The sequence below is a fragment of the Larus michahellis genome, chromosome 4 (assembly GCF_964199755.1).
Source record: "Larus michahellis chromosome 4, bLarMic1.1, whole genome shotgun sequence".
NCBI classification, from domain to species: domain Eukaryota; kingdom Metazoa; phylum Chordata; class Aves; order Charadriiformes; family Laridae; genus Larus; species Larus michahellis.
Window position 1 is genome coordinate 34,674,037 of NC_133899.1, and position 126,350 is coordinate 34,800,386.

The window sequence follows — 126,350 nt, forward strand, 5'->3', positions numbered from 1 at the left end:
AGAGGGAGTCCCGATTTCCTCACCTGGCTCATGCTCCCCCATCGAAGGGAGGGGAAGTTCCTTCTTTATTCGTTTGGTTGTTTAGGGTTTGGGGTTTTTTTGTTGTTTTGGGTTTTTTTTTTTGTTTTACTTTGGGGTTCGAGGGGCAGAGGGGCAGGAAGGGCTGGTTTGTATTGAAGGTTAAGGGCTGAAAGAGTCAAACAACTCTGCTAAAAAAGCAGATTACTACTTCACAATACTGGTACCGTATTCTCCACCACCAGGAAAATTACAAAGATGCTTTCCAGTAAGGAAACACCCTCAACTCTTAAAAATGCTGTCCGTGCTTCCAAAACCCCAAGCCCATCTCTCCTTCCCCACCCCACTTTGCTTTACAATAAAGGCAGGCATGACTAATTCCTGCCCTCCATACGCTACAGCATTGGAAACCACCGCGGAATCTTGCTGTATTAGTTCTGCTGCGTCTAACACGTGTGAGCAAAGCAGAAAACTCCTTGTCATCTGTCCTGTGCTAACTCCTGGGCTCAGAAAGGCCTACTGGTACCCTGCCTGTTGAAAGCAGCTGTTTTCCCCCAACTGCCCTGTAACGTCTTACCTGTGCTTCTGCATTTAGTGCTCCGTTACACCCAGCAGGTGAAGAGAGAAAATATTCCCTTCCTGAAAATCCCAAGGTTGAAGCCCAGTGCAAAATTTCCTGCCGTTTTGAGCATGTGTGGCAGCAACATCTACACACTGCTAAGCTTGCCGGGTTAAGAGTCACCTTTTCCCGTGTATTTCAACTGCATTCCTTTCATTGCAGGACAAAGATGCCGATCTTTGTGCTAGCGAAGTGCTAGCCCTTGGCATGCAGCAGGCACCAGTTTATTCTTCAGGTCCTCAGCACATTTATCAGTTTAACCCGCACTCCAAGCGCACCGACACGCGGAGGATGCGATACAGGAAGGGGGCAAGCCCCGGTCGGTTCTCCTGACCAAAAAGGTAAGGGACCAATTACATATCAGATTCACATTTTACGTCAATAACGTTTTACTACGTGTTTTATTACATCAATGGCTTGAAAAAATTTTATTTGATGTCAGCAAACATTGGAAATCATAGAAAAATGAATTATGTAGAATTTCACAAAGGAATTTACCCCACTATAATTCCTCATACAGTAAAATAATTCAAAACCAAATGTTACTTTTCAGTGGCTAAGCAATTTTATAATGCTATGAACATTCATCACAGTAAGTGTGCCGAATAATAGAAAACAGGCAAAAAAGACATTTAAAATATTACTTACAACATACTTTCTTTAAAATCCCAACGAGTATTTTATCACTTCAAAAGCTATACAGCATTTCCATTATATTTGCAAACTTAACCTTATACATCTTTTAAAATCTTGAAAAAACTTCTTTTAAGCAATCTATAAGCAGTTAACAAAATTGATAAAATCTACATAATGGAATACTATACACTCCAGTATAAATTTTATTTTAGGAGAATATGAATGTAAACACTCATTATTATACAACATGCATAGACTATACTGACCTTCCATCTTCTGAACTGTAACTTTCACTGCAATTGTGCTTTACTATCAACAGGAAAAGCTGCATTAATCCAGGGAGTGGCAGAAAGTATTTGCTTTAGGGGCATTGCACAAGATCGCGAGATTTTTGACTTGCTGAAGACAAGCTGGAGCTAATAAAAAAAAAATCATTTTTCTTTTTTTTTTTTTTTTTTTAAAAAGAGTAAATATCAGGCCACTCATCGCTGAATGGGCAATGCATAATTTTATACAGATTTGAAAAAATGCATTATCAGAAAAATCTCCTACGATATTTTTGCGCTTCATTGACTTGGAGATTTATGTTCACAAATCCAGTGACCAAGTTAGTGTAATGCACTGTTTGGCTCATATTTGGTGTGCAAGAATACCAACAGCATATTAGCGATTTAGAGAATAAAAACTGAAATTTAAAGTGACAATGAGCATATTTTAATATAATGTTTCAGATGCATTTGTACAGGAAAAAAATATGTTTGTCAGGACATTGCTTTAAGAGAATAAGAGTTTCACTCTTATATTAACGACTAAAAAAGTGTTCTCGTGGGTATTAATGGGGTCTTCCTGGTTGCAAACTTGTAAAAATATATTAAGAATTCATTATCCCCATTGGTATTAAATCTATCAAGACACAACCACTGTGGTTGCACTACCAGTTATGGCTACTATGGTCTTAAGCATCTGATTGTACATTGTTGCTGTATTGTTAAGCACAACTGAGGCATGGTTTGTTTGTTTTTTTTCCCTTGGTTATAAGGTTATATTACAAAAATTGATCACTCTTTCAAACCAGTTAAACACGAATATTCAAGTAACAAGGTTGTTTTAATGGATAAGCGAAAAAAGAAGTTACCTAGCACTTTACACAACTACATAAAAATTAAATAGAACAAATGAAATTTGTTTATGCATATGCAATACACTTTTATATCTTTAAGATTTCTAAAACTAAAACTTAAACTATCATTTTCTTTAACGATACCATATTTTGCACAATAACTTATACTTAGGAGAAATAATTTCCCATTTTCCACAAAATATATATAATTATGACATTCACATTGATAGTTTAAGAAACAAAATTTAAGTGAATATTCTAACTTATGCAGTTATCTTTGTGGACCCTTCTAATTAGAATGCAACCAGTTGATGTACCTAATGCTTGACCCATTTAAAAAAAAAAAAAAAAGAGGGTCTTCACCTAAACAAGACCAAACCATTTAAACTTTCAAAAGCTAAAATTATTTCATTGCAGTTAAAAAGACAGTTAAAGAGAATGTAAAAAACTAAACGTTTAAAATACAGTGCTATTATATTGTATGTATCAACTACAATAAGATAGCAGTCAACTGAAAAGTAATTAAACAACTTTTTTCTTCCTAATATCATGAATTATACATGGTTCCCCCTACCCCTTGGGGATGAAGCCAAAACACAACTTTTCTGATCACAAGATGGACAGATTTGAGGGCAAAAACCGATGAAAAGTCCTCACAGGTAACTTAGCTCGTCAGCAGAAGCCTCTCCCGGTGAGTTTCGCCAGCTGGGATAGAAGCTCACACAGCCCTCTCACACTGGCGAGGTCCTGTCTCCGTGCATTGGTACCAGCAGGAGGTTTAATACTAGAGTATTTCTAATGAGCGGCATTGCTTTATACCAGAACTGTCAGCTGAATTCACAGTGCTATTTGCCTGTCTTTAATCCTAATTCACACTGGCTAACAACTAGTGTCCTTTCCCACAAGAGACTCCCAACTCCAACTGCCACAGGACTGAAGGAACATCTGCAGGGCCACAACGGAGCTGCCAGTTCACGTGAACAGCTGTAGAGACGCTGCCACAAACTTGGGATTACAGGTTTCCCACACAGAGGATAGGGAATAGCTCCCTTCCATCACCTACCTCAAAGCATCTCTCTGGAGCTACCAAAATGAAACAGCTGCAAAGTGGCTGAAACAGGCCCTTTTTGGGATCCGCACTCTAGCCCGCCCTGAGAAATGCCTATCTGCTCCTTCGCCTGGGCACTGTTGCTCAATTTCTGATGTTGAATTACGCTCCTCACACAAGGCCCAAGGAGGAGACCACCTTGGTGGTACAGGAGGCTACCTCCTCCGCCTTTCCTTGGGTTGTGTCTCCCCTGCAGGAGGTGCAGGCAGAGCTGGCTCCGTCAGCCAGCTGGCATTAGCCTACCTCCTTTAGGTACAGAGAGCAGAGCCCTCACAGCACACAGTCCGGCACAGCCCAGCAGCTCAAACATCAGCACCAAGTTCGGGGCTAGACTCAGAGCTTGCAGCACCTCAGCTGCAGGCCAGGACGTGGACTAGCTCATTTCAGGTTGTGTTAGGAGGCTGGTGCCGCACATTGCTGTGTGCCGTCTTGGCTTCAACCCTCTGTAGAGAAAGAGAGGCAAAGAAGGTCCTTTTTTCCACCTGCAAAGACACACGGCGGTTTCTTCCAAGATCATGAAATTAACCATTTTTAAATGCTTTGTGACTAGTGTTATTTTGCAGCTTTCCACTGGAAAAGAAGTAATACTGCTGCTTCTAGCTTCTCTGAACGCTCTCTGCTCGGCAGCCAGCAACTACCTTGTTCAAGGTGCAAAGTCCTCATACGGGACTTTGAGGAACAGCTCCAGTTCAAGCCAGCTAGAGAGGCCACAGCACAGGTCATCCGAGCAGAGGGCTGGGGGATTTGAAAGCTGCATGCACCAAGTATTTGGAAAAGCACCTCTTAGATTTTAAATTGCATATTTTGGTTCAGAACATGAAAGCGGTGTGTGCTTCAGAAGGGTTAAAATGGCCAATGAAATTAACCCAGTTCTTCTCCATTAAACTTCCAAGAGACCAAAAACTACCGGAAGGTTGAATTTTGTACTCCAACCCTCGTCCAGACTTCCAATGGGAGAAGTAGTTTGATGTCTTTGGCAAACAGCGCTCTGAAGAGGAATGAGACACTGGGACAGAAAGTGACCTATGGTAGCCAAATGTAAAAAGGCACATATTCCAAAGGAGAGGCACCAGAGAAAGTTGTTTTGACTTAATCCCGCAGAGGATCAGGAAAAAGAAAGTTGTGTAGCACTCATTTAACAAGTTACAATGCAAATGCTGAATGCCAGGGGTTAAATAGCGTATCAAACAGGTTCAGGTTACGTATTCCCTTTTGCACTAAATAAAAGCCATTAAAATATACAGGAATAAAATGCTCAATTAGGGAGCTTTCTATGAAGCAAGAACACACAAATACAGTGGAAAGAATTGCACAAACCAGAAGTGTAATGAGTTACGTTTACAACCTTGGACTGACCAAACCTTAGAAATAACATCTCCTATCACTTCGCATTATTCAAGATTGCTTGTTAACATGCCCTGTCATTTCAGAACAAACCTGACACCACTGGCATGTGCACAGCCCTCTCCTTTATAGAAAGCTCGCTAATAATAGTGTCATCGTAAGAATACACAGGAAGCGGAGACCACAAGGCCATGCAGCAATACGTACTTATACCCTACGGACCAAGTATTATAAGAACTCCTAATGTGTAGAGTTACTGTGGGGCTGCTAAGGAGCTCCTTGTTTTGCAGGTTGGTCAAAATTTACAGACAGGTGTTACTGGTTCTAGGAATCCCCATGCTTAAGCAGGACGTTGATGAAATGGAGAGCTGAGCTACCTGGGTGCTTTTGAAAGAAAGTGGAGGCAGTATGGAGGAATGAGGGGAGATTAAGGCAGATGTAGCACAGGACTGGAAGCGTTTGCCTTTTTTTTGGTAATAGCTGCTTGTCCACAGATATGATGCAGATGGCTGTCTGAGGTTTGCTAATACCTGATATCCTGGATAACACAGTAGTCAACACAAATTGTTCTAGGCTACAGCACCTTCTCACGAAGCAGATGCATATCTGACATCAAGAACAGAAGTAGCCTGGAGGGAAGGGGGAGGGGGGAGAAAAAGGAGACGTTTAGTTTAAAAATGAATACACATAGGCTTTCTTGCATCTCCAAACTTCACCCCAGATCCACCGTACTGAAAGTGACAACCCTGGCACATGGGAGGAATCACAGCAGCTTCCCCTATTATGAGCCGCACTGGAATTTGCTGAGAGTACAAACATACAAGAATTAAGACTGGGGTTGAGGCTGCTTTATAATCAGCCCTTCACAAAAAAAAAAAAACAACCCAAAAAACAGAACTGTGGCCGCTTGCTATGAAAACATACTGAAGGGGAAAGCCCAGAGCAGTCAGAGGGCTGACAAAGTTTTTACTAGGTTGGCAGGCAGGCAGACAAGGCATGCCAGGGAGAAAGCACCTGAGGGACTGCAGGGTTAGGCCAGCAAAGTCTTCTCCTGGCTACCGTTGACTGACTCCACCTGACTTTGACCAGCCATCGGTGCAAGTGCTTAGGTGATAATCCCAATGACATTTCACTTTGTACCCAGAACTGCTCAGACAGGCACCCAGTCAGCACTGTGCTTATGTTACCTCTGAAGGCAGGAGCACCACATTTATAGTCAGCCCGAGAGGCAATGTCTGATGCACTCAGAGCATGGTGGCCATTAGATGTCCGCTGTGCAACACCCTTATGTCCCTTCCCTTGTGCATTTTTATAAAAAGCTGCAGGCTTGGTTAGTTAAAATCCTCTCCATGCTGCCAGCACCTTCCTCCTCCTAGCCATGACACATCAGTTCCTACTGTCCAGAACAGGCTTCAACGAGAACCACAAGCCACACGGTGCTCATGTAAGGTATACAGGGTATGTCACAGCTGGCGGCTCACTGCCACACTGCCTGGTTCCTGCCTGCATCAGCCTGGTGCAGGCAGGCTCTACCCTCATCCCTTACCATACTGCAGGGCGCAGTGAACTGCTTGACTCTCGCAATAGCTGCCTTTTCTCTAGGCTTTGCAACTATTCCCAGCAGCCTATTGTTTTGGTCCCCTTTCCACCACTCAGTGCTTGGCACTTTCCATGACTGGTCTGGGGATCACGACTCTTGCTCTACCAGTCATTCACCAAACCTTGCTGTCATGTCTCCACTCTCCCTCCTCCTCCTCTGCTAACTTGTCTGGGATACATATCGCTCCAGTATCCACACACTTGGCCACATCAGCACACTCCAGTTCCTGCTGTAACCATTTCCTTCCTATCTCAAGTGAGGCTCCTCTTTCTTGGCTCTAACTTTCAGGAGCAACGGTGTATTTAAAGCCAGGAAGAACCTCAGAGGGCTCAGAAAAAAAAAAAAAAAAGCTCTGCGCTGCCAACAGATACAACTCTACTGGTCACAGGAAGAGGCAGTGACACGAGCCACCTGTCTTTCAAATGACTGGCTATCTACTAGTACCATCGCTTTTTTGCTCCACCTCTCAATTCTGTAAGAATGGGACAATTTCACTCATACCCTTCTGAGGAGGCAATTTTTTTTGAGTTTGGTTTTGTTCTTCTGTCATACCTTTGGACCTAGTCCCAAGATGTAAGCATCTTTGAATAACACATCATTAGGATTTGTGAAGCAATGAAGTTCTGCTCTCCAAGTGTCTGAACGGCAACGTACAAGTGAGCCAACCACAATCGGGGCAACAAAAATATGCAGTACACTGAGAAGTCTTTAGTCCGTGTGAGACCAAAATCAGCCTTACGCTGTTGACTGTGCTTGCATTTAGAAGATACAGCTTTTGCGCCAAGCTGTCTTATAAAATTAGGCCAAAGGGAGTCCTAGATCAGACATTTTTAACATGCAAACCTCTAGCGGGCTTTTCTTTTGTAAGACTGTGTTAATATTACACTGTTGTAACTAACTTTCATATTTAAACACTCTACAGTCTCTTAGTTAACTTCAAACACACGTTGTCTTTGGAGAAGTGTTAACTCCATGAAGCTCCATCAAGGAGAGGCTGTTTCTAGAATTTCTGTCTTCACAGAAACTGCTGTAAAATCAAGGAAACTTTGCCTCTAGGTAATTCCAGAGTGAACAGTTTCACACACTCGCCTTGTTTATAGCTTTCTTCCCTTCCCCCAAGTGAAACCACTCCATTGTCAAAAATGAAAGAGCGATATTTGCCTCAGAAGACTGTAGGGACCCACAAAGCCAAACCTAGAACAGCTTGGACAACTACATGCAGGGAAAACATCCAAATGAGATAAAGATGTATGGGATTTTGGCAGCGACAGGCATTAAAATGTCCATGTGCTGATGAGATACAGATACTGTCAGAGGGCTGCAAATTAACTGTTCTCTTTCCACTTTCATATATGTCTGGAACTCCCAGTTCCCAAAATCAGTACTGGAATCTGCATATCCAGAGGAAGTGAAATACGCTCAGATTGAAGATTGTCAAAAATCGCTTTTGCAAAGAGTGTATCTATACACATCTATCTGAACTCATCTCGGATGGGGAATTTTATGCGATTTTTAAATTGGATTTACCTCATCTTCCTCTTCGGACATTTTAGTGGAATTATCAGGGGATTTTACAGGCTTCTGGCTATTGGTTCCATTTGTCTCCTCTTTGCCATGCTCTGCTTCCCACTCCTGTAGAACTTCATCTATGTTGAAACGACGTCGATAATTTACAAAAAAGTTTTTCACTTGCACCACAGATTTGTTTCCAATCACATCAGAGATTGCCTGAAAGTCTCGGCCATATTTCCTGATTGCTAAAAGCAACAAAAACAAAAGCAATGTGTTATTTCCACAAAGACCACAAACCAGGCTCAAGTCACAGCATAAGGATCCAAAGCTGAACTTCTGTCAAGGTTTTGTGCCTTTCTCAGATTAATCCAGCAAAAAAAAAAAAAAAAAAAAAAGTCTAAATTGGGCAAGAGACACAGTTAAGAATAGCCCTAGAGAAGAGAACAGAGGTATAGTAAAGATGGGCAGAGCCAAATCTAAAAGACCTGTGTAAACCTGTGTACTACTTGAGAAGTTATGCAGGCAAAGGGCATAGCAGGGACTCCAGTAGAGTTTCACTTTCTGAAAGCTTGTACAAGGGGAGATTATTCGCAAACATTCGTATGGTGCAATTTATACTGCCGGGGCGGGGCGGGGGGGGCAGTGACACTATTTCCTTGTTCAATTCCATTCTTTGGGCATTAAGTACACAGCAACATCAAAATCTTTCATTAGTCGCTGAAGGGAAACACAGCTCTGAAATGCAGCAGAGTTTTGATTATCACCAACTGAAGTACAAATAGATTTGTAGTGCCATACCTTGCACAGCAAGAAGCTGCTCATCTGTGGTCCAACGTGCATTAAATTTCTGAACAACCTAGACATCAAAAAATAATCAGGTAACTTCATTTACATAAGCAACAACTTTCACTTGCATCTAAGCTCACAAAAACACAAGGAATTAACTGTTAGTCAAACTATATCATTCCTTTTAGTAGCAACAATGTTTTCAACAAAGAACTGCGTATGGCGTCCTTTCAGTTAACTGTGACATACACCAAGCCTGTAAGCCACAGTAATACAAACAGATAGGGAATGGTCTGAGCAGATAACTAAGAGCCACACTCTTCCAAAGCACCTACTTGTTTTTATCACAGACACCCCCTGTAATCTTGGCCAAATTATTTCCAGCACGAGGTCCCAGAGTTGAAAAGAAAACAGCAAAAGCACTAAGTGCCAAGAGAAAGATGGGCCTTTAACATCCTCTCCTACATTTCTCAGTATGTAGAGAAAAGCAATGACTGCTCTCACAAGGGCACACAGATACAACACTGACAAAACATGGTATATCTGAGATACCTGTCCTTTTGTTAGAAACCACTTTTGCACGTTAAACACTGCTCTTACTTTCTCCCCATCTCCCATTTCCATTACACAACAACAGCGAATACGGTCATGGTCTTGATTCACACTGACAACTAACAGGACATTGTTCCCAGTTTACTGGACACAGGAATAGCCCTGGTATGTAAACACAGATTAGCATTTATCCCCACAATAAACACGGGTCAGAAAATGATCCTACCTCTGGAAGTCTGTATTGTTCTATACCACCTTCAAGTTTTTCTTTGAGCGCGCTGTTTGTCTGTTTGATATTCTGAATCTGAAAAGAAAGTTTCATCCCTTTAACAAGGATCAGAAAAAAATAATCTTTGGACGAGTCTTCTTCCAGCAGCCCTAGCAGGAACCCTACAAGCTCAGCATTCCAGTTTTTCTCACAACCTCCATTTTCCAAAAAGGTTTGTTATATTGGAATAATGAAATGCAGGGGCAGCAGACACATCAGGAGATCCCATTTAAATTATTTTATCTTATCTGCAAGTTATTTGGAGCAAGAATTGCCCCAACTTCGAGGTCTGTATGAAGCCCAGCATAAAAAGAAAGGCCCTGTTCACAGCAAGTAATGAATCAAAGACTGCTTGAGAGCTCCGCTTCTCCCAGAGTGCCAAGAAAAAGGCTTCAGGCCAAAATACCAATTCTATTAAGTTTAATAAAGAGCTTGAGCCAGATCTCTGCTTTAGAAACAGTGAAAATGTTCAGATCTAGAAAACAGACTCACGTAGTAAACCTGTCTTTACTAACAGATATTGAAAAACATTTGTTTAAAAGGCAGATCCATCAGGGAAGCAAAAGGTACGTAGGAAAGTTTGTATGATGCCTGTCTAAGAAAGAATAAAACAAATGTATCTGCCTGTTCCAAAAGCACCATATGAAAAGGCAAAGGAAACCAACTGTTGCATATGGAAATCAGATACTGCTGGAACCAAATGTCATCTGAGGGAAGTTCCTAGCTAAAATATAAGGAACTCTGAACTGCAAGAAATACTAAGCACTAACAATTGTTCCTTCAAGTCAGTACTATGGACTTTTTTTGCTTCACTTCATGTATAAAGTCAGCTTGCCCATAGAACCAAAATAAGAGAGATGTAAAACACAGGGCTGCATTAGTTTATAGCACAGGGCTGTATCAATTAAGCCACATAATGATGTGCATCCCCACCGTCAAGCTACAAATTCCTGTGAACTTTGCAGACTGCGATAGGCAAAACAGCAGTTACTCTTGAACTATCCCATTCATACCTGTCGCTTGATTGAGACTAATTCCATGTCCAGTTGTCTAAGTACAGTGGTAGCAGCTGTTGCATTGGCAGAAACGGCCTCCACATCTTCTTGGGAAAGGAACATTCCTTTGGGAGGTTTCCTCTTTGCTCTGTTCTTGGCCTGCGTACTGTGCTTCTCCTTCTTCACCTGAGGAACAGTTTCAGCGGGCGGCACCTGGCAAACAACAGTTGTTTTACAAAACTAGATGAGCTTTAATGGTCCCTTCCAACTCAAACCATCCTGTGATTCTATGACTTTTAGCCATCGTCAAAGGTTGGAGAATGAAAAAGGTAGGTTGCAAAGATGATGACATTTTTTGCTTTAAGCAATGTCATACAAACACTGTCTTATAGAAATCTCTCCATTCTTCTAGGCAACTTTCAGTATTTACAGAGATACTGGTTGTGTTCTTTGCCCAATTTTCCAGCAGTTAAATATTCTGGTTATTTCGAAATGCTCCAAAACCTTTCTTCTTGCTTTCATCACCAGGCCTGAACACACCGGTTTAACTGAACACCAGAAGGAAGCAATGTGGAGTTTGGAGACAGGGGAAGAACACAACTAGAAGAGTTTACAGAGGCTTATTTTTCTACGTGTCAGGGAAAGGAATAAACCAAATTTATTTAAAGGCTAAGGATAAAGGAGCAAGGCAACTACAAAGTAATTCTTAGATCATTACGCAGTTTCTTGGAAGCCAAGTTTTCTTGCATAGCACTGATAGATCAACTGTTCCATTAAACGAATGTAGTTTTGCCCACAAATTCTCTTTTGGAAAAGGGAATATTTCACACACCACTGATTGTTTTTATGCCTTCTGCCTAAAGCAAAGAATTAGGCGCACACCTCTAACAGGTTGATTAGCTAGGACCCTATACTACACATACTTCAAGAGCACATCCGATTGTTTAATACCAAAACCATTTCTTCCAGAAGTTATTTTCAACAAGCAACTCAGACCCAAGATTTATTGCCCAGTGGCTGGAGCTTGGCCAAGAACACAGAACAGAAGAAGGGTGATGGGGAGAGAAAAAGCAGAGAGGGGAGGCCGCACATCTGAAATCCTCTACTTGATCACTGCCAGCTTTAAACACTTTGGCTTCACTTAGCGGTATTGTTTCCCTCCTAATTTGCAGCTACATGTAGTTTCTACACAGTTTGCGGCATTTGCTCATTAGTGAACATTAAAATTCTCTCATTCAAACCCACACAAGGTTGAGCACAAAGCCCCATGTAATCATGATGCTCTGCCTCCCGGAGGCTGGAGGATGCCAGCACAGCTGCCAGCAGATAAAAGCTTGCACCCTCCCTTTTCATGGGCTCAACAGCAAGAGCCACACAGGAGCAGTAACGCAGACAATTGCCTGTTCTCAACCTTTTTCTTCCCTCCTTTAGTGCAAAGGACTCCGTGAGAGACAATGCCTAAGGCAAGTCCAGGAGCAAGAAGTAACTATTGCTGTTGCAGGATGGATACCCTATGTCCTTTTGCAGAAGGGAGTGGGGAGCAGGAGAAACCAGACTGGTTTAGCTATGAACGAGCGAGGTAAGCTCTGCACTCCTCCTCAGAAGCAAGCACTTTGATAGCTGAGCCAGGTAAATTATTCAACATAGAGAGACATGTCAGATTTATTCATATTTCATCTACATACAGAATTTCATAGGGTCATGCAGTCAGTAATGCCTCACATCAGGTTCAGGCTGTAGGTTGACCAACATGCAATGCCTGCAGTGCAAATATCCAAGAAGCCCAAACATTAAGGAAAAATGAAAGCAGTTTCAAATGATTGTTTTACACAGTTCAAAGAATGTGAAGCTCTTTTGTGTTGTGGACAAGAAGTTTTTGACAGCTCCAAACGCCTCTAGGGATCAGTGATATTGTGCAGGCTCTGAAAATTTGAATGTCTACCCTATCTTGGAAACTCTTGCTTTCCTGGCCACACACATCTCTCTAGAATTAAATCAATTCATGAAAACCAGGGAAAATTAAAATGCAGGGATTTAGCAGTGCTCCTCTGTTTATTTAGATGTTGACACTGCTATCGGCGCACTTCAGTCTTACAAACCCCTTCGTACAAACAAGGTTCCATTCCTCAGATTTCACTGTGTAAAAAGAAAAAAGACCAAGCTATCTCAAGCCATGTAAAAGTAGAGGATAAAATGGGAGGCATTTCCAGGAACAGGGAAGATGTGGAGAAACCAGCTCCAGCTCATGACCTCAGTATTATGGAGTTACAGTCTGAGGAAACCTGAACTGTTGCACTAACACTGAAAGTACTAAAAAGGGAAGATTCCTCCTCCAATGATCCCCAAAAGAGGAAACAGATGAGAGATTTCAGATACTCTGAGAAATCCCAGTATTACTCGGCAAGTCATACAGTAAGCGACATGTCTCAGAGCTGGAAAAACCATCTCTGCGGGGTTGGGACAAGGAGGTTCTTTACGGTAAGAGTCCTGGGCTAGTGGTACATCACCACGCCTGCACATCTGACCACGTCATTAAAAGAAACACAACTATCAAGAAAGAACATATTCCCCTCCTGGATATCTGCTCTCTTTCTCAAGGCATTTTCAATCAGCCCCAGGCGCAGGTACTGCAAAAATCCAATCAAATCAACTCTGAACAGGCTATGCAGGGTAGCAGCTTCCTTTTACCCACCAGTACATCCCATGTCCAGAAGAGCCCCCCCTCCAAGGCTGCCTGCCATTGCATACACAGCCAGACTGCACATGTGCCATGAGTTCTGGTGATCTCCTTCAGATCGGTTAGAGCGCCATGGCCTGTATTAGTGTGACAGGGAGGGCACACAGCCCATACAAGACTTTCTACAAAAACGTCTTGATGGTAGCCATCAGACATCTGCTCTGGTTTGGTCTTACAACAGAGGTGGCCCAAGTTGGCGAAGAAATGCCTTTCCCTCCTCCGCAGCAAGTTCAGAGCATGCCAGCGTTGGTAGGGAAGGAAGCAAGAATAAAAGGGATTGAAGGGAGCTCTCTTACAGATGCAAGCTTTCAAAGAGTTTACAGAGCAATTTAAACTTGGACATTTATTAAAATAATGGGAAATGAGATGATAATATTAATTATTTACAAGACACACTGGAGAGCTGCAGTACGCAGCTGCAACTTAGCCAAGAGAGAACCCTCCCAGTTTGGGTGCTGCTGAGGCTTTTGAGAACTCAGCTTATTGTAAGGGTGAATACATGTGGCTCCACAGCCCTTCTGCTCCTAGGAAGTCATCAGGGATGCTGGTTCCTTCAGTGGAAGCAAAGCTAGGCTTTTCTGGAAAGTCTCAGGAGTACTCTGGCATAGGTAAGGAACAGACTAGAATACTGTGATTTTTCAGAATTAATTTCACTGACAGTAACTGACAAAGCAGCTGCTCTAAGACTTTGGTTTTGCCTGTGTGCAATCATGTTTTTAAATATTTCTAGGTTGTTTTTTTTCCCTACACATATCCTTTTAAAAAAATAATTTTAAAAAAATGGAAAGAGAATGACTGCGGGAGAGAAATCAGTCTACTTGAAATGAGGAAAGGATTCAAGGAGAGAAGGCCATAGGGTAAACATCTTCGTGTAGTACTCACTCACACATACAACCCACACTGCTGCTGAATGGCAAGGCTTTTATTTAGTAACAGATAACCATCAGGTTATACACATAAAAATAAGTATACGCTTCCCTGTTAAGCATCACACTAGGTTTTCAAAACTGTCTGTTATATTTGTGTGGCTATTTTCATCCAGAACTCTATGCCCACTTACAATGAAGTATTTGAAGTAAGGTGCAAGTACTACATTTTAAGTAGACAAAATATTCTGCGCGTAACAACAGGTTAAGGCCCCTCTGCCAGACAAAATGAACTGGCCACACAAAAGCTTTTTCCTTTCCTGTTCATCACTGGAGTTGCAATCCTGGTACCACCGAAATCCTCAGAACTGTTGCTGAGGATTTCAGTACATTGGGAATTTACCTTCGAGTCTAAGGTGTAGATAAACACGCCCTTGCTAGTCTACCTAGAACAGATTAAAGGACATATTTCCCCTCCACCAAGCCATCTCAGTGGGGATGTAAGTGCCCCTACTCCATCTCCACCCAGTTAGGTTGATTTAAACCATCACTGAAGGTGGTTCAAGCTAACACAGCCAAAGAGAGAATCAAAGAGACCAGAAACATTCACATAGTACATTATCATGGGATGGTAAATTTTCCCAGCTCCATCCATAACAGCTTATTTGGCTATACTTGTCTTGATCTAAGAATAATTCTGAAGACAATTCTTCTTTTCTTGTATGACAACTATACAAAGCACAACGAAAATTAGATACTGTCAGCTTCTACACAAAGTAGCTAGTAAGTAAATACTTTCATTTGTACAGTAGTAAGAAAAGAATTATACCTCCTTTTTGCTCTCCTTGTTTTGTTCGACTTCAATATCAATAGGGTTATTTCCATTTGCTTCCTCCATTTCATCCTCACTGGAAGACAAAAGCAAACAGTACTGTATTAGTTTGTGAGGCCCTCTTCTTCTATAAATAGCATGCTAAAAAGAAATGCATGGATGCAATAGCAAGTCCAACAGCTTCTCTTAGTTTTATTCACAGGGTGGTTTTTTAGGGGGCTGGGGTGGTTTTTTTTGTTTCGGGTTTTTTTGTTTATTTGTTTTCATTTTCAGGCAAGAAATTCTTAATTGTAAAGGTACTAGGGACCATCTCTTGTAAAGAAAGTTTCTCAGCAGTATACTGAGGCAAAATAAGTCGGCTCAGACGAAGGCAAGATACATGAAATTGATTACACAAGTCATCTTTTAAAGAACACGGGACACTGAGCATTTTAACTTCAGGCAAACAGAGACAGAAACAAAGACTTAGAATTACAGCAAGTAGCTAAAACATGGATTTCATACAACTCCTTAACATTTAGCAAAATAGACAAGCACAAGATGAAGTCAGTCAAGAACACGCATTAAAAAAATGTTTGGGGTATTTTGGTTATTGGGTTGGGGGGTTTTTTGGGTTTGTTTTTTTTTTTAGTGACGGCCTCACATTTCATTCTCCCCTGGAAAAGAAAGAGAGGTTATCAGTTACAGAATAATAATATACTTTCACCATTTAGAATTTTTGTACTGTACACAACTAAAGTTAATTGCACCATTTGGGATGATGCCCAGAAACAGAAGAAATAAGCTGACCTAATCATAGCTTTTTATTATTATTATTTTAAAAATAAATAAAAATAAGCCTATTTTGTCATGTCAAACTTTATAGCCTAGGCCAAGGAACTTTGGTATGTCACAGGTACGTTCAGGTATGTCACAGCGACAGAGCAAGGCAGGGCTGTGCAGAGAAACCCCGGCAGAAGCTGTGCTATGCTGCTGGGGAGCTGGATTGGGGCAGGAAGCGTTCCCGCTGGAAACAGGAGTGTTTCCACAGCAAGCATGGCTGCGCTACCGGCGCTTGCTCACCGTTCTCTCCCTGCTGCAGCACCGTCCTGTGCAGACATAGCCTAAGGAGGAACGTACTGCTGGGTGGCTTGAGCCGGCATCCATCTCCGCAAGAGCAGTCACTTGTACAAGCCATTCCTGCTCTCCCAAGTCACCTGGCTCACCAGCTGATTCACAAGATATTTAGTTTGGGTAATCAGGACTCCAGGAAAGAAACTCACAAGCATCCCCTCCCAGGGCTGCATACACAAAGCTCCTCGCATACAATTAAGAACAGCTACTGAAAACCTGGTCCCAAATGCACTAGGAGCTATTTTAGTGACAATCTGTGGGGCTGGGGAAATTCCCTGTCTAGCCACAGAAGAGATATAGCAGTATTTGAGTGAGATACCTCAGACTGCTTCTTCTCTTAAGCCCATCTCCAAAAGAGCTTCCTTGTGTTCTCACCTAGGTTCAGATTTCAGCCTTTCTGCAAAGGCCAAACCCCCACAGGCTTTGCTGTGCTCCGAGTTTGCTCTTCTATTCCAGCAAGTTCCCTAGACGTGAGCTAGATCAAAACCCACCCACTCATTTCTGCAGTTTTAGACATTGATCACCATTAACTGAAGAACATTTTTGAAGTTTTGCCAACACCCAATGGCACAGTACAACCTCAAAATATGGGCACCCCAAACTCACTCAGCTTTGCTTCCACGCCCCACATGGCTGCACTGACAAATCCTTTGGGGGCGTAGGGGTTTTTTACGTAACGGAGGGGAAGAAGGGAAATCAAACATCAAGCTGATGGCCTGGTGATTTGCTTGCTGCAGATGTAAACCAAATTATGCATTTCCAATCCAGCTGCCTTCCTCAAAGGTTACAACATTATAGCACATGGCAGCTCATACAGTTCTTTCCCAGTCACCAGATGGTCTGAGGTGCTGCTTTTCCCAGCAAACAGGCATAGGTACTACAGAGGTGTATTTCCAAATTGCAGTAATTTCATTTACGAGCATAAAACAAAAATAGAGAGGTAGTATTAAAAGATCCTAAACTACATAGTACGAGACAAACACATACTCCTTATAAAATATCCTGCCCTATAAATTAGTAGGATTTTTTTTTTTAAAAAAAAGGCAGGATGTGGGGAAGAAAAAAAAAATCAAGACAGCCTTTGCAGAGAAGGGAAAAGAACAGAATGGAAAAAGAAACTCAGGTCAGAGAAAGCCAACTAAGTACTGGACAAGTTGGCTGGTAGTGTTCTCCCTGGCCCTGCCTGTTAAGCAAGTATTGTTGACCTAATGGAGAGATGGGAGAGGTTGAGTGAGTCATTGGTGTAGTCCCAGCTCAACCCTGGAAACACATTTCTTCCTCCTTCCCAAACAGGGCTCACTCATACACACCAGAGCCAGCAAACAGCTCCCCAGGAAGTGCTAGAGCAGCAACTCCTTTAAGGGAAAAGCTTTTGCAAAATTTGGCCCAATTACATTAGCAGTTTTCCAAAGCCAGGCACATCAAGTTTGGTCTGCAAAGCTGCTAACTGCATTTTAGAGCAGGTTGAGAAGGCACCTGCATCAAGCAGATGGAGTTGCTGCTGTTCATAGGGGTTTTTTGTCCCCACACACATCTGAGGCCACTGCATTTCTGAGGCTCTGTCAGATCTAGAACTAGGCAAAGTCACCAAGTGGCAGTTCTAACTGTACAGATACTTCTAGCAATACACACAAGGCCACTGGCTGACCTACCTTCAAGGGCTTGCACGGGTATCCAAGAGGGTGCACTTGCAGACAAAGCTGCACACGCAGGAGTCAAGCTCATCTGCTGAAATTCAGCAGCTAGTAACCCCCTGAACACCACCACCCTCACCCAAATCCTAGTGCACCCAGCACTCCTTGCAACAGCTCTGCCAGAGATCTCCTCCTAAGCTCCCCTGCGCTACCTTCTTCTCAGTGACTGTAAAACACAGCCTTAACTTCATCTTTCTCAGGGAATGGAGCTTGGCCTGACAGCCTTATACTGGTAACAGTTTTCTAAGGAAAATGCAGGGGAAGGGTCTGTGTGTCCATCTGCACAGGCTGAGGGCTGCTGCACTGGAGCCGGCTCCCCATCAGGTGCACATTCTCACTCTGATGAGCATCACATGGAGGAAATAAAGGCAGATTTCTAGCTCTTTCGTGACTTCCTCTTACTGTCCTGCTTATCAGCTTTTCTGGCTCTGCTGACAACAGTGCCAATCAGCTTGTAAACAGTTTTAATTTCATTTGCTCCACCCTCAAGCAGTATCAGAGAAAAAGCTTCTGGAGCGATGGGATGGTGACCACTGCACTAGAGGGCAATCAGTGCAGGGCAATTGCACAGCGTTGAAAAAGGGAGCACACCTAATTGCCGACAGATTCCTTTTGGCTTTAAGCAAAGCAAAACATGCACAGCAGGGAAGAGGGGTGGGGAAAGAAGGTGTGGTACCAGGAAACATTTTGGGGAAAATCCTACGTCTAGTTTCTTACAAGCTGACAGGAATCTCTGAGATAGTCTGAAGAAATCAGTGTGCGTCAATACATAGCCTTTCTGCTTGCAAACCTACCTTTCCTCACGTTCCCTTTTTTGTTTACGAGCATGACGGTCCATCACGCTAGTTTTAGTCCTTGTCTTCTTCCAGGAGTAGTAAAATTTCACCAGGCTGGCTATTGATTTGTCAGGAAGCTGTAAATTAAACATGTATCCTTTTATATGTTTATATGTAAAGTATCCCCAGGAGTTCACATACAATCGGTCTGGTTTTGTCAAGGAACATCTGATCTCTCTACATTGGATTCTCTCGAAGGCTCAAGCAAGGCAGTTCTGCAGCCTTTCCAAAAAGGATCTACAGGGGAGTGTTTCAGGTTAGTGCCTACTATTTAGGACATCAAAATCTCTAAAGAGCATCTCAGCAAGCCTCCACTCACTAGCCAGGTAGCTGGTTCTCTTCAGAATAGAGGAACGTAGCAAGAGCAAATCTGAAATGAGGCCTTGAAACTGAGATAACAGTTTTAAAAGCCAACACAGGCATGTGTAAGCAACCACGGGAACTGCTGAATTGCAGGCTACATCCCAAGCATATCTTTGATGTTTGGTTGGAAACGCTTATTCACACCATTCACAGGATGAAGTCTATTCAAAGGTCTCAACAAAAGATGTTTTCAAAAGGTGAAACATTGTTGTATGGTGAACTCAGGACATAGAAAAACATAAGTCTCAGAATATTTTTTTTTTTTTTGGTCTTCTTACACTAATGTCATTGCCCTGTAGCTATGAATGAAAAGTCTGACTCCAAAAAGCATAAAACTACACATTAAGACTAATTCTCCACTTCTGAGGTACTCTGCATGGATGTTCTCACACAGGACTTCTACAAGGTAAAAGTCCAGCCTTTCTTGCTGAATGAAACATGGTTTAGATAAGTGTCTGATTCAGCTTGGAGGGCAAGACGGGTGGGGAGGAAAACAAAACTGCGAGCAAGAGCCAGATCTCTCTTATTCAGCTACTTCAGTTTAAGTCTTCACTTGAGATAAGCCTAGTTCTCAGACTGCAGGTTGACTTTAGGTCCTAATAATGGATCACACCAGAACTACCACCCTGGTCCACAGCTGCACACAGGCACAAATCCATCTGCGCTGGCAAAGCACAGGTGCTGTGTCGATGTCGTGTTGCCAATAGCCATGCAGCAGGCTGGTACACTGGAATTAAAAGAGTTCCACAGAACAAACTCAGGGAACAAGGCTGTTCATGACAAACATCCACTTGGCTACAAACACATGCTAAGAGTGCCAAAATATCAGAACCAGCTCCGGTAAATAATGTAACTCACTTTTCATTCTCTGGCTTCAGTAATTTTTCCCCTCAGTTCCAAGCTGCACTGGTGCTAATGGGGCAGCATATATAAACTAACAACTAACATGCTCCCAAGCCATTGATTCCTGTCCCCTGCTAAACACAAAGCTTCATGCCATTTAATTCCTTTCATGCAGAATGGCTTTCCTGGGAGCAACAGTAAAAAAATATCATTAGCTAGGGAGCAGTGCATGAGTTTGGCATTCCTGTGTTGGAATGCACCTCACTCGGGGACAAGTCATGCTTCTGCAGATAAACTGAATTGAGAATTTCTTGCTTTGGCATTTAATCAAGCAACAGCACGGGCTTTATGTTCTCCTTTTCCCCAGGACATTTCCTTCCCCTTTTCTTTCTCCTGTGTAAGAACAGAGGAATAAAGAAGAAAACAGCTTCACCCTTCAGGAGTCCACAACTCTCCAGACTGTCTATACCAGCTGTCCACAGTACGTGCAAGCCCCATCAGCTGACCCAAGGGAGTGGGAGACGCTAGGACCCCAAGAACATTCAGAAACAAACGCCAGTGAAGGAACATTCAAGGAGGATATGAGGAGAACAAGCCTCTTCCTCCCATCCTTTTGAAAAGGGACCTGGCAATTTTCTTTCATACTTGGGACACAAGTCGCCTTTTGCTTTTCAGTGGCATCAGCAACACAAACCTTCACATGTGCTTTAAAGAGCCTGAACAGACTGCAACAGCCTAGGCTCACTTCAAAGGGTCACAACCAACGTAACCAGGTCCTGCTGGAACACTGGAGAGGCACTTTACTGAAGGAGAGCAAAGAACAAAGTCTGGTTCTCACTCAGGTGATGAATCACTTGAAGAAATTCTCAAGATGTAATTAATAAAAAAATTTTTACATCCTATCCTCTCCCTCTTTTGAAAGAAAATTGCACACACCCCAGCAGTTCCCTTTCAGGGAGAAACCTACCCTCCAAGTTTTCCATCACAGGTGTAAAAAAAAAAAAATCACTACCACCCAAAAGCAAAGAACTGAATGCTTGCAATGATGTATAAACCTCCACTACAGCATCCACTGACAGTCCCAAATCACATTAAGCACAGACTTCGTAGTCAAATAAAATGAATTCCTAAAAAGCAGGATGTAAGAAAGGAAATCAGCTTTGCACAGAGATGATCTTTACTCTTTGTGTGGGTGGGCACGTGTGTACAGACCATGCCTGAACTCCAGCTGAGACATAAACACTACCATAGCACGCAGGGGACTGAAAACTGTAATTTCCAACCAAAAAAATTGCACAGTCAAAGTTTATCCTGAACCAGTAAAGCACTTCAGGAAAACACTTCTACAGAGACTCTGGAAACAACATTGTTTCTTTCTATTCATGGTAATATTTTTCCTCTAATACCCTCCTTGGCCTGTTCTCTCCCAAAAGCATTAGACAGGAGTTCATCACAATCAGCACTGAAGATGATGGCCCAAGCGCCTGTTCTGCTTTTCCATTCCTGTGACACCACTTACCATCTGCTGGATCCTGTGAAAGGTTTTCCCATGGAAACTGAAGGCCTGTTCAAACAAGACCTTGTCTTCCACTGTCCACTCATCTGGGAACGGAGTAAAGTTTGGCAGATCTGCCAAAGACTTCTCAATGTTGTGCTTGTGCCAAAAGAGCATCCCAAGGGCCTAGAAATAACAAAGACACCAAGGGGACAACTGTAATCACAAGAAACACATGCATGGACAGGGAGAGCTACAGCTTTTTTTCCTCAGGCAACACGTTAGACATAATTTTAATTCTCAGCTACATCAGACGCTTTTCTGTATGCAGGAAACCTGGAATCTGACCCCCACTTTGCTAGGTTGTGAAGACCAACCTGAAGTATATCCAAACCATACAAGCAGTAACGTTATAAGAGAGTAGCAACAGAAAGAAGGCAGAAGAATATTGAAAAAATTACTCCAGCTTTACTGATCATAGTATGCACAGGAAAGCTAATCAAAGCCTTGGAAAGACTATGTAAAAAACATGCTGGGCTAAAAGAAACTTCTTGCCAATGCTAAAGTCCCTTCATTTCCTGGGCAATTTGGAGGATGGATTAGTTGACTGGGGTTTTTATGGTTGTTTAGGGGGCTCTTTCTGAAGGGAAGGGGGGAAAAAGGTGAGGGGATGAGGGAAGAACTGGAAGAAGGCAAGGCAGAGAGCATGCACAACCGTGACTTGCTGCCAAGGCGTCCCTGGCCCAAAGGAGGAACAAATCTCACTCATTTTGGGGGCTGGTCATTTGTTCCCTTGAGAGACGCCTCGTTTCACTGTTGCAGTCTCTGGTTCTCAGTTCCAAAGTCAAAGTGCACATGCTGCACTTCACCACCTGCAAACCATCCTCCTCCCACCATCTCTGACACGCTTGCTCGCAGCCACCCCTCTCCCAGGGGTGCGCAGTCCCTGTGCTTTATGACACATCACTACATCTGGCATGCCAGCGACCACCGCAAGTCATTTTGGGAAGGCCTGACTCTGCAGAGCTAGAAACCAGCCTTTCGCAACGGCTGTAAAGTGAAAACAATCCCTAACATGCTGAGTAAAACATCAGCATAACCTGCTCGTCATATGCAAACTCAGCTCAGTTTCACAGCCACAGTTACCCTCATGTAGTAGTTTCACCCTGGCCGCTCAGAGGTACAAAATCCCTCCAAAGTCAGGGTTTCCACATTATGCTTTGCTATGCAAAATGTAGTTCCTTTATGGGATCTTGCTCCCCGGAGATTCTGCAGAGAGTATGCGTTTAAATATTAGTGTTATCCAAGATCTTTTCCTGACCCTACTGGCCTCTCAGTGCTGCCCAGGAACTCTCTCCTCCCTTTTGCCTCCATGCAGAACAAGACAAGTAGTCTTGGTTGGAGCGCAGTCACTTGAGATATCACAGGAGCCACACAGCCACTTATCTCCATCCACTTGGGCAAGCATGGGGCCAAAGAAACTATTTTGCAGTCACAAAGGACTGAGTTTTCTCTCCCTTGCCATCCCTTTCAGCTTCAGGTATGAACTGTACCAAATATCCCTGTGAGAAAGCAGGGGAAAAACAAGGGGGAGACATTCTGGGAAGGCAGAGTAGTGTCAAATACCACTAAGGTGCTAGTGAGGACTGAGGGGACAGCTGCTTACACAAAACAATAGATAAACAGAAAGGTTTTCCTTTAGGCTTAGCAGGAGAGCAGTACTTCTCTCCCAGCCCATGCTGTCCTAGGAGACCTCTGCACTTATACATAGGTGAGTACACAGCTTTTCCAGCCTCCATTTGTCCCAGGGTGTCTGACACAGGCTGGCAGGAGAGCACAGTTCTTGGCCAGACTTGCTGTAATACTCCCAAAAGCCAGTGACTGCTACGGCTCAGCACAACCACCTACAGCCCTTGAAGTGGGCTTGTCCTGCCGGAGCTCACTTGCCTGCAGGAGCCTATCCTTCACCTGCTCTCAAGCTGGTGAGGCTGCAGGGACTCCCACCAGCACAGCCCCAAGCCTCCACCCATCATCCCACAGCAGCAGAGCCAACAACGTGGCATTCAGCCACAGGCAAGGGGAGAGAAAAGACAGAGGTACATGAGCCACGCAGGCATAGATGGGGCCAGCTGGACGGGCAAGCCGCTGGGCAGAGGAGTGCTGGTGCCTGCCCCAGCCACCCTGCCAGACAGCTCACCACTGCCTTGGACAAACTGGCACATCTTAGGCAGCAAAGGTAGGTTTTGGGCAGGGGGCACAGATGGAAGAATGGGAATCTCTGCACAATGACTGTCAGCCAAGCCACCTGCACAAGGGTCCAAAGAGACAGGCTGTCGGAGGGATGCATGCATGGGAAAGGGTTGCCTTGGCCAGCAAAGCTGAGAGACAGTGGCCAAATGCTAAAGGGAGCTCTGACTGGCTTCCAGGGAGTCCTTATCAGCTTGTCCACAGTTACCCAATCAACAGCAACTCTGATGATACCAGCTGAAGAGAGAGTGTCCCTTGGTGATACAACAAATCATCCTGATTTGAAAGCCTTGACACTTGTCCCTATAACACAAAATGCGTACATGCCTTCCAGAGTGATACAAGATAGATCCTCTCCAGTTATTTCCTGGAAGTGCCTAGCTTAGCTGTCTAGGAAATCCCAAAGGACCTGGGAAACATGTTTAACTCCAGAGTATTATGCGAGAGCGCTAGGGACGGAATGAGAAAATTGCTCAGACACTTTACATCCTAGTGTGGCGAATTCTATGACTTCTTATGTACACAGAGACAGGGAGAAAAAAAGGGGAGAAAGACTTTGAGGGATGAGTGGGAGGTCTGTATTTCCAACATTAAAATGAATACAAATCTGTTAGTCAAGTATAAGTTTTTCAAAACACAAGAAATCCGTATTGTTTAAAAAACCCCAAGCTTCATTTTGATCAGTCTTCCAGATCAGTCTATAGTCTCCAAACCACGCTTATCCACTAAAATAATGAAACCCACTTTTATTACCTTGAGACCATCTCTTTTGGCAAATATTACTCACAATATCCAATATCAGGATATACCCATCTAAACTGAAATGAGCTACCATCCTTATTTTCACTGAAGTTTGCAGCCATTTGATGCCTTCACGTTCCTTTTATTGCTGTTTTCTGCTCTTTGAAACTATAAATATCAAGTCTGATTATTCCTGACTTTGCTGGAAATTTTGCTGGCTATCTCAACTTCAATGCTCTTACTCCACAAGAAGTCTTTTTGAGTACGACTATCGACCACTGAAAGTCTGACTCAAAGACGACAGGAGTCTCATTTAAATAGAAACCTTTGCCCATCCAAATCATTGGTTTCTATGCTCACAGCCTTTGCCCAAACAATTTCATAAACTTTCAAGTTTTCATAGAATCCCTTTGTAGAACAGTACATAATTTGCCAATACCGTAAGTCATGAGATTTGCAGCCTTCCCTTTCCAGGCAAGTATTCGTGCAATAAGGAAACTCCACAGAATTCAGAAAAGCTTCCCAGGCACAGGTCTACTTATCTCCCCAGATGAGTGTTGAAATTGATGTTAGTTAACACAGGGAAGATTAGAACACAATCCTAGGCCACATGCAGTAAAGGAGAGGTCTGTTCCTCAGACCGGGATTTCCATCCCTAGGCTAAGGGCACTGGCTAACCTCAGGAAGAGCTGGTGAAGTCATCCAGTACTACTGCATGGACATCCGAGGTGCTCATCTGTGAAATGCAAAGTTATTTGCAGCCCAGCTTTAAGGTAAATAACCGTGGATATTGGTTTGCCTCAGAAAAGCATATGATGGTTCAATAGCTCATTAATAACTGCCAAGACATCCATGAAGCAGAGATGGAGCAGTCAACTGGAAACTGCAATGCAATCAGGCAGCTGTCCAAAGATAAGCCAATCTTTTTAACGTTGTTTATGGGTTATGAAAGTGTTCAAGAGATAGTCACCAGAGTAAACATAATATTCGTGGCCAAACTCCGCTAGAAATTACAATGGTTTTGTTTTTCTTTTGACTCTTGATGTAAAACTAGGGATGAACTCCTTATCCCCAGGGTACAGGATATTATTAGGAACAGTCAGTTTTTGGAGAAGTAGGAAAGGAGAAAACACAGGCGGTACAGAAAGGAAGAACTTGTTCCTAGGCAGTCACTTTAAGTCACGTTTTAATACCTGCTGAAAAAGTTTTTAAAATATTCAAAGTATTGTTACCTGCTCCATATTGTATCCATGCTTCTCTTTAGCAATGGCGATATATTCATCCACTGAAAAACAAAGAGAAGGCGTAAGAGCATTTCGTATAACAATCTTATCTCCTCTTCCCTTCCCCTTTCCAGTGTCAAACCCAGTTCTGCAGCTCTGACTTCAGTCATGGTCATTGCATCCTCCACAGACAACTCTCATGAATAGCTGCTGTTCCAACAATTCAGGAAAGGAAGGAAGCAAAAAAAAAAACAACAGTCACCAAACTACTACATATTTTCCTTAACAAGCCTTAATGATGCATGATATCCAATCCAGCTGCAGTACTTCTGAAACACAGCATATAGTATTTCAGAACTTGTTCACCAAAACTATAGATGTGACTGTCTCAGCTACTTCTCATTTGTTTGTTGGTTGGTTTTTGTTTGGGTTTTTTTGTTTGGTTTTTTAAATCCCCCAAAGCAGTTGTTTTCTTAAGAACAAAAATCCCCAGACACAAATCCATATGTTCCAATACTGCCAGACGCCTAATGTCGCACAGCCACTGCAGATACCTTGGCAAATTTTTCATTCCTTATGCCTCAGCAGTTTTCATCTTGGACTAAACCCCACCTCTATGCATTATTAGGCCCCCACAAGCTTTTAACCTTTACAATGTAAAGACACCCCGACGAGTTAAATTTTGTATAGATGGGACTAAAACCCAAATGTCTCTTTCAGTATGAATGACTAAATGACTAAGTTTACATTATATCCAACCGCACGCATTTGAGAGGACTGGATCAAAGTCAATACCAGCCACGGTGTTCTGAAGTCTGTGCCCTTGTGCTTGGTCATTATTAAATGCACTGTAATGATAACACCACCCTTGGAAAAAAAAAAAATACAAGCTAAAAGGTGAGACTCCTACTTCACCTAATGGAGTAGAAGATGCTGGAAGCATTGGTCATCTGTAGGATCCACAATGTGCACGTGCCCTGAAAGACTTAGAACTGGTAAACATAGCCAGAATTCTCATTCTCTACACGCGTGGACTTCAAGACAAGTCACTTAGCAATGAACTCAAAAAATCATTCCCCCTTCCTTCTCTGCAGATACCCAGAGAGAGATGTGAATGCCTGTGCTGAACACCCAACTCAGGGAGAGCACGCGCAGCACATCCGTAAGGAAAAGGTTCTGCGTACACTGCAGTTAAGGAAGTCACATTTCCCAAGGTTTGGGCCTCATGATTAACTTCAGCTCTCAAATGTGCTTCTCCAATGTTTTTTGCCTTTATGAGAACTCTCACATGGAGTCTCTGATGTCTAATAACATGGCAACCCTTAAAGCCTTTCCTTTAACTTGGACACTCCTCAATTCTTCTTTCATCTGAGCAAACTAAGCAATGAACTCAAAAGTACTGGGAAAACAGAGAAGATAGATCAGAAAATGCACAGCAGGAGAGCACCAGCCTCTTATTTTCAGCTTGTCATCAATACAAAGAAATTAAATCTAGGTACTTAAAGTAGACATCCCATCTTACTAGACAATACGACACTTTATGCCGGCCATTCATTTGAAAACAAGACGCATTAATTTTCACACAAAGTTGTTGCAAAAAAAGGGCTTTGTTAAGTGCCATAGAAGGCTCTATGAGAACATTTATATGGCCACACGTTGTGGCAGGACAAGAGCATGCAGTAAACACAGGCACAGCTCCACATCAACAAGGACACTCCACGAGGTTATTGGTCTTCCGAGCTTTCACCTGCACACAATGCGCACTCCCAAGGGGCTGACGAACCTGTTTGTTGGACCATGTTCTGGAGACATCCAGTAAAAGTTATATTAGCCCTTCGGAGAAAGGTCAGACACTCATTGGCACCTCTGCAGCACAAACACATCTGCCTCTCCAGTCAACAAATTCAGCCCTTTGTTTCTGAGGACCATGCAAAACTGGGAGGAAAACTATCCCCTTTTGCAAATAATGTCTTCTTGCACAAGGCAAACATACTGAAATAGTTTCACAGACAGTGGAGGTGATGGGGACAGTGACAGCAACTTCTTAAGCTGAAATCGCTGCATTGCCTAATTGAACATCCTGAGTGTTACCAAAGGGTAGGAACCTCGGAAATCAGCTTTGCCATTAAAAAAAAAAAAACAACAACAAAAAAAAACACAAACAAAAAAACCTCCCACAACTTGCAAAACCACACCCCAAAGAGAGAACATGATCCAGGAGGACCACATAGGGGAAATGGGGACAGAGAAGGGAACTGACTCCTCCCTACACACCACCCCTTCCCTCCGTGCACCCAACAGGGCAGGGAACATCAGTAGAATGTGGGCAGAAAAGCAATTTCAGGTGCTTCCAGACTTTATAACCACACCAAAAACAAAGGCTGCCAGGAAACCTTAAGTGCAGCATTTTCCTGTACTTCACCTAAACGTTCTCGGTTTCCTTAGGACAGGTATTGCACATGCAGTGTTATATATTTTGTCTAAGGGGGAGGTGAAGGAAGGGGGAGGGCAAGGAGCTGAATTCTCTGAAGTCCAAGGCTGAATTAAGCTCTTGAATGCTAAGTACTGCTGCATTAACTAGCTCGCTTTCACTGTGGAAAGTTCTACAGTTCCTGATTTGACTTCAGCATCTTATCCTTTAATACATACAGAGAAGAGATGAGGTCGTTCTCCTTTCTAGCATACTACCTTCCTTATGCCAGATGCTATAAGCAATGAAAACATACTTCGCCTCCCTTGCTCCCCACCCACCAAAAAATCATTACAGCATTTTCTCTCTTAACTAAGAACATTAGCTACGTCCCCCCATATCAATATTAATAGGATTCCTCTTGAATCAAGTCAATATACCACAGAGCCAAATAACAGACTATGAGTGATCAGACACCAGGAAAGGAAGCAGGATGCTTTTCTTGTCACGGTGGGGTCTGTAACTCCTCAGTGTTATACCTCATTGTTACATTGGAGGAAGAGAAAAGAATAATAAGAAAGAGGCATTAAGGCGGTAAACCGAACATAAGCACACAGCAATGCTCCTTCTATACACTAAAAGAGTGTTTGTGGATGAAGGAAGGACAAGGAGTACACCATCATACTCTGCTCTTGGCTTGTTCCCTGCTTGCTTACTGACAACCTAGCCCATTCTGCTTGTCATTTCTTGGCTAATTAATTGCAGGCTCACTCGCTTTAATGCTTGCACCATCTGAGAGGTATGACAGTCCCTTGAGCAATCCTTCCGATTGCTTTCTTTACCATCCCCCTCCATATGAAGTGAGCAAGAAAGTGCATGGCACCAGCTGAGTCACAGGATCCCTTTAGTCTCCCATACCAGTAGAGCCTGGAATTGCCACAAGCTTAATGCTTCACATGCCACATCAGATAAATAAGTGCCCTCTTCCATCTCTGCCTTCCCCACGCACCTCTAGCAAGGCCAGGGCAGCGGGCACATGAAATTCTGCTCCACTGCATTTCAGTGGCATTCAGTCACGCTCAGCGTGTAACCCAGCAATCTGTTTAGACATCAGAGTTCGGAGCCAGAGGAGCCTGGGGCAGAGCCCTGCTTACACCAGAAGAAACAGTTTGCCAGCACAGCTCTTAGCTGCTTTCCAGAAGAGAAAGAGCAAGAGCAGCAAAGCAATCCCATCCTGTTTCCCCCAGAACCATGCACTCTTTCCACCAGTTTAACTTTTCCCCAAACAGAGCAGACAAGAGCATCTTCTCCTCCCACCCAACTCATTTCTCTATGCTGGAAAGATATTCAGCCACAGACCAAGCCAAAAGACAACGATGCTTGAATAGAGACAGTCGTGTGACAGGAGATGCATTGCTTCTGTGAAGGCTCTTGTTGCTACTAGAAACCAGATGAGGGACAGAGAAGAGAATCATAAACTGGTATTTCTTTACCTATTTGGCTACATTTCTTCTCTTGCATGCATTTTAGCTGTGTGGGGGTGAACAGGACCCTCCTGTCCACTCCATACCCAAAATGGAGTGAGCACTGGCCCAAAAAGCCCCTTCCTACAGCTAGTCATGCTCAGGAAGGCAGAAGTAGCACAAAAGGTGGGGATGCAAAGGGAACAGAGCTCCACATACAAATTGTCACCAGCAAAGAGGAGCACCAGGCATTCAACCATCTCTCCCTAATACAAGAAATGAGGTCTAGAAAAAGATGACCAAAGAACCCCAGCTGTAGCACTAACACAGGCAAAGAGACAAAGGGAAATGGAAGGGAGTGGGAAAGGAAGCAGAGAAAGATGCTTCCCCCCCGCCATCTAGAGAGTAGAGTTTCTGACCAAAATGGTGCTGTCAGCGCCCTGAATTCTGTGGTCTTGTTTCCAGTCGTCTTTCTCATACACCCTTTTCTTTTGCTAACCATCTTCCTGCAAGAATTCCTCACTAGAGGCAAAAGAAAGGGGACCCTCTCGGCTGACAGAGGAAAGGAGAGACAAGAGCAAACAACTGCATTGCTGATTTTCAGTCCCGCATCCTAGAACAGTGAATTGAGAGACGTTAAACAGGAGCATTAATTTCAGGGGAGTGGGAGAACTCTGAAAGAGAAATGCCTGAAAGCAATGACTCTCCTCATCACCATTTGTTCAGATTAAATGACCTCTCCAAGTTGGTCTTTTGGGAGAATTTCTCCCCCTCCCCAAATTGTTTCTTAATGACCCCACAAAGCATCACATCATGTTTAGTGGACTCAGTGACCCCAAGAAGGGTTTGCAGCAGAAGCGAGTATGCTAAAGCCTATAGAAAGCAACACGAATGCAGAGGCAGAGCTGTTGCTGCAACCTCAGTTCACCCCTATTACTGGGGTACTGCAGGAGCTCTGAACACTTTGCATATTACGTGATGCAATACCCTGACAGAACGGGGTGAAATGAGGACAAAAGCAGCAGCCTTCACAGCCTCAGTAATGTGCTTCACAGGGTTTGATCAATGCTGGAACCTGTGAGGAATTCTGGATGTTGCTGTACATCTCCCCCCTCCCCTCCATCTCCCTTGAGAACAGGGTGGGGGAAAAAAAAAAAAAAAGTCAAGACCAAGAACAAATCAATGTTATATAAAGAAAATAAGGAGCACGGATTAGACACATACATGTGAAATTCTTCCAAATTTCAAAACACAATTATGACAGTACACAAACAAGTAAGGCACAGCTTTTGCCTTGGCTATAAAAACGAGCAGCTGCATTGCCGTCCTGCCGCCCTGGCGGCATCAGTGGAACAATCCTGCCACCTCGTGGTCCCAGCGCAGGAGAAGCAGCCGCAAAAAGCACAATAGTTTGGACAAGTGTGTCTCACTAACGCCAGCTGCAACAGGAGACAGGGGGGAGCAGGCAGAGATCAAAGCGAGGTAGCTTGACCACTTTTTCTGGGCAGAATCACTTAAAAGAAAATAAAATCCACCTACTTAAAGAGGTCTTCTGCATTGGAAAAGCTATTTCCTCTTCTTGGCAAGATATGATGTGTGTTACAGGCAGGAGAGGAGCAGAGAGCCAGAGCACAGCCATGTTTTGTGCCCTGTGCTGCACCCACCTGGGCAGGAATACAGCCTCCTTTAACACTGTTTCTAGGAACAGAGAGCAGTAGTCACAGAGACACAAAGGCTATTTAAAAATCACTTCATGCAACTGAAGGCATGAGAGGATTTAGGCTTCAACTCCATTGCATCTGCAGCAAGTTAGGGAAAAGTCTGGATGCAACTGCAAGGCAAAGGAAAACCAACATTGCCTGCAGAAGATTACCTGAATAGGAGCAAGAGAAAATACCCTGCAGCTGGGCAGGGTACCTTGAGACACAGGACTCCACAGTATCTCTCAACCTCCCACCCACTTACCTCCCTGTAGCTCAGATTTTACTTGTATGTCATCCCTTGTCCACATACCAAGGACCATAGGGTGCCACTGCATTAGAAGTTTTTGGCAGCAGGGCCAGGTTAAGCACCCCCAGCCACCTCTTCCCACGTGAGCCCCCAGGAAAATGGACCGGGAAGCTGTTCCACCTGAAAATCCACCAACCCTCTCCTGCTGCGTTAGCTCCCTCACCCAAGCGTCAGCGAAGTCATACAAGCGCTGAGTGGTGCTGGTTGGAAGTATGGAGATGCTCTCACCTACAAGGAGGGGCAGTCCCTGGCTCTCGTATCACCAGCCCTAGCTACACAGGCTGCCCTCTTCTCTTGCACTAGTTCTGGAGCCACTCAAGGCACTGAACAGCTGGCCACCACCAAAGCAGCATGCTATTCATAAAACACAAGCTTTACACTTTTTATTTGGTTGTATACCATATAAAAATCACTTTTCTGAGAGCTTATGTAAGCCTGAGGAGAAACAAGCCCTCCTACTTCCAGCAAGGAATGAGAGTGGCTCAGCCAAAAGTGCAACTCATTCCTTGTCCCGGCACAGCGCAGTGGTGGGATGAGCAAGCGGGCAGGAACAGGCATGGCTGTGTAACCTTGCGCTGGTGAGGAAAGAGTTGCTCATGGAACCACACCTGGAGCCTGGAAACAGCAGCCTCAGAGAGCAGAAAACAAGGAACAGAACAAAGTGCCCCATCACTGGGAGACTGATCCCTTTAAAAGCTCTGATACCTAAACCAAAGGCTTCTTTTCTCACACAAAGGCAACCAGTCCCCACCCAAGCAGTGCACGCTAACAAGCTCGCAAAGAAACACACCTATTTCCCTTTTTAAATTTTCCATGCTGCTCTTTTGCATGGCCTGCATCTCAGGGCAAGTCCAAAGTTGAAGCTCCAGTGATGGTTAAAGACCTGACTCATCTGCCTTTAGATTTTGCTATACCAGCAAGAAGGCTACGTAGTGCCAACACAGGTGTACTGACAAATCTAGCATAGCTTTTGTAGCTTGCCAAAACTATTTTAAACTATTTAGCAGGAAAGGCCTTTCGCTAGCATTCATGTGTTTCTTTTAAAGCCTTTACCAGTATAGGCTTTTTCTAAAGTTGCACCCTCAGCTGACACTATCACATCAAGAAAAGGCTCAACACAGTGCACATGTAGGGAGGTGGTGTATTCATGAGGACTACCATAAGGAAAGCCAGCCAGCCGATGCTTTCTTGCTTCTCTTGCTTTCTGATGCTGCAGCACTTCCTCAGAAAGGCCACATGGATGCCCACTCATTGCAGACATCCATGGAGGACCTTCTGGGAAGAAAGACTACCCCTTACACATCCATCACATTTAACCTTCAGGCAGAAATTTGCTCCACCATAGCACTGAATGCCCCTTTACTGGAGGAATGGCACAGGTTTCAGTAGCTACAGAGCCCAGATGTCTCCATATGTACCACAGAAGAGAAGGGGACAATGGACATCTGACAGGGCAGTAGCAAAGAGGAAACAGTACCTCTGGGACCTAGCACAGAATAGGCAGAACCACATCAGATCACCTGGGAAGCTAATCTCTGACCATACAGGATCTGAGCATGGCTGGATCATTCAGCAGTGCAAACCTGATCCCGTCAGACACAGGCACTAGACTGTATTAAATGTAATTAGTCAGAGCACTTGATATTGGGTTTGGAGCCCACATAAGGACAAAAACTAGCACACAGTAGCTTCTGGCAGGGAGGGAATACTCGTTCCCATGTACGACCTTCCAAGACACAGACAGGAAGTCACAGACAGGATAAATGCACAGAGCATGCGCCCGAACAACAAAGTGAGTTTATAGCAGAACAGCTCTTTGCATTATTCAGCACAGTGCTCTCAATTCAGTCCGAGGAGCCCTACAGCCAGATTTATTCTGCTGTCAAACCATGGCTTGAGTTAACTCTACGGAGAGGTATAGCCTCATATTATATACTTCAACTACAGGCAGCAGCATGTCCAAACGATGCAAGTAGCAACATTATCAATACAGTTGTGATGAGGGGTAGAATATTAAAAAAAAAATATGATCCAATGGTTCACTGCAGAAAATGGTAACTTGAATTAGGAGAAACCCTCATGCAGATTTTCTTATGGAAATTATTATCACAGAATCACAGGTCAGAAAGGACCTGGTCCAACCTTTCTTGGCAAAAGCACAGTCTAGACAAAATGGCCCAGCATACTGTGCAGCTGAATCTTAAAGTGTCCAATGTTGGGGAATCCATCACTTCCCTGGGGAGATGATTCCAATGGCTGATTGCTCTCATTGTGAAAAATTTTCCTCTTGTGTCCAATCATAATCTCCCCAGGAGTAACTTGCACCCATTACCCCATATCTTTTCCATGTGACTCCTTGTAAAAAGGGAGTCTCCATCTTTTTTGCAGCCACCCTGGAACATGGTGACAAGGTCTCCTGTAAACCTTCTTCTCTCAAGGCTGAACAAACCCACTTCTCTCAGCCTTTCCTCATATGGCAGGCTTCCCTGGCCTTGGATCATCTTTGTGGCCCTTCTCTGGACCTTCTCCTGCCTGTCCACATCTTTTTTATATAGTGGGAACAAAAACTGAACACAGTATTTCAGGTGTGGCCTGACAAGTGCTGAGTAGAGTAGGGTAATGACTTCTTTATCTCTGCTGGTGATGCCCTTGTTGATGCAACCCAGCATCCATTTGGCTTTCTTTGCCACAGCAGCACACTCTTCACTCACTTGTCGCCTGCCAGGACTTCCAGGTCCCTTTCCACAGAGCTGCTCCCCATCCAGACAGATGCCAGCCTGTGCTGCACTTCTGGATTATGCTTTCCCAGGTGCAACTTGTCCTTGTTGAACTTCTTGCTAGCCCACTCTTCCAGCCTATCCAGGTCTTCCTGCAGGGAGGGTGGCTCTCCTCTCCAAAATGTCCACTTCCCCACTCAGTTTGGTATCATCAGCAAACTTCATCAGGGTACAGGTGATCCTATGATCCAGATCACTTACAAAGTTGTCAAACAGCATTGGGCCTAATATTGATTCCTGGGGGACTTCTGTGACCGGTTGCCAGTTTGAGAAGGAGCTATTTACCACCACCCTCTGGGTGCGGCCTGCCAGGCAGTTCCCCACCCACCGCACAGGCCACTTGTCTAGACCGCAATGCATCAGTTTCTCTAGGAGGAACCTTATGGAAAGCCTTAGAGAAACCGGGGTAGACAGTGTCCATGCTCGCCCCACATCAACCAAGCAGGTTACTTTGTTGTATTTTTTTGGCACTCCTTGAGAATGCCTGATCCAGCGCATCCTTTCCAAAAGCCAGATTCCCTAATTTGAAAAAAATACAGTTTGACACACATACAGATGACAGAGTCAGTATGGGAAACCACAGATTTAGACTACTAGCAGTCTTTGGTACTCTACCTAGGAACATTCTCAGCTCTTCATCCACTTCATCCTCTATATGCTGCAATTCTTGGTCTGTAAAATAATCAGCGCAGACTACCATAAAGCTTCATTGAACAACCTGCCGTCAACCATCTTCACAAGCCACCAAGGAATATCTAGACTCAAAGCCCTCTGAAGAGGGTGAAACCTTCCACAAGGTCCATTTTCCACTCTCCACAAGATTTTGAAAGCTCCTGTCTAAAATCAGAACTGTATCAGAGCCAGGCTTCCTAAACAGCATGGCTAACTCCACGACGTAGGGTCTTTGTGCAGGATGAGGGCACACACACAAGGGGTATGTGGGAGCAGAATAGCCATCATGTTAAATTACAGCTCATTATTATTGTTACTGATAATAAAGCCTGTGACAAGAGAGTAGAAGCCATGCTGACCCCCTTTATAATGGATACAAAAGCAAAAGAAGTGATCAATTTGTCCCCTAGCTACCTCCTGGAAGGGTGTCACTTGGTCAGAAAGGAAGTATTGGGCAGGCCAGCAGGCAGCAAAAGGGAGGAGACAAGTCAGAGTCACACAGAGGAGATGCCCTTGGCAGATGAGCCGAGAGCCAGGAGCTGCTCGTGGAGGGGAGAGCCTCCAGCTGTAATTGCCCACATCCAGCTCCTCAGCAGCTCCAACAGGAGAACCCCGTGATCCTGAATGGTGAGTGGTCAGGTCACAAAAGCACCACTTACTATTTCAGTTATTTTTTGCAGCCAGCCCCCTCACTTCTAAGCCCAGCTTTATGAGTAACATAATAGTCTCAACAACCCAGACAGCCTCTGCACTCATGAACAAGTTGCACGAAACTTGCTTCCAGCCAAATTAGATGAAGAATGATAGGGACTAAGTGAAGGCAGCTTGATGTTGGAGGGGAACTAATCCTTCAGTTGCATTTTCTGAAGTAATACTGAGATGCTTTTGTTCCTTCTAACATCTATGGTTAAAAACCTATTTTCAGATGTTTGGGGCTGGCCCCTTCTGAGAAGGCCAGGGGCTTCCCACAACTCCACTCATTGCACTACTGCACCTGGGTGCTAAGAATGAAAAAATTAGGTCTCAAACTTGCTTTGAAAGACTCCATTTTCCTCATGTTCACAAAAGCTGGATGTGAACAAGTCAGCAGGAAGCAGAACAATGGAGACAAGACAAACACTTCCAAGGCACAGAGTGCTGCAGAACCTAAAGGGAACAGCTTATCTCGAGAGCAGTCGTGGCTCTGTCCCCAGCTATCTGTCCCATCCCTCTCCCGAAAGTTCCTATTTCTGCTTCCTGCAAGAACAGTTCGGCTGCTTGATTAAGCAGCTGTTTAATCACTTAATAAGGCAGGCCATGAACTAAGACAACATAAACAAGCACCTACTGCAGGTTAAGATGCAGGGGTTCATGAAATTCCTAGTACCATACCCCACAAAACATGAGAACCTGGTAAACACAGGTTTAGGTGAAGAGCCCTTTCTCTGCCGGAGCTCAGAAGCTACCTATGGACAAACTCATACGGATTGCCCTACTGTGGGCAGGCCAGCCATTGGGAGACACTAACACTTAATACATACATTCTTGCCCATGTTTACTTCCTATAGGTCTGAAGCTAAAGAGATGCAAAGAAATGTTTTTGACCCCTCTAAGAAGTCCATGCAGAAAGACAGCAAGCTTACACAGCCACATCTTGGACAACATAATCTTTATAGTAACCTCTAACCAAAGTATTAGCGTTATGTTGACAGATTTTAAGGTATTCAAAAATACATAAAATTAAGTCAATTTAGAAAAAGGCAAGTTACATATCCACAGAGCACATGCTGAAACATGGATTACATACATACCAGCCCTCAGCCTCCAAGGCTGATCCTAAGAGACTGAGCAGAAAAGCCTACAATAAACCAATGTCACTAACTAGATCCTGGAGTATCAGTGGTAGGTGTTCACAGCTTTTAGCCAGGATTTAGAAGCCCAGTCCTTGCTGAGAAGTTATTAGGTGTTACTACTGATGTTTGCAGTGCTAGAAAATTCACTACTACACTATCATAAGATCAATTTGCATGAGAAGCATACGATCAGGAAAGTAACTTAACATAGAGTGCACAAATATGAGTACAGGAAAAATAAGTAGCGGGAGCGGTTCCTAATTAGAGCAAATAATGCCACAGCAAACACATTATGGTGAGGGAAGCTTTGGCCTATGTCCTTGAGAAAGCCTAGCTGTTCTGCCTCCTGCACTAGCACCTCTGTAAAGGTCACACTCAGCAGCATATGAACTCATCACAGCAAGCTGTTGTGATCATGACCTCCTCAAGCATTCCTCAGTGGAGGACATAGACCACAAAAGTTCTTCCCTGCCTGTGCACAGCTCCCATCACATCCCTATAAACATGCACATGTTGGTTCATTTGCCAACTAACCTTGCTCTAAGAAGAAAAGAAAAAATTTTTAAAAAATTAAGTTACGCTCCAGTTCCCCAACCCTTCTTATTTTTCCCCTCACAGCTACAGTAAGAGACAAAAGGTCAGGAAAAAAGTCCTCTGAAATGCTCCGAATCCACCACTCTCACCAAGACCAGCAAGACTGGAGCGCACTCAGCCCGTCCCAGGGCTGGGTCCAAGCAGCACGATGTAGCTGCAGCCTGCTAGTTCTTGTCATACTGGTCCTACAACTCACACAGCGCCTATCAGGCTGGCTAAGGCTGCTCCCAAACATCTTTCAGATCAAGGCTCACTGCCAGGGTAACTCTTAACACGGCTATCATCACTCCATTACATCCACGTCATCTTGTCTCTAAACTTCTCTCAGGAAAAGAGCTTCTTCCTAGCGCCAGCACTAGGTTCAATCCCCCGCCGCAGCAACAGTAGTGGCAGCCAGCATTTTCAAACTGGGTCATCTTGACACATTCAGAGAAGGCCTGTTTCACACTGCAGTAAAAAGGAGGAACAAACAGGTGGCAGGAGAGAACAAGGCACGCGAAGAAACTGCTGACTGTCATAGTCCCTGTTGTATTGTCCCCCCACACCAAAAATTCCTCCAGGATAACACAGCTACCTTAGATAAGACATCCTTTTCCCGAATACTCTCCAAAACATTCTGTCCTTTAGTTTGGGTTTGTGTGTTAGTTGTTTTTGTTTTGTTTTTTTTAAATAAAAAACACAACCAAAAAAACCCCCAAACAACCCACAAAAAAAACCCCACGAAACACACAATCCACTGTACCTTGGGCGAAATCCATCCTAAGTACACACCCTAGTCCTTTCAAACTAAATTGCTTTCCTGGCTCCAATACAAACCACTGCTGTGAAAGGGTTAAATCTTCATCTTAATTTAAATATGCATTCAGGATCCAGAAATATCAACCTGCAGCAATAATGATGAAAGAGCTGCTCTGAGATTTCCACACAGCATTGCAACAGCAACTAGCACAGCAGATGACAAACAAAGGGGAAACTAGCTAAGTTTGAGGCAACTCAGCCATTTCTGGGATACACCCACAGCCTTTGAAGCCTGGTATCTTCTTTTTGCTGTTCACAATATTGCTACTATAAGCATGGAAAGTTGCCTCAGCTAAAATGAAAAACTGCATCCCTTCACCTTTATCTTTTGAGCATTTTCTGAAGTGCAGCAACTGCAGCTGCTGGGAGAAGTGGCCATGACTGTATTATTTCTACAGCTAAATTCAAGTAGAATCTTAAATTAAACACCAGTTCTCTTATTTCTGAATTCATGGAGTTGTACTCTTCAGCTACTGTATTTGCATCCAAGCTTCACAGCTGCCAGGTTCACTGCATAATATGAAATTTGGATTAGGGATAAACATAAACCCAATTCGGCTTTTCCATTAATCCTTTTTGCTGTCACTGGGACAGCCAGCAAGCTGATGTTTCAGCATACAAACAGCAAGATCATAAGTTTGGGGTTTTTGCTATCTTCACTTTGAGTGACAAAATGTAAGCACCTAGCTTCAGGCGAGAATTATAACCCCTGAAGTCCACCCCTCAGAGACCTGGAAGTCTTGGCTCTGCCTGGCAGCTGTTTTTTAAGGCTAACACTTTTCCCACTACCAAAAAAAAAAAAAAAACTCAACAAAAAAACCTCACACACAAACAAGCAGAAAAATCCCAAACAAAAAAAGCACAATACACACATACGCTCCATCTTTCAAAACCTCCCACAGCACTTTGCCAGCCACAAAAAAATCCCAAAAAAAACCAAAACAAACTATAAGCTCAGCTAAGAGTTCAACAATACTTTTCTCTCTGGTGGCAAAGCCTAAGCAGCTCCCGCTCTCCCATCCCTGGCCAAGGTGGCTGCACTCTCACTGCGCACCAACACAACCTTTTGTGGGGTTGTGTTATAAACCAGGTCACAGAAACAACAGGGGTTGAAGGGAACAGGAAACCAAAAATAAACCCCCGATTCCAACTGTTTCAAGGATCCTGTTTACAGCATGATGGAGAGGAGGGACTTAAAAAGCAGCTTTGCTGACGCTTAAATACTCACCAGACTACATCCTCTCCCTCACCGCTGCTGCCCAGGGCAGGGGTGCCTGTGCACCAGGGAGGGGGTGGCTCTTGGGTACCTCTGAAGCATGAGTCCCTTCCATTTTAAATGCACCCTCCTAAATAGGGGCTTCATTATCTGTAACAGAAGATTTTAAGATCACCACTTTCCCCAATTTACTCTCTCCCATTTGTCGTTTTCCACTCATACCCTACACCCCAAGGAAAATGAGAACTGATGATGATACTTGATGGAGTCTTATGTCCACAGAATTCACAGGTCAAAATAAGTGAGCCTAGGTGGAAAGGATATGTTCAAGCACAAGCCCTTCTTAAAACAGCTATAGCTCAGCTACACACTGAAAACAGAGACTTGCCACACAAAGCATGATCAGACACACTCAGTAACCTGAGAAGACAAATGTTTTCCTGTCCTCTACTCTGGCACTCGTTTTAAGTCAGAACATTTAGATAAAGGTGATTTCCAAGCTTGTTTAACATCCCTTTTAAAAGAGAAACTGAAGAATAATCATAGCCGGTTCTGTGTAAAGATTACCCCTTGAACTACAGCTGGAGACAGACCACTGGCCACTTAAACCTGTCCTCAGAAATTTTGGGATTCACCGCACCTTCTACCAGCTACCAAAACTCACTGTCACCCAAAGGTGGCTGTTGACACACTAATGATCAGGACACGCTTACAGGCTTGGTTGGGACATAGGCTTTTGCGGTCCTGAATGCCAACTCATAGCTTCTTAGGGTGGAGGACCGCTGCTCCACACTCGCAAACCGTTACCCAGCCTGTGGCACAGTTAACTCAACCTTGCCCATCCAGACACCACAGGGTTAACATCCTTAGTAACTATAGCAACCAGCACTTCTTCCTCCATCAGAGCCTCAGCTGGCACATTGCTGCCTTACCAGCATCAGGTTTTGCAGCACATTTAGGGAGCCCTCCCTTTCCCCCCAGCCACAGGGTTTGGCCAAGCACATTATGAGGATGTTGGAGCACTCGCTGCTTCGCCTCATTTTGGCATTCCTCTGTCCCCATGTCCCCTGGACACTTCTACTCCCCTCCACAGGGGGAAGGAGGCTGTCTAAATTCTCTCCAAGTGCACCAAGGCAGGCATAATGTAAAGCTGGGAGCCAGCTGCAGCCTCGCAGGAAGAGATGCCAATGGGGTAAGGGAAGGAGGGACTGGGGAGCGTCCGAAGTTGGCACACCGATCAACCGTCGGTTCAAACAGAAGCAGCACTGCAAGGACAGGGGACTCAGCTGCCATCCACGACCCACCGTCCCATGGGTATTAGGGAGAGCACCTGCCTCTTCAGTGAGACCCCATAAATCCACTGGAGACACCCACCAAGACATCAGTAAGAAACCAAAACTCCCATCTAGCGGTACACATATTCTGTCAGAAGAGAGCAGAAAAATGACTTTCAAAACAGAGCTTATCCCTAGCAAAACAATACATCTTTCTCCTCTTGTAGTTCACCTTTGAACTGCAGATGCATAACAGCAATCATCACATCCTATCCTCCCGCCTGGTTTCCATCCCTTGCCCCTGGGCAGCTGCAGCATGCCAGCACTTGCTCATTTCTAAACCAACCCAATGTCATTTTTATGGTTCCACCCATTGGCGTACTTGGCACAGGGAGAGACATTGCTGTTTTATTAATAGCTTCATGCTGGCCCAGCTCTATCCTGTGCAGGATTTCCACAGCATCGTTACAATGCATTTTTCACTATCTCCCCCCCCTCCTTCCCCACATGCCACTCAAAGAGAGCAGATGCCTGTCTTCCACCTAGCTGTTCCTGCTCCTCAATGTCACCTTGCTCAAGGCCTCGCTCCTCCTCACTCCCTGTCTCCTTCCCCGCCCTCCAGGACAGCATCCCAGCACAGCCAGATCAGTTGCCCTCTGTGGTACCAAGTCCTCACAGAGCCTCTCAGAGTCTCATTTTGAGAGCAAGCTCTTTGTAAGAGGTGCGACACCAGCCACAGCACATGGGGTATTTGGAACTGAGCTGGAAGGGGAGCACAGTTATTTTAAGTCCAAACGTTCAGTTACTGCACAATGACAGTTCTTTCTTTCTTCTTCAAAAGAGAAAGGACAAACTTCCAGCTTTGGGCTAACTTTGTGAACTACTAATGGCGGCAACTGCTATGCAAGTGACGCCTCAAAGGCAGAAGTTTGGCAGTAGATATGGAACATACTGGCAGCATTCCACTTTGGTATTAATACAGGCAAGGCAGTAAGTGATTTGTACCCAGGATTAATGGTTAACAAGGCACAGGATAAAAAAAGTGATCATGTGCCAACACATACTTTTCTTCGTTTTAATCTCCTCTACCATATCCATCATTTCATGACATCCAGGCAAAAGGTTTCTCCAACGTGATTAAAACATTACTCCAGTGTACAGGGTGCATGGGACCCAAACAAGCTTTAACTAATTGTATGAGCCTGGAGGATCAGGTATGCAGATACCCACCAGGTTTTGGCTGACACACTGGTCTTTCCAGGATTTATTTCAGCAGTTTAGAGAGGACCCTCCCACAACCTCCACCAGTTTGACCAGCCCTCTGCCAAAGCCATCAGCATGCATTGCTTTGAACATTGTCACAGATCTGCTCAGAGCGTTCTGTAGCACGGATTCACCGTTAATGGAGCTGGCTTCCAGTAGTTTCACTGATTGCACAGAACTGTCCTGCTCACGAGAGCCATCAGTTCACTCAGTGAAGCACAGGTTAGCGCTCTGCTCAATCTTCTGTCTTCACTTTGAGCCCCACCTACAGGAAGAAGAGTCCTGTGACTTTTAAAGAGTTCACAACAGGCACAGGATGGATTAAAGGCTTTGGAGTACAAATGAAACTAACTAGACACAGGTACCAACACAGTACTGAGTGGAAGGATTTGTTTGCTCACACTTCAACCTGAACAGCAATATTAAGAATGGATGTGCTAGCTAGTATTCATAGTACTTACAGCCCAAGGGGCTACACCAACCTCCTGGAGACCACAGTTCTTCCACTTGCCATTTCACACTGCCAATGATTCCCCCCACCAAGGATAACACGCACGTCACAAAAATCCATGGTTTAAAAAGGCATCAAGAAATAGAGAATCCATCACGTCCCTGGATAACTTCCAATAGTCAATCACCAAAAAAAAAAAAAAACAAAACTACTTGGGCATTACATTTCACTCCATGTGGACTTATTTTGAAGCCATTTATTTGTATTATGCATGTCTCTTACTGCCTCAAAATTTCCCTTTGAGAAAATAATTGACAATAGTCCCCTTTCAGTCGCTTTTCAGTAAGCTAAACAGATGGAGTTTGCTTCATCTTCAGTTTCCAAAACGTTTCAGTAGCTCCCATCTACATCCTTTTCTCAGTTTTTCAACACTAAAGCCACTATTTTGAGGTTCATTTTCCTGAATGATGCTGGGTGCAGAGGCAGCGAACTGTTCCAGAGATACCTCACTCTCTTTACACCTGCATCATTCACTGGGTCAAGCAGGACACCAGGAAGCTTTGTCAAATTACCTGCCCACTATGTCCCCAAAATTGCTCTCCAAGCCACTTCTTTCCAAGCATCCGCCCTTGATGTAGAAGGTAAGGCCGGAGCTTCCAGTACTGAGAGTCATAACTCTGCATTTGGGTCATTAAGAGCCCATTGCACTGGCATCAGTTCAAGTTACGAAAAGATCCAAAGCACTCTACAAGACTATCAGTAGCATTCATTTTATTTACCATCGTGTCAGGCTATGGCTCATCCTCAGTTTCTCTCCACAGCAATTCTGTAACAATTCCCATATCACTGATGGAAATGTTGATCATCATCAGTCCTCTTACACATCCCCACAGACCCCATTTAATTAGGATTCACTATCAACAATGCCAAGACTTGTCAGTGAACTTGAGAATAGCTGAAGAGACCTCCTGTCCCCTGATGTTCTTTCTTCATAAACCATAAAACAGATTAGAGAACTCTGCCTGTAATACATTTAGTAAGTGCTCTACAGCCGTTGCAGAACACCAGCGTTTTGGAGGAGGTTCCCATCTTTTGAAAGGAAGGGGGACTGAATCAGACTCCCCTACAGTGGCAAATCAATTCCTAACAGCTGGCTGAATACATTAGAGCTATAAAGTTATTTCTACCGATCAATCCATTTCTAGTCTCAAAAAGAACAAAAGGAGCTACTTTCAGCAGGATTTGTTTTTCACAGTTCATTTTTAAGTAATGCCAGGAATAGACAGGAATAACTGATACCTTTCAGTAGTGTCAGCTCAAATTGACGCAAGAGAAAGCAATGACCAACCAGCTCACTCTTACCCTGTTCTCTCATTCCCTGCACAGCTGATGGAGTTTTCCTGCCACCCAAAGGTCCCCTCAGCCACGTCTCCCAATGCTGCTTTATCTTTTTTTTACTACTACTAGATGCCAAATTTTACAACTCCATCCCTCTGTATCAATTAGGCGCCTGGGAGATATTTTGTGTGTCACATATGGCACAAGAGCATCATACTTCTCTCCCCAAAAACCATATGAAATATTTATTAGCTTTTTTCTGTATCTTTTTTGGAAGGTAAAAATCACTGAAGAGTCTACACTCTTACTAAAATTTTGAGTCTTTTGAGACATTTCTTTTTCCCCTCTTATATTCATATTGTCATCCCCAACTTTATTGTACCAGCAACGATCAACTGCCACCTGGTTTTTATTTATCAGTAATACTACATTTTTAATTATCTTAGGTTTGTGACATCTTCTTAGTAGATATTATATCCCTTTTATGCTCTATAATACCTTGCATATATTTGTGCCAATTGCCACAGAATATTCAGTCACAGATTATTTTACTCAATTCCACATATCTTCAACTCCTTTTCCTCCTCCATTTTCTCCTTCCCAAGAAGCCCGTTTCCTATCAGACAGGAGTTAAATGTTCCAAAGCTGAGATGAGATTCAAAAGATTCAGACTTGAGAGGCAGCTACAGGAATCCTGTGTCACAGACAACCCATGAACAGTCATTCCTTTTGGTGGAGGCAACAGTTTCTTGCTCTTATACCCTTTTAGAGGTTTCTAGCTGTAGATAATTGTCAAATATATCCCTCTCCTCATCAGTCTTTAGTTCAGCATCCAATAGCCAGCAGGGAGCAGATGAGACAGCACTGGTAAGAGAGAAGGCAGATGTGATCCTTGTAAGGCCCTTTTTATCTGCAGTTCACAGTACCATCATCCTTCTGTAATTTAAGGGGCAACTTGCTCAGTGGAAAAATTGCCCCAGGGCAGAGCCCAGCCCTTTCATGACAGAGCCAGTTTGTGCACAACCTCTGCTGCCTTAATTTGCAAATGCCACTACGTCCTCACAAGTGCGTGAGAGCATCTTAGCCCTTAGGTCTAGGGGAAAACCAGGTATCAACTTAATAGTGCCACCACAGACAACTGCAGAAGAACAGGAATGCAAGATTCTTATTCTCAGTCCCAGAATCAGAAAGGAGAAAAAAAAACAACGTACAAGCACAGAGTCAAAAATAGCTCCTTTCAGCTCCCTCCCCCAAAAGCACTTAGGTTTAGTTACTGCATTCAAACAGCAGCCCTTTAATCAAGGAGTCCTACTTATTCATGAGGAGAACTGTAGCTAGACAAACCTTTCAAACACTAGTTCTGCCATCTGGCAGCAGCACTGAGACTTGTTCCCAGACACACACAGAGCACTGGTAATTGCCCTCACGTGGAATTCCAAGGCACTGCAATTGTTCTGGCATTTAAACCTCCACAGGCTCCAGATGTGGATTTTATTTGTGTCTTTGTGGGAAAAAGGTACTACTAATTACCATATATTCCCCCCTCAAATACTTTTCAATTTGCTCTCCCCAATTATTTCTGTCGCCTTCTACAGCACCAGCAGCAAAAAAGCAGATCCTGTAGGCCCACGGATAAGCATCTTAAAGAATTCATACTAAGAAAGAAAGTGTGTCACATTCCTCCTGCTTTCCCTGCCTCCGTGGATTTGACACTCTGATCAGCTGCCCAGTGGGCAACAAAACTCTTCTAGGGGATTGCTTTGTAGGCTTTTCTTTTTTCAAATTAATTTCAAATCATAATGGAAAGGTCACAGACATAACCTCTCTACTGAAAGTGGCAACTTTGCATTCTCGAAGCGATACATGTAAGGGAAGGGGGGAATAAAAGTATTTGAAGAGACTTACATTTTGCCTCAGACAGATTCTGGTTAGGTGACCATACCAGCATGCCGAGATTCTCTCTCTCCTGACTTCGCCTTGCGAGTTTGGCTTAAGAGAAAACAGATACAAACCAAGTTACAGAGAAAGTAATTTCAGATGCAAAATGGATATAAAAGTGACTTATCACACATCTGCAGCTTTTAATCAAGATATAAAACCCATCCGCAGAGTTAAAACCCCATCTTCCCACTCAGACCTGAGGCTCTTCCTTGTTTCTTCAATGCATCACCCTCTATGTAACATGACAGATACCGCACACTCACTCTTTCATGCAGTACACTAAGAAGCATACATTAGATCTAAATTAAAAGTTAATTAATGTTTCTCTTCCAGCATACTTGATTATTTTTCTTCCAGCCATCGTTAAATGAAAGAAGGAGGAGCTAGGCTTAGGCAGCAGGCTCCAAGCCCTTGACATCATGAGACCATACTGTGCAGCTGGATTAACACTTTGGGGTAGACACACGGATGAACCTCCTGGATTTCACCTCTGAGCGCCTCCTCCCCTGCCCCAGAGCCCTTCTGTGCCTCCGTCCCCCAGGTCAGAATCAGGTGCTCTGCTCAACCGCTCCAGAGAAATTCTTGTGCATTCACACCCACGCTGAGAAAGCAAGTCCATTTATAACCAACTTAACAGCCGGCTAGCATGAGACCTCTGAAAGTCTCAAGTGAAGAACCATTGGTGCATGTAGTTTGAAAGAACAACCTCAAGCTAAGGTTCATTTCAACAGTGAGTTCTTGTAAATCTGCTGTTGTTAGGTCACAAGCAGTCAAAAGAGGAGGACGACGAGAAGAGAAAGACGCTTGCTCCATTGAGTCAGCATGCACACAGCCAGCTCAACTACCCACCCCGGCCAAGAGAAACTTGCAGGTCTTGTTATGAACGACTGCCTACAGTACTACTTCCACTACAAAATGTCACATAACATTGAAATTTTATGCAATATTTCAACACAATACTATTTTCTCTACGCTGTGCAATTAGAACACGTAACCACCACTTCATGAGGCATTAAACAAACAGGTCAGAAAAGATCTAGTAACACGAAAGATGCAATGCCAGGATGCTGCCTCATGGCACAGGGTATGAAATCAGAACATTATCTGCTCACACGTCTCCACTGCAGCAGAAAGAGACCTGCCAGCACCCAGCTCCTGCTCATCTGAACACATCGGAAAGTTTAGTAATTACAATGCTATGAACAGTCATGGTTTGGCTACTGTTTTTAACCTGAAATCTGCTCAGCTAAGAACAGTTAGGGTTTAGATGACAAAAATATTTTAGCACTAAATTTAAAGCACAAATAGCGTGTATTAAAAATAACCAGTTGCCAGCAACACATTTACATGGAGCTAAATGTTTTTTCATGACAAATGCTATCATTATCTTTCACACAGTTCTGGGGCTTTGGTTTCTTGGGGTTTTTTTTTGTTTGTTTGTTTTAAATAAGGTTAATGTACTAAGGTTATTAATAAGGTTAATATAATAAGGTTAACATAAAAGATATTTTGTGCACTGTGCACATTCATTACTTTCTACATTACGCAGAAAAACAGGAGTAAGAAGAGACAACAACAGCCTCTGGTGGCAAGAGATAGGGTGTGGAGACCAGGTCTATACAAAGAACACGAAGGGTGTCTGAATTTAAAATCATGATACTGAATTTAAAATTACAACTTCACAAATAAAAAAAAAAGTCTTGAAACTTTGGGGATTAAGTTTTAGTTTCTTCCTCATTTCAAGTCTAGGTCAGGAATGTAAAGAAAGAGGCAACCTTAAGCCTCCTATTTATCAGTTTTTGCTCCTCACTCTCCCTGTCCAGGATGGTCTGTCCTACTAAAGTCTAGCAGAAAGTCTCCTCACTTTGCATTACCCTGAAAAGCACGTTCTCATCTCAAAAATACTGAAAGACAGAAATCATCAGTCAGGTTTCCAGGAAGTGAAACACTTTCCACGCAAATCCCAAGACATCCCCAGTAACCCACTGCAGTTTGGGAGGCAGATGCCCAAATTCTGCCAGTAAGGCTTAACTCGCGGCAAATTTCCAACCTGGCTTTACCATAGTCTCACTCGCTGAACTGGCAAAACCCACCTAACTCAGGAAAAGGGAAAAGTTTTCTCTTAGTTTAGCAGGTTGAAACTCTTCCCTGACACATCAGGTGAATGTCCCAGCCTGGCTGCCCCTTTCAGGAGCAGAGCATCGCTAGTCAGCTCACCCACAGTTAAGGTGGGTGAAGTTTCACCTCCCACAGTTAAAACCCCAAGTTACGCTCTGGGGCATTGTGGAGGGAGTGCCACAGCCTTCCTGGCTGTGAACTGCAGCAAGCCCTGGGAGGTGACAACCAGCGCCGCAAGGTACTGTGGGACCTCATGGCACCCAAGCAGGGTTGGTGAAATGTGTTCCTCATCTTCCATCACAGCTCCCCCCACTAAAGGTACCCAGGACCTCCCTTTGCAAAGGGAGTGCCTTGAGGTAGGAGCTACCTCCTTCCAGCCCTACATCCCCTCCCTATGAGACTGGGTAAACCACTCCTTGGGCCTCACACCCAGAGCCAGAACCCCCCTGTAGATGCCGGGCTTCATGCAATCTTCAGGAACTCCTTCTGCCCAGTTGCCCCAGCCCAGCTTCTTCCCCTCTGCCTCCCTCCAGAAGTGTGAAGCACCACTGGTATCCTGCAACATCTTTCCTGCTCTGCCTCTCCACCCAAGGCCACAGCTGTCCATCCTCAGCACTTGTTCCTTGACAGAGGCAGAGGCCAGTGCAAGGCATGCAGTAGGGTTAAGTTAAAACTCATGCTTCTCTGCAAAGGACAGAAGCAACTAAGGCCAACACACATAGAAGGGCAGGCGGGTGGGTGCGTGTGTTTGTTCCTCAAACCTCCACAGAGGCCAAAACTCCCTCCCTAACATCACAAGTGACTTTGCCCGCCACCCAGCTCCAGCACCACATCCTCCCCATCACCCCTTCTCAAGCCCACAGGCCCCACATTTACTGTCCCCTGCACACCAGGCAGACACGACAGGCATTCTTCTGAATCCAGTGTTGATCCCATCATAAACACACACAGCACAAGAACTCCTGCTACATGATGTAGCAAAGAAGAGCTTAAGAGCTTGCCCAGAATTTGGAAGCACTTTGAAAGGAGTATTTCAGAGCAAGAGCCACATGAGGGGAAGAGGGGGCTGCTTGTGGACAAAAGATAGCGTGGTGAACTCAAACACTCTACACTTCAGTGACAAAGCTCAGAAGCTAACTTAATTTAATCCATTCTATATCTCATATAAAAATAGCCACATAAGGAGGGCAAGGGTTACTCTTTTTTAGGGGAATAGATCAATTTAGGATCCATGGGGTTTGCTTGTTTAAGCAACTGCAGTTAAACCAGTGCAACTTGTGTTTAGAGAAGCTGTATATTGGCAGATGAGATCATCTGACATTTCAGTTAATCCTGCACTTTCATCTAGGCTACCCACCAGGTATTTGTAAAGTCTCTGCCATAGCCATTAGCTCCTTATCACAGCTGTTGTGGGAGCAAACACTTTGTAATCACTTTCCTACTGCTGACTCTCCCTTTTGTCCCAAGTCTGGGAAGAATCACCGATGCTTCCTCCAACCCCAAGAGGAACACCCTCTACTGCAAGCAGCACCCCCTATACTTTGTTCCAGTGCCAGAATTCACAGGGGATGCAAGGTCCCATTGCCTTTCCCCAAGCACAGATGTACAGCCCCAGGCATTTTTTCCACAGCGCTTCCCATCCCTCTGTCTTCCCTCATCCCCCAAACATACCCCCACCCCATGAACCATACACTGAAACACAGGAGGGAACTGATCCAAGTTAAAACTCACTCCGTAAAGAAAAAGGTTACTTTTAAAGTTTGTCCCATTCACAGACCTAGTTTACTGCCCAAGCCCGAACAGTTCAACTGGTACAAGTGAGGAGATGAGGCAGGGCAGAATATCCATATGCCAACAGTATCCTAAGAAGAAATTGGAGGGGCTTTTTTTTTCCCCACCCCTGGAGCTATGAGGGCACATCTCAACACCAGCATGCAGCGGACCACATGGTGTGTAGGAATATATTGATTTGCACAGCAGAGACACCACCGCTGTTGGAGTTCCTATCGCTTCTGCCCTTAGGCTGAGGCTGTCCATCTGCAGGGGCTCCTGGGCTGCCCGTGCTAAGGCACCAGCTGGCCACAGGCAAGAGCAGGGGATTGCAAGGACACGAAACCCCAACCTGCAGCAGCTACGGCTCTTCCCCAGCTTTTGGAAACCTGTTGCAAGACTGCCCTACAGAAAAACAAGAGAGAGGTTTCGACCAGCAGCAGCAGTCAGTTCAGATTCCAAGAGGCATTAGGCTGATTTAAAAAAAAAAAAAAAAAAAAAGAATCTTGACTTGAGCCTTTAAAGCCAGTCGTTCCCCTGCTGTGAAGGTTACTACATGGAACAGCCTCACTCCCAAGCATTTGTCTGTGCAATTTTCACTTGCATACAGAAAGATATCAGTCCTGCTCTCCCACTACCACTCATAGAGTTTAAAGCCTCAAGGGTAAAATCCACTTTAGACACCAAACCCGACTGATGCCAGCTCATACAGGAGAAGGGAAAAAAAAAAAAGTGAGAGCAAAGAGATTTTCTTGTCAATTAAAAAAAAAAAACCCAAAACAAAACAACCCAACAGCAAGAAACCCCAAACTCTTTAAAACCCACTCCCTTCCTCCCAGAGTCACACTCCTCTGCTGCATTTACTCCAAGTCAGAGAGCAAAGGGTTAACCCTGACAGGACCCTCTGCAGAAACAGAGGAGAAAGGTGGAACTTGCAAGGAACTTAAAGGACACCAAGCCCTAAATACCCTTAGAGTGCTCTGATGTGTCTATTACCTTAAACCCTGGGCTGGACCCCCTCCCTACACCAAGAAATATGCATGTATCCCCAAGCATTCATGGAGTGCTTCTGCAGATACTGTAACTTCATATTTTCTCTTAAGCAAACCAAAGTTGTACCGGTGTTGGAATCAGGACTGTATGAATAAGCTCAGTGTTGAACGTGCTGCAGAGTTTGTCATCATGAATACATTTGTGTTGACATGAAACCACAGATCTTTGTTCAGGCTCTCTCCAGAACACTGCAAGAGAGCCAAGGCATGCGCGTGTGCCCTGCAGGCTCCTCAGACACCACGCTCAGCAGAGTTACTGCAAACTGACAACAAAGCGGGGCTGAAAGCAGCAAGTGCGCTTCTCTCCCCACCTCTACCAGGGTGCTGTGAAGTCAGGACACCCAGCAGGGAAAGGGAAACATACACATCTCCAAACAGAAACTACCAAAGGCCACCACACTGCACACATGATGTCCCCGCTACAGGTCAGAAAGTACCTTCCCCATCCTTCTGACCTCTCCCCAATTTCAAGTTAGCCATGGAGCAGCTGGCATCAGTACAGAAGGAAAGCTGTGCCTGGCTGGAATACCACTCCCTTCATCCCATCTGAATCTCCTTTTTGGAGAGATGAACTAAGAGCCTCTGAAGAGCTGTGTCAAAAGGCCAAAGGGTGAAGCTTGCACTTCACAGCTTGAATCCATCCAACACCTCACCACTTCTGAAGCGAGAGGAGGTCCTGCTCAGCCAGCATTGCTTTGCTCTCCTGACTCGTGCTCCCTGCCTCTCCCCCCCATCCTGTGTTGACTCTGGCATTTATCCCTCCAAGCCAAGCACATTCACTAAGAGTAACCTGGCAAAATAGAAAGCAAACAGCATTTTCCCCAGTTATTAAATCAAATCAGCTGGCTGCAAGAGGAGACAAACAGCCGAGTGGGCGCACAGGGAACGGCAGACCCACGTGGACAGGGGCCTCTCTGCCTTCACCCAAATGCGACAGTGCAGCAGCACCACTGCAGAAGAGAGAGGGAGGGAGGCTGTTTCCCCTTCCACTAGCACCAACATGTCGAATCAAAGCAGGAAATCTACCTGAGTTTAAAAAAAAAAAAAAAACAACCAACAAAAACGCATTCAGCTTTAACTCATACCAATTCCTAGTTTCCTACCGAATATCCTTAAGAAAGCAAAGGAGGAAGCAGGGACAGGCAGGACACCTCCCTCCACCCCAACACCAGTTTAGGCTCTCTTAGGGACCACTGGTGGAATAACAGTGTACATGAAGAGCAGGCAGGAAGACAACAGAGCCCACCAGAGAGCAGGAGCCCAGCGCTGCGCAGCTCCAGCCTGACACATCCCATTTTATTTTTCTTTTCCAAGTTAAAGATGAAACATGCCAGAATAAACTCAGTGGGAGCTGAGGTCTCTCAAAAGAGCCACCAATCACTCTGTCGCCTGTTATTTTGCTTCTGTGCAAGGCAGCGGTGCCAGCTCCCACTTGAGTTCCTGCACTTGAGGAAGCTGCTCCATCTCGCAGCTCTCCCCAAGGGTGCTGCATGTTCCAGCCAGGGCTGTGAGCCGTTCAAGAGCGCCTTGCGCTTTCCTTTTGGCACCTGTACTGACCCCTCGGAGAGATGATCCTCGTCTCCTGCAGATGCCAAGACACACTTTGCTCCCAGCTCCATCCTGCCCAAGTGGAGGTGAAGCTCTGCCAGGAGGCTTCCAGCATTCTTACTTCTCCATAACCCCTTCAGGAATCTTCAACAAGAGTTTTCGCTGTTGCTGTTTGCACAAGACATTTCAGAGCCATTGATGCCCTCTGAGTTTCAAAGCAAAATGCACGTTATAATACATGACTATGTGAGAGCACTGCAACACACACCATGAAGAGTGGGAATCTGCTGTTAGTCAGTTCTTCCGTTATTTAGAAACGGCAAAAGGTAACTCAGAAAAGCAAGTCCACTGACGGGTGCTCGATACAGACACACACTTCTGTACCTTCTCTGGAAGGCAGACATGGGCAAATCAAAGTTTAAAAGCCACTTGCCATAGAAGTACAGGGAATTCTTCAGGTACTGATCTTTTGCAAGGCAACAGGTAATAAAAGATTTCCAGATCTAAACAACGTATTTCATGAAGTTATTAAAGTTTACACAATAACAACTGAAATCCTCAAGGTACAGGATGGCAAGACTCCCACCTACAAAAGCTACTGCATCACTAACAGCACTTACTGATCCCCCTATAACTGGTACTAATGCATTTTTAATTCACATATTGCAGGTTTAAAAAGAAAGACTAAGAAACATCTTTTCCTTTTAATATGTAACCCTCTGCATTATATGTAACACATGCATTGTATAATACCCAAAGGTGAATAGAAGTTTTTATTGTTTGGGGAAGAGCTGGAGCTGACATATAATAACTTAGCTGTTGAATGCTGCTTAAAGCAGTTTTGGACCAAGTCTAAATGTATTTACTTCTAATGAAGTGAGATTAAACAAGTGCTTCCACTCCCAGCCCTGTATTTTCTTTATCAATGCAGGCCTTATATTTATTGCATACGGTAAAATCCCCTGTTTACAGTACCCATGATGACAGTTAAACAAAATAAGACAAGGGAGGCAACTGGATCCCATAGTTTAAAAAACCTCTCTCCCTGGTTCATTGATATTACTCAGGCTCACAGTGTAATTGTAAATGCACAGCTGCAATACAACAACAAAATACCTATGTGGCACAAGAGAATACAAACAAAATTGAGAGTCAGAAGAAAAGCTTTTTCCACCTTCCTTCCCCACTGCTGGCACTGGTGTCTCAAGCAGCAGCTCAAAGACGCTTGAAGAACTCTGCTGCCCATCTCCACTTCCTTCTGCATGTGACTTCTCCCCGAGTCAGCAGATAATGCTTGTGATCCCCTTTCATTCGTGTTTTCTGAGGACTGCCTGGAGTAGCTGGTACCTCATAGAAATACCATCTTTATACACACTATAGCAGTATTAAATGCAGCAGAACATTTTAGACTGGAACCCTGCAAGTTGAGGAACGTTTTTTAATTAAAAACTTATAAATTAAGCAGCGGTTAGCTCTTCCTATACATGACTACACCCGGCTGGCACTATAATCTATATGCAAATAAAGTTCTGAGGGCATTTTTGTATCTGCCTAGGGAAACAAAGGCAACTATTTGGGTTTCTATACAGAGCAGCAGCACTGGAAACGCAGGCTGAAGGGCCTTATTGCCTCAGAATAACTGTAGGTGCTGTGCTACAAAAACCCACAGTATCACACGTTACAACAGTGTGAAAAATATTGCTTTAAAAATTACCCTGTTAAAGATTAATCATCCAGCAATGATTACAAAGGTCACTTTGCAGTGATAAAAATTATTACCATTAGAAGAACTGGAAGAGAAAAGGAGAAAAAGCACGGATAGCAATACAGTTTCCTGTTCTTCAAGGTAATCAAGTTCAACCCATACTAAGTTTGAACTTCACATCTTTGTATTTTTTTTTTAATTTTATTTTAAACTTTTTAAGAACTAATCTCATCCAAGATGCCTTTCCAGTTTAAGAGCTAGCAGTAAAGCAAAAGCCGTGGCCTACATTTTGCCCACAGCCCAGGCCAGACCGAACAATAAAGCCAGAACAGATGTTGAGGCCTCGCCTTGATTTTTTTTTTCTCCCCCTGAATAATAGGAGTTCACTCATTCTTTCCTGCAAGCAGGTGGCACCAATGTGCAGCCATAGATGAGGTCTGAATAACTATACAAGCAAACAGCCTTTCAATATACACTCTAAGTGTGTAAAATTATTTTTTCTGCATGCGTGCAATTCCAATTCGAGCTCTGCAGAAAGTTCTGCATACACAAGCCCCGCAACCCCTACAGGAGCAGGAAATACATTAACATAACATCAGAAGCATGAATGTTTCCCCCACACACACTCAGTATTGAGAAGCACACCTCTGCTAATCACAACGGGGTTTTGTCTAGACATGGCTGGGATTTTGTACTGAAACGTGAAAGGGTTGGAGTTTGCTTAAAGAGAGAATTAAATATAAAATTAAGAGGAGAAAATGCACATTTGATTAAGATTTTACCATAGACCTCTCGCAAGCCTTTTTAAGAATGTAAAAAAATTTGCACCATCTGCTTTTTTTAAAAAGGAGGAAGGCTAGTAACTATACTACAGCAATCCTGAACACACAACCAAAAAGGAGGCAACCAGAACAAAGCAAAATCCAGCAGCGCACGCATGGGGTCAGACCTACGAGGTTCACCTGCCCTCCCAAGGACACTTCTCTCCCCTCAACATCACTGAGAGCATCCCTGGCCTCCCCAGCCTGCGCGTCTGAGCCGGAGCAGCTCCAAAGCTCCACCAGCAGGACTGGGATGGGACTGGACCTGTGCTGCCCTGCCAGTCAGTAGCAACAACAGCAACCACCACACGTGGGGCCTGGTGGGCCCCACACACCCTGTGGCTACCACCCCACAACCCATGGCTGCCACGCTGGGCCCCACACGCTGCCACCAACCCTGGGAACCATTGCACACTCACAACTCTACAAAAAAAAACATCAATGCAGGACCTCCAGAGCCACGCAGTGAACCATTTTAAACTTTGTTAAAAATAGGTAAATGCATGCACGCAATTAGTTCTGAGAGCCAAGCTACAAGCTGAGCCAAGCTACAACAAGCCAGCTACTGTTAGTTTCTGTTCAACCTCCCTGAATGCTGCCCCAATAAGAAGATATTTCCTTCCTTCCCTCCACGCTATTTCCCTTCTGCTTTCGTTTAGGTGACCAAAAAGTCACTCAGGCACGCCTACATGTATGCAAGTAAGATCCACGTATAGAATTTAATATACAAAAAAGGAACAACAATAACATAGCATGGTTCCCTGAAGTGCCAGGCCTCGTGCTGCCGACAAATATCTAGGCACTGCCAAATCTATTTGAAGCCAAGCAGTCTAGTGATGAGGAAGCAAATAAGGCAAACACATCTTCCTCTCTTTCCACCATAGATAGATCTTGATTCCGCTGCTTCCCCTGTTCCTTGACAATCAGCAACTCCTACACGCACAGCTCCACATTCATACGGTCTCCCATTTCTTTACTAAGCCCTCAGCTCTTCGCACCCCTCTGTTGTGTTCCCTTATCCCCAGCAGGAAGAGCTGTTTGGGCCCAGTCCTGCCCATTTTTCACAGGCAGCACTTAGGAATAACGAGACCAGGACCAGCAGAGAGATTTCCCGAGTCTGGCACTGTATCTGCATCATTGGATTTAATGGCTCTTCATGGGAGGAGGGGAGGGGGAGAAAGTCCATCAACTAGTCTAATCCTTTTTGAACCCATTTGTAATTTTGGCATCTACAACATCCTGTGGCAGAGTGCTTCAATTTAATTATATGTTTGTTGTCTGAAGGAGAACAAAGAAAGCCCGTGCACACACTCCCTTCTCGGCTCTGGAGCTGCTACCCAGTCATTTCATTTGGTGGCCCCATTTCCTGCCTTATGAGAAGCAGAGAATAACTGCGCCCTGTTCACCTCCTCCGTGTCTCTTGCTGTTTTACAGACCCTCTACCACGCTCCTCTCGGTCATCTGTTTTCCAAGCTAGACAGTCTGGGCTTTTCTGCTTCTCCCTCGTACAGAGACAGGGAAGAACAATTCCTGTACTTCATCTAGTTATCTTACAGCTCTGAGAAGCATGTATGCATGGGGGAGGGATGGAAACGGGACACAACCAGAACGGTACACAGTGTTCGAGAAGAAGGTACACCACAGGATTTATAAAACCTGCCATAATGAGGTTCTGTTTTGTTCTCATATGCTTTCATAACAGCTTTTAACAATACTCTTGCCTTTTCACTATTACCATTGAGTTGATAAAAAAACACTATGACTCCCAAGATCTTTATCTGGAAAGGCAACAGCTAATTTAGAGACCACTACCGTACACATAGAGTTAAGCGCTGTTCCACCCTACCTTATACCCCTCCCTGAATATTAGCACATAACAACAAGTGTCACCTGTCATTTTTATAGCCATGCTGTCACAAGATTGAACAGGTTGCCCATTCCCCCATTCAGCAAATATCCACGCTCCCCCTGCAGCCCCCTCCTCCTGTTCACATACTTTTACACACTGACAAAAGGACAATCTAGCTGTTAGTAGCAAAAAATAAAAAGCGAGAAACAAAAATAACAAGATACATAATTTGAAATGGAGAATACACAAGCATTGCTTTATTCGGAGAGTGAGAAGTGCACAGTGGCTCCCCTCCAAACCCCAGCGCTGTGAAACCTCTTGCTTCCCAAGGCTTCTCCCCCCAGGAGACGTGACCCAAGGAGCAAGAAGTCAACAGAGGGTTTCTCAGACCTTGCGGCTCTCCCCATTCCCTTTCCCATTTAACAGCAATGCTGTTTAGACCATCAACCCAAGTACTCCCCACTCCCCGTCTCCAGCCACCCTTTCCCACTCCCCGACACCGTTTGGGGAATGAGGAAAGGAACAGAAAATGGGGGCAAGAGACCAGTGCTTGTGCCCCTGCTCAACAGAGCCACTCCCACCACCCCGGCTTTAGAAAGCCCTGAACCTCCTTACTCATAGAGCAGACCTGGTTTCCCCTGCAAAGCTTCAAACTTGGCCTTCATAGGCCTGCACAAGCACTGGCAACCCAAACAAGCAGCGTTTTACTCATCTTTCCCACACACTAAGGACCAGCTGGCCTGTTTCTATTGCCCACAATGCAAGGAGAAAGAAGCAGCAAAAAAAAAAAAAAAAAAAGCCAGTGTCTTCAGTGTTCGCAAAGCAGAGGGATGAGGGATTACTTTTTGATATTTTTAGCAACACCTCTTCCCTTCCCACCCATCCAAAGTTCACACGACAGCATCCTTTTGAGATAGCTTACACTGATTAGTGGAAGTAATGAGTGCCTAGAAAGCACCAGCAATATAAAAATGTAGATTTTTGGTTAACAAAGTAACTGGCTTATTTTTTCCACCACACTTCAAAAACCCTCGCCAAGAGATAGTCAGAAACAGATCTGACTAACCAGAACCTGGTCTCCAATGAGTATGGGGTGTGGGCACTTTTCCTCCTCCTCACCCTGTATCTCGGGAGTTCAGGAAAAAAAAAAAAAAAAAAAAACACAACTCACAGAAAAACAGTTCACAAGCAGTTGAGGATAGCTAAGGCTTGTGGATGACTGTGTTACTGCGTGATGATACAGTACTGTGAAGGGCATGCAGATAGGACACACTGGTCTCTCCATCCAGACAAGAGTCCACTCAAAAGGTCAAATGAGAGAGAAATTCCACTGTACTGTACTCTTGGCAGTAACAAATCATTTTACACAGCAGAATGAATCAATCAGCAACAGCTACGCACAGTCAGCTCTCAGAGACAGTAAAGATATCTCACATTATTACTATTCTTTTAAACCTGGGTCAAACACCAACACTTTTCAAGGCTGTAAGCAAACAAGCCCATCATGCTACAGCAGCAGACACACATCTTCCAAACCCAGCTGCGTGCTGTGGAGAGGCTGGACATCCAGGAAGGTATCACCACAGATAGTATCACCACCTCCCTGTTGGAGCTGGTGTCCTCCAAGAGCAGCAGAACTGGGCCCTACAAGCACACTCAGGGGAGTCCTGAGCTCTGTGCTGAAGTCACCTAAACTAACACAGACACTTCTACCCAAAGCTAGTTTTGTAGAGGTTACACGAGCAGCCCAGCTAGCAGAGCGACAGAGATAGCAACCTCTGAAAAGAGGGCCCAGCTTCCTCTCCTGGTGCAGCCATCTCCAGAAGCAGACACCTGTCCTCAGGCCAACGTGAGCGTACGAGAAGCTTATATATCAAATCCCACCCAGCACTGAGTCATGCACCGATGTGGTGTGCAACTGCAATCAACAGGCTGCGAGCATGCCCAGTTTAACCCACACAAATCCGACTTCTCAACGTCTGTGACGGCTGCATATCCTCCTCTCACCCCCATCCATGACAGTCTTCCAGGTCCTTATCCTCACAGCACCCCTACCAGCAGATGAGAGCTTTTATCAACACACACACATGCAAAGCGCTGAGTGCCAGGCTGGCAGGAGTAGAGCCAGGTTTCCCGGGCCCCATGTTAGAGCCCCAACTGTGGGTCATCCTTCCTCATCATCCCACTCTCCTAAATGCTGAAATCAAGTAGGAGCCCATAAATAACGCATTTGTAATATTTCAAATCAGATCTTGAAAACACAGTCTGCTTCCAGCTCTCCTTGGAGCTGACTTGTGTTCATCAGCTCACAAGCTCCCCAAGGCACAGACAGTCCCTCACCTTCCGTCTGCAAGGGGCCTGGCTCAACAGGGTGCTGTAAGGATAATATTCATACCCAAAAACACAAAGTCAGATTTAACATGCCCTTGAAATGCAGGCAGCTCCTGGATCACATTTTTCCGACAGATTTCACAAGTCAGTTAGTTTTTTCTCATTTTTGCCAAACTCGGAGGCACAGTAAGGACTATATTTAAAATGTAGCTAACAATCATGGCAAACCTTAAAATTCTGTTTTTAACATTCAACTTTTACTAAGAGACTATCCAAAACAAGTTATCTGGTTCCTCTCCTTCAACCACCTTCAAAAGAGTCTCAGAACTAGTTTGTCTTGCATCTGCATTAATAATTTCAGAGCAAGAAAGCAGTATGATAACTACGAGACAGGCTAAACACCTAATTCATTGCTGCTCCGCACCAAGCACCGCCTCGCACTCATTCTGCCCTGCTGGTCTGCCCATACTCCTACTTTATGCTGAACGTAACTGATCCTAAAAGGTGCCAAGTAACCGCAAGTCAAACTCTGGATAGACAGGCTTTCAGCAATAAGCAGCAAGCAAGCAGCCCAGAGGAACAAAAGAGGGGCACAGCCCTGCAAAGAAGTTGGATTTTCCTGAGCTGCCTCCGCTTTGGGATTACAAACGCTCCTTCTGCAGTGCTGGCATTTGCATACCACAGCATATTTACAAAGAAATCAATCGGGACACAAGCACGAAGGTGAACAGGGAGAAGAGGCCCATAGTGCTTGGGGCACCCTGCAGAAAAGCATGCAGCTTTCTGCTCCGCTTAGACGCTCCAGGGAAAAGCAAACCGGTTACAACCTATCCACGTCTAAAGCACAATCCCTTTCCCCACCTCGTTTAACAAAGAGGACAGAAGTTTGCAGGCGCAAGGCCTCACAAGCTCTCTGAAACGCAACCACCACGTGGCGAGCGTCAGGAGCAGAGCTCACACAAAGAGCCGGGAGGCAGCGGGAGACAGAGGGGAGAGGGCTGGGAAAGCCTCTGCAGCCAGGCGACAGGGAAGGGGAGACCGAGCCTTATTCTCCAGCCATCGCCACAAGGACTCGAGCACAAAGGGGATGGGGAGGCTAAGCAGATAAGGAGAAGCCAGCTGAATGCTAGCCTGGCAGCTTAGATAAACGGAGGAGCCAGGACCCTGCTGGAAAGAGAAGAGTGTGGTTTGGAAGGGAGCTGAGGGAGGAACCCGGCTTGGCGCTGCCCCGGGAGGGGAAGACGACGACACTTCCCAGCAAGGCAGAAGGCAGCGGTTTGCGCTGCACTTACCTGCACTGTAGCACGTCCCTCGTACCGCACACGCTGCGGCACGGTCCTCCTCACACACACAGATACTCAGCTACAAAATTAACTTAATTTTGCTGTGTTCAGGGCCATTAGTCTTTCCAATCTGAGGACCGAGATCCTATTCAGCACATAAATGCCTCTTTATTGAGGCTGAAAATTCTTCCGCTTTCTCCAAATTAAAAAGAAAGGGGAAAAAAAAAATATATCCCTTTTAGACATAATTCATGCTCAGGGCAAAACATCCCCTCTCTCCCTTCCTTCCAAAAACTATCATCATAGTGAAAGCAGCTAGAGCATCCCCGCCTGTGTTAAGAGCCCAGAAGTCTTGTTTTCCCTTCCCACAAATTATATAATGGAAAAAAATGCAGTGGCCAGCCCCCGGCAGCTGTTTGATAGGAATACAGCTGTGCCTCCTCACACATCAATTATGCTGCCCTGCACAAATTCAAAACATGGCTGCCAAGCTCATTTTCTTTATCCATTGGATAACTTCATAAAAGTGACCACTGGATAACTCCATAAAAGCAACCAGCGGCTCTCCACAGGGCACCATACTGAACTCCAGCCATGTAAGGAGGCATTAGGCAATCGTCCCTGTCCTCCTACATCCTGTGCTACCACCCTGGCCACTCTGGAGCACTGTTCTCCACAATATCACCTTCTGAGTGTCAGTGACCCAATGCGGCCTCTTGTTCTGCCACCGGGACACTTCAAATGCAAACCTCTGCTCCCCAGCTTGTAGGAAAGTGCTTAATGAGGCTTACACACATCCATACAGGAGAAAATAAAGAAAAAGGAAAAAAAAAAAGAGAGCAGCAACAAGAACAAGGCAGCAAGGCAAACAAAACACATAGGGACATAAAGAGGACAGAGGGCCTCAGGGGAGTGACAGTATTTAGAAAAGCAGTTATTAGAGTCTGAGAAGCTAAACCATGCTAAGGCTGCTGGGCCTTCAAAGGAAAAAAGAAGTCTGTGCAGAGCATCTTGGAGAACACAACAGCCTTACAGGTGCATATGTGGGCTGGAGCAGAGAAGCTGAGACACACTGGCACCAGAGAGGAAAGCAGACTGTCAAGAAAACTACAAGGCAAGGCAGGCCAGGGAATCCGCACCATTTACCCATAGAGAGGGGCTTTGCCAAGCCATTTTGAGACACTTGCATCTTTCTCAGCAGAAAAGCTGCATGTCCTCTTCATTTTTATCCTGGCCTGCACTTTCTCTGAAACTTTCCCAGCACAATTTATTGCATTTACTGAAAGACAACCATTTTCCCTGACATCTGAATTGTCATAGGCTGCTATTTCAATTAAAGTTTGCTACCTTAAAGGATAGTCTAAAAGACAGGTACCATAAAACCAGGACTAAAAACCACCATCCTTAGTGTAGCTGAGCTCTGATCAAGCAACTGGGAGCCGTAGGTACTGCTGCAACACTGATTTCACCCTGCGCATTTGAAAGTCTTGAGTCTTCTGCTCCGTGCCACCACTCAAACACAAATTGCTATGAGTCCAGTTGTATCTATGTTGAAGGGAAAGAATGAGTGTCAAAATAATTCAGGGTAAGTTGATTCCGCAGACTTCTCTCTTCTACTCTTCCTCCTCCCCCAGAAAATCCCTCAGCCTCACCTCCCCCTTTTGCCCCTTGGCAAAAGCTTTGCAGACATCAAACCAATACTTCTTAGCACAGCCAGGAACACTGCTGAGAGCCTCAGCTCCCTTTAAGGCATGCTCCAATTGGTCCAACTTTCTAACATAAAACTATTTGTAGTCAGATATTCATGATGCTGGCGGTGATTCTTGGTATAATTCTGTTCGTTAATACCTAGCATGAATGTACAACAGCAAAGGAGGAAGAGTCCACAGCCTGTAAAAGATAGCAAGCTCCAGTTAAAAAATAAAATAAAACCAACAAAAACTCAGGAGTAAGCCAGCTTCACCAAACAAGATGACTGAAGCTCTTTTCCTGTGGCAGATTTCATTTTCATTTACCATGCAGAGCAACAAGAACATCTTATTCTACTTGTTCCAAAGTTCCCACCTGAGCAAGGTGCACAGAAGGCGCTGGCTGGCTGTACTGGGCCCAAATGCAAACAAGACTCCAAGCTCACTCTTGCCATCGCCTCCTCCATCCCCACTTGCAGAGCCCCAAGGGCATCCAGCTGCAGCACTGTGACATGCTCACCCTCCCACCCCTCCTAGACAGCTCTCCACTGTCCTGCAGCAGCTGCAGGACTTTCCTGCAGGAACAGTCACAACTTGTGCTGCTGCACGAGACGTAGCAGCAGTAGGGAAACGTGACTCCCTGAAGCCTCAGACAGCCCCATCTTCAAAACCTGTCATTCAGCAGGGATATGGCCCAGGCTTTCTCAACAGCTGGATGCTAGATCTTTGCACCCTGGTATTTTTTCTGGTGTATTCAGCATAAGCTACAAACACCAGCGCTTCTGCTCCAGCAAGGCCTGAAACACCAGCAATGCTTGCAAGGCCTTGGCACAAGGCAGGGAGACAGAAACACCCCTGACAAGCCCCAAGAAATTTGGGATGTTCATCTCCTCAAGGTCACAATTATCACAGGTACCAGCATTGCGTCCAGGCTGTTAAACCACATGGTAGATCAACTCACAGAGCCTCCAGCAACACAGTCTGAAGAACATCAGTCTTAGAGTTGTAACCACCTTTTGGTGTACTTCAGATTGCCAAGCTGCTGACTGCTTGTTTCTGTGCCCCCACTGAGAAAAGATGGAGGAAGCTGCTTACAAAACTCCATAAAAGACCACTTTCTCATAGCAGTGTTCCAGATCCACTGCAGGCTTGCAGAATAAGATTATCCCATTGCATCTGGTGTTGTCCTGAACCGGAGGCATCAGCTTACATGCAGGAGAGTTCAGATGCCTGTTGCTGCGGAGTTCGGGCCAAACTTGCAGAGAGTCCCCTCCAAAAGCCTCCATTTTTCCCCCCTCTCACAGAACACAACAGTTCAGCTACACGTATGGACAGGTTCATCAAAAGACATCAAAGACATTATCAGTCCAAGAGCAATGCAATGATGAGTCCCAAGAGCCCTGGCACACCCCCCACAACCTCTGCACCTCCTTATGCAACTGCCCAGTCAGTATGTAGAAGTATCACATGAGACTAGCACAGACGTTGGGAGAGCAGGTTTTAAGTTATTCTTCCATAAGAAAAAGGAGTAACAATTAAGCAACGCCTAATAGATGCCTGGGCTCTATCTATTTGAGAATCCTTGCACCCTTGATTATAGCTATACACCAAGAAAACAGCACACCCTCTACGCAGCTTGTTTAAATATCTGTGCTATCTTCAGTAGAGAACTCTGCAGCAATTTCTAGGAAAGATGACACCAGAGCACCACAGTTTCCACATCTCTGGCTTACTGCCCTTGGATAGTCCTTTTTGTGCAGAGTCGGTAAGGCTGGAAGAGTTGTTTCCACCTCACACTTGCTGGTGATGCAATCTCCCTCCCCCACATCCTAACCGAGAGCAAAGCCCTTCTGAAGATCCCACTCAGTGGTCTACAGGAACAAAATAACTACACCTTTTTTGTCCAAGCCCTGCTTTGCCAGGGTGATGCTGCTGGAAAGCTAAAGCTTTCACAACGAGCTTCTAGGTTGCTTCTCAATTCCTAAAACTGACGGTCACATGCCAGCAGGCTCAGCTAGTGCCCTGCAGTAACACTTCATGTAAGGCAAGGGCACCATGCCTTTGCTCTACTGCTCCACCTGCAAGAAAGAATTTCCCCTGTAGAAGCATGGGAGAGAAGAGGGACAGGGAACACACCAGGCTACAGTGTATAGAAACAAAACGTAAGCATTTGTCTCTTGCAGCCATCTCCTGACAGAAGGTTACTGCAGAGTAGATCCCCCCCTAAAGCTGTATGCCCACACGCTGGTCAGCTGTTGTTGCCTCATCAAGTTTAGGACTGGTCATGTCCAACTTTACCCTGTGATGCTGGCACCTTCCTGAACAGAGGTTTCAAAAGTCAAATGTATAGGCCAAGGACATGCTACCAACACCGCTAGGAAAGCAGATTTTTCTGCTTTCAGAAGCCCTTCCTCTGCTGTTCCTACAGAACCATCAATTTTGGCCACTAGAAACCTTTCCACAAGGGGAAAAAAAAAAATAAACCTTTTTTTTTTTATAGAAGCAGCAATTATCATCCCTGGGTTTGCCATTAAGCTATACTAACAATCCCTTCCCTGGCTCCCTTGACTCTTCTGTAGAAAACTCACTTGAAACCACACTATCTTGCCACTTCTGCCTTTGTTCAAAAAAACATGGCGAGTTTTCCTTGTTCCTCTCGTTTCTTTGTTCAGGTGATTTCAAGGCCTTCTACAATAGTATCATTCTCAGCACTACCGCTACAAACAACACTTGTGAATTAGAAAGGAAAGTTCCCTCCAGCCACCTAAATCCTGGTAGAACAAGGCACACAGGCAGAAGACAGAGGGGAAGGTCCATGCCATGTCTCGTGTTCTCATGGGTTAGACACTGCCCTGTCTCATTACATCCTAACATAAAGATAATCAGTCTTGTTCACTTCGTGCACCACCCAGAGGTGTAACCTTTTCCTGGAGTTTGGAAACGTGGGGAGTGAAAACTAGTTCTCTTTTCTTTCTACCTGCCCATTCCCAGAAGTTTTCGAAGAAGTCAGCTGTAGTAACTTGGAACTTCATTTGCTCATCTGGGAATGAGAAACACGTCATGCCTAATTGAGTTAGCCCATAAATTTCCATCAGGTATGCTTTCAAATAAAGCTTTTTAATACAAGGAACATTTATCACCATGCAGAAGTGAGACTAGAACGTCACAGCACACTATGCTAATAAGTTTATTTGTTGCCAGTTGGTGTATCTCTAAAATGAGACAAAGGAGGGAGGAAAAGTGTCAGAAATAGAAAGTATCGATATTGTTAACTCAAACAGAAGGTTATATATCCCTAGGGCTCTGAAATGGTACATAAATAAAGACCTAGTGTCAGAATGCAAACGTAAAGACACAAGTGCAACATCCCAATCTACGTAAGTGTCCTTCATTGCGACATGGGAACAGCAAGGACAAAAAGTAAATCTGATCCCACGTTATCACTAATTAAATTCATATATACTAATTTTATTTTTTTAAATGAAGCAAACATTTTAATTCATTAGTGGCAGAAAACATTCTTAATAACTTAAATGCAGCAGCCATCTCCATTTAAAGCTTTTCACTTTTAATCCCAAATATATCTCTAGAATATCCCTTCTGATTTTTCCACGCTGGACTTAGGGAGAAGAAAGTGGATTCTGAGAGCTAATGACTTACTCTTTTTCCGTATCCAGTCCTCACATCTAGTACATCACATCCATGACCTTCCCATAGAGATTAAGTGTTGTTTCATGTATTGAGTCTTGCCCTAGAGAACTATCTGGCCTTCATGAAACACAACGCTATCATCCATGAACCAGTCCCAGGTATCATTTACTTCTGGTTATGCGGATCTGTGCTAGTCTGACCTTCTGACTTTGAGCCCAGAGTTCACAAGACACCATAAAACCACTTTATGCATTTATTAAAACAAACAAAAAACCCGAGGAAATTATTGTCTTCTTAGAGACCTAAAAGATATGTGCCTTGGAATGGGACTCCCTGCATTTCATTACTGATTCATGAAGACCTTAACCTGCTAAGTTGCTTTGCAGGCAGAAGCCCCGTGTTTTCTCCTCTCAAGCACTGTTACAACAAAAGCTTAGATCGTCCGCTAGAATGCTTATGCAATGCAGTTCTAAAGAAAAAGCTGTACGAAAATGGATTTATTTCTGACTACTACAGAAAGTGACTGAACATGAAACAGGGATGCTATGAAACAAAACAAACCAGGTTTTGTTCCCTGGAGCAGAAGCAAGTCCTTTTACCTCAGTGCCTCAATTTCCTCCTGCCTTCAACTCACGGCAATACTCAGCACTTTGCAGATATACATGTAGAAGGCTAGAAAGGCTAAAGGCCATTACCAGGACAGCATTCTGGGCTCCATGGCAGAAAGAATTGTTGCACACGCGTGAGCCAAAGACAAACCTTGCGGGAATTTTTACCACAGCGCAGTTCAAAGTGAGAAGACCACAGAAAGTCAATTCAAATTACCTCCTAGAGGTAATGGTGGTCATAGAAGGCTTCCATCCATCACATCCAATGAATGAATCTCGCAGTATTAATAGCTTACCAACACAGGCAGATCACCATGCTTCCTGAAGAGCAACTTCCACAGCAGACTGAACTACAAAAATGCCCCTTCTGAGGAAGAAAAAAAGAAAGCGGAGTTCTGCAGGATGTCTACTGTGCTTTGCAGTCACACCCTCAATTATTAAATAACTTTTCCAGCGTAGACACCAACAGCACTTGAACATCTGGTTCCAGTGGCAGGCCAGTTACCTGGGCAAGCCTCTTGGTACCTGTGTCCCTTTTGCTTGAGACACAAGCCTTTCCAGGGACCTAGATATCAGAGATCTCCATAAAATGGTTCCTAGCCTGAAGGGGCAAAGCAAAAGCAGAAACCATTCACTCCAGCAGGACAAAAGGAAAGCGTCCTTGGGCTCAGAGCGGCATCTAGTACAATACGGGATGCCCCACCTACCTAGGAAAGTCTGAAGCTTCCCAAATATCACTATAGGTCTCACAAAAGCCCTTTCTAAATAGGAGACTCCATTAGGAAAGGGAAGAAAGGAAAGGGAAAGCAAGCTATTCACAACTCACTGGAGTTACTCCATTAAGGGTTACACAGCCTTAACTACAGCAGATTAGATTCACACCCTAGCTCAGCTCATACAGGAAAAGCTTTTTAGTATAGATCAAGAGTAAGTCAGAGCCCTACACCTGCAGATCCGTAGCCAGATTTGTGCTACATAGCTTTACTTAAAACATACTACTAAAAGAACATAACAAGAGGATGATACCCATACACCTAAGCTATCAAAAGGAGTTCCTGAAGTTCCCATACCCAGGAATCTCACTGCAGAGTACAGTAAGCCTACCCATAGCTGCTACCCCAAGCAGGGACAGTCATGGCATAACCCAGATCTCTGTACAGATACAGAAGATGAGAGCAAGTTAAACTGAGCAATTACTATCTGCCTAAACCACGACACAATGAAAAAGCACCACACTATGTCCACTCCTGCAGTGGAAGAAGGCTGCTCTGTGGTTATACTGGTATGACTGAGACAATTCAGTAGCAGAACTTCACCAGGAAACCAAACTCCTCTGTGTCCATCTGGTGTGCTCCTCCTCAGAGGCTGCTGAACTAAGCCTTCTTTTCCTACAGTCAGGTTAAGACAGACAGCAACCTTCAGGCTGAGTCCAAGGATGCTCTAATATTCTGTAGTGTCATCACACACAGTACCTTTCTACAGAATACTGCCAAATTACAACAGAAGGGTAAGGCAGGACCAACCCCACCTTCCCTCAAATCCCTCACGTTTCTCCATAATGAAACTGGATAGGTTATGTGCCAAGAGAAAGTCTAGCCCTAGCTCAGAATAACTGATGCCAATAAAAAGGAATTTTAACTCTGGCTGGTAAAATGTTGGACGGAAAAAAAAAAAAAAATCAAACTGAACCACCCAGTTATTTACAGCACTGCAGACTTCCTGTTTTGATGCAAGTCAGCAAGATCTTCTGGAAAACCCAGGAACAAAAAGCAGTAGTTAAGAAGGATAAGTTAGTTACAGAGAAGCTAATGATCTATCTCTGTTAGACTTCAGAGAAGAGGAAACTGCATCTATGCCCATCCTTTTCTAGCAGTATTTCAAAGACTAATGCACAGGAAAATGAAGGAATAAATTAGTGAACTGGGAAGAAAAGCCAGCTACTAGCCATATGGAGGCTATCTATACCTTTGCAGTTCCAGATACAAGTCTTCTCCCCTTCTTCCCCAGGTCCAGCCTTTCCCATGTGCCACATCAGTTTATTCTAACCAGGCACTGCAACAGTGGGTATCGAGTACAGAGCCTTTAGGAGGCAGGCGGGCAGAAGTGATTCTGAAGAGTTCAGAACAGCAAGTCTTACCTCCACATCAGGTGAACTGCCTGAAAAAGATCACTGGAGACAACTATTAAAATGAAAAGCTAAACGAATGAGGACAAGATATTTAGGTTCCAGAAATATTGTTGTTCTTATTCTAAGAGCTCCCAGAATACTAAAAAAGATTTTAATATATTGCTAAGCTTTAATCGAGTTCTCTTGCAATTTTACAATTTTGGAGAATCACAGGTGATAGGATAAGACAATACTGTGGATTAAAACCAGCTACATAATAATAAAAGGGAGAGGAGGGAAAAAAAAACAAACCACAATTCTTTCACATCATAAATTAGGAAAGAGAAGAGAAATGGCAATACAAGGCCCAGCCTATGGACCTCTGACCCAAAGGGTCCTGTTCCACTGACCTAGCTGGGTTCTGGTTCATGGCATTTATGCTCTGAAGTTTATGGATTCACTCCATAGCAGTTAAGTACAAAACCAGCCCCAGAGCGTTCCCAGTATGTATCCTGCTATATTGGCAGAGCTGTGCGTTATACAACTATAGTGAACCGCTTCCCAGCAAGTTTCACTGGTAGAAGGGTGGGGTTTGCCGGCCACACAGCACCTATGTTAGGGATTTCTGCCTGCCAGCAGCTGACCCACACCTCTGTCTCAAAGATGAACTAACAGGTATCCTGCCATGGCAAGACTGCGCACAGCCAATAATTCCAAATTTATGTTTAAAGCTGTGATTGATAAAAGCCATGAGGAAAGCGCTTTGCAAACTAGTGACAGAGCCACCTTGCAAGCTCTCGATCGGAGCCAGTCATGGTGTACTCAAGAACAACAGGCCTCAAGGACTGCTCTCAAAATACCAGCAACATCACTCTCTGCTCCCCTACAAGCAGCTCTACAGCAGGACGCGGTGCTGCACACCGCCTTCCAAGCCCCTGGACCAATTACTGAGAAAGATCATTCACTTAAAAGCACAAAACTTCACAGAGCTGAGAAGACATGAGCAGCAGGCAGCCAAGCTTCCAGCAACTGCTCCTGAACCCGGGGGCTCCATCTGGGCTCCCCTGCACATACTGCACTGAGCAGGGACCAAGCCAGCACCACACACTTCAGACTTACTGCTCTGCCCAGAAGGGAGTTCACACTCTGACAACTCAAAAGCAAGTTTCCGGGAATAATTAGCAGCGATTTTTGTACTAGATGGATGGATGGTTTATATTAGCATGATAGACATATCCTGCAAAAAGTCTTATGATAACCGAGGTACAGCTACAGACCAATTTGTCTGAGACACAAAATGCTCTGCATAGCTGGTAATACACCTTAGAGAAATACACTTTGAAGACACTTGGGTGCACACTAGCAAGCAGGTTGCTGAGCCACTGTTTGTTTCATTCTTCTCTCTGCAAGCCGTTCCCACAAAGTGCTGATTAGGACAACGGCTGTTTGGCTGCTAGATCCAGCAGAAGCTCTTCTAGCTACTCTGACCTCTTACCCTCTTCTCTGCTCACCTGCGTACTCATCTGTTGTAACACACATGTCAAACTACAGCAAGGCGTACTGGGTCATAGCCTTGGACCAGTTTCTGCTTGTCCATGTCACGATAGCATCTCTTCATGGTAAAGCAGGTCACCAGGAGGCCTTGAACGCTGAGAGGGGCCTCCTTAAATCATGCCTCCACATCAGAGTAACGAGAGCCTATTCCCCTCAGGGTGCCTTAAGGCTCCATTACAACTGAGCCTAGGAAGATAATTTCACCATCCAACAGACCGTGGTTTTCACAGGCCACAGCAGACGCATTTAGGACCTGCTTTTAATCTCTCCCTTCCAAGAGCTGACTGAACACAAGTTCTGTTAAGATTTCCAAACAACCAGCACTCACATGTTGTACAAATGCACCTTGCACAGTGTGGGCTGGAACAAACCCGAGCTCCACTAACAAGGACTTCTGATGGATGTAGCAGGCACTCAGCACCCTCTGGCTACCTTGCATGTGGCTAAGTGACAAATACTATGGTGTCTCCATAGACCAGCTGTCCTCTCATTGCTTAGCAGGAGATAGTGCTGGAGTTGTCATTTAATAAAGATTTGGAATCCATTTCCTGTTTTACACCATCGTGGGGAAAATGAGCTTAGCTCAGAGGCATGAGACAACAGTGTGACTGATGCAGAGGGTGTTTATTTAGGCAGGCAGCTAGAGAGGAGTCCAGGAGAACTGAACATACTTCTATTAGCATCACTTGGCATCCACTTCTCCAGCTTTCATAGTAGATGAGGCCTTTAAGTGTGGGAAATTCTGGGCTTCAGGCACTTGCTTGAATCCAGCACGCCAGAACACACTGCCTCAAGAGCTTCCTTACCTTCTCTGGTATCTTGTATTCCCCTCCCAGATTTTCAGGGCACAGGCCTCCAGATTCTCAGAAATCCTCTAGTGAAATAGTCACAGAAAAAAGCATGGAAGAGAAACTGCCAAGAAACACCTCCAAACCCTTTTTTAAAGGGGGGAGAGGGTTTCTTCTAAGCTGGTGAAATCCCCTTGCTTCAGAGCTATGGCTGCTCCACTATGCCAGGCTTCATGCAGAAGTGACATTCCAGAAACAAGGACAACGCCAATGCAGTCAGAGCAGAGGACTCCCTAACTCCAGTGGTCCCTGGGAGCAGTTTTTCTTGCATGAGCAAGCAAGAGAGGCAGCATCATGAACTAGAAGTTAAGGTAACCCAGAGAAATATACCCTTACATGAGTAGCACCGGACAGTCTAGGAAACCTTCCCCTCCGTTATAGGCAGAGGGAAGGCATTAAACTTTGAGACATGTCAACGCTGCTCATAAGGCACAGCACAGGTCTGGTGCAAGAGTCTAACCCCAACACACATTTATTTGCTATATATTTCTCTTCCTTCCAAGCAGCCTGAAAGGGAAATGTGTAAATTTAGCTTCTGCCTTCCCTGCTAGAGACATCTCTCCCTCCCTCCGCAGTGCACAAATGCAGACTCCTCCCTGAGATGGACAGGCAAACCCAGCACTGGCTGCACCTGCTTTACTTTGCAGCAAAGCTGGAGCAAGCACACTGTCTCCACAAGGAATTCATAGTGGAATAGTTAATGCACCTTAGTTTCCCTGCAGCCAGAAACACTTCTGACTTTTGAAAGACAGATTACAAAGGAAAATTTCTTCCTGTTTTACCTTCAGAACATGAATTAGTCTGATGTGGTCAGACCAGACTTCAGATGCATCAATTCTATTAATAAAATATACCACAAGACACTGACACCTCCTCTCCCCATCTTAATTGTTGTCACCAAATCAGACGGGGGGGGATTCCAGCCCTGCCTCATAAAGCACTAGCTCTGTTCAGGCTGATGGTTTCTTCTCTAATGTCTCTAGATACCCACACACTTGTCCACTCCACTCTCATCCCCATACTGAACACAGGTAGATTTAAAGTAAAACAGAGAAAGCTCAAAGGTTCAGCTTCCTGCCCAAGGTCACACTGGAAGTCAAGCAATGAGTTTCCTATGGTGAAACACCTGTCACAGCCTATGCTGAGTGGAAATGATTCTCACATGTCAAGATTTTAGGTGACTTTGTCACCCAAAATGAAACCAAGCTCTTTTTAGAGTGTTCTCCCCTCCACCACCTCTTACCTTCAGATGTCAGTGATCTTTGCTGCGGTGCAAAGTAACCTAAACCAAGCTTACCTCCCCTTATTAGAAGTCTTGCCTGTTGCCCTATTTGAAAAATCAACTGGAGGATGCCTTTTCAGAACAAGGTTTTAAGCTACTGGGCCAAAAGGGGAAGGAAAGGGAAGAAATATCACCACACTATCTGCATACCAAGCTGGCTCACCTGCCAACTGGTTTCTCATTCATTCAAGTCCAGCCTCCATTGTTCAAAGAGAGGTGACCCAGCTGGTGGCTAACAGAGCAAGAAACACAAGAACCTAATGAAGACTTGGCTATGGAGAACACACATGTAGAGCAGAAGCGCCAATTACTCATCTAAGTACCCGGATTAACTGTGCACTGGAAGTCCTGTCCTAAACGGGAACAGTGGCTACTTTCCCTGTGGCACACAAATGTCCCAAGCTCCTCTATGTGGAGGGAAGTACCAAGAGCCATGAAGGCTGCAGGCAATAGCGATCGTTTTCCCCAATCCCAACATAAGCTTGTAACCTTGGTCCAAATGACTGGAGGAGGGGAACAAGTTCTTTCTCTTCCCCTGTCACTGACCACCTTCTCTTGTTACTACACGTCTAAATCCTGGAAGGAACCTATCAGCCAGCTTCACAAGCCACCTCCAGCGGTCAGATATGCCTCAGAGAATCCTTCAGAGGCCAGAGTCAAATCCCAGCGTCCTACGTGCTCTTTCCCCTATCACTGCCAATTAGTCAGACATCTACACACAAGGGCCATTTTTGGTGTGCTGACAGCTTGCCTCGTCCAATTCATTCCAAGGTCTGTCCATGATCATTACTTCATTCCCTCGCTCGCTTCACTAACACTCTAGCTGTGCTTGGCCACAACCAAAGACTATTTATTTATGGCTATTTGAGGCAGTATTCCCACCACCTCCCTCAATGCTAGCCCATACTCCTACTCCACTCAATTGCAGTTGCACAGAGATAGTTCACTACAATGCAAGTTAAATAGCCACTTTAACATCTGCTTTGACAAGAAGATCTTTGTCACCCTACAGTTGTGTGACACAGACATATCTGTGAAACAACAGGGTGTAACTGTACTGTGATCCAAGCATGATGCGGATCTCACGCCTGCTCTTACTGAACAAGGTCCTGGGCACACCTGGCCAAATTCAGTGCCAGAGTGACCACCTGCTGCAGCAAGGACACCCCAGCAGAGATGGGTCCTGCTCTAAACACACGGTACAGGAACAGCACATGAGTGACTGCAATATTACTTGTTTTTCAGAGGGGAGGTTGAGCTATTGCATGGCACAAGGAACAGGAATTGGCATAAACTGGGAGATCAGAGTTAGGTAAGGCCTGTCCCAGCCCCAGAGGGGTCTAGGAATGCAGACAGTAGCAGAATTTCCACCTCTGAAAGCGATACGGTGCTTTGTCTGGAGTTTGGAAAGGAGGAGGAAAGGGAGATTAGAGGTAGAAAGAGAAAAAGCCATAAGGGCCCCTTAACCCAAAGAAATATTTAGCCAATAACTTTTGTGGACTAAATCAGAGAGATGGATGAACGAGACCTGTACTGTAAAACTCAAGCCTAAACAGAAGTAACAAGACTTGAGAAGATCCACTCAGAGGTGAATTCAGATTCTAAACCCTGCGAAGCACATGTCTTGCAACTTCACTCAGCTGAATATTGTGCCAAGAGCCAGCCTGCACGGTGACTTACAGTGTTTGGCTCTTCCTGCATCTGGCTCAGGCACACTCCCCAGAGCCAGCAGTTCCTTTGGCTCGCCCCCACTTCCAGCAGCCTGCTACAGTGCAGCAGAAGGTAATGACACACCAGGTCCCCATGCCCCAACAGCAGTACAAAGGGATGCTGCTTGGCTTCAATGGACAGACAGGACAACCAACAGGAGAGCAAAATATACTGACAGGATGGCCGAAACATTCGCTTACAATCCCCCCCACACCTTTATCGCAGGTTATGGCAAGCAAGTCATTAGCTCCATGGTGACCAAGATCCACCAAGCCCAGCACAGCGAGGCCAAGTAAACAGCATGCTGTGGGAACATCACATTTGCTGACGGCCGCAGGAAATCACAAGTGACAGAGCAACAACAGCAGGTGCCAAACACAACTTGCATCCCACTGTATAAGTCCTCTACTTCTGAGCAAACCACTTTTGGGTAAGGTAGAACAGAAGTCACAGGAAAGAAGAGTTTCGGCTCAATGGCCTGAGCAGCTGTGGGGTTGGGAGAGGGCATGTAAGCAGAGAAAGCCACAGCTCTCCTTCCCTGGGAGGAGACAAAGGAAGGACAGGCCTGGCTCTGGCTCATCCATTGCCAGGCAAGCTGCATGTTCGCCCAGGTTGCCAGAGCAGTACCCAGCCACATACATAAGCCCCTAACACAGGCAAGAACAGCTGCTGTAGCACAGCTCAATGTGGATGTGTCAGGTCTTCAGAGACACGACCCTTTAGCTAGTAAGATACTGTCATGAATGCAGCTTCCCTTCCACCACCCCTCCACCAACCTGGTTGTCTCCTAATCTCAGGAATTCAATTCAAGACCATATTCTCTGAACTGTAGGAAGGGTGGATTTGCACTCACCTGAACTGGCAACTATATATTTAATCTATCAAATGATAAAACAACAGAAAGCATAGCCAAACACCTTTAGAAGAGAACACTAACGGCAGGGGGTTGGGTTTTTTTAATTAAGATAGGGAAAATCTGCCACTTTTCAGCCTCTCTTGGTTGGTTCTCTTTCTGTTTCCCACCCACTCCCATCTAGGACACTTAACTTCCAGCTCCGCTGACCTCACAAGTCCTTCTCACATCATTCTTGCATCTTCACTGATTTCTCTCTCCTTACAGTTGCCTGACTACAGAGTCTTGCCAAAATACAGAAGATAAAACACATTCTTGTTGTCAAGTCGGCTTGTCCTTTTAACATATGGCACACAGAGTTTTGTTTCATCTTAAACTCAAAGCAACAAAGTTTAGCAGCCAGCTCTCATTACAGAAGTTGAAATTTTAGGCTCATTAAAAAAATAGTGTATTTAAAATTCTATACTGATTCAAGAACACTGGGAGCTACTTTAAAAAAAAAATCAAAGGCAACAGAAAAACATGAGTTTCATACAGCTGGGAAGCAATTCTGCCATTTGCTTCAAGCTTTCTAGTAACATAACGTGGCCTTTGGGTTAACATTTCATTTCAAACCGCTTTAAAAGTGTACGATTGCTCTGTGATTGTTCTGCTCCCGTGGACATTTTCATTGGAAAACTCAAAGTCTGGATAGATATGTTCTCTAGTCAGTGCTCACTGATTCTCTAAAACAAAGGGCAAAAAATCCAAGGGCATCAAAAGATGTTTCTAATTACTTTTACACTATTGATGAGAAGCAGATACTTACTCCCTGCTGCATAATATCCATGTGCCAGGTACTGTACAACTCATCAGGACATTCTCTTCCAAATTTGCTTAAAACAAGCTTTTGTAGTTTGACCTACCTCTACCAAGCCTGTACAGTAGCTGTTAACCAAACAGGGAGAAAATGATACATAATAGAATGGTTCTGTTGAAATCTATTACAATCATCTTTCCTAAAACTTCCAGGTACTTTCTGAAAACTTCCCCCCTTCTCCATTCCCATCAGATGCATAGAGATTGATGAGATACACCTCTGCTAAGGGAACTTCACCAGTAAGCCTTACACAGGTATTAACTATAGCTCCACTTAGTCAGAAAAGAGAATTTTAGTTAGAATGATTATGCCCTGAAAGATATGGAAAGATGGATTTCTTTTGAAGGCAGTATCCTGTATCAAATCCATTTCCACCTAAAGAACAGCTACTTAGAACATTTTGTTCAAACTGAAAAATTTCCAGTCCTTTGATTACAAAGGCAACCTGCCAAGTGAGAGTATAAAATTAGCACATTAGTGCAGTAGTGTCTTCCTTACTCTGAAGACAGCTTCAGTGCCTCAACTGCGTGCCATAGTTTTACGGGGGTAAAACTGAGTTAAGACTAACTAGATACATTCTTTCCTACTCCAGAGGCTCAGAATCACTGGAACAGCATTGAAATACAGACATCGAGCCAAATTACGTCTACTGATGAAAGAGCAAGAACCGAGCAGCAATAAGAGTGCGAAGGCATCCCTAGCACACGAGAAGAACCCTGCTGCAACAGCCAACAAACACTACAGCAAGCGAGCAGCACCCAACCATTTTATCCCTTCCTGCTGCAGGGCATATTGCAGCACAGCTGTTTCCCACTGTGGCTTGCAAGCACCAAGTCAATTTTTCAAACCCTGGTTGTAACTGCTGCTCACTTTAGAAATGTAAGTTATTTTTAAAATGCATCATCAAAAAAAGGTTCAATACAACCCTTTTCCTTTTATTCTCATGTTTGATAAACATTTCAGCAGACATCTATCCAACTTAAGCAAGCTCTGGGTGTGCACCTGCTCCAAGCTTTGTCCCAACTCTGGCAGCATGAATTAAATCCGCTGCTTTTATTTATATGGTCACTGTAAAGTCACTGGAAAGGTTTCTCCTACCCATCTCTTTCAGAGACCACATCACATCTCCTCCCACCCTCTCCCCCAACAGACACTGAAATCATTTTGCAAGCAACACTACTGTACCCAGTAGTTTCCTTCTCTTGAGCTGAAACAAAAGGACACACTGCTGCTCGGGAGGTATTGCTCTGGGCAACTTAGCAGCAGCAGCCACCACGGAGCGAGCGATAACCAGACAGGGCAGCATTCCACCGAACTGAGCTGGAGATGGTTGGTTTCAAGAGGAGACCAGTGTCTGCTCCCACAGCCTCTTTGCAATGGTTCAGGTAAGAGGACATGAAACAGTTCCTTTCCCAGCAAGTTTCAGAGCAATAAGGACTGCTTGCAAGCCTAATTCCCCTGACACCTAATTTATTTATTTTTATGACCTCTAAAAACATTCTTATTAGGAGTTTAAGAAGTTCTGTCTTTATTCATTCCCCCATCCTCCAAAATAACTTCAGCAAGAGGGGTACAATAAAGGACATCACTTTGCCTAATATAACTACTCATGCGCGTGCTTTAGACAGCTTAAACATTTATAAAGGCACTCTCAATATACGTACATCCTTTCAAACCAGTAGCAGCCAGTCTCAGATTGTCAGGCAAAACGAGCGCTGCCCATCTCTGCTCCTGGACCAGCACACAGATGTTCCTCAGTCACTAGCTGCACCACAGCAAACTGCAGGACCTCCCAGCTCCAAACCATCTTTGCTTCTGCTCCAAGAGAAAAAAGTAATTTTTCACCCAAATCCACAAATATACCTGTAGACCCCTGCCAATTTTCAGGCTGTTGGCAGGATGGCTGTTTTTGTGCCTGCCCTGTTTGCACAAGGACAGCATCTGACCTGCACATGGAAGACAGTTTGCCATTTCACCTGAAGTTACCTGAGAAAATAAACTGATCCCATGCACTCGCACTCCCAAGCAAATCTGAGGTGACAACCATCTTAAGAATCAATAGGACTGTAAACCCACCCAAAAATACAGAAGGAGCTAGAGCACAATGCAGTAGTTTCCCAGAGAGCAGACTCGCTTCTCAGAGCCAGTACTCACAGGAGGAAACAATTTGCCAAGCAACTCAGATCTTGGGCTGAAAGCCAGAGGACAGCTCTGAAAAATCTTCCCTATGCCACCAAGTTCCCACCAGCAAGCCTCTGCCCTAGGTTTTATACAAGTATTGAATAACTTAACAGGAGAAGACAGGCGATGAGAACTTCAGATGAGATCCAGCTGTACCCTCCCCAGCTCCCCTCAGCACCACCCAACTCAGCACACCCAACGATGAGCCCGAGGCTGAATCTACAGCAAAAAGACAAGAGGAAAAACACTTCAGAGCACTTGCCTGCCCTCACTGCATCACAGCTCACTGCTCACAGATTTGAGTCAGCCAGCAACCCAAGTTTTGCTTTATTCACAAAATGGGCGAGGAGACCTCCCCTCCCTCTTCTCCAAACCTACAGAGAAGGCTTCAGGCAGACAGAGCTACTCGTGGCAACTCCTCCTTGGTGTCCAGCAGTCAGGGGACAGCTGGAGGCTCCAGGCAAGAGCTCAGCCTATCCCTAGGGCAGCCCTGGCTGTGGGAGAGATCAGCTTTCTCACACACCTGGTTACTCACAGCAGCAGCAGTTCAGAAGAGTGACACTACTGGCCAGAGATGGATGCTCTACCAGGCTAAGTAGGGGGCAAGCATTTGCTCCTACAAGAGCAAGCAGCGCCTTGACGCTTCCAGAGGAGAAGCTGAGGCACAAATTCATCAGTGATGCAAAAAAGCCTTGAGAAAGGAGCCTGAAAAGGCAAAAATATCACTGCTATTTAAATGCTTGAAAAGCAGGCAGACCCCACATCAAGAGAGGCAGGCAAGTTTAAAATAGCTTATTAAGGGGCAGAGTTCTGCTACATTTTCCCCTCTTTTAGAGCAAAATTATAACAAAGTAAAAGTCATGACTACTTTCTTCCAGCCTGAGAGGAACTTGGGAGAACAACTACAATGTATCTGAGGCACAGAGAAGTCCCCTCTCCTGGACGGACAAAGCAAGGTGAAAGAGGGCTCAGGAGCACAGAAATCCGAGCAGGGCTGGGTTAGTAAGAGGGTGGACAGATAGGATGTAGAAGCTGTACACAAATTATAATGAAAGTGGGAGAACCACAAATAGCAACTTAGGAAACAGAAAGGAAAAAAAAGGGGGGGGGGGGTAAGCATATTAAACGAAAGCAATGTTTTCTTAGAAGTGTTGAGTACAAAAATATTTGGGGCAACTCAAACAAGCAGTTTTCCCCCCCCAGAAGGAGGTAATTTCTGGAAGGACAAGCAAGGACAAGTGCAGTTTGTTAGGGTGGTCAGAGGGGAACAGGACAGCAGTGAGCCAAGGTGCAGAGAGAAAACAACTTCAAAGCAGTTGCTGCGGGAGGTTAAATCAGGTAAGAGCGCACTTTGCTAAGAAAGAAAAAGAGCAGGTGGTAATTGGGAGCATCTCTATAAATGGCCTTATTCCAACAGGAATGACAGTTACTGCACAGCACATGTTTATAAAATAAAATAAAAAAAATATCCATTTAAACCAGTGGCCAGAGCGCTGCAGAGACAAAGGCGTGCTGGAGCTCAGCCCTCAAGAAGAGCACGAGGCCCATCTCTCCCTTTGAGTTTGGGTCTCCAGTTCCATTCAGGCCCCTCTAATTTACCATACATGCTTTATCAGGCATCGACGACAAAAATAACATGAGGGAACGGGCTGCCCTTATTTCTTGAACAAGAAGTACCAAAACACAAGCTTGGGACAAAGCAACTTATCAACAAGAGATTGCCCAAGTTAAAAGTTCCAGCTTGTCCAGCACATACCAGCATCTACGCTAACAGTGTGCAAAAGCATTCTAAGTTTTGAAAGTGTTTACCTTGCCTTAGTCATAATTTTAAGGTTTTACAGCCAGAGTTTAGAAGCGATCTTGTGATATTTTAAGCCAGTGACCTTTGTTTAGAGTGAATGTCACTTTTAGCAGTATCTATTTTAATGCAGGCTACAACTTTTGGACTATACGAGCAGTGCAACAGTTTTGCACTGGATGGCACATGGCTTTACTACGCAGAGCTTTGTTCTTAAGAGAAGGTTGCATCAAAACCTACCTGCTGAAACTCCCGTTCACCCAATGCCCACACACTCATTATTGAGATGTAGAAGAGGGGGTTCCCCCAAGGTTGGCTGGTGTCAGGGGACCCTTTTGGGGCTGGTTTCATTCTGCCAGCCTAAAAACAAAGACCCAGAATTTTGGGTGAGCCGAGCAGTCTTCCCCCACAAAAGAGATAGGATATCAGAAAAGGGGTTTTTTTTTGTTGTTAAGACTACTTAATCCACACGTTGAGCTGGGTCTGCCTAGCAACAAGTTGGAGTTTTAAACTTGTATCATCCTACTTGTGTTCCCATGGCTACTGTCACTAACAGCGCAGTGGCAGCTGTACAAATCAGCACAAGGGTCCCAGGAGGGACATCTTTAAGATTCCCAGACAGAAAACAATACTGAGAAAGTATGAACGCTACACCTGGTATGCCTGCCTTTACAGCCCTTTATGCCCTGCCAAAATCACCCAGAGCAGACCCCTCCTAGGGATGGAGAGATGTTAGTCAGGGGAATAGACATGCACGCTGACATCTACAGATCATTTGCACTGTTTAGCACAAAAAAAAATCTTGGATTATAGATGCAGCACTTTTAGCTTCTCACAATGCTGTTAGCTTACCTAAACACAGAACTATACACAACTCCAGCCAACAGCGTCTGCTGCGTGGGGCAGCTACCTCTCAACACAAAGTGTGAAGTAGGTGAAAAATCCTCACCCCATCCCCATTCATGCATGGCCAAGACTCAAACCGATGTTATTGATGAGAAGAGAGGGATGAGTTTAGACCCCCAAAGAAGGTGGAAAGTCAGAGGGAGGAGAAAATAGCTCCACATTTCAATGAAAGCTGCAAGTAAAGAGTTGCTTCAAAAGCAGTGCTGTTACGTAAACCAGACTTTCCCAGTTCTGCCGCTTCAGTTCCTCAAGAGGGGAGGCCGTTTCCTACTCAGGAGAGGTTTTTCTTAGCCTTTATCCATCCCTGGTCCCTCTGTGGAATTAAAATGTCTCTGTGCCCTCTCCAGCGACTCTCACCAGGGAACAGTTAAGAGGGGAGGGCAGGCATTGGTGCCCCTGCGTGCAAGCCATGTTTATATGTATTCCTTAGGGATTTCTGAACCTAGAAGCCACAAATATGATTACACATTTGTTATGTTGTGCATTCATACTACAGTTACAAAGTCTAGAAGGACACCAATTCAAGGTCACATACACTAATTATTTTCAATACCCAACTTTCAAATCAAAGTATCTATATGAACTAAACCCCAACCTGATAAGACATCTAGTCATCTAAAAGTACATGCACATGCTATCATGACAGGTTATCACAGATACCTACAGACAGCAGAACTGAAAAGCTGTGATAGACAGCCACGTGGTTAGACTCCTCTAATTAGGCAACTACGTTACAAAAACAAGCCGTAGGCTCTCTCAGATTATTTTTTGTGAAATCCATCCAGGTGAAGAGCACTGAGATAAGAGAGGTGGCAAGGAAGATGAAATAACTTTAAGGACAAAAACTCACAACTCCATCCTCCTGCCCCTAATGGGGCAGGGGAATATTTTTCTAGAGATATACCTAGTTACACACACACAGAGTAGATAGGAGATCCTGCTGATGTTCCCTAGAGGTACCTGCATGATAGAAGGACAGGGCTGAAGGGGGAAGCATAAATTAGAATTTCCTCCCAAGAGGGGATTTTCGCAATTTTATCACACTGCTGCAGCCTCCTCCCCCCAGAGAGGCAACATTTACCAATACTTCCTTTATGAAGTTCAAAGAGCAAGCTGCTGCGCAGAGCTGAATTTTTGAAGATACTTGGAAAGGTACGTTAAACTCAGTTGTTTAGTCTCCAAACCTCACATGTGAAGCAAAATGAATGCAATGAAGCAAATTTACTGAGTTTGACCTACAATACTTAAAGGCAGTCACATCACAATCTGTTGCATTTCAAAACAAACAGTGAGAGGAGCACAAAAGCAGCCCAATTCTAGAATATGCTGGAGAAACTTTCACTGTCTTCACAAAGGCTGAGCACATCCTCTTGCACTTTCGAAAAGCACAAAGTAGTCAAAACTTACATATGGAACTATAAATTAAAAGCTTGTAAAGTTTAAAGAAAGACACCCCCAATCTAACATTCCTTAAAAAATGCTTTTGTAAGACAAATTTTAGTTTACAAATCAACTTTTTATTTTCAATAATTGAATTTCAAACTGTTCCTTCAAGTTAAAACATTTAAGAATGTGGGATTGCTTATCTTGTTATAATGTCAAGTCAAAGCCTCAAAAGACAAGGTCACCCAGTGCAGAAAGAGATATAGACTTCCTGGGAAGGGAGCACACTCTAACTACCCCAAAGTTTTCTTTTTGGTCTCTAGACTCAACCAACCATTAGTCACCATGTCTCAATCTTACCTTACACTTGGAATGGGTAAGGCAAGGCTTGGCCATGACCCTAAGGGAAGCGGGGATTAGCACTAACCACAAGTTTCTGAGGAGCCAGTTACTTCAGATTTACCTGCCTGGCACTTATTAAAAAAAAAAAAAGTATATTAATATTACAACATAGTTAAAAAAATACATACAGATGTCCAACGAAGCATTGTCATTTATATTACTCTGAAGGTATGTGACAGGACTAGAGCCCACTATAAGCGGCATTATACAGTGCACCTTGATCACAGAGGCAAAGATTTCCGAGCTAATTATAATGACTAATCACAGGGAGCTCTAAGCCTTCACTTGGCCAAGTCACAGACCTAACTAGGGCTGAAAACAAGAGTTTTAAGAGCAACTCATTAAGCAGCAGGAACCAGCTATGAAGAACAAAGCATTCACTCTACCTAGTATTAATTCCAGTCCAGCCATTAATACATTTGTCAGTACATGAGACAGCTATTACCTCCACATACAAACACTGCATGTGCCAGGCAGGGAAGGAAGCCACAGGCTTTGGCTGCACTGAGACTTGTTTGTTTACTACAGCATTCAGGTTTGAGAAGGATGTTCTCAGTACTATTTGAATAACGAGAAAGCGTCGAAGCCATGCCTTAGAATAAGGTGGAGCTGGAGCTCTGCTCACCACCAGCAGCCTCTGCACCCCTTCACAGAACAAGTGAACAGACTGGCTGAAAGCTAACTACTGAGCCACAGAGGCTTAAACATGGTCTTCCTTGGCTGAGCAGCCCAGAGGTAAGAAAGGTATGACACCAAATAACAGCTGTGCTCTTGCTGAGGTGCCAGAGATACGGATAATAAAGTCCCCAGCTTGAGCGCTACTCTTCTTGTCTAGGGTGGATTTAAAAAACAGAGGATAAGCCGAAGCATCAGCATCTACAAGTCAGCTTCATTCTCCTTGTGTATAGGTGTAGTAAGAGTGCACCCTCTCCTGCCACAGTGACTGGACCAGCAGTATGTATCAGTGATGAACAAGACAAGACTGAGACTCACCCACACACTGGCAGAGCTGCCAGCACATTAAGGAGGTGGCAGGAGACATCTCCCCTTTCCCCAGGGCTGCTGGGGACCAGCCTGACCGTAAGAACCCCCTTCACTTGCACCTAAATGGCTATGGGGTTGAGACAGCCAAAAAACAAGGTTTCAGCAACAGCTTTTAGTGAAGCACCTGTTGAGGAACTTCTCAGCTGCTCTGCAGTACAGCACAGAGAGGCTGTGACTTGTGGAAGGAGGGCAAGACAAATATAGCCCATGAGGGAGTATGAGTCTGAGCAAACTACAACTGGGATGAAAAGCTCCTCTTCTCACCAGATAGTTTAACAGAAAACCCACCATACCCAAATTTTCCACCACCTAACTGGGAAAAGACACTTTTGTTGGGGATGATGCACGTCTCCTCAGACAACAGTGAAAGGACGAAGGCACGCCTGGTTTATCAAGATACTAGGCAGCCTCTCTCAGCCCAAACACATTGGGCATTAGTACATTATGGTTTGGTATTTCTGATTACATCAAACATCCTCCATAACTCTCCCTTCTTTTCCAAAGAGACTATTGCACTAAAGGAGTTCCTCCTGCCTGTTTCGTTTAAGGCAAAGTCATTTGAGGAGATGAGATAGCTCTCCAGGATACCAGTATTTCCAGTTTCAGGAGTTTGGTTTTGACTTTTCCACTTGCTTAGATGGAGATCCCAAAGTCTCACCTGAAGAGCACGCTTTTTTCCCCACCCCCCTTCTAATGAGTCCGTTCATGTAAACACCATTTTCTCTTACAGTCATTGGGTACTCAGACTATTTGCAAACTATTAGGACTGTTAGGAGCAGGACTATTTGCAAACAAAGAAACAGAACAAGCTGGCTGGGAGCTGGACTTGCCAAGTGCAAGTCATAAGGGGGCTTTTAACAACATCTTGTTAAAGGGTTATAATCCCTATTGTGTAGGTCAATACAGGTGCTTCTGCCCAGAACCCCACGAAGTAGCTGAAGATGCAACCTAATGAAATCTGGCCTTTACCAGCACCAGAGAAATACAGCTATTCTAGGGGAATCAGCCACCCAGGGGCTGTCCCATTATTATACTTTCACCTTTGATCCTAAATGGAGAGAGCAGAGCGTGAGCGCATTTTAACAGCCCGAGTTGGATGGATTGATGCACCAGCTTCCTCCCCTCAGACACAGCTATGCCACCACTTCCCTATCAGGCATTCCAGATCAGAGACAGCAGAGACTATGTTATTTTTTTTTCCACCCTTCTTAGACACAACTATACTGTTAAGAGTTTCTGACTACATTGAAAAGGGTTGTCGGTTTCTCCCGCCCCTCCAACTCCCCTCTTCATTTTTGGTAATGCTGAAACAACACAGTCTTGGCCATGAAAGAAGGTCAGGGAATATCAAGTGTCTGTGCAAGAACACAGCTAACAGCGTGGACCAAAGAAGGAGCTCCTCAAGGACTAGTGACTTTCTGGCAGTGAGCACCTTCCAGCAAGATTTTCTGCACCTATGGGGGGAAGCACTAGAGAGTATTTCCTTCCAACGTTTTTACTTTAACTGTTACAATACAACAAAAAAAACCTGGGAAGAGAGCAGCTTTGCAAACAAGGGCTTGAAGTCTCCCAACTGACACATCCCGACTTTGGATGTCTACAACAAGACACTATTGAGTCCAACCAGCTTTTGCTCATCTGTTTCCACTGGAAATAGCCCCAGAAGCTGCTTTACAAAGATGACCAACACAACTGATGTCCAAAGCTATAAGACGTGGCCTGTATTCTTACTGCCATCACAACAAATGAGAGAATCTAAGGTTGTAGTGCTATGAAGGAGAAAGAAAAGATCATCTGCCTTCAATACGTGTCGAAATTCAAGAGAAACCATTCTCTTCAGGGAGTTATTTAACACTCCTCAAAATTATGGAACCTTTAATCTTCACTTGAAGTCACTCGCTGTGTTAAAGTGCTCACTAATGTTTTCTTCCTCTTATTAATTTATGCTATTGGAACATTGAAAATAAGTAACAAGTAAAACGGTCAAGTGCAATATCAGTGCTTCCCCATATGGAAGATTTTTATTTAGCTTTAGGATATGCAACGTTTCCTTACACTGAGTTTTTCCGTTAACAGGACATGTGGGTTTCATTTGTATGGATTAGAAGAACCCTCTTCAAAACCTTCGATGTCTCAGACTGAGAAATCGCAAGAAATGCTGACCTACTGATACCAGTCTTTCTTTAGTGCTAGGCCTGAATTTTAGGCTTGCAAATATTTGACTCCAAGCTCCAATAAGAGAAGAAATAGGAGAGACAATAGCAATTTTTCACATCACATCTGTGAAATCAAGGCCAAACAGTGAAACACAGCTCAATTGCAAGTTTTACTGATTCTAGTGAGCTCTGTCATGGTATTTTCATCCCAAAAAGTTTTGCCTGTTCTTCTCCCTGCTTGAATCGGCTTCTTTAATAAACACTTTGCCTCTGCAAAAGCCTTGCCTTTACTGTACAACTATTCTTATTATACAAATAATAACAGAGTTGTAAGTACTATACAATAATAACAGAGGTGTAAGTTTTTGAGAGAATAAAAGAAGTAGGATCAATGTAGTGAGAACTTACTTTCCTGAAGTAAGGAGAGATTGGGATACATAAGAAAGATAGCAACATTACTTTTGGCAAAGAACCTGTAGGCTTTGCCACCATTAAGACATTTACTAAAGGGGCTGTGAGTAAGGACCATCTGCTATAGGATTCCAGCCACTGGGATTTTTACAGTCAAAGAATCACATCAGGCCCTTTCTCAGCCACTGCCACAGCAAGTTTTAGCCATAAGGAGAATTAAAAACTTGCACCAAAATATTTTAATCCAGAATGAGAATTTGTTATTTTCTGGTTCTAAGGATTAAGCAAAAACAAAGAACCACAACCCTTAACCATTTTCCTCATACTCTGCTCAAACAAGGGAGAGACAAGCACTCTCTGTCCTCCTCTGTGCTAACCAAAAGGTGCTGAGGTCCCTTCCCTCCCTAAACCTAGGCAATTGTTAAGGTAACACTCTCTTCACTTTCAGGCCATACCATTTGGTACTTTTTTGCTCTTCTCTAGCTATTTAATTCATGCAACCCAGCCCAACATCCCACCACTGCCTCACTCTACCTCCCTCTTCTCACATAGTCTCACAGATAAGGATTTCAGAAAAGCTTTCCTAATTTTATTGCTGTTTCCTACAGCTCACATGTGGTTGAGAAGTGAAACAAAATTAAATGCTTTCTCTGCCCCTCTGCATGGGGACAGAGGAACTCCCACGTAAGAATGCTGATGTAAGAATCAGCAGTTACAGATATACCTCAGCCAAACCCGAGGTATAACTGAACATTAAGTTAAAAAAAAAAAAGACACACAAGGCCTAGTCTGTGCCATTTTCCCCTCAGACACAGCTAGAGCGGGATGAGCCCTCCGCATTTTACCAGACAGCTAATCTGAAGGTGAAAGCCTCTGCAACACGACACCAAGAAACCTTCAAGCTTTAGGATCCTTTGGTCAACCAGCCCCTAAAATTTCTAGTGAGAAACAGACACAGTATCTGCGCCCTCTGGTAACGCTATTCAATCGATTTAACTTTAAAATTACCAGTGATACGGGACAACTTAACAGTTTCAGTCAAAAGGTCTTAGTGCAGCGTGTGTTAGGCTTATTTAGGGTTTTCTTTCTTAAACAGGGAAACAAAAGAGGCATAACAAATAAACACAACGTGGCTATTTAGCCTTCAGGACCCAGAAGAGATCACAAAATTCAGGGAACAATGTTGCAAAATTATTCCCGCATAATTCCACAGGCCAGGAAACCAACTCTTCAATACACAAGCAGACAAAAGTTCACCTCAAACTTGTTAATTAAGAAGTATACTTTTAAGGAGGGGGAATAAAAAAAAAAAAAGAAGAAAAAATAGAGAGGCCAATAAAGGGGGATCCCAATGCCCATTCAGGTCATCAGAAGACCGATCATTTACTTCGGGTGAATCTACTGCAAAGAGCTTGCTATACTACGCTGTGTACTCAAAGAAGAGCGCCTGCTGATGCTGTGTTAGGGTAGATATTACTCAGAAAAAAAAATTGTTTCCCCACATCAGACACTTCCCCCTCCCTTCCACTCCACACAGCACCGAAAGCAGTAACCTTTGTATAGGTCACCGTACATCTATAAGTTAAAACCAGAACAATATATAACCGAGAACATAATAATGAGGAAGGGGCATGTATTTTTTTTTCCCCTCCATCTATTATGTTAGAGAAATGAATTACACAAAAGAGTGTAATTCACAGGGGTGACCGAAAAGCTGAAGTATTGTTGTGATACCTGGCTAATAGCCAGTGTGATGCGCGTTGTGTGTTACAGAAACATCGTGTTTGACCTACAGATTGAAAAACAGTGTCAACTGCTGCCTAACTAACAGCTCCCCCTCCCTCCCCCCCCACTTTTTCTCCTCCTCCTTCCCCCTCCTCCTCCCTTCCTCCTCCTGGTCAACCAAGAAATGGAGTTCCCATGTGCCAAGACCTTGTATCTTATTTTGCCACGAAAATGAAGAGGGGAAGGAGTGGGGAAAAAATTATCCTGTAAATAAGTACAAGTAATATTGAACTTAAGAAAAAAAGCCTCTTTGCACACACCCCCCCACACACACACCCCCCCCGGGGCCCTAACAGTTAAGAACACATATCTTTAATAATAAAAAAGGCATCCAACGTATTAGCGTACAGTCTGAGGACGATCCACGAGGAACCTTTTTCCTGAATCCACACAATAGTAACTCTCAGGATTATTCGATAAGGAGACACCGTGTCTTTCCACACCATTCTTTTTGTTTTAAGGCAAGAGGTGCGGAGGATTCAATTAAGTTTGGGCTGGGCAAAGGGACAACTCCAAACGCTAAGATCTCCAGACAGGAGCGTTTTTGCTAGCTTCAACCTCCACTTAAAAAGGAACAATACAAAAAAAACCAAACATTGCTTAGATTTCAAACTAAGGAGGTCAACAGCCTGTCTTTCTATACACGGAGATACATCAGTACTAACGTGCTTCCAGCACCTGCCTTTCAGCACAGCCCCAATTCCTTTGTTTGCTCAAAATTTGCTTCCATACCACTTTAAATAAGCTTACAAAGAACCGCAGCAGAATAGCTGGAATGTGAAACATTTTTTATTTTTTTTTGGGGGGGGGGGGGGGGGGGAGGCGAGCAGCTTCTTAGGAGGCAAGAAAATTAAAATACCGACCCAAGTCGCTTCTAAATATGTTCGGAAAAAAAAAATTATATTCACAACTTGATGCCTTCTAGTTCCACCCTTACTACCGAGTCTATAGACAGAGGAGTCCAAGAGGGGGTAAAATAATAAAAAAAAAAAAAAAGAAAAAAAGAAAAAAAAAAAACCACCCAACTGCCATCTCCTGCCTCCTCCAGCCCTGCCAGCTTCCCTGTTCCTCCCTGCCTGCAAAGCGCCCTCTGGAAAGCATCGAGACTTCTTTTATCAACCGTGTGTGTCGGAAGGGGGGGAGGAAGGGGGGGGTCCTTGTTCTTGCTTTGGGTGTTGGGGGTTGAAATTAGTAGGGATTAATTTTGGAAACCCCCCCCGCCCCGATGAGCGGTACCCGCCCCCCCCCAGGGCTCCGCTCATCGGGGGGGGGTCCAAAGCAATGGATGGTGGGGGACGTCGCCCCCTTTAAAAAAAATATAATAAAGACTTACCGGGATCGAAATCGGGGACCACCGCCTGGTACTGCGGCCCGACCCTCATCCCGCCGCCAGCTGAGGGAGGCAGAGGGAGAAGCGTTACCCGCGTGGGCCCGCCCGGCCCCTACCTCCCCCCCCCGCCTCCTTTTCCCTCAGTTACCACACACCGCCATCCCCCCCTCCCCGCTCCTCACCGTGCTCCTCATCGCTGGAGGACCCCGAGCTCCCCTCCTCCCACGAGTTGCCGCTGCTGTTGCCGTTGGGGGCGGCGGATAAACTTTTGCTGCCGCCGTTGTTGTTGTTATTATTCCCCCCGGCGGCGTTGTGGTTCCTGCCCCGCCGTTTCCCCGAGACCTCCGGGCCCTTCTCGATCATGGCTGGCATCTAGGGGAGGAAAAGCGAGGGGGGGTGTGGGGGGGTGTGGAAAAGAAGAAAGGCGGAGGGGGGGGGTCGGAGTTTAAAAACTGCTGGGGGAGGCGCCGAGGGCGGGCGGGAGCCGGGGCGGGCCGGTGAGCGGCGGCGGCGCTGCTGCTACATCCCCCACCGCGATCGCCCCGAAGTTTGAGGCTCATCCCAGCCCTGCGCTGGGACTCCGTTCAACCTGCGCTGCTGCCTGCTCACCCGGCCCCGCCTTCCGCCCCCTTCCCATTGGCTGAACCTAGATTTTGGGAGGCCAGCCCGCCCGCTCATTGGGCGGCGCTTCCTGTCCATCCTGCCGGCCCGGCGCTTCCGTTTGCTGAGTTAGGTGGAGGCGTATCGCCGGGCTGTACGTGTGAGGGCTCCGCGATCTCTCCGCCCAGCGATACCTCTCCTCCCGAGGGCTACGGCGGAGCGGAGCGGGGGGGAGAGGCGGGTTCGTACGCCCCCGCCGAAGCGGCTTCTCCCCGGCCCGGCCCGCCGAGGGGGCGGCAGTGCAGTCCGCCGCCCCGCTGTGAACTCAGCTCCGGGAGGAGGGTGGCGAGGGACTACTTTCCCTCCTCTTCCCCCCCGCCGCGGCGGAAGGTTACGGCGTGGTTTGAATGGGCTCCATACAAAGCCCCCGGTGCCCGGGGGCCGTGGTTGGGGTTGCTGGGGCGGGCAGGGGTGGTGGCTGTTGGCCGCTTGCTCGACCTGTCCGGGGTGGTCCCCGCCGGTAGGGTCGGCCGCTCCGCGCGGGGGGAAGGAGTTCTCCGAGGGGGTGGGGGGATCCAGCGACCGGGAGTGCCCTGGGGAGAGCTGAGGGGGGCGGCCTGGCCGGCCGGGAGCGATGCTGAGGGGATAGTGGGCGGGGGGATGACCCCCCTGTCCCGGGAGCGGAGCCCTGAGGGGGGTGAGAGCAGCCAGCCGGGAAACGAGCACCACCCGGACGGGCTCCCCCCGCCTTGGGGACGCAGCCCAGAGCAGGGCTAGGCGCCGCCAGCAGGGTGCCGCTGGCTCCCCCCGCAGGCAGGGCCGGCGGCCGGGGTGTCTCACAGTCACGAGGAGCCGCCGAAGCCCTTGCCCCAGGCTGGTGGTCGCCCCGGGGTCCCCTCAAGAAACTTCTGAGGCCTCCGGGGGCTCCTCTGCCGAGTCGAGAGCCGCTCCTTGGGCCCAGTGCGAGCAGCCCACCCCACACCCCGAATTTCAAGGCCCCATGGCTGAGGCCACCGAGGAGCCCCTTTGCCCGCGAAGGCCTGGGCACGGCACAGAAGCCCTCCCCGCATGGCCACCCTCGTAGCCGCCGTTCCGCGCCGTCGTGCCTTCCCCCGGTGCAGCCCCGCAGCGTGGGTGCTGCCCCGCCATCGGCCTCGCAGGGCAGCGCTCCCCAAAACCGGGAAGGAAACAAAAGGGGAAGTGAGAGCACTTTTCCTTTCCCTGTCGCACGAGGCTCCCGTCAAACCCTGCACATTCCGAGGAGGAATGGATTAGGAGGGACAATGGGGACGGGGATTTGGACCCGTCCGGGCAAAAATGGGCAACAAAAGTACACAAACTGCTCGCTTTTATTTGCGACTTGAACTGTACAGCGGGGTGAGGGAAAACAATACATAATCATGGAAAGCAGCTTGTGAGGCGTGTCTTCTATTTTCATTCAAATTAACTTCTGTAGCAAGTTGGGTTGTTGGGTTTTTTTTGTGTTGGTTTCTTTTTTTATTGTCCCGTGCAATTAAAAGTGCAATTTGATTAGCAGCGGTTATCTCGTATCAGACAAACTGTCCCCAGCCACTCCCCTCCTCCCTCTGCCATTTTAATCCGAGAGAATTTGCTCAGGGGGAGGGGGAAAGAGCTGTTGAGGGAGAGCTACCGTCTGTAGCGCTGGTCTTACCCTGCCTTTCCTGTATCGTGCTCAAGATTAGCAAAATGATTTCACTGCTGGGTAGTGGTTTGGAAAGGGTCCTCGTTAATTTTCATGCGCTATTCGCTCCATTCAAATTAGAGAAAGAAACACCTTTCTGAAATGCATGTTAGTTTCTAGTGACCTCTTTTCAATATTTACTTTCCCCTCTATACTCCCTGTATGTGTTGTGTGTGTATACTGACAGATGCATACTGTTTCCTTCATGTACACATGCAGGTACCTGTGAATATTTATTCACCACATCTATTTATTTACAGCACAAAAAAAGAAGTTAGTTACACTACATAAAAATAACTTTTTTCTAGCTCACAGAACTTAATTTTATGATGGCAACTCTTGATCCTACACTCTTTAAAAATATCAGTTCTAAATCAGGGGAATAATTAGCGATGCTCTGAAACCCCAGCGCTGACAGCCACGAACATTTCCCGGTGCAAAGCGTATTAGTTCTTTAGCACAGAAGACATTTTCATGATAGACAGGAATGCAAACATGGCAGGGTGTTCATTATCTTTCTCTGTACTCCAGTGTTTCTACTCCAAGGGCAGGAAGGGAACACCTGATTTTTCATTTAAAAATGAGCTTGAGTGGAATTTGAAAGGTTTTTCACTCTGCTTTGCAAGTCTTAGCCCTGAAAAAAAAAAAAAGCTCGCCCAAGAATTAGACCGAAGTACACCTGAGTATTCAACTTGAACCTGAGACCACAAATGTGCTTACGCAGGGGACACGTGTGTACGGCTTTGCAAATCGGGGACTAATTTTGGTCTTCCTTCACTTCCTCTCCCTCCCTCCCTCCTCCTCTCTTCATAGCCGTTACCCACTTAGGCCCCAGGACTAAAATCTAAGTCAATCATCTAAAATATTTATAACACAATTTCACTCTTTTAAACTGTTGAAACGACGTTTACTGCTGGCGCTTCACAACTGTTTGCCTCTCTTGAAGCTGTGGTCCTGGCCCTGCCCCTCCCAGGAGTGGGGTTGAGTAGCACCATTCCCATAGGAGCAGGGTTGAGCAGCACTGTCCCATAGGAACGGGTGGAGGAGCACGATCCCGTTGGAGTAGTATTGAGCAGCACCATCCCATAGGAGCAGGTGGAGGAGCACCATCCCGTTGTAGTAGGATTGAGCAGCACCATCCTGTAGGAGTGGGTGGAGGACCACCATCCCATCAGAGCGGGATTGAGCAGCACCATTCCCATAAGAGCAGGTCTGAGCAGCACCGTTCCCACAGGAGCAAGGTTGAGCAGCACCATCCCATCAGAGCAGCTGGAGGAGCAGTGCATCCTGTGTGGCCCCACCTCTGCTTGGCAGCACCACGACTGACGCCACCCATGCCAAAGCCATTGCCTGGGACAGCAGGGCACACTCTGATGCTCCCGCCCGCTCACCAGGCGGTTCCTTATCCCTGGCAGAAGATGAGGAGATGCCCAGGAACAGGAGTGGATCCCTCTCCCTTGGGTGCCAAGGGGAGTGTGTGTGTGTGCAGTGTGCACATGTGTGTGTCCCCAGAGCAGGCAGTCTCAGGGCTGTCACTGTCACAGCCAGCCTGCGCCTGTCACAGGTGTTGTCCAAGGCCAACAACACCCTCTTCATCCCCAGCAGGGCTGCTGTTCTCTTTTTCAAACTTTTCTGCAGAAACTCATGAGCCATGAACATAACACCTCCCATGCTGATGAAGCTTTTTGCTTCTAACCATTAAGATTTTTTTTTGTGTTTGTTTTTGCTTCCTTAATGGTGGCGTTGGGTTTCTTTCCACTCAGGCTAAAAGCCTGAAGTTTTGAGAGTGTCCCAACACAGTGCTACAGATTTTGGTGTTGTTCTTGAAGGAAACTTTGAAAAATTCTTTTCTGGCCATAAAGAAAACTCTTCACAGAGCGTAGGCGAGTGTGTACACAGAGACTGTACACAAAATACAGAATTGTGTTTTATTTTTCAGCAGCAACAGTGAATGCACTTTTTGAAGTCTCTGACTACTGCAAATGCCAAAAGAGCAACAACTTCTATTCCTCAGGGGGAGGACTCCTCATACTCCTCCCCTGCTCCAGCATAGGGTCCCTCCCACGGGAGACAGTTCTCCCCAAACTTCTCCAACGTGAGTCATTCCCATGGGCTGCAGTTCTTAATGAACTGCTCTGGCGTAGGTCACTTCCATGGGGTGCAGTCCTTCAGGAACAGACTGCTCCAGTGTGGGTCCCCCACGAGGTCACAAGTCCTGCCAGCAAACCTGCTCCAGTGTGGCCTCTCTCTACAGGGACACAGGTCCTGCTGGGAGCCTGCTCCAGCGTGGGCTCTCCACGGGGTCACAGCCTCCTTCGGGCATCCACCTGCTCTGGTGTGGGCTCCTGCACAGGCTACAGGTGGATATCTGCTCCACCGTGGACCTCCATGGGCTACAGGAGGACAGCCTGCTTTACCATGGTCTTCACCATGGGCTGCAGGGGAATCTGCTCCGGTGCCTGGAGCACCTCCTCCCCCTCCTTTGTCACTGACCTTGGTGTCTGCAGAGTGGTTCCTCTCACATATTCCCACTCCTCTCTCCAGCAGCAGTTGCACCGTTTTGGGTTCCCCTCCCTCCCCTTCTTCAATATGTTATCACAGAGGCCCTACCACCATTGCTGATGGTCTCAGCCTTGGCCAGCAGCAGGTCCATCTTGGAACTGCCTGGCACCGGCTCTGTCAGATATGGGGGAAGCTTCTAGCATCTTCTCACAGAAGCCACCCCTGTTGCCCCCCTGCTACCAAAACCTTGCCACAAACCCAACACAAGTGCGCACACCCCTGTGTCCTGCTGAGGCTCATCGAGCCGTGTGTAGGATCAGGAGGAGTTTCACATAAGATCTGTAGCAGACTGAATCACATAAAGCAAGGATGACGTTTTTCCTCACCCCTGAGCTTGACTGCAATTTCTGGATGTTGCTGTAACGTAATGGTTAACCTGTTCAGCTCTTTAGGTATCAGAGCGAAAGGGACAGGGGGAAAGTCTTTTCTGTATAAAGACGGTAGCACTGTTAGGTGTTTGCTGGAGCCTAACAGGTTGGACCAGACAGGACTGTCTTTTTAAAGAATTCTTGAAATTTGGTTATCTTTATCAGGGGAAAAGCACCTCTCCTTGCCAACTTTTAAATGAAAACTTTTTATTGTCATTAACCCTATCAGTCCCACAAGTAAAATACAGAGGAAGGAGAAACGCAGCCAGGATGCCCAACAACTGAGCAGCCTTCATCCCGCAGACAAAAAGCGAAGTTTCTTCTGCCTCTTCCTTGGTCTTCTCCCTGCCCAGGTGAGTGTTTCGTGCCTTTCACCAGGACAGCAATGCTCATCCCGCAGCCCTGGGGCTGCTAGTTCTTGCAACAAAGGGTTACACGAGCTAAAACCCTTCCCGTTTGCCTGAGTTGTAAAAAGCAGCTCTCACCTCCTGCGTATTGTAATTTCCTTGAAAACAGACACACTGAAAATGCTTACCCCAGTGAGAATGTGCCTGTGTGTTTACACGAGTGTATATATATATATGTATGTACATATATACACAGACATATATTTGGTTACTAGTAGTAGAAGGGACAATTAATCATGCTCTGGACTGATTGTTTTTAATACTGAAAGGCTATTAATCAGGAAAATGTTACCCTTTGAACAAGATGTTTATACAGTCAACACTGCGGGTTGTGATTTTTTTTCCCTGGTGCTAAGCTGCCTGCTAAAGCAGAGCGGAAATCGGGTTCATAATCTCTTACATTAGAACTTCGTGCTCCAAGTTCGACAACAATTTTGGCTGGAATTTGGAAGGAATGTACGGGAGTCAATGCCTGGCTCTCTTTAGTTTCAAGGGGACTTAGGTGTTCAAAACCCAAATCTCTGGAAGCATTTCAATGCCTAAAGATGTAAACAGACATCACATGCAAATTTAAAAACCACCTCATTCTGCTGAAAAAATCCCAAGGGGCATCTAATTTCATTTTAATGTAACTAAAAGACCTTAAAGATCTGTCCCTAAATCTCCTGAACTCCTTTGGAAATTTGTCCTTGGAGCTTTTCAGCCTGAAAGCTGCTTTTAGAGAAGGAATAATACGGCAAATTTTAATCCAAACTTTTATTTCCCACTGGAGAGAACGGCTCATATCCTGTAGTGAGTGGGAGGCCAGGGGAAAAAATACGGGGAGGACCGTGGTGGGAGTGAGAGGGTGCAGAGAGGCAGCTGGGGGTGGATCAGCAGGGGGGAGGCAGGAGAAGGGCTGCTGGCAGCTGCAGGGTGAGCATGGCGGAGCCAGGGGGGCCACAGCAGCACAGGAATCCCCGTCATGGCCTGGAGCAGGGCTCCTGGCTGTCCCAGAGGGGAGGCACTAGGAGCTGGCCTTGGGAGGAGGGAGAGGATGGGACTGGAATCCTGCACAGGCAGATGCTGGCGATGCCAGGGGGAGCAGTGGGACAAACACACGACATCTTGGCGCAGGCAGAGTTGCAGAGAACACCCCGGTCTATCCCAGCGAAGTGTGAACGCAGACACCACTGGGTTTGTTTCAGCGTCCACACTATTTCACCGCTGAGGGGAACAGAAGTCACCCATCTGTACACGCTGCTGTCAGCATCCCCTTAGCCAGGATTTGGCTCCTGGGGTGTATGGCCTTCCCCAGCACCCCCTGTTGCTCCACAGGACTCCCCTCTCTCCTTTTCCTCCTGAGAGCCCCTCTCAGCTAATTAAATTTAAGGCTGTTGAGGAGCCCTGTTCCCCCTCCGCTCCCCCACCTCCCCAGCCAGAGGGGCTCCGGAGCGGGGACACCTCCAGCAGCAGCACCCCGAGTCCCTCTCTGCCCCGCACCCTGACACCCTGAAGAGCCCAGGAGGAGAAAGTGGGAAGGGACAGCAGTGAGAGGGGGTGAGGCAGGAGCTGGGCTCTGGCGTTATTAACCCCTTCATAGTTGGTGCCTTCTCACAGAAACCAAGCCTTGTATGAGGTGGGACAGGCACCTTTCCCTTCCTGAGGATGAGGAGGAGGCACGTAGCAAAATCAGAGTAGAGAGCCTCATCTGAGGCTTTCAGAGTAGAAAGTTGATGAGTTTGCTCTGCTCAGTTTTGCGTTTAAGTAGAAAATCTCCATATCAGAAGAGAAACACAAGGTGCGAAGAGATTCATCGCTCCTTAAAAAAAAACAAATGCGGAAAAAATATTTCCTTTTTGGGAGCCACTTCATCAGAGGGATGATTGCAGCTAGCACAGCGCTTACCTGGGAAGATACCCCTCTCCTTTTGTAAACGTCATTCATTTCACTTCTCTCCATCATCACCATCTCGGCAGCGGGGCAACCAGCGCGCAATGCTAAAGCCTGTGAGGGGAGTCGGAGTTGCAGGGCAGAGCTGCCAGTGTTTTCAGGGTGACCGGGAGTCCAATAACTTAATTTTTCTCACAGGAGATTTCAAACAAGAAATGCACGCAATCCCTTCAGGGAGCTCTTTGTCACAAGACCTAATGGGACAAAGATTGGATGCCGTACATTAAGACATCCAGGGGGTTAACAGTAGATATTAATTTTTAAAGCTTTGCAAGCAATACAATCCCTTGCACTTCAGCGTTTAAATCAATCTCTTTTTTAGTTGAGTGAGGGAAGAAGCTTTCCCCAGGAGCAGCTACTCGCACAGTGCTGTGGCATTACCTTTGAAGGATGCTGCTAGTGGCAAGGCTAACAGATTAAAGAAGCACTGACCGGATCCAACAGGAAAACTCCTCCATGTGAGACTCTCCACGGTGACAGCTTTCCAGTGGCCCACGTCATTGGGGTCCACTGGTGGGAACAGAAAAGGCAGCCCAGGGAGAGGTGTCCACCTTTGCAACCTGGCGGGCAGCCCCCTGCCTGCACCCTCCCACAGAGGCACGATGGTGTCCAGAGCTCCAAGGAAAATCCTGCAGCAAAGTCCCTCAGCCAGGTGGTCTCCTGCCCCCCTGGGGGTCCCTCTTCACTTGCCTTGCTGCTGTTGCGGTAATCCCAGCAATGGGGAAGAGAGGTCTAGCTGAGCGGCAGCTGCTTGCTCCTGAAATCCTACCAAAAAATCCCGGCTTTGACTTTCTGCCAGCACAGCCCCTTTTGCTCCACCATTCAGCCCAATCTCTTCCCATGACATAGGATGTACTTAGGGGAATTCAGCCAGGGGTATCTGACAGGGTCTCTGACCACTGGCATTCCCACGGGAAAGGGAACTGTCAGAAATTCATCTGAAATTGCCCTCAAAACACGTAGTCATAGGTCCAAGCAAACTTTTGTAAGAGAGTAAAAATGTATAGGTTGGTATGTCCATACATACATGTGGGAGGGGAGAAAATCATCTTATTCACATCCTTCTGATGAACATGGAGATCACCCTACTGAAATCCCTGGGAATTCCTTTTGTTGTAAAACCAGTACAAGGCGGCTCAGGCCCAGTGTTTCCATGAACACACCCTTACAGCAAAGCACAACTCATCAGGACTCTAGAGCCAACCTTTCATTTTACACTCTCTCTTCCATCCATTCCAAATATAATCTGGAAATCTCAAATGCTGGTGATCTCAGGGGGAGGAGATAGAAATCAAACTTAGCTCCTCACTGCTGTTTGTCTAAAGAAAGCCTGCAACACATGAAAACATGGAAAAGAAAATACATCAACGAAACCACAATTTGGCGTGAAGTGAGGGATTAATCACCACCTAAAAGAAACGATTTTAGAAAATGCCATGACCTAGTGTCTCTTAAAATCACAATTAAAAAAAAGAGCTACATTCCCATCTGCCCTGTGCTTTTCCCTTATTAAACACTAAAAGCACCGAATACAGATGCATTTCTCCTGCCTTCCCCACTGGCACTGAGCAGAGGGTGGCAGTGGATGGTGTTTCTCAACAGACAACTTGTTGGAACCCTCTCACATCCACTGCACTGCTGGGATTCACCTGAGGACACCAGAAACCTTGCACCAAACTCTCAGTCATCAGACCAAATCATTTTACCACGGTCTTCCTCTTCTCAGTTACATGGGTGTAAATCTAGAGTTTATACCGACTCAAACCTGCTCAGAGGCACTGGAAGGCTCTGGATTAGTATCAAGTACAGGCATCTGCCTCCTGCTGTTTCTATGCCTGCGGTATCAATAGTGATTTTGAAAATTATTATTTCCGTACAGGCTATAATGACTTTAGAAGGAACAGTTACAGCCTGTTGTGCAAATGTGAACAATACTCGCATTTTTAAAACGTGGATTTTTCATACGACGGGAACTAATGGCCCTTTCAGAGCAGTTATGGTCTATCTTGTCAATTTGGTTTCTATTCATGCATGCTAAGTGAATTTTTATGGCCAAACTAGGAGTCCTTAAAAATGGGCCTTATACTGGAAATGCAGATGTGACTTACTGTGAGTTGTGCTAGGAAAGCATCCCTGCCCCTGGGGAGCCAGAGCCAGTAAATCAGAATTCCCTTTCTCCATGCACATAACAGGACTCCCAGGCACTCTTTCATCTGCGCGGAGAGGCAGGAAGGAGAGGCAGAATTAGCCCCTCATTACAATAATGTTTCTCACACTTTCTCCAGCTATTCTCCGCAGGCATCAGTAGTGGGGCCCTGGCTGCCAGAAATGCTGAACACCTACCTCTCCGGTTAAAAGAAATCAGAGAGCAGGGTGCTCAGCGACTCTGAAAATCAGATGCACAGAGCTTTAAACAAAGGCTTTTATACTATGAAAAAAAAAAATAAAAAAGAGAGACAGACTCACCTTAACTTCCCTCTTTACTGCGAGAGCTTTATTGTGAAAGAAAATTGTATATTTTCCAGGCTATCTGATTTCTCTTATGGCTTTCCCACAATAAACTGTACTGTGTACATGCTCACATCAATATATTTACCTGCCTCCTTCACAGCTGGAAAGAAAATGAAGCCGTCTCAATCATCTTCACATTCATCAGTAGAGAAAACTGACTTTTTTCCATTCAATGCCAATTAAAATGTGAAATGTGCATAATCTGATATCCATTAAATATTCCGATCACCTCCATTGTACAGAGTGGAGACACCTCCATACTCAGTGGCAACCTGAACCTTTTCTAAGACTGGAAAAAAAGAAGAGAATAGAGGCTATACAATCTTATTACTTATTTATTTAAAATGTTGTAGCCGTGCCTCCCTCCCATCTCTTGGCTCCTTACCCAAAACCTTTGTAATGAGCAACATCACAGGACCTGACCATCAGCAGGCACGGCAGCTTCACAAAAATTAATGCTTTTATACTCATTTACAGCAGCTGAGGATCTGCCACAGCACATCCAGGGAATACCTACCTCTCTGGAAAAAAGGTACACCTCTGACACTGTCTTCCCAAGGTATTTCTTACAGATCCCATGCCGTAGTCGAGTAGGAGCCATCCCCAACCCAGCATCTCCTTCTGTCTCTGTTGCTGCACCGAGTGCCTAACCACCTTGTCCTCATCACAGAGGCTCTCGTCTGAAAAGGCATGGAGCCAAACCTGGCACGAACCGATCAGATATGTACAAAGGGAAATCTTGACAGCATCTGTGAATAGAGTTTAAGGGAAAGGAACAAAATAATACCACATATGTTAACAGATTGAAATGGTAGCTATGGTGACCATGGACAGACAAAGAACAAACCATTTTGACTGAATTCAGCCAATTCTTTCTGACAACAAACTGCAAGTACAAAGCAAACTTTTTCAAATCCCTAATGAAATCATTATAACAAATCCATTCAGCTCCATTTGGCTTGTTTGCTTTTCAAATTTCAGTTGCAGCTATTACATTAAACCTATTAATCATTGATGTAGTCAAATACTTTCTGCCGACTAAAAATGGGGATTTTCTCACTGTAAAAAAAAATATGTTTCATTGTTTGTATTTTCAAAAAAAAAAAGTCAAGGAATAGTTATTGTAAAATGACAGGCATTCATAATTCAGAGCATTTCCTTGTGCATGAGAGAGTGTCTGGGTTTTGTAGAATAAAGGCTTGTTTATAAAAGTTGGATTACTTTGCCTATCCTGATATGCAGCATAGCTGTGAAAAATTACTGTCCTGCTTATTGTGTATCACAGTGTCAAATGTCTCGGAGTCTCTTTCCTCCAGTGTGCCAGCCATTTTTTTCATCCCTACGGCGGAGCTGATGCTCAGCACTCTCCCATCGAGGGCTGGCTGGCTGTGCCTTGGGGAACCGAGCTGAGGACCATGCAGGAGAGCACAGAGCTGAGATAGTGAGGGATGGAAAAGATGCCTACTGAGAACCAGCCCTGGAAATATGCAGGCAGGGGACAGGAGGGGTTATTCCACTGCCAGCACAGCATAAGGCTGCCCAAAGTGGTGCAGAGCTGCTTGCTTGCTCGCAAACTTCCACCCCAAGGGGTTTGAAGGGGCTGGAGGAGGCTCCACAGTGAATGTCATGGTGGTGACTCAGGCATATCGCCTGCTGCGGAGCATCCCAGGCATGCCCTGACGGAGACCCCGCTGCCTGCGGCCACCTGGATTTAGCCTGGAGACTGTTTCAGTACAACCCAAAGAAGAGATGCTGCCCCTGCACACCCTCCCTCCATCCAGCCACAATCACTGGGTATAGTTTCAGAGCACAAGGCATAATCTTACTTCTAACCTGTAGAAAAGCTGCTGTCATTTCCCTGACTGAGTGCTTAATATTTAACTCGGTGTGTTCAGTACCTTCTGCAGACTGTAAAATGCATAACAATATAGATTTGCAATGTAGCCATGCTTTTGATGCTTCAAGAGCAATAAATCCAAATTGCTGTAGTGCACAGACACTCTCAGCTCTACTCTCACATTTTCATCTGCTGAAGTTCATCGTTCTTTAAAGAACAAAACAAGAACAAAGCAAGCAAAAGAGCACAAAAGTGTCCCCCATTCAAATGCTGCTCCCTTTATCTGTCTGCTAACTGGGACTCTGGCATAGCCTTCCGTAAATTGAATTAAGTTCCTGGCTATGCCATCACTGCCTGTGTGAGGAAGGACACTTCACCGTCAGTCTCTATTCTTCCATTCCCCCTACACTAAAAACGGGACCAGCTTTAAGGCCTTTCACTTCTGCCTAGCGCGGCCCTTCCCTGTATTCTCCTCCCACTCGCTTTGCTTTCGCTCTTGCGAGCGAGGGACCTGACCCAGGGCAGGTCCTTTGGGACTCTTCCTACTCAGGGCGGGTACCCCGAGAGCAGCGCTGAGTGAGGGCGAGCACGTGTGATCCCTGTCTTTTGTAAAGGGAAGGACAGAGAAATAAGCATTCAATCCCGCACAGCCTCACCTGCTCAAGCTGTTTGCTTTAGCTGTGGCTTGAGTGCAGCAGTAGCATGTGGGCTGTGAGGGGGTGGTGGTGGGGAAGAGGAAAAAAATAAATAGCACTTTTTTCTTTCGGTATTGCCTGGAAACAGTAAAGAAACGGTTACTTTGATTTTATGTGCAGTAAACTCTCACTAGATGGCTCCTTACAGCAAGTAAATACATTCCCCACAGAAAAAACACTGATGTGGCATAATCTGTGCGAGAGCGGAGATAGCGTGATGCTAACTGGGCTTTATCGCTGGCTGAGCGTTTTGCATGGAAAAGCAGTGTATAACACGGTTGTGGGTGGGCGAGCAAGTGAGCATTTACATGAATTACAAATGACACCGCTCTGCGAGTTGTGAACTATGAGTCACATGGGCACGGGCGTCTCAGGCACATGAAAAATGCCACTTGCCCTTTTCTGTAGGGTTTTAAGTTAATCGGTGTCCCATTCGACTTTCTAATTCAGAAAGCAGAACCGGACTGCAGTCGGGGGTACCAGCAGTGGAGATCCTGGGGGGAAACAGCTGATCCCAGCAGCCGTAGTGATAGATGGTATTCAGGCTGAAACCCCGAATGTCATGCAATCACTCCTAAAACAAAGAGGCGACACTCACTTCTGAAATGCTCCCCCCCACCACCACCATCACAAGAACACGTTATTTATAATGTGCGTATTGGCAGGATGTTCTGGGCAGAAGAACAAAAAGAAATGAGCTGTCATCTGCAGTTAACCTCTCATTCATACATCACTGTGGGCACTCGGTGGTTCAAGGTTATGCAAGCTGATTGTGCCCTCATTAATGAGCAGTGTTAATTGGTGTCTATTCTGCATTGAGATAAACATGCACATTATGTGTTAAAAGTACTGCGGGCTGTGAAGGAGCTGTACAATGTACAAACGTATATGGGCCCTGTGTAGGGAATTACAGGGAGAGACTGCATTGTGAAATGCTAGGTCTGATTTAAATCCACCAGCGATTTCAACGTGGGCAGCCCACGTCCCTGCAAGATGGGCTGGCGCTGACTCCAGGGCCGGGTGACTTCTGCTGGCAGAGCTCTGCCACCGTCCCCGTGGCTGCCCACACCAGCTCTTGCCACCCCGCTGAGCACTCTGCCTACAGCCCACCTCTCCAGGTGGACCAGCAGTGATTTTAGTTTCCCTTAAACCACCAGGCTGTAAGCTCTGGCGGTCAGCAGCTCGCGGGTGATGTAACCGTCCGTGTGGCAGGACGAGAAGACGCAGCAGCAGATGTTGTCCATCGCCATAGAAACTGCCCCTGCTCAGGAGTCAGTGGCAGGGCAGCCAGGTTGGCTCCCTGTGTCCCTGTCAGCTGCCCTAATGGCTTTATGCAGCCTCTTCCCTCTCGCTTTCCCCTCTGCCCACGTGCTATCTCGGGATGAGCTCAAGTACACAGATCTACCAGCCTCACCTCTCCCGGCGAGTGGCAGAAAGCGAGGTCTGAAATGGTGGCAAACTTGCACAGCGTGAAAAGACCTTTTCTTTTTTTCCCCAAGAGCTGCTGAAAATCGGCACAGATAAATACCCTGAGCCAGGTCGTAATCAACACACGACATTGATGAAATATATGGATTAGAGAATTATGGCAATTATATTAAATAACTTGCTGGAAAATTTTCACTATAAATGCTCAAAAGAAGAGTCGCATGTCTTATAAACAAGCCCAAGCCATGCCAGACCAATGCAAGAATTTACTAAGAAAGTAATATTTGATCATCTAATTAACAGAGCTGTTATCTCCCCACAACAACTCGAGGCTTAGAGCTTTTAGACTGTTAAAAGTTTTCTCTCATGGCTTATGAAAAAGTAGCACCCGACAGACTTTTCTTTTCTTGCTAGCGTTCCCTTGAAATGCAGTTGTTTACTTCAGGCCTTGGAGGCCGGATTAAGAGAGGAGATTGTTTGCTTCAAATTGTACACACAAATTTTATCGTCAATGCTTCTGCCACTAATAAGCTATTTAATAAATGTCAAAGCTTACCAATTGCAAAAGTGAAAGGGTCAAACCAGTGATTCCAGAAAGAATATTGAGATTTTTCTCTCTTTTCATGAAATGTACTTGCAGCAGGCAGCATGAAAGTGCTTCCAACTTTCATAGCAACCAGCTCATGAGTCAACCCAAAGAGGAAATATGTCATCGCCCAGCGAGGCTTCCAGATATGCAAAACCATCCCTGTGTCTACGGCATCCAGGGAGGAATTTTTATAATACCAGTTGTAGTCAGCACTTTATTACCACAGTCCTGGGTGTGGGCAAGTATCTGGGTGACTGTGACCAGGATTGCCCCCCACACCACTGAGCATTTCATGCTCCTCCTTTTCAAAAACAGGAAAGAGAGGAGACGTCTTTCTTTGATAGCTGCTGGAAAGACCCAATTAAATTCTCACGGTTCTACCTTGAGTACTCGCGTTCCCCTCCATGCTCACCGCACCGAGGAAAGGGTAGGGCTCTTATCTCAGCTTTCTGGAGTTCCAGCCCTTCTGCAACTGAATGAAAACAAACAGGAAGAAAAAAAATAATCAGCTTCGTATGTTTTCTTGCCTGTGTAAATTATGCATCACACTCATTATAGGAAAAAGGAAGACGCAGATTTGGAAATCACTTGAGGGTTCCTCCATTTTTCTTACAATCATGCAAGTGTTACAGCTGGATACACAGGAGACTTTCTTTTTTTTCTTGCAGCTTTACACCAAAATAAAGGCCTCGGTTGTTCTAGTTGGTGATTAGGCTCAATGTTATGCCTCTGGGAATGGGAAGCACTGGGACTCAGAGGAATAGAAAACTTAATGACTTCTTTATCTGAAGAAGGGAAAATTTTTCAAAATGTTTTCCTGAGCTCACAGGAGGGATTCGGAGGCTCTTCCCTCTTCAGGAAGATGCAGCTCTTCCAGGTGAAAAAATTATACCCCTTGTCTGTTGAGCAGCAGCCCCTCACCAAAGGTTTCCTTGGCCTCCGAGCCCACAGCCGAGCTGCGATGCATGTATTCTCTCACTGGCTAAAATGAAGTCTACCCTTTTACTTGATCTTTTTACCAATATGGTTTGTACTGGCATGTCTCCCTGCAGGACTTGGGATGCACAGTGGGATCATTCAGAAACCAATCTTTAGTTGTACAAGCAGCTCCGGAAAGACAAGGAATACGGCCAGTGAATTTGTATCACTCGCCTTGGAGTGGAGCTTGCAAGTGGCCCATGAACCAGGCTTAGGAGGCCCCTGTTTTGGACAGGCTCCTGTAGCCAGGGCTGACCCAAGAACATCTGAGCTCAAAATGGAAACTGCTGCACCATGAGCCAAAGGGCCAGGGACCTGGCCCAGCAGAAGCAAATGGAAAATATTGTTCTCTGGGAATTTTGGGGTGTTGTGGGGTTTGGGGTTTTTTTGAGATGTGAATATTTTATGTAATAGAATAAAGAAAACCAAACCCAACCTCAAAATGCTTACAGAGCAGCTGGGCAGCTGGCAGAGTATTCATGAGGCTGGCCAGTGGCTCCCCACTGTCACCCCGAGGCAGAGCCTCCCGGTGCTGCTGCGTCTGTGACACCTACCCAGGGAAAACACCGCAGAGACCACAAACCCCAGAACCAGTTTGCCCAGTGCTGGAGCCCTGGGCCAGCCCCAGCCCAAAGCAGCTCACCTAACAGCCTTCCCTGCTTAGAATCATAGAATCATGGAATGTGTTGGGTTGGAAGGGACCTTTAAAGGTCATCTAGTCCAAGCCCCTTGCAGTAAGCAGGGACATCTTCAACTAAATCAGGTTGCTCAGAGCCTCATCAAGCCTGGCCTTGAATGTCTCCAGGGATGGGGCCTCCACCACCTCTCTGGTCAACCTCTTCCAGTGTCTCACCACCCTCATTGTAAAGAACTTCTTCCTAATGTCTGATCTAAACCTACCCTGCTCTAGTTTAAAACCATTGCCCCTCATCCTATCGCTACATACCCCTGCAAACAGCCCCTCCCCAGCTTTCTTATAGGCCCCCTTCAGGTACTGGAAGGAGCTATAAGGTCTCCCCGGAGCCTTCTCTTCTCCAGGCTGAACAACCCCAACTCTCTCAGCCTGTCCTCAAAGGAGACGTGTTCCAGCCCTCTGATCATCTTCGTGGCCCTCCTCTGGACCTGCTCCAACAGGTCCATGTCCTTCTTCTGCCGACGGTTTCAGAGCTGGACACAATACTCCAGGTGGGGTCTCACCAGAGCAGAGTAGAGGGGGAGGGACCCTGCCATCACTGCTGCTGGGACACAGCACTTCCAGTGCTGAGGCATCTTGTTTGGTAGGGCCACTCATGGGCATCTATTGAAGATGACCCTACTGCCAGCTCTGTCTACACTAGGAGGTAAAGGCATGATGGTAAAAGCTAGTGGGTATCTTATTTTATCCCAGTGCAGATGTCTCTAAATGTGTGAGATCTGCCTGGTGCTTCCAAGTGCACTCAAGGCTGCACATGAAAGAGGATAGGCGAAATAATAACGTTGCACAATGCTGAGAAGAATAGAAGTGCTCACCCGCTGTATCTGGGCTGCTAAGTTCTTTTGAGTAAATGAAACACAGAGCACAAGAAAAATGCACACATCATACATGATAGCGTCTCCTGGGCTGCCTTATACCAAGATGAAAAAGAAAAAATTACCCATGCAAAGCCCACATCATCTATAATCTGCAACGCATTTGGACAGAGGGAGACCAGCCTTAACCCAAACCATGTGCATTTGCCTTTAAAAACAGCATCATGGGGGCTCAGCCAGCCTGTGTGCCATCCCGCCTGTCCTGGATTCAAGGCTGCTCTCCCGGATTCTGTGTGTCTCTCCACGTTTGCAGCTGAAGCACTCTTGCATCAGCAGCAACGCCGTGGGGAGCGTTCCCTCTCTGGGGCAGGCAAGCGGGGAGACCTCCAACTCAGCTCCGGCACAGGATATCTTCCAGGATGCCATGTCAGACTTCTACAGGGCCTTGTGCAAGTTGGTTGCTTGGGGTTTTTTTAATCCCAAATTAAAACTTAAGCTTCAAAGGCATAGATCTAGGGGGGTCTCTTCATGCGGATACTGTATTTCCTGGAACAGATCCTTTAATTTTGTGGTGTGCCGGAGCTGAAGACATTTGTATTCAAATCCTTATTTAGGCTCTAATGCTTTTTAGTATTGGATATAGGGATTTTAGGCTGGAAATGGCACTCTTGACTTTACTATCACCCCAAACAGACAATCAAAATTTAAGCTGCTATTTCTTTTCCAGCCTTCTTATGCTGCTCCCAGCACTCTCACAGAAATTGTAATTATTCTGCTGCATCTACTCCGCTAATAAAATTTATTCTGGTCTGTGTTTTTCCCCCCATTTTCTTCTCAAGCCTTACACCATCAAATAAAATCAAGGTTTTCAGTTGTAAAGTGGTTATCAGCAGCTCAGGGTTTACTTACAGTTCTTTGAAGGGGCCGCGGGGATGCTAGATGAGTAGAAATGTAACATTATGGCATATACTGTGGTGCAACCTCCAAGCATCGTTTTGTATGGGATGTCCCATAGTAGCCCTGTCCTTTTAGGTTTTTTTTATCCTTGTTGATGATAACAGTAATGGTTCTAATAATTTTGCTGGATATTAAAAACAGATATGATCTAGTCAACGTTCATGTCATTCATGCCACCCCACCTCACTGTTTGCCATCCTACACACAACAGGACTTCGTAACCTCAGTGGGCCCTTGTAGAACAGCCCTCACTTAGGGATCTCTCAGGGCTTTACAAGCTCATGTTGTGCTGTTGTGTGTCAGCTTTACGTATGAGATGGCTAAAAAACATGGAGATGTACATCTGGGCTCTTAAAGAGGCGAGGGCAGAAGGCACCTGTAGGTTCCAGTCCAGGCGCAAGACCACATCCCTCTAAAAATGCACCAACTCAGACTTCCTACAAAGGATCGAATGCATTTAAATTCTTAACTACACACAAAAGGTATGTTGAATAAGCACAAAGGATGTTTAAATCTGAGTTTATTCCCCAATTTGCTCATCTTTTTTTGCTGGTGGCTTTGGGAGCTGCACCTTTTGTAAGCTCTTCAGCAAAGGATTCATTCCCAAGCGTACCTGCTGTGCAGATGTGCCTTTGGTGTCCGTAGGGTGCCATGGATCTCCTCCACTCCCAGGTGTGCAGGTTTGTTTCCCCAAATGTTCGTATCAGAGCTGGGATGCATGGGCAGAGCATCAACAAACACTTGATTCGCAGGCCTGGGAGAGTTTTGTTTCATAGGCTGGCATCGGCCCTGAAAAAAACCCACACCCACATTAAGGACGAGCTGAAAATTTGCTGTATATTCCCTTGGCAGAAAACAGGGACTCCAAAAAACTGGGGAGGGGGGAAAGAAATCAAATGTCATTCCCAAAAGGCAACAGGCACCAGCCATTTGCGTGGTCTCACATTCCCTTATCTAAAACCAGTAACAAACACCCCCAGATAAATAAAACAGACAAGCCTGTTCAATGATTTTGGATCTGGGGAAGAATGCAAAAAGTAGTTAGGAAGAACTTTTCATATTCTCAGTGTGTGGATGCGCACTGCTTTGGTGGCAGCTTTCCACGAGCGCTCCAGCTAACAAACTTGCCGCAGAACGATCTTTGAGCAGCAAATTTTCAAAGGAGACCTAGAAAATATTCCCCAGAATAAAAAAAAAAAAAAAACAAACCACACTAGACACCTAATTTAGGAGCACCGATCATCCCTCCAGCAGCTAGAAATATAACACTTCATCAGAAGAAATGTGTGTAACTCACGGCTCAGTAAGTTATCGCTCACCGATATCATGTGCTGGAAGTCAGGGTTTGCTTGCAGAAAAGTCCTAAGTGAGAACGAGCATGTGTGTGACGGGGGGTTCCCTCGAGTAAATTATTTACCGTGAATTACTTACCCAGCCCTAGATTTTAATTGATAATTTTTCCCTTGATGTGCTGTGTATAAAGGAAATGTTAGCATTAACCAAAGCTAATCCACAGCGCAGTTGGGAAGGGGATTATTTTGCCAATGATTACTTCCTTTAAACATGGAATTGTGATCAAAGCAATATGGTTCTGATTTTTTCCTCTATTTTTAGCTTTGTAGTATGGTTCTTCTTAATAGTAAGTTACTGCTATAAGCATGCTGTGAATTTCCGATATAGCAAAGCTTTAATAATTTGCAGCCATAATTGTTCCTGCTTCAGTCTCCAATTCAATTTGGTGTGGAATTCCCATCTCCCAACACAAAGCTTAACTCAATGGTATCTGTGTGAGACAGACTATGAAACTAGTCTGGTATAATGGACTTCATTAAGGGATAGTCAAATTATTTTCATCTGTAATCTATTTTAAATGGAAAAAAAGGGCTTTTGAATAAATATTTTTCCTTCAAAAGTTATTAATTTCTGCGGGAAAGAGGGGATGGCTGTTGCTCATTTTTTCCTTTGTTTTCATAAAAGGTTTGAAAATTATTTTCTGGTTGAATAATTTCTTTGGTTGAAATAACAAATATTTAAGCCAGGAATGGAAACAGCATCTTTTTACTTTACTGAAGAGTCAAACCGTGCTAGGAGCTTTCCCCTTTTTGCCTGCCCAGCCGTAACCTCTTTGGGTGCTAAAAGCTAAGCTCCTGGGCTGACACACTGAGCATCACCCACCTCCAGACCTCGGTGGCCATTTGTCTGCCAAAGTGCAGATTCGGTAGCCTCAAACCATTTTTCAGTCAGGCCTCAAAGCAGCGAGCCATTTGATGCTAGCACAGAGATCTGGTTTTAAGAGGCAGCCTGCATTGGCACAAGACCCATTAACCCTAACCTGAACCACACACATGCACAGACTAATAACAGGTTGGTGGAGAGCCTTATTCAAGCCCCGCAGATGAGAGTAAATTACTCCCTTGATGAATAAAAGCCATTACTTAGTATTTAGCATCATAGCAAGAAGCCTCTTCGGCCTGTTCCTAACAGAGATGTTATAGTTAATTTAGTGTAAAATTATCACCTGCTGTACAATAAAACAACAAACTGCAGTCAAATAATCTCTTAATAAATGAAAATGTGTAATAAACTGTGTCAGCACCGCAGAGACTTGGCAAGGCTGAATACTCTAAAGGTACCAGTCCAAACAAATTCACCATACAATATATGGCCTGTGTCATTTCTGGTTCTTATCAGAGATGATTCATCTGGGAATCCTTGGCACTGAGTTTTACCTCTAAAGGCCAGGCAGTTATTACAATGATATAATTTCTGCCACATTAATTAAATATAATGCCTGTAAGCCCCTCTATGGGGGGGGGTGTCTATAAATTTGATGTAAACTTATGCTGTAGACGTGCATATGTAATCTTCAGAATGTAAGAAACATTCAGTCAACTTCCTCTTGGTTGCGGAGCAGGGAGGGAGGTGAAACGATTGCCGTGCCAAAAAAACCCACAAACGCCCAAAGGTAAGCCTAATGCCATGCATTAAATATATATGTACATGGACAGAAATCCAGGTGTCCGTCAGAAAGGAAAAGTTGGAGGGACCAGAAGCACGGGGTGCACAAATCAGCCGCAGCAGCCAGGAGGACAAGTGGCTGCTCTCCCTGCCCACAGGCTGCTGGCTCCAGCCTTGGTATCTGCGGAGGACAAAGGCACCCCAAGTCACCACAGTTCAGCACGGTTCCTCTGCTGGCATCTTCTGACTGCGGGAGAACAGCAGATGCGTGAGGTGTTGCTAAAAATCTATTTTGCGCTAATTTACTAAGGATTCAAATGCTCCCCCTACCCGGTATGAAGGAAAATAAGAGGAGAAAACAAAAGGTAAAACGAAAGCTGGGTAACACTTCTTGCAGTCAGCCAGACCCAGACTTTGAGTGGCTTGTCTGAGGACCAGGCTGAGCAGAAACAACAGACTTTCTGCTGCATTACGTAAGAAGGTTAAGGAGGAGCTTCCCCATCCCCGTGCTGCCCTGGGAAGAGGAAGGCAGAGGTGCTGGTTGCCCAGAAGTCCAGCCCATCCTTTTGGAAAACACAAAAGAATCTTCAGGCTCTGCCTTTCTGTGCCCTGACTTCACACTGGTAGCTTCAGAGTGCGCTGGGAGCTTGGTGCCCCTCAGCCATGCAGGTGAGAGGCTTATTGCTGGCATGAGGAGAAAGTTGTCTTTTCCTGGAGCTCGCTCAGGGCACATCTCCAGCGCCACTGACTCCTGGCCTCTGCTCTTGGAGAGAGCCTCAGGGAGGTCTGCAGCACAGGCTGTTCACACCTTCACGCTGTATGTGTTCTTGGTTTGTTTCACATAGTTTACAAGACAAGAGCAACAGACACCCCGTGACAGCTGAAAGCAATGTATGGTCATGGCAGGACACAGTAGGATGCAGCTACCTAGCAGAAGTTTTAAATACAAATCACCATCAGGAGCCTTATTTTTTTTTTGGTGTCAGGCGGCCATCCGCTAGCCCCTTTATAATGCAGCCCTTGCTGTTACAAACGACTCTGGTCCATCAATGTTTCCAGTCCCAGTCTAGTACCATAGGCAGCAGGAATGACCCTTCCAGTCTACTGGCTCACACATATCTTCCAAACTGTTGCTGGTGTCTTTACACAGGGAATTGTGCCCCCAAATGCTCAGGTCCCCATGTCTCCGTGGTGCCTTCTGCAGAAGAGCTATGGAGCAATTTTTCTCAGGCTTCCAGAATGGGGAAGAAGGCTGTGCTGATGCATAGATTTGGCTGGCCACCTGGAGGTAAAACAGCACTATTCTAGCCCTTACCTCCAGCAAAGTGGCTGACGTCTCTTTGTCCATCCAAGTTCCTGGCTAGCAGGTTGACGTGACACCACTGGAGATGCCTGAGAGGTTTGGGTGCTGCTACAGGGCTTGGTGGAACCACCACGTGGGTGTGAGGGGGGAAGAAGCTCCAAGAGCCCATGGGGTAACCACATCGACTGCCTGGTAGCTCTTACAGGGCATGTATCACACGAGGCAGCACTAAAGGTAGAGGAAGTCCCTCCTATTGCTGATACACCCCTTCCCGTTATTGAACTGAAGGGGCCTTCTGGCGGGTGCCTGTTTTCCAAAGATGGGACCACCCAACCCGCCTCAGATGCTGGGCTTCTGAGCCATGAGGGCCTCCATGAGTGGGGCCGGAGGCATCAGTTTACGCACATCACACCACCATGGTGATGAAGCACACATCCAACACAGCTTGCCCCTGTATTCCCTCTAAAAGGCTGAGACCAATCATTTAAAAACAGGAAATTAAAATGACAACTGAAGGAGACATCTCCTCCGCCCACCTCCCTCCTTGGGAAACTCCATTCCCATATAAACATCCTCTATCGTTAACCTTTCTGGACAGCATCCTCGCCAAGCAACAAGAGCAAAGCCTTTTCTTCAAATTGAGTTAAGATGAGCAAAAGATAAATACAGCATTTTTCCTCAATTACATCAAGCATTTTTAACAGATGGGATTATCAGGACGTGCCAGCACCTTCTGGTAGCAGGAAGGGTCTGTGCAGCAGAAGGGCTGGAGGCTCCTGACATCTGCCCTGCCAAGTGTCCCCACTTCCCCAGAGGCTTCGGCCATGGGGCCAGCTGGTATCTAAGTTGGCCTCAGGGACAAAATGAAACGCAAAATGCTCTGCGCTTCAAGTCAACGCTAAGGTTTTCCTCATTTTTAAGAATGTTTTTTATCAAAAGGGTGAAAGATTCACTGTTTTGGGGAGTTTAAAGGCCGTGCCTCATGGCACAGCCAGTGTCCTGTCGTACTGCCCCACGGCCACGCATGCTCACAAAGGTAAAGAACAAAAGTAAAATTAGGAATGCAGTGAACATCTTTTTTTGGTTTTTTTTCCCCTTATAAGGCTGTGAACGGTCTGTATATCCATCATTATTCATCCAGTGTTTGAGAGGGATCCTGCCCGGCCAGCAGATAGATCTCAGAACCAGAGCAAAGCAATAGGCCTGAGCCACCTCCAGCAGGTTTCGTTCAGAGCCATCCTGTCTGAAGGAGTGGAGAAGGGGAACTGCATAGTCAAGGACACAATCCTTCAGCCTTTAGTTACAGAACAGATAGGGAAACACTGTCCTAACACCAAGCCGGGCCAGGCCAAGGGCAGGCAGGCAATGGGCTCTGCCCCAGCATGGCAGCTTGGCCCAGGTGGGCAATTCCTATAACTTCTTCCTATGTTTTGCAATGCTGGGTGGGTTTTTTTGTTGAGGTCTCATCTCCCAAACCCACATGTGATAACCGAGCTTTCCATAAACATCATGCTCCCAGGAAAAGCCAGAGAAAAACCCAAGCGGGACCTTGCAGTTCAAACCTATAGTGTGCAGAAAAGGGCTCGAAAGCGTCTTTTGACCTTTACAAATTATTTTCCTTCTGAAGACAGGGAGAGGAAGAGTGAAGTAAATGTGTTTTACAGCAGTTCTTGGCCAGAAAACCAGCCAGGTCTTTGGGTGGCCGGGAGGGGACCCTGACATCCCGCCAGTGTCTGTGCTCTTCGCTTGGCTGCGCAGATTTGCATAGGGGAGATATCTATAGCTGCTTCTCCTCTGGCAGGCGAAAACCAAGAAGTCTATTGTCTGTGTCTGACACAAAATAGAAGTTGGCAATAACGGGATGTTGTAGAAAACCTTGTCGCTTCCGAGACAGGCCGAGCCTGACGCAGTCTGATACCTCCAGCCAAGGGCAGCAGATACGACACCGGGATCTGGCCACCAAGACACCACGCTAATCAAAAGGACATCACAGCAGCGAGGCTATTGATCCAGCTTGCTTTGTGGTCCCCGACTGATGTCTGACAGGAAGCACTGCCTGTGAACCCATCCACCACAATACAGGAAACAAAAACGTTAAAAGTGAAGCCAAGAGGCAGAGCTGAGGGGGAGGCTGCCGCCCGTCGCTGCTCCCTGCTCACACCCGTGGGCAGGGAAGATCGGGGACCTACCAGCTCATTCACGCTGGTCACGGGCTCCATCCTTATGGGCAGCAGGGCTATATGTGCACCCCCGCATCCTCCCACCCCTCCGCGTCTGCCTGCTGGCTGCTAAAACAGTTAAACTGAAACCATCTCGAGCTGGGCGGTTTATCTCGTATCACATACAGCCCTCTCAGTGCTCACCGCTCTCTGATGATGTTCGCTTTCCTCAAAATGTCATCTTATTTAAAAAATCTAATTCTGCTGGGGGAGGGAGTTTCATATTTTTTTCTGGGGTTGTAGGGTTTGGTTTTTTTCCTTCCTTTTTTCACCAAGCAAAGTCACTTTTGCCTCCTGTAATTGGAGAGAGAGAAGGGAGGGGATCAGTGTGGTCCAGAGTCTTAAACTGCTGTTAAAGGCAGAAAAGGAGGGACTGTAGTTTCCTTATTCCACCCTGGAAGGGTCACTCTGTCTGTAAGGCCAGTGACCATACGATTGACTGTGTGATCTTACTCTGTCAATGAAGTGGATGGACCACTGCACGCGCTTGCGTTCTTGCTGCTGTCACCAGGGTGCCCCCTGAAGCTCCCCTTCCAAACGAGATCTCCAGCCTCAGCATGTTCCTGTCTTTGTATTATGAAAATGGCTATTAATATGAGTATTATTGCTCCTGGCACTTCAGTTTGATGTGAAATTAAATACCTGGTTTGGTACTGAACCATGGTGTTAAGGTTTTTAATGAAAATTAATTAAAATCAAAGAAAAATAGAAGAAAAGTTTGAAACAAAGTGTTGTCTGAATTTTTTAGAAAAGCACGAAACTGTTCAGTTTTAATTTTCTTTAGAAAATTAAATTTCAGCCATTTCAATGTCATTGAATTTTTGCATTTTTTATGGAAGAAACCCAGCCACTCCAGTTATGAGCTGTAAAGCTAAGAAAGATAAACAAGAAAAGTTTCACTTAGCCTTTAATCTGTTGCCAAATCAGACTGCACCTTTTGCCTGAAGCACAGTTACATTACAGCAGAGATGCCCATGTCAGAAGGGTTTTCTCACAATACCCATGGTCATCGCCATCACTTACATCCTCAGACAGGATTCACTTTGCTCATCCGGGATCACCTTGCTTTCTGTTTTGCCTAATCCTGGATTTTTTTCCCTCTCCATCAAAGGCAAAACCCTGTTTGTGCAGTGGGGTATGTTATGGATCAAGGGTAAGCAACAAGGGCAGGAAAACAGCATCCCTTTGCTGGGGGCTAGCTGCAAAGGCGTGGGGACGCCCCACCTCTGCCAAGAACAAATACCACCCAGGAGTGATTCCCCCTTGGCTGCCGGCATCCTGCCCAGGGCACCGGCATACGTAGGACCACACCGTACTCATGTCCTCAACGTCACAGCTTATAGCGTGCCTTCCCCCTTTTCTGAAATACCTGCTGAAGGACAAGTGCGGAAGGGTGATGCTGGCAGCCGTTTTGGAGTCACTCCTGATTTACACCACCACTACAGCTGGCATAATTTCTGTAGGAATGGCACTTTACTCCTGGCTGCATTTAGTCCAGTGTGACTGCTTAAGTGGTGACAAGGAGCAGGATTTGGGCCTGTATTATGGCCTCGTTATTTCGATAATGACTTCTGCTTAACAGACATTTTTTTTCCTCTCTGCTGAGTGCAAGTTTCACACTGAACCAAAAGCCATCCAAAGTGCATTAAAATGCAAAGCTATCCATAATTCACCACAGGACCCTTCCCATGAGCACCTTTGATAGGCTACATGGATAGCTCTCATTCTATTTTAAAAAAGACCCTGTTACAGTAAGAAAAAAGGGGGATGCGTGACATGAAAGCTGTTACACATTTTCACCAGGTCTGTCAAAAATGCACATACATAAAATGAAGTTGCAAGAAAAAGGAAGAAACACACACACCTGAAAAATACCCTACAGTCCAGTTCCCAGGCTACTCAGTGCTGTTTTGCACGCACCCAGACGTCGCGTAAAGGCATAGCCTGGACTTTTCAGCCAATAACTTTTTTCTTGAATCAGATCTGCGTTTCCTCTATGCAGCACACCAGCATTGCTATACAAACTGGGCAAGAACGGGAACAGAGACGTCTGTACATGACACACCCATGTAACCAGAATTATAAAGGGTGGATATTGCAGAAAGAAACAAAGAAGCAGGAGAGACCTACGTGCACCCTGGTCTTACCTCTGCCCAACAGCAGAGGTGGTCCCACCAAAGAGTCGCCATTGGCACGATGGTTTGGGCTTCTCCCTGGTTTGAGTTTCTTTCCAGCTGCATGTTCTGGGCATCACAGACGCGCCCAGGGTCTCAGCATCCCAAGCACGGCATGCCAGCACAGCTCAACAGCGGTGGCTCTAAAGGGGACATGAAAAAGTTTGTTGCTCAGTAATTAAAACTGAACTCTCACCTGGCACACAGCTAGGAGATGGAGCAGCGGAGGCTGCTGCGGAGGTTTATCTTCCTTGGGGTGCCGCTCACGAGGGAGAGGACCCCCCCCACCATGCTGCTTTCTGAGCCCTGTGCCTGGCGTCACGGCTGCAGACCCAGGCACAGCCCGAGCCCGTACCCAGCGCTGCGAGGGAAGCCCCCGGGGCGAAAAACAGCTCCATGGACAAGCCCTGCTCCCATGTGCACAGCATGGATGTGTCCCAACAGCAGAGTAACTAACAGAGAAACAGCAAAACAGCTGCCCCAGGGTTGCTCCAGAGAGAGAAGAGCACCTGAACCCACTTTTACCCCACTTAGTAGGGAAAAGAAAATCTAATTCTGCAATAAACGGCTCTACAGCTTGCTTTTGTTCCTTTGCACTTTTTCCATTCTTTATGGACCTTGGTCCTCTTTTTCTTGCTTTGACTGTCCAGGTTTTTCTCTCAGTGTAACCAATTGCACAGCTGTCCTGAAACCAATTTCTCCTCTCCCAGGAGAGGAGAAATATAAAAGCACAGATTTCCTCCCTCAGTCCATCTCTCTTCTCTACTTTCTACAGATTTCCATTTTCCCTAACGCTAATTTTCTTCTGCTGAAAAAGTCCCTCAAAACAAGTAATCCTCCTGTCCGCCCCCCTCTCCCTCCCACCTCCCCATTCCCTGCTCCTCTCCTGCTTCAAGTTTCTTCCATTTCATCTGATTTCTCTCCACCAGCTGCTCTCTCCACACGCACAGCTCGCCTTCCCTTCCCAGCCTCTCTTCTCTGTTCACCCTATCATCGTGTTTTCACTCATGCTAATTAGGCCCTCAGCAAACACCTTCTCTGCCTCCCTTCCCCCTCCCTCCCTCCCCATGCCTTCCTAACCCGCCTTGTCCTGGCATTTTCCCCTCCAGGGTTGCCTTTAATACCCTCCTGGGATAAAGAGGCCACCCAGCACTTCCAGAGGTCTGCATGGGCTCTGGCAACCCACATGAAAACACCCTTGCTCAGAAAGCTGAGCCAGCCCCACGCTGTGTGCGTGTCTGCCACCCCGTGCAGCTCAGCATCACCAAGGAGCCACCATAATTACGACTGCCCCAACCGGGGCCCACCAATTAAGAGAAAGAGGTCAAATCATTACCAGCAGGTCGGCCCACCAATGCCGTGCCGGTCACCCTTCTCCCCCAGCATGCCCAGTTCCGCATGCAAATTCCTGCTCCGTGGTCCCAAATCACAACCGCGCAGGGACGGATACGCATGGCCGGACTGCACCCTAAAGACCGATTGCCAGGAAGGGCTGCCAAGATGTGCGCATCTCTCCTTGCAGAGAGGAACGGAGCCACAAAGGAGTATTTCATGTCAGAGCCGCTATTCATGCCACTCGCTCTCAAGGACATATGTTACAGCAGCAGCCTAACTTATAAACACAGCCTTGCTCTGCATCCTGGTGGCAAGTTCCCAAGTCTCCAAATAGCTCAGGTCACCGACAAATTGTATGATTCAAATGCTAAAACCCTGATATCGGGGCCAGCTCTAGTCAAGAAGGGAGGAGCGGAAGGTTTGCAGCTCCTGAAGAACCCAGCCCATTGCTGGGAGAGGAGATGGTGGGAGAGGTCAGAGGGTTTTGCTCTGTACTCCTACACTTGTGCGTGCTTTTGCCAAAGCTGCACTGGAAGAAAGTTTCCCCTCCCAAAAACACCTTTTAGCTTCTTGTCCCAGGAGTATTTGTGCCACCATAGGATCCCCAGGCAAAGATTTCTGCAACTGTCAGAAAACAAAATGCTTGCAAAGAAAACCGCTCCGGCTCAGTATATTTTGTTTCACCATCACTTCATTTTTCTTTCTGATCAACCTGTACCACCAACCCTGCTACTGCACTAGACTGCGCCCAACATGGAAAGACGAACTCTCTGGAGCAAGGGCAATCAGCTAGACAATTAGCTCACTTTTTAAAACAATTTGGAAGAAGAAAAGTAGATTTATTTTTTCTTTTTAAACTTTGAAAACATTGAGACATCGCTTATCTGCCGGTAGCAGGAGTTGTCCAGTCACATCGCTCAGACGCACCATCCACCTGAGGGTGCGGGAGGGAAAGGCGGGCGCTTGAAGCTGGCTTTTGGCCAGCACTGCCAGTAATGCCCAGACTTTGCCTCTTCCCAGGCTGCTTACAGAGGCTATAAAGGACAGGAGGTATGCCTCTTACAGGAGGTAACTGAGGAACTGGGGGTTGAGATGTGTACACGAGTGCTCAACTCCACTGAAGCAGCACCCGAAGCACCGTCTCGCTGAGAAGAGCCCCCAGCAGACTTGCGCCTTCAGACCCTCGCTGCTGACAGCGCCAGGCTCCGTGCTCCGGAGGATTTGCCCCAGCTCATCACAGCCCCTCCTCAAACCACAAGGACATCACGTGGAGCCCAGTAAGACCAAGGACCTGAGAAGGGCTCTGCTGAACTTATATGAGAGCTGGCACAGGGACACTGCTGTCCCTCCCCGGCCCCACGGGGCCTTGCTGAGGACAATGAGCCACCGCAGATGCATCTCTGTGCTGCAGCTCTCCCCGCTTGGAGGAACACCCGCTTGGGATGTGTTTGACCCCACATGAACTTCTCCCTCCTCCCCCTGCCAACTGCAAATGCGTCACCGAGGGACACTGCCAGAGCCAACCCCGCTGAGAAGTCGGGTGCTTTTAATTGCAAAATCAATGAAAACGAGGCAGTTTGCACATGAAGCTATCTCCAAAGAAATATTTCAACAGGGATAAAGTTATTCAAACTTTTTTTTGCATCACCAAATCTAAAGGATTCTATTTTAAATTTTAAAAAAAGTTTCAGTTGATTTCGTTCTCTTTCACTGCCCCTTTGATTTAAAAGCTAGGTTAGCAAACACCACAACGCAGCAGCAGTGCTGTAAGCTCCCAAGCAGCCTCCTCATTAACCTTGCAGCACAGGCAGGTGAATGAACACCAGAGGACTCTCTTAAATTGCTCTCTGCTTTTCCCTTCGCCTCCCACTCCCCGCTCCCCAGGACACGGCTTCCCCTGGGTCCGCTGAGCGCACACAGACCATCTCCGCTTCCCCAAACACCACACTTCATTACGCAATGGGGATAAACCCTCCAGGCTGGGGCTGCGCCCCCTCGGCTGTCTCTGGGTTCACAGAGGTTGAGGAACATCCCAGCTCCTCCCCAGGTCAGGGCCCGTGGCCCATCCCGCACCAGACCTTTGCCAGTGCTGGGTTACCCCAGCACATCGTCAGCCTCCCAGGGTTCTGCACCCCTGCCCACCCAAAATGTTGTTCTTCCTCTGGTGTTCACCAGCCGCGGGGTGGAACAAGCATGCCCATCTCCAGCCATGGCTTCACCTCGCCAGGTGTGAACACCAGTGCGTCACCCACAGCGCAAAAATTGGTGGTGGTTAGGTACAAGCACAGGAAGGCTGAACTACCCCAAGTGCTGCCAGTAGCTACACTCCGGGGCCGCGCTGGCTGTGGGAAGATGGGTAATCTCTAATGAACCATGCAGCTGGAGCAGCCCTGACAAACACTATCTGACCATACATCAAGCCAGCCGATACAGTTTACTTGTCAGAATGTTTTAAGCCCATTCGGACAGGCGGCAGGAGCTCGTGCTGCACCAAGCCTCTGTGGCAAGGGGGTTACAGTGGCAGTGAGCTGGGCTCCAGCAGCGGGGATTCACCGCACCAGCAAACCAAGCTCGTGGCTCTCCTCCCATCCAGCTCCTGAAGTTGACATCAGACAAAGTGGCACGAAGCAAAAAGCAGCAGCACGTTTTAACCCTGCTCCTTGATAAACAGTAGCAATAGCCCCAGCCAGCCAAAAAGAGGGAATTTTAAGGCAACAACTGGACCTCAGACAGGATTAACAGCACGTATTCTGGAGATGAGGTACTGACACAAGAGGAAGTGATAGGGACAAGACCAGCAGCACTTTCCTCTTATAGCAGTGATTCATCCAAGACAGTAAAGAAACTAAGTAAAGTTTTTCCAGAAAACAGAACAAGGTTTGTCCCTCAATTAGAATCGTAGAACGGTTGGGGTTGGAAGGGACCTTAAAGATCATCTAGTTCCAACCCCCCTGCCGTGGGCAGGGACACCTCGCACTAGACCAGGCTGCTCAAAGCCCCATCCAGCCTGGCCTTAGAAACTTCCAGGGATGGGGCTTCCACCACCTCTCTGGGCAACCTGTATATATATATTATAGCTATATACTCATATATATATTATAGCTTTTATATATATATGTATATAAAAAATTATATATATAAAAAAATCATTCAAAAAGAAGAGCTGTTTCTAAGTTTTCCATTGAGCTTTTGCACTCTCCTTGGCCACTCTTCCCAGGAAAACCTTTAGAAATGTTGAGGGGGTGGAAGGGGAATGACAGGAGAAGGCTGGTGAAGGATGCCTGCAAGTTAACAAACAGAAATCAGTGTGGAGGGCTGTTCTGTGATGAAAATTTGATCATCTGATTTCCTAAGGGCTCCACACTAGGTTGTTTCTTTCTTTATTGATTTTTAAGAAATTTGTGCATATTTCCAAGCAGCTGTAGTACTAGTTTTATACACTATCTCCCTGAAACGCCTATAATTCCCCTCTCTGACATAGAAATTGCTCCTGGGGAGATGCAGGAGAGGTGCAGCTCCCCCTCCCATCCCCATGGCCAACACTGGACAGGGCGCTGGTAGCACATTTAAGGCTTTGAGTACCATAGCTGACCTGGAGCAGGTATCAGCCAGGAGACCCTTGCACAAGGTCTCAGGGCTGGAAGCTTCAAATCTCAGGTCAGCAGTGCAAGAACCAGGCACAGAAAGGGGACTCATCCTGGTCCTGGTGAAAAAAAGACAACCCCAGGCTCCCACAAAACCAGCCCTGCAACGGACGTGAACTTTTAGAAGTGCTTGTTTCCTCTGCTGCACCCTAAAAAATAAAGAAAAAAGTCATTTAATGTGTATTTCCTGAAGTTTTTCAAATGCTTGCTCCCTGCTGTGCTCTGCCAAGTGCTGCCCTGACACCATTTGAGGCAGAGGAACAGGACAGACATGCAGGGTTAGAGTCATCTCCATCAGCTCACAACTGACACAGGTGCTGCATTCCAACGGCAGGCAACAGCAGGCCTCTTAAATCAAACTCCTGAAACCCAACAGGCTGCATCCTGGTTCACAAGACAAACATTGAGGAAGGAAGTTTCCCCCTTCTGAACCTGGGCAGAGTGCGGATACCCCACGCAAGCTTAGATAAAGCACCTCTCAGCCTGGTGGCTTTCTCCTTGCCTCTCTGCGCTGCTCCACAAAGGAACTGGGCGTTATGTGTAACCAGAGGGTCCCCACAGCAACACATGCTGCCGCCCCATCATGCCTCCTGACCATAGGAGCCCAGCCGGGCTGCTGGCATGGCACTGTGGTTCCTGGGGACAGCTCTGTCCCAACAGGCTGCTGAGGAGGACAGATGCCCAAATGTCCCCTAAGTTACACTGGCAGCCCCGTGGAGGTAGGAGTGGGAGACCAAGGAGTCAAGGCTGGAGGTGGAAATGTGCTTGGGGAGAGGATCAGGCTTCCCATGGTGGGTCTGATTGATTGCATCCCCTCCAGCTCTCCACATGGCTGGTGCAAACCCAGCCTGGACCAGGCTTGTAGAATGAAAGCCAAAGTTTTGCTCCTTGTCCATCCCCTTCAGGGCCTGCACACCCATCGCTTGCCATCAACACACTACACACCAAACCCCCACTGGAACATCACCGTTGGGCTGGCTTCCTCTGCCACCCACAGGCTTCGAGCATCCATCAGGGCCACGGGCACAGTGGGGACTCACTGCACCTTCTGCTGCCCACGTTCCTCCGCTCACCCTTTCCCTATGGCTTTTGGGCGGAGGACTATCCTGCCCTGCCCAGCACCTCCAATACTAAACATTAGCAGATAACAAAAAATAATGCTCTACCTGCCACTGGCAGCACCTGTCTTAGGCTTTGGTTTGTGAGGGGGGAGTGACATGCATTTTCAGGGGCTTTTTATGCCGTTACGAGGTTCCACCACAAAAAGAGAAGGGGGAGCCAAGCACCCTATTTCCACCATCAGCAGTAAAATGTTACATAGCTACAAAGCTGAACCTGAGATTATAAAGTAAGACTAAGTTGAAATTTAGTACTGTTGCCTTCATTTAAGAGGTTGCATTTTCAGTGGAACCTTAATTACTTCTTCCAGCTGTAGGTCTTAAATAAGCCTGTCCATCAAAAGCTCACAGTTTGGGTTGAAGTGGAAATTTCTGCGAGGCCAGATTTGGAGCAGATGAAATTAGAGAAAAATAAACCACAGAAGAAAACCAAAATGACATAATGCACTAAACTGGAATTTATTTTGCTTTCTTGCCAACCCTCTTGGAAGTAGTCACCGAGTCCCACACACCTGTGCCCAAGGTGTTGGGCAGGAAGAGAAGAGAGCTGCTACGGTGTTAATGCAGTGAAGACCATCTACCAAAAGTTGAAGAAAACCTGGGATAACTAAAGTCAAACTTCATTAGGTAACTCCTTAGTACAGCTGCATTTTATCATCTCCCAAGGTCAGTTTTCCTGCAAGAGAATGTCAAAGTCAGCAATTCACCTTTTTTTATTGATGTGCCACCTTGCAGGTTCCACATTAAATTTAACGGGTGCAATTTTCAGCAGGGCAGGCGGCTGCTGTGATGTGTCACCTCCCACACAGGGAGCCTTTAGCCCTGGCTACGGCTGCCCCGGGAGCTGGCTTGGGGCAGAGCCAGGGCCACGCTGGGCTTGAGAGGCGTTTGGCCACCAAGAGCTGTGGAGAGGGGTAAGGTCCCATGGGCCCCCTGGCACTGCTCACACTGCACCACAGCCTTCCATGGAGACAGTAGTCAGCCTAGCATGGACAGCCCAGGGCAGGGGGCTTTGATGGAACAGCAAGAATGCCAAAGCCAAGAGTCACTGTTGGAACATTAGAATCTACTGCCAAAGCACATCCCCATGAAATTTGTATGGGGAGTTGGCCTTAAACCCTGAAACCACATCTGGAGCAGATCAAGACTCCTTCAGGTCATCTTCCTCCTCACTTTTCTCCTACAGACAAGCGATGTGTTGCTCAGCCACCACAACAGATGGTAAATGAAGCACTGGGGACAGCATTCGGCCCTGGGAGAAGAGGACCCTCTGCAGAGAAAGGGGCACTGGAGGGAGGTAAGGCTCTGCCCGTGGGAGGGATCAGCTTGCAGACAACAAGCCATATTTGAAGGTGTACGCCCTTTATAGCCACACCACACAGCTGCTGGCCAGCTGCCACAGCTGCTTACCAAGTCTGCCATCGCTGTTGGCGAAGCCCAGAGCTCTTCTTCAATGAAGGCACCCCATCACCCTCACCTCTCTGCCTGGCCAGCCCTGCGCACCCCCAGTCCTCCGCACCACATTTGGGCTGGTCGCCTGCCCCTCTGTCTCCCTCCCCACCTCTGGGCCCATTCCTGCGGGTTTTATTGTGCCTGATCACATGTAGCAATGCACAGATCATCAGCTGACCTTCATGCCCTTAAAAAGCAAAAAGAAAAAGACACGATGAAACTCAGTTTTTACAGCTTTCTGGGATGCCAGCAGAAGCCACACTGCATCACACACGTTCTCAAAACCTAGTGGTATGATGTTATAACAAACTTTACCCACCCAGACCAGGGAAGGAAGCTGACCCTCTCCTTTATATTCAGTATATTGGGTAAAACACAATCCCCCAGACTCTATTAAAACAAAGTGCCGCCTACGCCCACCTCCCCCCAGGGAAGGACAAGAGAACAGACAACTCGTGACAGATGCTGTCACCTCCCACTGCACTGTGCGGTGCTCAAAGCACAGAGCAGTCGTCCTCGACATCTCCAGGGAAGAGAAAGATGTGTCCAGAGCGGGCTCCCCTACTCACAGCAGGAACACGTACTTGTGCATATCATCCATCACCCCCCACCTGCATATTTTCTTTGCCATTTCAGAAGTGTTCAGTGTTACTTTGGGCTTTCCCCCTCCTTTTCGGTGACATTCATTGACTGTCAGGTCCTTTCCTGCCTCTGCACCGCCCAGTAAGCCTCCCAACATGCGGGTCAGCAGCGACACGGGAGGTGCTCTCACCCCAACGCTGGGCTCCCACTCAGGGACGAGCCGAGCCCTTTGCTCAGGCCCACACCAGGCCAGTGCCCAAGGTGGCCCACCGCCATCACATCCACAACGTGCATGTTGTGCCATTTCCTCTCTGGCTCTCTCCCTTTCCCATGCCAGACCACATTGCCCTCTAGTGGAGTTGAATTTATAAAAAACCATCAGCCGGCAGTGACAATGGCTGGGGGGAAGGGGGCGGAAACAAACCAGAAATTAAAAAAAAATAAAAATTCCAAACCCAGCAGTGCAGCTCCCAACCAAGCTCCTCCCATGCGTGAGGAGCCACTGTCTGAAGACAAGATCCAACAGGCGGCAACCCCAGTGCACCCAGCCATGGGGGATATCAGAAGCCCCCCAGCACAAGGAGCCACTGGCTGTGTAATAGGAAGCACCAGAGCCAAGCGCCTGCCCCATCCGTGCTGCTCAGCCCCGTGAGAAGCCAAGCAGGCTTTACAGAGCCGATGAGCGCAGTTTACAGCCATCCCACATGGCAAGACCAGGACAGGGCCTTTTACACCCATCTGGTTCCCCTTTGCACCCCGGGCTGAGGCCTGCATTATCCACAGGCTGCTGCGTTTTGTACGAACAAGCGAGGAGGGAGGAATTAAAGTGAACAGTTACCAACCTCTAAAATGCAAACACTTTTGGGAGGGAAACACTCCAACTATTCAACTGAGGTGGTGGGTTAGGAAGGCAAGGAACGAAGCGACCACTGTGAGCTGCTCCAGCCTGCCAGGGGGCTAATCCCATCACTCTTGCACTGGCACCCAATGAGAAAAGCGAGATCAAAAATCCCCACCGACAACAAGATTTCAAAGCATCTTGCACAACCAGGCCCACCAGGACAGCAGCCTGTCGTTTCTGAAGGAGGGGCAGCACAGCTGGGAGCTGCTGGTGACAAACATGGCGCCCTAAGTCCCAAGGCTGGGGACAAGTCCTTAAGCTGCAGGTCAGTCCTGAGACACAGGCACCCCCCTGAAGTTCTGGAGAGGCTGGAGCAGCTCCGATTCCCAGCAGTGGTTTCAGGGTGAATCCCTGCCAGCTCCTGCAGGGCAGAGCCAGGGGAGAAGCTTTAAGGGGAGCCACAAAAACAACACAAGAGGCATCATCAAACACTACAAAAGCTGCCCACCTTTCCAAGGCGTTGATTTTCTTTGGCAATCTGGCTCCACATCCAATAATGCAGGATCAATGCAAGACCTGGTATGCTCATTGCAATAACTGAGGGCTTTGGCACAGCAGGTCAGGCCAACATTGAGACCACTCTTCCACTGCACCAGGACAAGCCAGACTCTTGCCAGGGCTTGGTGGAAAACCAGCACATAAGAGAATTGGGCTTTCATGCCACTCCTCCATGTAAAAACGGTTAAAATTAAAAGAGATATGCCTATTTTTGCCTTCAGGTCAGCACAGACCAGCCTCACCCTGTGCTCCCCAGTAGATTTCACCCACCCCAAGATGCCACCAACCACACCAGGAGCTTGGGGCCATGTTGGGTCGGGGCATTGTCCCACTGAGCCTTAGAGAGATGGTCCCAAGCAGGGTACTTTGGGCCTTTCACAGGCCTCCCCCTCGGTGCCATTCAGCAACTTCTGTTTAAAGTTTCTGTTGCTTTGTGGTTTGTGGGGCCGGACGGCTGCCACCACATGACTGCGCCACAGAGTCATCCCGTGTGAACATTTGCTGAGGGGAAGCTCATCCAGGCTCAGATGCTGACCAGAGCCTCCCGGGGCTGGCGCCCACCTTGGTCACTCACCCCACATAAGGGCATCCCCCACGCTCTTTCTGGGGTGACTCTGGGCAACACCAACCACCAGGCAAAGCAGACTTGTGGGCTGAAGCACATAGAGCCTCATATCTCCCAGCCAGCAGCACCTGATCAGGATGCAGGACACATTGCTGCACCTCAGCAGGACAAGAAGGCAGGGACTCACATGCAGAGGGCAGCAAAGTCTTCCCCTTCTCTTGATCCACCTCAACCAGGAAGGCTTACACCCTCTCAGTTAGCCAACGTCCCTCCATGCAGGAGCTTCAGGGGTCCCTATACCACCAACACACAAGTTAAGATTGAGCACATGGTGTCCATAGCTGCTTTTTAGGTTTGGTTTCTCCTTCTGTGCTCCTTATAACCACAGCTCAGGTGTGAAGGCCCTGCAGGAGAAGTCCTGTCACCAGATGTGTACTCAGCTCTTGCAGGTCATGCCCAACACCATCCAAGATGGGGCAGGAAAGGAAAGGAAAAGGAGGTCAGCGCACAGGAGGTTACTGTGCTCCTTCCTCCAGGCCTGGGTTAGTGGATGACAGCCCAGCTGTCCCTGCTGAGACAAGACCTGAGGAGGCAAACAGCACTCTTTCCCCCCAGTGTTTCTGCTTGTGTTGCTCTGCTAAAAATCAACATTTGCATAATTTCTCCTGAGTACCTGCGCACGCTCACCTGGTTCACAAGGCTAAACAAGCTTTGCTCAGCCAACACATAGATGCAGGAATATACTATAAATAAGCCATCTATAGTATGTCTTGTTGACCTAATCCATCTTTCTATTTCAAAGGTGAACAGATGCTGTGCAGGACACTGGACTGAAGTGCACAATCCCCTTCTGCTAGGCAGCAGGATGCGGGGAATGGCATCGCATCCCATTGCCAAGGACTGAAA

General features: G+C 46.0%; 1 protein-coding gene across 2 annotated transcripts; it reads right to left on the bottom strand.

Annotated features, from left to right (window-relative positions):
* Positions 1 to 1,732: 1,732 nt before the first annotated feature.
* Positions 1,733 to 89,249, bottom strand: RCOR1 (REST corepressor 1). Of its 2 annotated transcripts, XM_074583934.1 has the most exons (12): positions 88,803 to 89,247; positions 88,624 to 88,683; positions 45,552 to 45,635; positions 25,558 to 25,610; positions 21,362 to 21,523; positions 18,595 to 18,713; positions 14,991 to 15,069; positions 10,577 to 10,771; positions 9,522 to 9,599; positions 8,756 to 8,813; positions 7,973 to 8,202; positions 1,733 to 5,474 (listed from the first exon to the last, which is right to left on the bottom strand). In XM_074583934.1, exons 1-12 carry the CDS (start codon positions 88,990 to 88,992, stop codon positions 5,433 to 5,435), a joined length of 1,350 nt encoding a protein of 449 aa, XP_074440035.1. In that variant the 5' UTR covers positions 88,993 to 89,247; the 3' UTR covers positions 1,733 to 5,432. The 2 variants fall into 2 exon arrangements, with proteins under 2 accessions (XP_074440035.1, XP_074440036.1); XM_074583935.1 differs by lacking the exon at positions 45,552 to 45,635 and having other exon boundaries at positions 88,803 to 89,249.
* Positions 89,250 to 126,350: the final 37,101 nt, after the last annotated feature.

Coding starts and splice junctions, on each gene's coding strand:
- RCOR1 (XM_074583934.1), bottom strand. CDS start 88,992: ATGCCAGCCATGATCGAGAAGGGCCCGGAGGTCTCGGGGAAACGGCGG. Junction 10,772..14,990: donor ACAAGGAGAGCAAAAAGGAG/GTATAATTCTTT, acceptor GTTGTTTGCCAG/GTGCCGCCCGCTGAAACTGT. Junction 8,203..8,755: donor GCAGCTTCTTGCTGTGCAAG/GTATGGCACTAC, acceptor TGTTGCTTTTAG/CAATCAGGAAATATGGCCGA.